The sequence below is a fragment of the Equus asinus genome, chromosome 10 (assembly GCF_041296235.1).
Source record: "Equus asinus isolate D_3611 breed Donkey chromosome 10, EquAss-T2T_v2, whole genome shotgun sequence".
Lineage (NCBI taxonomy): Eukaryota > Metazoa > Chordata > Mammalia > Perissodactyla > Equidae > Equus > Equus asinus.
Window position 1 is genome coordinate 48,929,845 of NC_091799.1, and position 125,156 is coordinate 49,055,000.

The 125,156-nt window shown below is 43.9% G+C and overlaps 2 protein-coding genes and 2 long non-coding RNA genes across 15 annotated transcripts in view; 3 read left to right on the top strand and 1 right to left on the bottom strand.

The window, feature by feature from the left end:
• Positions 1–505: 505 nt before the first annotated feature.
• Positions 506–25,142, bottom strand: PHF24 (PHD finger protein 24). Of its 8 annotated transcripts, none has more exons than XM_044779293.2 (9): positions 24,948–25,084; positions 16,676–16,849; positions 11,825–11,940; positions 10,470–10,655; positions 6,955–7,033; positions 6,451–6,656; positions 5,945–6,105; positions 5,565–5,660; positions 506–5,237 (listed from the first exon to the last, which is right to left on the bottom strand). In XM_044779293.2, the coding sequence occupies exons 3-9, from the start codon at positions 11,858–11,860 to the stop codon at positions 5,141–5,143; spliced, it is 861 nt and encodes a 286-aa protein (XP_044635228.1). In that variant the 5' UTR covers positions 11,861–11,940; positions 16,676–16,849; positions 24,948–25,084; the 3' UTR covers positions 506–5,140. The 8 variants fall into 8 exon arrangements, with proteins under 8 accessions (XP_044635228.1, XP_044635224.1, XP_044635223.1 ...); XM_044779289.2 differs by having other exon boundaries at positions 11,559–11,940; XM_044779288.2 differs by lacking the exon at positions 16,676–16,849 and having other exon boundaries at positions 11,559–11,940; positions 24,948–25,120.
• Positions 25,143–25,162: 20 nt separating this feature from the next.
• On the top strand, positions 25,163–59,265 carry LOC139046383 (uncharacterized). The gene is made up of 3 exons (XR_011506368.1): positions 25,163–25,728; positions 41,912–42,020; positions 54,395–59,265. It is a non-coding gene; the product is annotated as an uncharacterized lncRNA (long non-coding RNA).
• Positions 59,266–101,860: 42,595 nt separating this feature from the next.
• Positions 101,861–104,549, top strand: SPATA31F3 (SPATA31 subfamily F member 3). Its single transcript, XM_070519672.1, is given in 5 exon segments — positions 101,861–102,004; positions 102,494–102,539; positions 103,074–103,134; positions 104,163–104,308; positions 104,311–104,549. Coding segments are annotated over 5 exon segments (636 nt in total).
• Positions 104,550–116,294: 11,745 nt separating this feature from the next.
• Positions 116,295–125,156, top strand: part of LOC139046384 (uncharacterized) — a 118,549-nt gene continuing 109,687 nt past the window's right edge. Inside the window, exons 1-4 of one of the 5 annotated variants that reach the window (XR_011506372.1) lie at positions 116,295–116,406; positions 117,389–120,443; positions 121,765–122,020; positions 122,298–124,369. This is a non-coding gene — a long non-coding RNA (uncharacterized lncRNA). Of the gene's footprint in view, positions 116,407–117,388; positions 120,642–121,764; positions 122,171–122,297; positions 124,370–125,096 lie in introns of those variants that run through there. The other 4 variants (XR_011506370.1, XR_011506369.1, XR_011506371.1 and 1 more) reach the window with 4 other exon arrangements.

A 125,156-nucleotide genomic window follows, 5' to 3' on the forward strand; every position in this document is an offset into this window, starting at 1 on the left:
AAAGCTTCCCCAGACCTTAGGTTTTGATAGGGTTTACCCAACCCTATCGTATCACATTAAAACAATTTGCAAAAATGAGGAGGAAACTCTCAGACCAAGGAGGGCCCAAAAGACCAGGAGAAACACAGCCCATTAGCTTCCCTACTTTGTAGCTCAGCAGGAACTGGGAAAAGTGTCTGAAACAGGCCCTTGGTGGAGAGAGGGGGCAATCCATAGCAGACAGGCTTGGAAGCCTTACTTCTTCCTCAGTTTCTTCAAAAATTCTGGCTCCTCTCTTCAGTGCCCCCATTTCCCCTCTATGCTGTGGTGGAGCCCCTGCCTCCTCCAACCCCCACCCATTGCTTGATTCTTGGGAAGGTTAGCACTAGGAAAGCTCTAGAAAGAGAGTCAAAGTATTCTTCTTGGAGGTCAAATACTCTTGTCTTAGACTCAGACTCAGGAATTGGCCAATGATAGGAAACCACACAGAAACTCAGCAGGTGCCCCAAACAACAGGAAACAGGCAGTTGAAGTAACATCACAATCTGTTTATTATGATTTCCACTGTACCCAGCGCCTTCTGGAGTGAAGGCTGAGCCACGGGGAGGAACATGCAGCTGTAGTGATGGGAAGACAGGGCTTGGGGATGTTCCCCTCAGCTTACTGTCAAGTTACCTTCTGCAGAAAAGCACATAGGAAGGGCAGGAGGGACTAGACGGCACTGGACCCTCTACTGTTACTTGAGTGCTCTCAGGCTTCCCCCAAACCTGTTTTGGGCTAGGAGACAGATCTTAGGCCGTCTGTTAAAGGAGGCTAAGCTTGGAGGTCTTTGTTTACCATGGATATGGAAAGGCCTTGCTACTTATACCCTGATGCTCTTATCTGTGGTCATGCCAACCCATGCTATTCAAACTGGAATGTAATTGGGTTTCTAGGCGCTGGCCCAGACCAGATCTGACACCTTCTCTGTAACTTGGATCACTGGGGCATGTGGCCAAGAGGGAAGGTTTTCCTTGATGCTAGTTGGGTCTAGTGGAAATTCTATAACCTGTTTCTTTCAAGTTTGTCAAAAGCAGTGGTAGCAGGAAAGCAACAGCAGGGAAACTGTCCAGTTCTATGCGACTCCAGGACTGAGCTGTTGGGAAAGGGCATCAAGCATTAACATTCTCCGCTCAAGAAGATCTCTGTTGTCTGGGCTGCAACCAGGGCCCCAGAGAGACATCCTGGGCAAATTCTAACTAAGTGGCATGGAGAAAGTAGCAATTTTATTCCACTGTAAATAGAGGAATAAAAGGGGTTATGGTTACAGTTGCTGCCAGGATGTCCTGAAATTCTGGCATTAAGGTCATTCTGCCTTTTAGTGCCAAGTATACATCTGCCTTTACTCTGCTGGTTTGGAGGATCACTACAGCCTGCTACCAATCCTGCCTGGAGGTTACTTTGGACTCTCTGGTGGTCCTGGCTGCCCTGGGGCCCTGTCAGACAGCTTCTGCCCAGCTTCCCTCTTGGCTTTAGGGCTTTCTGGCACTACTCTTACTGAAGCCATGAGACCTGCAACAGTCAACGGTTGAGGTTGTGCTTTGGGCTAAGAGGCCTATGCACAATCCTGGGCTCACCCCCCAGTGAGGGGCCCTCTTCCCAGGCAGTTTGATTTTGCACTTCCCATATTGGATAGGAATGAGGGGAGCCCCAGATGTAGCCACTCGAAAAGGCCAGGGTGACATTCCCTAGAGAGCACCAGGGCAAGAAAGGCCAGTGTCTGTCCTGTAGCCCCAGTTACTCGGGCTGAGGGCAGGAAGCAGCATTGTGCTCATGGCTTCGGCCATGGCTGTCCTCAAAGGAAGAGGAGCACTCGAGAATGGGTCAATACCTAGGCACAAGGGAACCACTCCATCACTGGGATCCAAAGGGGCGAGTGCTCAAAAGTGCAGAGCCTGCATCTGTTGGGGAAGGCTGGTTGTGGGAGAGGAAGTCATGCAGCAGACCTGCAGAAGTTACACGGCCATAGCCGCTGCCTCAGCTGACCCTCCGTCTCTGCAGCTCCACTGTGTCATCCAGATGCCCTGTCTTTAAATCTGAGCATAGGGAAGGGGACTGCTGGGTGAAAAACAGGCTTAGGGCATGTGGTCTTCAGAGAAGCACATATGTAACTCCAGCCTCCCTTGGCTGGCAGGTGGGGTGGGTAGTACTGGGGAAAAGCATTGATCTCAATTTTGGGCAGCCAAGAAAAAAAGACTGAAACATTTTCTCATATCCTTATCAGAGCCAGACACTAATTTTTGCACTTGGCATAATTTCAGACAGTCACAGTGATGGAAGAGCTTGAGAAAGAAAGGGAACAGGCTTCACTAGGTTTATAAAAGTTTGAATGTCTCCACACATACTGCAAAGGGGCTCCAGGAACGAGGACACTGCAAAGGAAAAGCCTGGACAAGGGGCTGGGGAGGGGCTTCTGTAACTCTTGACTGGTGGAACAATGGAGACTCTCCTTTGGTAAAAAGCTAGATGCCTACAGAGAAGAGGCTGGTTGCTTCGCTGTGCTTTTCTGCTTCCTAGGACTCTGGTGGACTGGGAATGCTACCCTTTCCTGGGAGCAGTGTCCCCTGGGCCCTCTGAAGCACGCCCCAACCAAGGAAGCTTGCTGTCGTGGAATAGGGAGAGGGGTAATCCCAAGTAGGCCTGATCCTGTTGTGGAAGAACTCTGGGGCCTGCTTTGCCAGGCCCTGGGATATAGCTGGCCTGACCTGGCTCATGGTCTTTCTCTTACTCACAGAAAGCTAGAAGCTGCAGCTCCAGAGAGGTAGGCATCACCTTGATCTGTGAAGGATCAGGGAATAAGGTGAACTCCCAGTCCCTGTGACTAATGACAACGCAGGAAAAAAAAAGATGTTCAGCTGTCAAAGTACAGAGCTTGTCTCTACTGAAAATGCCCAGTTTATGAGATCAAACAGCCCAAGGCCATGGGCATAGAAGGCGATTTGCCAGGAGAGTAGGCAAGAGCCCCTGTGCTACTGTGCTTTAATCTTCTCAGCGCACAGTCCCAGGCCCTGATGCCTCAGACACAGTCCTTGGGCCTGAGCCACGTGCTTTCTCCTTTTTTTTTTTTGGTTGGACTGAATAATGGCCTGGTCTACTGATCAGTCTTGGGAGTACAGCCAAGTAGTATTTACAAAAAGCTGTGGGTTTTGAAATGTTCAGGGCCATATACATGAACCCAGATTCACCTTGTCTGCTTCATTTCAGTCCTAAATAATCCAACCCCAGAAGCTTCTCACTCTGTTTCTAGGTTGGGCAGTTTCTGCAGGATGAGACCATATAGTGCTTTTACCATGCCCCTGGTAGCAGCTGCCCTCTTTCCTCTGAGCATCTCAACACTGAGCACTATGCTGCTGCTTCTGCAAGCATCCAATTTAGTACAAGTGCCTTGGGCAATAGGGATATGTTAGCTTCTGCGTGACTGAGCCAACCCTGTCAAATAACTCTTGGCAGTCAGATCTAGCTAAACCTAAGTCATCAGGTTGGAAACAGAAACCTGACCCCCAGGGCCAGGGCTGGCCCACAACATGCACTGACTTGAGAACTTGATGAGAACTTAGGAAGGACAGCTGGGGCTTGGAGGTCTGGCTTGGTGGCCTTGTGGCAGCCTCTGCCTGCCCCCTAAGTCCTCTCATGCCAGGCCGAGGCCCTAGGCTGGTGGGGAAGGACATGTAGTGAGCAGTGGAGAGCAGCAGCAACTCAGGCCATATCTCAGTGACAGGGAGAAGGGAAAGCCTCCTCCTTCCCTGAGGTTTTGCTGAGACTTTCTCTGCTCAAGAGAGATGCAAAGCCTCTTCTTAGCTCCAGCCTCTTATCCTCATTGTCAGGGTGGCTGAAAGGAGTCCCTGCTCAGGGCTTCTGTGGAGCTGCTCTTTCTTGGGCCGTGGAAGAGGCTGGCTCTGCTCTCCATACAACAGCACACTTTTCTGGCTGTGGTTGACTTGAGCTGGAAGGATGGAAAAACATGAGCTGTCTCCTCGCCTCTTCCATCCAGACCTTGTCCTCGTTGGAGCTCAGGCTTGGGGTCTCTGTGGTAGCTGACTTAGGTGAAGCATCTAACACAGAGGGCTGTGGCTCCTGTCATACTTGTTCCATTCAGGGCCCCCTGGGCTCTGGGCCATGAACTCCCATCTGAAAAACAGGGGCCAGGATGGCTCACCTTGGTTTGTGACTGTTCTGCTAAAGACATCTGGAGTTAAATAACCTGGCTGAGAGGTTCCTAGAATGCTGGGTCCCTGGGAGAGGCTGCCTCTCCCTGTTCTGATTAGGACTCCACAGACTAGTTGCCTTCTCTGTCACCAGGAATTGCAATTTAAGTAATGGACTGTGGGGCCAGCCCCATGGCCAAATGGTTAAGTTCGCACGCTCTGCTTCGGCAGCCCAGGGCTTCGCCGGTTCAGGTCCTGGGTGTGGACATGGCACTGCTCATCAGGCCACACTGAGGTGGCGTCCCTCAGGAAAAAAAAAGATTGGCAATAGTTGTTAGCTCAGGTGCCAATCTTTAAAAAAAAAAAAAGGACTGAAGTGCGCTGGTAGTTTTCAACCATTTTCCCACCCCAACAGAGCTAAGGACACAGCATACACCCACCAGAACAGCAGCTCACCACAGGAGGGGTTTTCAGTAGATGAGAACATGTGAGTCTGACATGCCCCCTTAAGAATCACCTGGCCAGAGACTTATCTATTAGAAATCAGAACTGGCTAATAAAAGGGGTAAGTAGAGACCCCTTATTTATACCAGGGGCTTCACAAAGGAACTGTGGTCCTTTTTCAACCAAAAAGAACCAGGCCACTGAAGGTATGGACAGTTAGGCATGTGTGTACGTGTGCGTGCACGCATATATGTGTACAGTGGCAGGTTCAGTCTGTGATGCGAGGGCAGTGGGGTGGTCCAGGAAGTGGATGCTGCCACAGCACTCAGCAGGGCTTCTCCCTGTGGCAGTGCATTTACTACCTCTGTTGTGAGTGGAATGGTGATTTCAGTGCCATAAAGCTTAGTGACAAACTGAGATGCAGGCAGTGCTCCATCCCCTTAAGTTTCAGTACCAGAGGGTGGTCAGGGAAAGGGGGAAAGGAAAGGAGGGAGAGAACGCCACTGTCCCCAAACTGAGCTTCTTGCTCCATGCTATCCTGGGGGTTTCAGATGAATGGCTGCGCTGTTGGGGCGAGCAGCCAAGATGTAGACGACATTCTCCTGCAGAAAGGTAGGCCAGTCCACAAATCTGGAGGGGAAGCAAAGAACAGGTTTATGAGGCCGGTTGCAGAGCCAGGAGGCTCATGAGGCCTGGTCCCAGGGGCAGCATGGCTTGAGCTGGGCAAAACTCAGGGAAGCCCTGGCTTGTGCTTGACATGGTTCTATCTGACTGTGCTTCCAAGCTCACAGACCAGCAGGCTGACCCTATGGATCTGGAGTCAAACATGCATTCTTGGAGGCTGGTTTCTGGGGTGGGCACTTGCTGTTTTGAGGTGGCAGTGGGTAATGCTCTCCTCTTACTTGTGTGTGTTGAGGATTTGTGGGTGCAGACAGCAGGTGAGGAGGTCCCACTCACCTGGACTCATGGTCTGTGGGCAGGAGGACCTTGTCCTGACTCTTGCTGCTGCTCCTGGTTGGGCTGCTGTCTGCTATGGGACCCACATGACTGATGCTGTTGGGCACAAGGACATGTGGTTAGGAGTGGGATGGTGAAAGGCCTGGTCTCCCCAAACTCTGGTGAACCCATGGCTCTGGAGGTGCATGTCCAGGCCTTCTGACGTGGAGCGACAGTTTGGAGTAGAGGCCGCCCTATGCCTTGGCCAATAGGAGTCACAAACGAGGATCCTCTCCTGGCTGTTGGCAGGAGAAACAGGGACGTACCTTTTATACCAAGGGCTATTTGGCATGGGAGGAGGAGGGTACGTGAGTTGGGGCAGGGATTGGCAGGGAGCAGACCTGACACTGCAGGAAGGAGCCTCTGCAAGGCGTTTGCAGAACCAAGAGTGCTGGGCGCGGCGGCACTCAGCCTCACTGACAGTGCCCCCGCTGCTGCATGCTAGGAAGGTGGCTCGGGCTCGCTCCCGCTCCTTGACTGTCAGAAGCCTTAACAGAGAGTTCTGGAGAAGAAGAAACAAGCTAAGATCTTGGAGGTTAAAATATTTTGTAAACTGTCAAGCCAATAGAATCTGACCTCCATTACCACCTCTGCAACCTCCCTTTGAAGCCGCCCAGAGCCTTTCTGGTAGCACTAACATTTGCAGTGGGGTCCAGTGCAAATCAATCTTCCCTGGGCACTCTCCCAGCCTCTGCACTGGATCACCTGTCACTGGACAGAACCTGAGCCCTGTCCTGGTACTGGTCCCTGCTGAGATAGTACCCAGTGCTTCCCCAACCTACCTGGCATGCTTCCCAGGTCTGTGCCACCCATCATCCCATGGACATTCACCCCAGCTGGCCCTTACCTGGGGACGCAACTGCTGCAGAAGTAGGAGGGACTCATGGGACAAGAAGTCAGGCCACTCTATGTGTCCTCGATGTTCAGGGTCCAGGGCTGCAAACTGGCGGGCTGCCTGCTCCTCTTGCTCCTCGCTCAGAGCCCGGTCACTGTCCCCCCGCTTCGCTGCTTGGTGGTGATAGCGCAGAAAGTCCTCCAGGGTCAGGGAGCAATCTGTGGGGAGGCGCCCCATGCTAGCCATGCCCACCCTTTCCTCAGCCTCAGGGGTACCTCCAACTCACCTCTAGGATACCCTTCAGAGCCCCTACATCCTCAGCTCTTGGTGAGTCTTTGTCTCTTGTAGCCAGAATAACTCAGGCTGTGGCTGGGGGTGGATGCCCCTGCTGGCCAACAGCTTGGGAACAGGGACCCATTTATTGCCTACACCCCAAATTCCAGAATACTCCTTCCATGGTTCATCTTAGACAGTATGAAGGAGAAATCTGCCTGGCCCCTCTGAGTCCAGCCTTACCAGGGATGACTTTACACTGCTGAAAGGTCTCTGTGAGGCTATACATTTCCTCGTCAGTTAGCAGCAAGTTGAGGTTGTCCTGAAAGTAAGGAAGAGCTGAGTCAGTGGCCATATAGGCCAGTTGGAAAGAAAGGCCAAGGATCAAGAGGGATGGAAATGGTATTTCAACTGAAAGGCAATTCTAGGATCACCTAATCCCAGACTCTCATTCACAATCAAGGAGACTGAGGCCCCAGAAAGGTGAAAGGACTTGCTCAGAGTTGCCCAACTCTGGGGCAGAATTTTCCCCAGAACCCAGGTATCTTTACTCCAGCTCTGAATCCCTTTTACTAAAGTAGTGGTTTATAAATTATTCTCTGAGATACCCTGGGGATTCCTTGGAAATGCCCTAGGAAGCTGCTGCAACGGAGAAGGGGGCTGGTAAGCAGGCGGGGTTGTGAATCCCTAACTCTATCAACCAGAGCGGCTCCATCTTTATCCATTCTACATATTTGGCTCCTGTGTTAGACTGGGCTCAAAGAGTATTTTAGTTAAAAAAAAAGATTTAATTCTAACTCTGCTCCTAGTGCGTTGTATCATTTTAAATAACTCCAGAATGGTTCTGAAAGAGATGCCATCATGACAAAATTCCTAAAACCAAATGAGTTTTTTGTGGTGCCATAAAAGTTTTAATTCCAAAAGAGGACTGAGATGTTATTTTGTTAACATTAATTTACAGTCTTTAAACTGTCAAAGATTCTTTCTAGTAGATTATTTTTTCCCCTAAAATACCAGCAAAAAACAAGAGCAGACATTTCATGAATATTAATTTGTGGATTTCATAAAGAACTCAAAGTATTCTTTCAATAAATACTTATTAAGGATCTAGTATATGCTGGGCACAACAGTGCGTAACACTGTGAGATGTTCAGTGTGGCTGGAGTGTAGAGTATGTGTGGGGGAGGGTAGGAAGGAATGATAAGACAAGGCAGGGAGGTAGGCAGAATCATGAGTGTGAAGGCCTCAAATGCCCTTTATTGAACCCCTCAAATTGGGCTTTATTCTGAGGGCAAGGGGGAGTCACTGAAGGGTTTTAAGTGCAGAGTGCCATAGTCAGAGAAGGGATTAGAGAGGCAGAGCCTGGAGGCATGGAGAGCAGTTAGATGGTTATTGCATAGTACTAGTAAGAAAAGATGAGTGGCTATACTAAGACATGAGTGGCGATGAGGGGAGAGATTTGAGATATTAGGAGGTAGAATCAATAGGATCTGTTGACTTACTGGATGTGAGGGATGAGGGAGAGAAATTGGGATTGGTAACTGGGGGGGGCAGGGGTGGTATTACTATTCACAGAGATAAGGAATGGAGGGAGAACAGATTTTGGGAGAAAGATGAGTTCATTCTGGGGCATGCTGAGTGTGAAGTACCTGTGAGACATCAAGATGGATATAAGTCCAAGAGACAGAGGAAATTTAGGTCTGGACACACAGAACTGAGAGTCATTAGTATTTATTTGGTGGCTGTAGCCACTGGAGTGGATGAAATTACCCAGAGAGAGCATGTACAGTGAGAAAAGAAGAGCATTAATAAGAGAACCCTGAAAAACACCAGCATTTAGGACTGGGACAACAAAGTAAGAGCGCTTAGAAAGAAAAATCGGAGAGGGCAGTAGAAAGAGAATCAGTAGAAAGGTCTGGAAGTTAAGAAAAGAGAATTGCACAATGTAGGAAGTAATGTTAATAGTGATTATGCACGTATGAGAGGAATTTATTGATTTTTCTATTTTCTATAGTTTCCATATTTTGTGTAATAATTCTCATAAAAATACTCAAGCTCTAAAAAAAAAACAAGGGGGCAATAAGTAATTGCCAAATACATCAGAGAGGTCAAGTAAGAAGATGCCTGAGAAAAGGTCACAGAACTTGACAATTAAGTCACTGGTGACCTTAGGAAGAGCCAGTTTAGCAGAAGGATGGATGCAGATGTCAAATTACAGGGGGTTGAGAAGCCACAAGGAGATGATGAAGTCCTTTCAAGAAACCTGGCTGTGAAGGGAAGGAAAGAAAGGGGAGGAGCTTAGAAGAAGCCTTTGTAAAATATCAGGTACAGAGTGGTGTTAAAGATGGTAGGACTGTGACAGAAAGCCAAGAAGGGAGCTGTGTATTCCTGGGGGTTAAGAAGGAGACACCTTCAACCCACTCCCACATCAGCAGAACACTGTAAAGCACAACACTGCAAAGCAGAGTTGCTGTAAATGAAAAGGCTGGCATTTGGAGGGGTGGTGACCAGAGAAGAAGCTCTGGAGAGCAGGGTGTGTTGTGGCATACTCTAGCTGGGGAAATGGTGTTTAAGTGGCTAGAAATAACTGTTCTCTACTTCTTCTTATGGACAAGCCATAGATAAAGTGTTATTTGTTAGAAAGTGGCATATCTTTGCTTTCTTCTAGGCAGTAGGAAGACGAGGGGATCAGCAGATGCTCTTTAGTCTGAAATCAGTGAATAATGAAGATATTTGCAGGACAACAGATCAATAAAGCAAGACTTGAACTCTATTCAGGAACGCTGAGAAATGGACATGAATCTGGCTTTCTGTCTTCTACTAAAAGTTGGAAGGCATTTTGGAGGCTGGCCCCGTGGCCAATGGTTAAGTTTGTGCACTCCGCTTTGGTGGCCCAGGGCTTCGCTGGTTCGGATCCTGGGCGCAGACATGGCACCATTCCTCAGGCCATGCTGTGGTGTCCCACACAGCACAACCAGAGGCACTTACCACTAGAATACACAACTATGTACTGGGTGGCTTTGGGGAGAAAAAAAAAAGAAGATTGGCAACAGCTGTTAGCTCAGGCGCCAAACTTAAAAAAAAAATTGGAAGGCATTTATATATAATTTGCAAAGTTCTGAATCAACTGACCTCTATTTAATTCACAAAGTCATCACTTCAGAGATGAAAAACAAATGCTCCTAAGAGTCAGGTGGTAGGCCCAGTGAGGATGTCAGGACCAAGCGGTTTTCCTGTGACAGAATCTACCCCTGTTGGAAGCAAGCTGATTAGGATGTCAGATTGGTTTTTCAGATGAGTACAATGAATGACGACTAGATACTAATTATTAGAGAAAGCACTGCTCCAAGCAGAATTACTTTTGAATAATTGGCCTCATCTTATCCATTCAGTCCTCTAGCTCAGTGGTTCTCAACTGGGGATGACTTTGCTCCCCTAGGACACATTTGGCTGTGTCTGGAGACATTTTTGGTTGTCACAACCAGGGAAGGGTGCTACTGGCATCTAGTAGGGAAAAGGCCAGGGATACTGCTAAACATCCTACAATGCATACAGCCCCCACAACAAAGAATTATTGTGCCCCAAATGTCAATAGTACTGAGATAGAGAAAGCCTGTCCTAGCCCTAGGACTTGTATCTACTACTGGAAAACTCTTTAGGTCACTGCCCAGAAACCAGTGTTCTACAATTGGGCCTCCAGGAAAGGCACCAAGTCCCCCATGGTGCAGCAGCCCGCCATCCCTGCAGTGCAGGCTCACACAGTAGTGGCAGCTCCAGCCTGTTTCCGTGTGGGCCATCTCGGTCACCTCTGCTGCACTGTCTCCCTGGATGTAGCCCATGCGGCGCAGGCAGCCATCGTGGAAAACCCTGGTGCAGACCCTGCATGGGAAGAGGCTCTCGGCTGTCCAGACCTCACAGACATCACACATCTCATCGTTGACAACCTGGGGAAAGATGGCAGGAACGAACAGGGATGTGTAAGCACGGGCAGCAAGATCCTATGGCCACTGAGTACAGAGCTACCAGCATAGGCCTGGATCTCCCTGGAGCAGCCTAGAGGAAGAGCTCCAATTGAAGCCAGTGTTAAGGCAATAGAGCTTTCTCTCTGGAGGACAAGAACCAGTACGCTCTTCCAGCTGCTCAGGCCTCTGTGACCATGTTTTTGAACAGGGATGCTACTAGCCTTTTTGGAAAGAATAATCTGTTGTGAGAGACTGTTCCATACCCTGAAGGACATTTAGCATCCCTGGTTTTCTTGGCACCAAATACCAGTAGCAACTCCTGGTTATTGTGACCTTCACTAACTCCATGCCCCTTCAAATTTCCAAATGCCTCCTACAGGGGCAGTACTATCCCCTGTGTGGGTGGGTTGGCAGAAGACCCGCCCTGGTGTCATTCCCTATCACCCACTGCCTCAAGTCTTTCACTAAGACTAATCCAGGATGGGGCCGGCCCCATGGCCGAGTGGTTAAGTTCACGCGCTCCACTTTGGCTTCGGCAGCCCAGGGTTTTGCTGGTTCGGATCTTGGGTGCGGTTGTGGTACTGCTCGTCAGGCCACAGTGAGGTGGCATCCCACGTGCCACAAGCAGAAGGACCCACAATTAAAAATATGCAACTATGTACTGGGGGGATTTGGGGAGAAAACGCAGGAAAAAAAAAGACTGGCAACAGTTGTTAGCTCAGGTGCTAATCATTAAAAAACAGTAATTCAAATTCAAAGATTGTTCTGGACTCAGTTCCATCTTTCTGATTTTGAGTCTCACTTCAACAATACCCAGAACTCCCTGTTCTGCTCCCTGATCATAACGTCTAAGACTTGAGGATTCTGCCCTAACTGGACACTCACAGGCTCTCTGGGCTCCAAGTGGATCTCTGGAGGCTTGTCATCATCCAGCTTCCGGGTGGGGCGGATGAAGGCAGGGGGTGTGAAACGACTGGTCCTGTCAAACTCCTCAGGCTCCACTCCACGCCCATCTCGGAGCCTCTCCCAGGCAGCACGGTTGACACTGCTCTCTTCTTGGAGCACTGGGGTGCTTGCCTCTGCTTCTTTCTCCTCCTGTACCTCCTGGACGGAGCCCTCTACAGTGCCACAGCGGGACCCTGGAAGCTCACCTGTGTGTCGGATAGAAGACCTGTCTCGCAGCCCATCCTTGAAGGCAGACACAGCCAGGCTCACCTTCTGCACCTGCTCCACTGTCTGCCGCTTGGACATCAACACCCCCATGGCTCTGTGGACAAAAAGCAGGGGGGCCCAGACTCAGCCAATTGTGGAGCATACTGGGCCAATCAGTTTCAACCATTCACCTAAGTGGTAAGTGCTGTTAAATATTAAATAGTTGCTCCCTCTTCTGCAACTCAGTAGCATGGCAGAAAGAGCACTTGTTAAGGAGTCAGAAGACCTTGATTCTACTTTTGACTGGCCCTGTAACTTTGATTTTCCCATCTATGAAATGAGGGCTATCTGCCCAGCGTACTTCACAGGGCTGTCATGAAGATAACATTAGAAAATGGGCTTGATAGTGCTTAGTAAACTGGAAAGCACTCTACAATGTGAAATGGTATCTCTGTCTTCTTTCCTGTCCTAAAGTCAATTAGTCCAGGGGTCCAGGCCTCTACCACTTTGAGATAGCTGGAGACTTCAGTGCCCAAGTCTCTCCTCTGCCCCAAAAGATGACCCAAGGCTTAAAGCAAGACTGCAGCAACACATTTCAGACTTCTGATTGAAGGAAAGCTCCTCCAGTAAGTGCTGTGCACAATCCATCCAGGGATAACCCATATCAAATACCTACTTTTTTTCTTTTTGCAGGGAAGGATTCAACCTGAGCTAACATCTGTTGCCAATCTTCTTCTTTTTTTTTTCCCTCCCCAAAACCCCAGTGCATGGCTGTATATCATAGTTGTAAGTCCTTCTAGTTCTTCTATGTGAGCTCCCACCACAGCACGGCAACTGACAGACAGGTGGTGTGGTTCTGTGACCAGGAAGTGAACCTGCATTGTCAAAGTGGGGAGAATGCTGAACTTTAACTTTTAGACCATTGGGGCTGGTTCTCAAATACCTAGTTTTTGAGGGGCTGGGCTGGTGGCATAGTGGTTAAGTTCGTGTGCTTTGCTTCGGCAGCCTGGGATTCATGGGTTTAGATTCTGGGCACGGACCTAGCACTGCGTGTCAAGACATGCTGTGGCAGTGTCCCACATAAAATAGAGGAAGATTGGCACAGATGTTAGCTCAGCGACAATCTTCCTCACACTCACACACACACACACACACAAAAAAAATACAAAAAACTCCAAAACCTACTTTTTGAGTCAGAGTGAATGAACTGCTATTTTTAGAGGACTCCTGAATTAGGCAGTCAGGAAACTCTACCACCCTATCCATGTGGTCAAGATCAAAAACATTTCTTTGCCCCCTCTAAATAGTAGCTATGCCTCTTCATGGGTCTGTCTATCACAGACAACTGGCCCATTACAAGCTCTGAAGTGCTTCTCACACTTCTAAGGCTTCGCTAATGTCACTTCCACATTTTCTGCTTTTTTTTTCAACTGCTCAAGAAAAGTCCATATCCTTTACAGGTTAAAAAGTAACATTATCCCTGCACTTCCTTTGCAGTACCAAGGCACAACATTGGAAAGGGAGGGCATGACAGGGCACATTGCAACGCTGGTCTGCTATTTCCTAGCTGAAGGGTCTTGGTGGAATTCAGCTGAGAATACTTGTTCTAAAGTAAAGTGGAGCAGAGAGTTCATTTTAGCTTTGCTCTCAATCCATTATAATCAAGGCTTATTGAACAGCACTATGTGCAAGGCACTGACTACTCATCATAGGAAATAGAAGCCAGGAGGACAGAGTCTCATCACTCGAGCTATGTAATGTCAGAACTCAGAGAATAGTAGGACAAAGTGCTGGAGGTGCCTAAAGGAAGTGACACCACACTACTGGGAGTCAAAGTGGACCGTGAAGGACAAGTCGGAAGTTATCCTTTGTTTGGGGGAAAAGGTGACAGAGGGTAGGAGGAGAGGTTAGGGCCAATTAGAAGGCTACTATAATATTCCAGCCAAGAGGTAGAGGGTTTGAACTGAAATGATGGCAGCAAGAATGATACTGAGTCTATTCGATACCATGGAAATAGAATTAGAGAAATTTAGGAACAAATTGATAACTGATTGTACCAAGGGAAAGGGAGAGAGGACAGTTTTATATTTATAGTCATTTGCTGCATAAAGACATTTCGGTCAACAATGGACTGCATATATGATGGTTGTCCCACATGATTAGTGCCATATACTCTAGGTTTGTAGTAGGCTATACCACCTAGGTTTGTATAAGTATACTCTATGATGTTTGCACAATGACAAAATTGCCTAATGATGCATTTTTCAGAACGTGTACCTGTTGTTAAGTGACATACGACTGTATTTATTTCCCAGCGTTATAACTGACATCGAACATTGTATAAGTTTATGGTGTACAATGTGAAGATTTGATACACATATATATTATGAAATGCTTACACAATAAGGTTAGCACATCCCTCACCTTACATAATTACCATTTTGTTGTTGTTGTTATGGTGAGAACATTAAAGCCCTGTTGTCATAGCAACTTTCAAGTATACAGTACTGTATTGCTAACTATGGTCACCATGCTGTATCGTAGATCCCCAGAATGTATTCATCTTATAACTGACCGTTTGTATCCTCTGACCAACATCTCCCCACTTTCCCCACCCCTCAGCCCCTGGGAACCATCATACTAACTCTGTTTCTGTAAGTTCGATGTTTTTAGATTCCACACATAAGTGAAATCATACGGTATTTCATTCAGTCTTTCTCTCACTTATCGAGAGGGCAGTTTTAAGCCGACTAACTAGAAGAATGGTAATGCCGTTTACAGAAATTGGGAAATAAGAAAGAGGGACAATGAAACCGGGTTTTGCACATGTTGAATTAAAGATGTCCCTGGGACGTTCAGGCATTCTGTTTTCCCCTGCTTAAAACTTTTCAAAGGCTTTCTAAGCTTTCAGGATAAAGCCCTCCACATCAGCCTGTTTACCGCAGCCTGTCACACCCTGTTGGCCTGGGCTCCCTCCTTTTTGCTCTGTTCCAACCACTCTGGCCTTCTTTCAGTCTTTGTGTGCCCTGCTCCCACTATTTGGGGGACCTCTGAACATTCCTTCCCACCGGATTAGTGCCTATTCATCTGTCAGAGCTCAGCTCAAGGACTGGGTCCTTGAGGAAGTCACTGCTGACGTCCCAGTCCAACTTGGAGTGCTTACACCATCACACTCTTCTGCTCAGCGCATTTACCTTCGTTATTACATATTCGATAGGATGATTATCTGATCAATGTCAGTTTCCTCTATGAGATCGTTTTTACCCTGCACAGTGCCTGTCTCCACTGCCTAGCACTGTGTCTGGAAGAGAACAGGCACTTAACAAACATTTCCCAATTAATTGTGAAGTAGTCTTTTTGATTTTTTAATAAAGCCTTAATACACATAATATCTGATGACAGTCACCTCTTCTTTCCAGAAACAACTCCTGTATGCACTACTGTGGTGCAAATTCCTACACCGCCTGGGTGCATGCTCTGCCATCAATTGTTGCCAAAGAAACCCAATCCATATTTTTGAGTTTAAAAAATGACTATAAGAAAAGAAAGATCTCCTCTCCTCATTTGTAAAATTAAAGTATATGACTAAGGAATATTTACTTTGAATAAGTAACTTTAAGGAGTGGTAGCAAAGGAGATTTATTGAGGAAAGGTTTATTGATCAAATTCAGGAAACTGTTTACGGTATTTATACCCCAGTGGACAATTAATAATAAATTGTGATTAAATAGACATTTTTATCCCTGATTGCAAACAAATATTGGACAAGGGGGAATGGTTAAATTATGGTACAATAGAAGACCAAACAATATGAAAAACATGGAGGTAGAAGTCTATTTATTGATGTGGAAAGATGTTCAAAATATATGAACATGTAAATGAAGAAAGCAAGTCACAAAAATGCTCATGTTATGACCTAATTTTTGTAAGAAAGAATGCATATATATTTTTTCCATCTTTTTGTTGACCTTTATTTTCTAACTTTTTTACATTGAACATTAATTACATAAGTAAACATCCTAGGGTTGGCAACCTGGTGACTTGCTTTAGTTCTGGATCTGCTGTGACCTGGAACATGTTGCTTTGCCACTTTGGGTGTCAGTTCCCTATGTGTTAATGAGTGTGCCTGGAGCATGTAGTCTAAGCATTCAGAATGCTCATTTAGAATGCTCTTTTCATATTCTTTTAAAAGTCCATGTGACCTAATGAGGGTATGCAGCCTGGGTCGGGGTGGGGCTCGGGGTAGAGAGGACACCCCTAGAGCTTTTGCTGAGGCTGTGGACCCGGGAGTTCTTGAAGAGGCTGGGCCTGTAGTCCCCAGAGGCTGCCCACATGCCTCCAGAGCACCAGCTGTGCTCTACGGTTAGGTGGGAAAACAAGTCCACAACTTAACAGTGAGAGGAACTGGCACACCAAGAGGGAGAACGCAAACCCGACACACAACGCTTCATTGCCCACCTTCCTCACGATCAATTACTATTTCCAAGGCCACAGCGTTTTCCTCAGAAACCTTCCATAGTACGTTTTTCAAAGTTTTTGACTGTGAGCCATAGTAAGAAATAGAGTTTACAGTGTGACCCTGTACACACAGCTATAAATATGTGTTCATAGATCTATAACTGAACCCAATGTTTTGGGAAACAATTCTACTTTTACTACAAGTGATGCTCCCTGGTATTTCCTATCCTCTCTCTCCTGTTTCATTAGAACAGTCCTGACAGTGACGCTCTCAAATGATTTCAGGACTTCCTAGTGGGTCTGGACCTGCAATTTGAAAAACACAGGCTTAGGATCATTTTACATTTTTGGTTAGAGAACTGCATTTTGTCTTTTGACTTAAAGATGGTTACCTCTAAAAGACAAGGACAGCATTGTGGGGTATAAGGTAAGCTTTCCCCTTGACTGGAGTGATGCAAGAACAGAATTCTCAAGCTTCTCTTAGAGTCTGTGTGGTTGGAAGGTCTAGCAGAGATGGACAGCTACTAATATACCTTTCTCTGTACGAGAGGCTGATCCTCTTTGACCTGTGGGCATATGTAAGAAAATATTTAGTGGAGCATTCTTTTACAGTGATAAAAGGTAGAAATAATCCCCCCCAAAAAAGGAGAATTATTGAATAACTAGTGATACATTCATGCTATAAAAATAAAAAGAAAAAAAAACTTTTAGTCCAATAGGACCACAAAGATCAGAGCAATAATTCTCATCAGGTGGATCCTGGGGCAAGTCGGGGTATGTGTCAGAACTCCAGGAGGAGAGAAGTAGTAGATTGAAAAAGCATATCAATTATGATACATATTTACATTTGGAAAGCACTAAAACCATCACCTTTGTTTTGGTAACACAGACTACAAAACAGCACAGCTTGATAGTATTCTCCTGGTTCCTAGAGATATACAGAATGTGCTAGCTCTCCAAATAGGTGGGGCACTCCTATCCCAGAATTTGTATTAGAAGTTTTAGGGAGCAATCATAAGACATCTGTGTTTACCAGCAAGGAGGCATGGGTTGGAAAAAAAAGTTGAGGAACACTTATTTGGAGACCTGGAATAACCATACGAAATTCACTTTTTCAAGAAAGATTCATTGAGGGAAAATCAACGGTATGCATTTGGTTCTTACTGTTTTTTTCAGATGATGGAGTAAGAGTCCTGAACAAAGGCCAGTCAGTTAGGAGGGTTACTCTGTAAGGGAACTGACTCATTAGTAGTGTATCAGCAGAGTAACCACAGGCATCCCAAAACACACTGTAGTCCTGCCACAACCATTAGTCTCTGCAAGGATAACAAGAATCACTGTTAAGCTATCTCAGTTGTTAGTCGTGTCACTGCAACGGTTTTGGGAGTTTATCTTTAAAGGAAGTTCAGTGAAGACTGAAGATGACATCCACCAGCAAAACAAAGAAACACAAACAAATAAAACCACTTTCCACTCCTGACTGCAGGATCTTGGAGTATTGCTATTCCTTTTACTTGAGATGGTTCAATTTTCTGGAGCACTTTATGCCCATAAGGGCAGAAAATGTAGAGAAGAACCATTAAAAAGAAACTATCAAAATCCGAAGAAGACCCCAAGTCATTTTAAATCAACATGGCTTTGATTTTGAGATAAACTGTGAGGACACAACAGAATTAGGCTTCAAGAGTAAGGCTAAAACCATTAATCCTTAATGGAGAGGATCAAACCTGGATACAAAAGACAGCTTGATTAAAAGCAAGTGTGCTGAAATATCCAGAATGTGCACCTGGGGTGTTTGAGAAAGTAACAAAACCAGCTCTAATTTCTAGAGAAACAAGTGGTAGTGATTAGCCATGGGTAAAAACAAGTGCCTGGTGAGAAAAACCTGGCCTCTCCTGTGCTGGGAGAATTCCCAGGAAGAAGAGTGAGTTAAAAGGAAATCAAGACGCAAAGATCCCACAAACAATACCTAACGACTACTTCTTTGGCTGGTGGGTGGAATTGGGGTTTTCTCCCTCTCTAACAAGGATGAAGGAGGGATAAAAAGACATTGTCCCAAGAATGATGTGACTGTCAGAGAATTTGTGGCATCTAGGGAAAACTTGGAAAAAACCCTCAGAGGGCAGGAGCAGGTCATGGTGAATAACAGAGGGACAAGCAGGTAGAATAGGGCCATGTGACTGTATGATCTGGAGGAAATGAAAAGATGACAGCCTGAATCTTTCTTCGGGTAAGAGAAGCCTGTCTAGATGTGTTTGTCAGGCAGAACGACATATGTGGCCAGCCTGGAATGTGTGTGTGGAAGACACACCCATTCTCTGCAGAGAACATGCTCACAACGCAGTGCGATTATTATAAAGGCAAAGCTGTGGGAGTAAGGGGAGGGGGGTTGCTCCACAGCAGCAGTTGCTGGAGAAATAAGGAAGTGGGAAGGTGGCTAGGGAACCTCTTCCCAACCTCTCTATAAAGATTCACAGCTGCGACTAGCACGGGGGCACCCCTCCTAATAGGCAGGAGTCTCCTCATTCGGCATGCTAAAGGTAAAGTACATTTACTTGCTTTCATCTGATTCTTGATGTGCGAATGGCAGCTGTTTCAAAAAGGCTCCAAAGCAACTGAAAGTGATTGCTTGGAGGTTATGAGGGCTTCCCTAGGCAGGAACAAGGCAAAGAAAACCTCCAAGTTGGGGTACAGAGGAAAACAACCGGAGAGAGGGTTGGGCAGGTGGAAAAAGGAATTTCACTGAGATCAATAGGGAGAAAAATCTAGATGGTTCCCACTGCCTCCCACACAGCATGTGTTCTATAAACCTTTGTTGAATGAACGTTGCAGAGTGACTGGGCAACATAAAAGGTTTATTTGAGGCCGTGGTTTCAGTACTCTTTCTTCCTCAAAGTTGGCCAGGGACTGATCGGACCAAATCTTCAGAATTCATTTCTAGAAACTACATAGTCACCAGCTCATCTCATCACATCTACTCTGCTTCCCTGAGGTGGACACTGACTGGTAATTCAGGGCCAGCAGGGGCTAGAACAGGTAAGCACACAGCAGCTACAGGTGATTTCTGTGACCACAGGGGAGAGCTACAGAATTCTGGAATTTAGCCAGTTTCCACAACCACAATGATAAGAAAAGAGAGACTAATGTTACCAAAGTCAACGTCCCGTGCATTTTTGATATGTCCTGGGGCACTGCGGCCTGGCCCACAGGAGGGCGGCTGCCCCAAGGGCATGTGTAGGAAGCTTGAAAATGTCTCCTCCCTCCTGGGATTGGGCTGGAGAAACTGAGCACAAGCAGCATCTGCACATAAGGGTGAAAAATTTCAAGGTGGTTGACAATTGGCTCCACGAGGCACCTGCCTGAAAGACTGTCTGAGAGCCTCAGGGAAAGCCACACACCTAATGAAGGTGACCGGCCACAAGGGTATGGAAAACCAGCAGAACCAGGGTGTAAAAAATGCAGAATGCACAGCATAGACCCTAAGCTCACTGCGCCCATCAACATCCATCTCGAGACTTGAAACAAAAACCCTCAAAAAGAGACTCCTTACCCTCTGCTGGTCTTTGAGAAATTCAAGCCGGAAATGGTCTAGCTGTTCTCCAGGGCCTGGGTGTCCTTCAGGACTCCAGTTCCACACCGCAGTGCTCGTGGAGCCTGTTCCCCGTCAGTTCCGCTGTCTGGCCGTAGCCTACAGACTCCTTTTCGCTTTTATGTCTACAGACCCTGAAGGGGTCTACCTGGTGCCTCCCTGTCTTCCTCCATTCTCCCATTTATCCAGCACAGCGGCACCGGCTTCTGTCAGCCCAGAAAGACATAGTCACCCCAACTGCACAGAGCTCTTCTGGGGTTTCCAAGGAGCAGAAGGGCTACTAAAGACTGAGGAAAACCGTCTTCCCGGAGTCAGCTCAAGAGATTGAGGCGTGAGGAAGGTGCTGCTGTTGTTTAATATTTCCTGGAAGCTCACGAAGCTCAAATCTACATGAGGACAAAACTATGGTCTGATCTTTAGCCTCAGATGCCCTGGGATGAGTCTTCATGAAAAGCTACAGCGCCGACTTCCCACAGAAGCAGAGCGATGGTTAAGGAACATCACACCACCAGTGATCAGCTGGTGTGATCGCACTGAGCAAGCAGAGCTTTTCAGCAAGATGGAGAGGCGCCCCTGTTCTCTGCTCTGGGCCCCGGAAGCGCCGATTCAGTCCCATTTGATGCAGCTATTACACTGTAACCGTCTCGACTTGACTTGTTTGTTGATTGTACAAATATTTGCTGAATGCGGGCTACTGTGTAAAGGCACAAATCAGGCACTGAATAACTGCTGGTAGAATGAACAAACGGAACCTCACTCAGCCTGTGAGAATGCAGTGTGAGTATGTGTATGCGTAGGGGGCATAAGTGTAGGATTAAAAAAAAAAAGGTGTTGCTTGAGCTAAATTTTGAAATATGAGTGGGAGTTACCCCAGTGGATAAGGAAAAAAAAAAGGCATCCAGGCAGAGGTAAAAGCACATGCCAAGGCATGGAGCCTTCTGGGGACTCCGTCGTGGCTTAGGGAGTATGAAGCCAGCCGGGTGCTGGGTAGAAACAGGCAGGGAAACCTGTTTTCACATAAGAATCAGCCCAAGGAATCAGTGTGAGATGGATGCTAAAAATATTTGTTTAGAAGGGACTATGTATTTGGATTTCGGGGGAGGGGAGAACCCCCAGAGAACTGGATTTTCTGAGGCAGGTAGCAGGATAGCCCTGAGAAGTCCGAGGGCTGACCAGCAAGTACACTGCTTGGCCTTTGGACCAACAGGAAACGCCCCTCCACAGCCTAAGAGCTGGGAGGTGGTGACTGTAGTGGATCCCTGGGGCTTTCCCCTGGGAGACCCGTAAACCTGATTCTGTTTAGTGCCCTCCAGAGGATTCTGACTCCTAGCAACCCTGTGGACAGCAGAGCGGAACCCTGCCTGGATTTGTGCACCATCCTCTCACCTTCCGCTACATCAGACAATGCTCTGCTGCTATTCACAGGGTTTTCATGGCCAAGTTTTTTGGAGGTGGCTGGCCCAATCCTTCTTCCTAGTCTGTCTTAATCTGGAAGCTCTGCTGAAACCTGCCGACAGTGAGTGACCCTGCTGGCATCGGAAATCCCAGTGGCATAGCTTTCAGCATCACAATAACACACAGCCTCCCAAGTATGACAACCTACAGACAAGGGGTGTGGTTCCCTGACTGGAAGCTAATCCGGGCTGCAGCGGTGAGAGTGCCAAGCCAACCTACACACTGTTGTTTTAGTGAGAAGACCCCAGTAAGATGAAACATTTCTCAAAACTAAATAGAGATCACCTATGTAAAAGGACTTTCTACACTGTCACGTGACATCCAAATATAAGGTACTGTCATTACTATCATAGGAAGCCAGGAGTGTGGCCAGTTCACTCGAAGCATATGGGCAAAAACAATTTTGGCAAGGCAACGGCAGGGGGACTGAGAATGTGGCTGCCCGAAGCAGCACAGGACAGCAGTTGCGTTTCAGTGACGCCTGGAAAGAGGCACACTCTACACTGATCCCTGTAGATACTCTGTAAAGCTGTAGTTTTCCCCTTTCTTTTCTTACTCTTTATAGTAAATGATTAGAGAAATGCAGACTGATTCTATGTGAACTCCTCAAGGGCAAGGGCCCTCATATTTACCTAGCATAGCACCTGGCAAGTAGGCAGCACTTAGTAAACGTATGTGGGTCCCTGAGGCGACTGCCGAAAAGGGAGGAAGGATTGAGGGCGATGTTAAAATGGAAAACATAACCACGTCTCCAGCCGGACACTGATGTCTTGGTTTCTTGGCCCAAAGCTGGTAAGCAAGCCGTGTCAGAAGTTGGTCATTAAGATTGAGGGGTGGAGTGGATAATGATATCCCCATGAGAAAAGAGTAAGTCACTTTGGGAAATGAAGATAGCAGAAACCAAGAGCTCTGCTGGAGAAGAGCATAGGGGGTGGAAGATAACAGATTCTGCAGCTAAAGAGAAAGGAAACTATTTGCATAAATATGATCCTCTTAGGAACAGGTGTACTGGAAAAAAATACAGGGAGTGTGGCAAATGGGCCAGGGAAGGTCCTACCATTTATGTTCCAGGAAAAGGAACCACTGTCAAAAACACGGCAAAAGCAGGGGGAAGAAAAGCCTAAGAACGTGGTCAGAGAAGATGTGGAAGATTAAAGGCTGAAAAACCCACACACGTTTTTGTATACTCTAGTGAAACTGGGTGAGCCATCTCTGCCCTTTTTTCTCCCTTTTTAAAGCCACCTGGTGACATCCTTCACATCCATCCTGAGTGATTTGATTTGCACTTATATTGTGATTAGGGGAGAGTTAATATTCTTAGGATTTTTGTAATCTTAATGTTTACCCAATGCTAGACATCAAGAAGGTGATATCCAAGGTCTAATATTTAGGGAGCACCTGGAGCCATCTAGCAGTTTTCCCAGGGTCACGAGTGGGTGTGACACCAAGAGCCCTCAGTGAAAAGACCAGTTTAGGAATAAAATCCCAATGGCAAATCTCTGAATTGCAGCAAAGATCATATTTGCAGCCTTACTCCTTCTGGTTTTCTTTAAAAAAAAAAAAATATATATATATATATATATATATATCTATCCCTGTTTATGTTAGTGTGTTAGGCTGATGAGAGGGGTTTGAACTGAAAGGGGACTATAAACAGCTCTGTAATAGGGAGGTGCTTAACCTATTTACACCTTCTTGGAATTTACTCCACTGTGCTGTGCATGAGGTGCCACACGCATGCTTCAGGCCGCCATGGAGTTAAAAAGAAGAGCTAGCAAGTGGTAAAGCAGGTTCTTGTGTTTTCTCACCAGCCTGATCTCTCTTCTGTGTAAGCCCAGGAGCCCAAGGAAGCCACTTCTACTGACGGAGGATGTCACTAGGTTTGGCAGTGTGGAAGGGAGGCAGGGGAACAGGGAAGCTCTCCCAGAATGGCTCTGTGGTGAATTCCATCGCTTAGCTCCCTCACCACTCCATTTTTGGACAAGAAACCAGAGTCTATCCTTGGGCCCCAATTTGTGCCCGTGGGAATGGGGTGGAATGAAGGGTTACCACAGCCGAGGGGACGAGATGAGGGTGCATTACTGTGTCAGGCCCAGACCTTTGCGCTCCCCAGACAACGGACTCCCAATAAGCCTTCCTTGGCTCTGCACCTTTCCCGCTCTCCTCCTCCTCGTTCAGAAGCACTGCTGGGCAAAAGTGTCCTGGGTGGTGTCTGTGGACCAGTGTCTGCTGGTGCACATAGTCAGACCACCACAAAGACACTGTGCGTCATGCTTCCTCAGTGACACTGTGTCTCCTTCCTCTTTCTCACGGATTCTGTCTCAGAACACCCCATCCTCTCAAGGGTCCCTTTAGTTCTCCAGAGCACGTCCTGTCAGAGAGAACACCCAGAGGCCTCTCCCAGGCCCAGTTAAGTCCAGAGCCACCGGGAGGCATCGTCACAGGGGGGCTGCCAGTGGAGGAAGCCACACTCCGAAATCGGGGGATTCAGTGGAAACCAGTTCCTGCAGCAGTTTCGTCCCTAAACTGTCCTCATCCGCCTATTTAATCACCACATTTCCTGAGCACATACTATTGCAAAGCCCTGTGCTTGGGATCTCAGTGCGACTTAAACGTACACTCCTGCTTCTGCCTCTCCTTGACAATTTTTCCCCCCAAAATTTCCAAACACAGATTCATGGCTCCAGGCTGCTAAACCTCTCTGAGTCTCAAGCCTGATGTTCAAAAGGGGATAAAGTCCTGAGGCTGCTGTGAGGATGACATGAGATGTTCCACATCCCGGCACGGGACCCGGCCCACCGCGCGCAGTCACCCTACCTACCCTTCCCTGCTCCCGAGGACTTTCCCGACAGGACCTGCCCGTCACTACTCCGCCTGCTCTCGCCGCCGTCCTCCGGAAGGTCAGGCCCGGGCTCAGCCTCCTTCCCTCCCTCAGAGGCCTCATGGGCCATCCCTGTGCGCTGGGCTCTCACGCCAGCTCCTGCCTCCGCTGAAACCCGGCTTGGGGCCAACGGGCCACCACGGAGGATCAGCATCCTAACAGAGGGGGCGACGCACAAGGGCAGCAGCCCACAGGGCCGCCGCCTCTCGACCACGCTGGAGGGACGTGGTCAGGGCGCGCTGAGCCCCGAGAGAGGTCAAGGCCAAGCAAGTCCTCCGGGCGCTGGGAAGGTACTCCCGGCCGGACCCCAGGGCAGGGTCCTCTCCTCCGGGCAGAGCTTCCCTCCCGGCGGCCCCAGGGCACGGTCTCCCCCACGCAGGCGCCCGCCGCTGCCCTCTGCTCCCGAGCGGCTGTCCACCCAGCCCGCCCCGAGACGCGCCGCCTCCCGGAGGGGCTCCGACGGCCTCTCCGGGGACCGGGCGCTGCCCGCTCGGCCTCCGCCAGCGCGGGGAGCGGGCGCCCCGAGAGTGTCCGTTCACACGGGGTCTGCCGGGGCCGGCCGCTCCCGCCTCCGGGACTCTCCGGGGCAGAGGCGGCCACCCTCGGGGTCCCTCCGCTCGCACACCGACCCCTGGGGGCGGCGCCACCCCACGCCTCAGAGCCCCCGGAGCGCTGTCCGCTGCCCGCAGGCCGGCCCTCGGGGTGCCCGCCGGGGCCCCGCCGCCCCGCCCCCGCTTACCGGGCCCGTCAGGCTGAGGGACGCGCTCCCGGGCTGGCGGCCTCCACCCCCGCGGGCCCCGCGCCGCTCCGGTCCGCTCGGAAGCCGGCACGCCGGGCTGAGGGAGGTGGCTGCGCGGGCGGAGCCGCGGGCTGAGGCGGCGCGCGCCCCGAGCGCGCCCACCGTCCCGCCCCGCCGCGCGACTCCGCGCATGCGCCCGCGCCCGCCGCCCGCTGCCCGCCGCGCGCCCCCGCCCCCGCCCTCCGGCGCCTCGAGGCGCGGCCCTGGCGCCGCAGGCGCGAGGTCGCAGGAGTGAAGCGCTGAGGGGCCGGGCGGGCGGCGGCCGGCGGCGACGCGCGGCGCTCGGCGTGCTCAGGGAGGGGGCCTGAGCCCCGCGGGGCCGCGGCCGGCTCTGCCTCTGCCCGAGCCCGCTGCCCGCGCCGGCCCCGGCCCCCGAGCGGGCGTCCGGGCGCTGCTTTTCGCGCTGCCCCCCGCGGGCTGGGCGGAGGCGCCTCGCAGAGGCCTGGGCTGGCCCGGCGCGGCCGGCGCTGCTCCCTGCGGCTGTGGCCTCGCGGCTCCCGCGGCGAGGCGGCCCTGGACGGGAGCCCTGTGCTCGGCCGCTGCCCTCGGCCGTCGAGCAGCCGGGTCGGGCGCCGCGCTGCGGGCTCTGTGGAGGGCGGGACGGGAGAGGCGGCAGAGCGGCCGGCGATCCGTGCGGGGGAGGCGCTGCGGGGCCGCCACGCGCCCAGAGCCCTTTCTGTGCGGGAATTGCGCTCGCGGTTTGACGTGGCTTCGTTTGCTGGTGCGTCCCGTCGCCGTGCCGCGAACACGGTCCGCGCCGTCGCTTTTTAAATTTTGTTTGTTGAGTTGGTAATAGTTTACATCAATGTCAGATTTCAGTTGTACGTTATTTCTTGACTGTCACCACATAAGTGCTCCTCTTCACCCCCTGTGCCCATCCCCTACCCCCCAACGCCCTTCCCCTGGCAACCACTGAACTTTGTCCATGTGTTTGTTTATATTCCACATATGAGTGAAATCATCTGGTGTTTGTCTTTCTCAGTTTCACTTATTTTTCGATTAGCATAATTCCCTCAAGGTCCATCCATGTTATTGCAAATGGGATCAATTTGTCTTTTTTCTGGCTGAGTAGTATTCCATTGTGTATATGCACCACATCTTTATCCAGTCAGGTCGATGGGCTCCTGGGTTGCTTCCATGTCTTGGCTATTGTGAATAGCGCTGCAGTGAACATAGGGGTGCATGTGGGACTTTGGATTGTTGATTTCAAATTGTTGGGGTAGATACCCGGTAGTGGGATAGCTGGCTCATATGGTAGTTCTATTTTTTGTTTTTTGAAGAATCTCCATACTGTTTTCCATAGTGGCTGCATCAGTTTCATTCCCACCAGCAGTGTATGAGGGTTCTCTTTTCTCCACTCTCTCCAACATTTCTTATTTTCAGTCTTAGTGATTATAGCCATTTTTACAGGTGCAAGTTGGTATTTTAGTGTAGTTTTGGTTTGCATTTCCCTGATGATTAATGATGTTGAACATTTTTTTATGTGTTTATTGGCCATCTGTATATCTTCTTCGGAAAATGTCTGTTCATATCCTCTACCCATTTTTTGATTGGGCTGTTTTTTTTTTTATTCAGCTGTGTGAGTTCCTTATATATTGTGGAGATTAACCCCTTGTCAGATATATAATTTGCAAATATTTTCTCCCAATTGTTGGGTTGTTTCTTTGTTTTGATCCTAGTTTCTTTTGCCTTGCAGAAGCTCCTTAGTCTGATGAAGTCCCACTTGTTTATTTTTTCTTTTGTTTCCCTTATCTGAGAAGACATGGTATTCAAAAAGAACCTTTTCAGTGCGATGTCAAAGAGTGTACTACCAATATTATCTTCCAGGAGTTTTATGGTTTCAGGACTTATCTTCAAGTCTTTGATCCATTTCAAATTTATTTTTGTGTATGGTGTGAGATGTGGTCTACCTTCATTCTTTTGCCTGTGGCTGTCCAGTTTTCCCAACACTTTATTGAAGAGACTATCTTTTCTACACTGTGTGTTCTTGGCACCTTTGTCGAAGATTAGCTGTCCGTAGATGTGCAGTTTTATTTCTGGCCTTCTGATTCTGTTCCATTGATCTGTGCACCTGTTTTTGTACCAGTACCATGCTGTTTCGATTACTGTAGCTTTGCAGTATGTTTTGAAGTCAGGGATTGTGATGCCTCCAGCTTTGTTCTTTTTTCTCAGGATTGTCTTAGCAATTCGGGGTCTTTTGTTGCCCCATATGAATTTTAGGATTCTCTTTTCTATTTCTGTGAAGAATGTTATTGGGATTCTGATTAGGATGGCATTGAATCTGTAGATTGCTTTAGGTAGAATGAACATTTTAACTATGTTTATTCTTCCAATCCATGTGCATGGAATGTCTTTCCATCTCTTTGTTTCGTCATCCATTTCTTTCAGGAAGGTCTTGTCATTTTTGTTGCATAGGTCTTTCACTTCCTTGGTTAAATTTATTCCTAGGTACTTTATTCTTTTTTTTTTTAAAGATTTTATTTTTTTTCCTTTTTCTCCCCAAAGCCCCCAGGTACATACTTATATATTCTTAGTTGTGGGTCCTTCTAGTTGTGGCATGTGGAACGCTGCCTCAGTGTGGTTTGATGAGCAGTGCCGTGTCCGTGCCCAGGATTCGAACTGATGAAACACTGGGCTGCCTGCAGTGCAGCGTGCGAACTTAACCACTCGACCATGGGGCCAGCCCCATACTTTATTCTTTATTTGTGATTGCAAATGGAATCGTGTTCTTGAGTTCTCTTTCTGTAAGTTCGTTGATGGAGTATAGAAAAGCAACTGGTTTTTGTAAGTTGACTTGTGCCCTGAGACTTTACTGTAGTTGTTAATTACTTCCATTACTTTTCTGATGGATTCTTTGGGGTTTTCTATATATAAGATCATGTCGTCTGCGAACAGCAAGAGTTTCACTTCTTGCCTCCCTATTTGCATTCCTTTTATTCCTTTCTCTTGCCTAATTGTCTGGCAAAACCATCCAGTACTATGTTGAATAAGAGTGGTGATAGAGGGTATCCTTGTCTCGTTCCTGTTCTCAGGGGGATGGCGCTCAGTTTTTGCCCATTGAGTGTGATGTTGACTGTAGGTTTGTCATATATGGCCTTTATTATGTTGAGGTAGTTCCCTTCTATGCCAATTTTGTTCAGAGTTTTTTAAATCATAAATGGCTATTGCATCTTCTCAAATGCTTTCTCCACATCTATTGAGATGATCATGTGGTTTTTATTCCTCAGTTTGTTGATGTGGGGTATCACGTTGATTGATTTGCAGATATTGAACCATCCCTGTGTCCCTGGTATGAATCCCACTTGATCATGATGTATGATCCTTTGGATGAATTGCTGAATTTGGGTTGCCAAAATTTTGTTGAGAATTTTTGCATCTAGGTTCATCAGCGATCTTGGCCTGTAGTTCTCTTTTTTCGTGCTGTCCTTGTCAGGTTTTGGTATCAGCGTGATGTTGGCCTTGTAGAATGTGTTAGGAAGTGTTCCATCCTCCCTAATTTTTTGGAATAGCTTGAAGAGGATAGGTATTAAATCCTCTCTGAAAGTTTGGTAGAATTCCCCAGGAAAGCCATCTGGTCCTGGGGTTTTATTCTTTGGGATGCTTTTGATGGCGGTTTCAATCTCTTTCCTTGTGATTGGTCTGTTCAAATTGTCTTCTTCTTCTTGAATGAGCTTTGGGAGATTGTAGGAGTCCAAGAATTTATCCATTTTCTCTAGGTTATCCATTCTGTTGGCATATAGTTTTTGTAGTATTCTCTTATAATCCGTTGTATTTCTGCGGAGTCTGTTGTTACTACTCCTCTTTCATTTCTGATTTTGTTTATTTGAGCTTTCTCTCTTTTTCTCTTTGTAAGTCTGGCTAGGGGTTTGTCAATTTTATTTATCTTCTCAAAGAACCAGCTCTTTGTTTCATTGATCTTTTCTACCGCCTTTTTTGTTTCAATAGCATTTATTTCTGCTCTGATTTTTATTATTTCTCTCCTGCTAACTTTGGGCTTTGTTTGTTCTTCTTTCTCTAATTCAGTTAGGTGTATTTTAAGATTGCTTATTTGGGATTTTTCTTGTTTGTTAAGATGTGCCTGAATTGCGATGAATTTTCTTCTTAATACAGCTTTTGCTGCATCCCATATGAGTTGGTATGGCATGTTATCATTTTCATTTGTCTCCAGATATTTTTGGATTTCTTCTTTAATTTCTTCAATGATCCATTGCTTGTTCAATAGCATATTGTTTAGTTTCTACATCCTTGTGCCTTTCTCAGCTTTTCTCTTTAATTAATTTCTAGCTTTATAGCATTATGATTGGAGAAGATGCTTGTTATTATTTCAATTTTTTTAAATTTGTAGAGGCTTGCCTTGTTTCCCAACATGTGGTCTATCCTTGAGAATGTTCCATGCACGCTTGAGAAGAACGTGTATTCTGTTGTTTTTGGATGGAGTGATCTATATATATCTATTAAGTCCAACAGTTTTAGCTTTTCATTTAGCTCCACTGTTTCTTTGTTGATTTTCTGTCTGGATGATCCGTCCATTGATGTGAGTGGGGTGTGAGGTCCCCTACTATTATTTTGTTATTTTTGATATCTTCCTTTAGGTTTGTTAATAGTTGCTTTATGAACTTTGGTGCTCCTGTGTTGGGTGCATAGATATTTATAAGCGTTATTTCTTCTTGATGAAGTGTCTCTTTGATCATTATATATTGGCCCTCTATGTCTCTCTTTACCTGCCTTATCTTGAAGTGTGTTTTGTCTGATCTAAGTATTGTGACACCTGCTTTCTTTTGTTTGCTATTAGCTTGGAGTATTGTCTTCCACCCCTTCACTCTGAGCCTGTGTTTGTCCTTGGAGCTGAGGTGTGTTTCCTGGAGGCAACAAATTGTTGGATCTTGTTCTTTAATCTGTGTTGTCACTCCGTGTCTTTTTATTGGAGAGTTCAATCCGTTTACATTGAGGGTGAGTATTGATGCATGAGGGCTTAATGCTGTCATTCTGTTGCTCGTTTTCCGGTTTTCCTGTGTTTCTTTTGTTTCTCGTCCTGTGTGTTTTAGCCTACCCATTGACTTCTGCAATTTCTTATGCTGGGTTTCTTAAATTTTTCCTTATTTATGTTTTGTGTCTCTGTTCTGTTTTTTAGTTTAGTTGCTACCCTGAAGTTTGTATTCAGAATCTCGTGTATAACATAGTCCATTTTCTGGTGGCCTCTTACTTCCTTAGCCTAGACTGTTTCAATCCATTTCCTCCTCCCCTCCTAAATTATTATTTTCATCTCTTATTCCAACTTGTGTTGTGAGTTTGTGGTTAGAGTGATAAGATTGTCTTTGCTTTGGTGATTTCCTTCCCTTTATCCTAATGCTATAGTTGAATATTTGCTATCCTATTCAGATTATATTTGTCTCCCTACTCTGTGTTTCATGACCCCTTACTCCCTTTTTTTCTTTTTTCAGGTATGAGAGCCTTCTTGAGGATTTCTTGGGGGGGTCTCATGGCTATGAAGTGCCTTTGTGTTTATTTGTCTGGGAAAGTTTTAATTTCTCCCTCATATCTGAAGGATTTTTTTGTTGGATAGAGTATTCTTGGATGAAGATTTTTTTTTAAAGATTTTATTTCTTTCCTTTTTCTCCCCAAAGCCTCCTGGTACATAGTTGTATATTCTTAGTTGTGGGTCCTTCTAGTTGTGGCATGTTGGGTGCCACCTCAGTGTGGCTTGATGAGCAGTGCCATGTCCGTGCCCAGGAGTCGAACTGATGAAACACTGGGCCGCCTTCAGCGGAGTGTGTGAACTTAACCAGTTGGCCATGGGGCTGGCCCTGAAGATTTTTGTGTTTTAAAGATTTGAATATGTCATTCCATTCTCTTCTAGCTTGTAAGGTTTCTGCAGAGAAATCCACTGAAAGCCTGATAGGAGTTCCTTTGTAGGTTTTCTTCTGCCTTGCTGCCCTTAATATTCTTTGTTTGTCATTCATTCTCACCAGTTTTACTACTATATGCCTTGCAGTAAGTCTTTTTACATTGAAAAATCTAGGAGATCTGGAAGCCTCTTCCACACAGATTTCCTTCTCTTTCCCTAGGTTTGGGAAGTTCTCTGCTATTATTTCTTTGAACACGCTTTCTGCTTCATTCTCCTTCTCTTCATCTTCTTCAATACCTATAATTCTTATGTTGCATTTCCTCATTGAGTCAGATATTTCTTGGAGACTTTCTTCATTTCTTCTTAGTCTTAGTTCTCTCTCCTCCTCTGTCTGGAGCATTTCAACATGTCTGTCTCTGATTATGCTGATTCGCTCCTCTGTGATGTCTGCATTCAGGGAATCCGTATTTTGTTTTATCTCTTTCATTGTCTTTCATCTGTAATATTTCTGATTGATTCTTCTTTATAGTTTCAATCTCTTTTGTGAAGTAGCTCCTGAACTCATTGAATTATTTCTCTACATTCTCTTTTACTTCATTGAGTTTTTTGATGATAGCTATTTTCAATTCATTGTCATTTAGCTTATGTATTTCTGCATCCTCAGGACTGAGTTCTGGATGCTTGTTGTTTTCTCTGTGGTCTGGAGATTTGATGTAGTGTCTGATGTTGAAAGGTTGGGCCTTTTTCATTCTGATATTATTTGGTTGCAGTTACTGCCTATCGCCACTGGGTGGGGGTCAAGAGCCAAATAATCTGAGCCCTCCGCCTTCAGCCAAGATCCCAGGGGCTGGAGTGGCACTGAGTGGGTGGGGGTAGGGTTACTTTCTCCTGTGTGCACTCCAGGCTTTCTTGATCAGCTCTTGCCATCTGGTCTCCTGGGGTGTTGGCTTGCTGAGATCACCCCTTACGAAAGCTTTTGCCCTGTTACAGGGCTTCCCTCTAGGCTGCAAGGACTCTAGGGAGTCCTTGGTGATCCCACGATTGAGTGACCCCTCCCCCATTCCTTCCCTCATAGATCCTCCCACAGTTGCAATTGCAGTCTTTAGGGGAGGAAGCGAAGTTCTCTCTTACTCTGTTCCAGCTCCTCCGAGTGGGGTTCCAGCCTCTGTGCCCTCCGTGGTATGGCTGCATGTTTCTCTGACTTTTCTGTTTTATATTAGGGTGTCCTCTGTTTGAGTATGGAAGCCCCTTTTTGTTGTTGGAGGGGAGAGAGTCCTGGGCAAGTTCACTCCACCATGATGCTGACGTCACTCCTCACGCCATCACTTTTTGAGTGTTAGTGTTTGGTACACTCCCTGCTAGGTGCTGTGGAGGATGAAAGAAAGAACTCCTTAACATCCTTAACGTTGTGAAACTTGCCAGTAGGGAATATAAGGTAAATGGAGTACCACACATTGCTATCACTTGTAAATGCAGTGCCAGCTACCATTCCAAACACCTTCAATATATTGTCATTAATTTGCACACCATCCCTTTGAGGGACTGTTCTGTGAGTTTCTCTATTTTACTCATGGTGAAAATGAGGCACAGAGAGGTTCAACAACTTGCCTAAGGTCACATAGCTAATATTTGGGGGAGGCGAGATTGAAATCCAGTATTCTGACTTCAGACCCCAAGTTCCTAACCATTTTACTGTACCACCACTGACAAAGAGAGGCTGCTAACCAGTAATGCATGGAATCCTAAAATTAGTACTTATTTCTCAGGAACCACTATCCTTTTTTCGCTTGTGGAAGTAACACAAAAGAGCAGACAGCTCTCCATATAGCCTGGGGGCCCCTAACTTTAAGAATTACATGTACCTACGATTTCACAGATCGAGTTCTTGGAACTGTTTTTGGTGTTTTACTTCTAGGCCTTTTGATAGGTTTACAAGGAAGGGGCGGCTGCAACAATATCACCATAGACATCTCTGTTGGTTAATTCCGTCCTTCCTTCAAAAACGTATATTGTGCATCTATAGTATGCCAGGCATTGTGCTGAGAGCTAGAAGGGTGCAAATAAGGGTAAGACACAGCACTTTCCCTCAAGGAGCTTTGATCTCAGCACTGACAGGGAACCATAGTACAAAACAGAAAACAAGTCACACTCAAGAGAGGAGAGAAGTGCAAGGGGAGTTCCAAGGAGGAGAGAGACATTACTCCATGCAGGGAGGGGCTGGGGTCAAGGAAAACACCTGATGATCTTTTAACTCCTGCTGATATTAAAGAATTACAAACAATATAAAAATTTATCAGATTCCTTCATTCTTTTAAAATTACCTGCGAATTTCTTCTCAGAAGACAGCTTTTTACCATGTTAGAAGGATTGTTCAGGGTGTGGAGAGGCTAGTAAGTGCAAACTTTTTGAAGGTGGTTCCTTTTATCTCAAGTTGTGGGCACAGAGTAGAACGATGATGCACAAAGTAAGATTTTCAAGGTCAAAGGAATAGCAAAAGCAAAAGCAGGGTGGGAGTGAACAAGGTAGGTCTGGGGGCGGCCAGGACTCTGACTGGACAGGGTCAAAGGTTGTGGGACAGTAGCGTGTATGACACAGAACTGCTCTTGCAAGGTAGAGACCATGTTTAAAATTTTTTTTGGCATATACTTTATGGCAAACATATGCCACAAATAGTCTGGGATGGTCTGAGTTCAGATATTCGATTCCATTATGCCCATACGTCCTTGTCAAAAAGATTGACAAGTATGATAGCCATGTCCATGTTAGTGTCCAGAAATCAGAGATCGTTGTATATTCGACAAATTCTTAATAAGTAGGGAGCTGGGAAAGGCGGAGAGGGGCTATTTGATAAAGAACTCTAAAGAGTTAGATGTTAACATGGTAGGTAAGAGGGAGCCCATACAAGTTTTTGAGCAGGCTGGGAGCATGTTAAAGGCCACCTTAAGCATTTAGTAGTATTATCTTTTAGATAAAGGACTGAATGAGAGTGCATATGGTCTTTTGTCAGTAGTTTAAACAAAAATTTAAAATATAAACATGAGTATGAGGGTTATTTCTCTTTGGCCTTAGACAAAAACCTATTGGAATCTTAAAGAGACCTGGGGGCTGGGGATCAGAATATATGCTGATGGTGACCTCCAGTGGAAGAGAACCAGTGCCCCCTTTTTGCTTACAATGTGCATCCTTCGGGGCAACTACCTAGCACACAATTCCCCTTTGCTGTGAGTGGCTCCAGCGCACAGGGACAAGGTCTCAGATGTAGGCGACTCATCCCCTCGCTGCCACCAGTTGATCTAGAGGTAGACATCCAACTTAAATTGGTGCAATCGTAGTCTTTCCAAGGAATTTGAAACTCAGAACCAAGCAGCATGAGCTTGGGAGTTGCTGGACCCGGGTTAGTGAGAGTGTCCTGAAGAGAAGATCCACCCGCTGCTGCAGCTCTCACCCGGAGCTGTGTGGGTCCCTGCCCTTCCTGCATCTTGGTGGTTCTTATCTTTCTTCCATCCCTGTTCCTTACGCTTCAGCCAGCCATTTGAGAGGCATTGGGGCTGTTTCCAGTTTCTGGTGATTATAAATAAAGTCACTAGAAGCATTTATGTACAGGTTTTTGTGTGATAAGTTTTCATTTCACTTGAGTAAATACCCAGAAGTATGATTACTGGGTGGTATGGTAAGTGTATGTTTGACTTTATAAGGAACTTGTGAAGTGTTTTCCGAAATGGGTGGATCATTTTGCATTCCCCTCAGCAATGTATGAGTGTTCCAGTTGCTCCACATCCTCTCCAGGACGTGGTATTATCATTTTTTGTTTTGTTTTTAGCCATTATAATAAGTATGTATTGGTGTCTCATTGATTTTCATTGGATTTTTATGGCGACTAATGATGTTGGACTTCTTTTCCTGTGCTTATTTGCCATCCGTTTAATATTTTTGGTGAAGTTTCTATTCAAATCTTTTGCCTTTTTAAAAAATTAGGTTGTCTTCTTACTGAGTTTTGAGAGTTCTTTACATATTCTGGATACAAGTCCTTTTTTCAGTTGTGTGATTTATAAAAATTTTATCCCAATTGGTAGTTTGTTTGTTCATTCTCTTGACAGTGTCTTTTGCAGAGCAGAATTTTTGATTTGATGAAATCCAGTTTATCAACTTTATCTTTTATGGGTTATGCTCTTGGTATCATATCTCGGAACTCTGCCTAACTCAAGATCACAAAACATTTTGGCTTATGTTTTATAGGAAAAAAAGTTTTGTAGTTTATACTTAGGTCTATAATCCATTTGAAATTAATTTTTGCAAAAGGCATGAGGTGTGGATTGAGATTCATTATTTTGTATATGGATGTCTAATTATTTTGGCACTTTTTGTTGGAAAGACTTTCTTCGTTGAAATGCCTTTGTACCTTTGTCAAAAATCAATTGGCTATTTTTGTGTGGGTCAGTTTCCGGACTCTTTATTCTGCTCCATTGATCCATGTCTCCATCCTTTCACCCATACCGCATTGTTAATCTCATTAGTATAGCTTTGTAGTAAGTCTTAAAATCAAGTAGTGTGAGTCCTCTAACTTTATTCTTCTTTTTCAAAGTGTTTTTTGATATTCTACTGCCTTTGCCTTTCCAATTAAATTTTTGAATCAGCTTGTCGATTTGTACAAAAAAATCCTCTTGGCATTTTAATTGGAATTGCATTAAATCTTTACATCAGTTTGGGAAAAATTATCTTAACAACATTGAATCTTACAATCCATGAACATGGTATATCTCTCCATTTATTTAGGTTTCCTCTGATTTCTTTTATTGGTGTTTTGTAGCTTTCAGTATATAGATCCTGCATATATTGTTATATTTATACCCACGTATTTCATTTTTTGGGTACAGGTTCCATAATTTCAATTGCTGATTATTGCTATTATAGAGACATACAATTGGTTTTTATATTGCTCTTATATCCTGTGACCTTGCTAAACTCACGTATTAGTTCTAGGAGCTTTTTTTTGTAGATTCCTTGGAATTTTTTTTTTGAGGAAGATTAGCCCTGAGCTAACTGCTGCCAATCCTCTCTTCGATGAGGAAGACTGGCCCTGAGCCAACATCCATGCCCATCTTCCTCTACTTTCTAGTTTTTTTTTCTTTTTATTAAGATTATGATAGTTTACAACCTTGTGAAATTTCAGTTGTACATTATTGTTAGTCGTGTTGTAGGTGCACCACTTCACCCTTTGTGCCCTCCCCCCACCCCCCCGTCCCCTGGTAACCACCAATCAGTTCTCCTTGTCTATATGTTAGCTTCAACCTATGAGTGGAGTCATACAGAGTTCGTCTTTCTCTGTCTGGCTTATTTCACTTAACATAATACCCTCAAGGTCCATCCATGTTGTTGCGAATGGGAAGATTTTGTCCTTTTTTATGGCTGAGTAGTATTCCATTGTGTATATGTATGTGTGTGTGTGTGTGTGTGTATATATATATATATACACTATATCTTCTTTATCCAATCATCAGTTGACGGGCACTTAGGTTGGTTCCACGTCTTGGCTATTGTAAATAATGCTGCGATGAACATAGGGGTGCTTTGTTCATGGGACTTTCGGAATTGCTGATATCTTAGTGTAGTTTTGATTTGCATTTCCCTGATGATTAGTGATGATGAACATCTTTTCATGTGTCTATTGGCCAGCCGTATATCTTCTTTGGAGAAATGTCTGTTGATGTCCCCTACCCATTTTTTGATCAGGTTGTTTGATTTTTTGTTGTTGAGCTGTGTGAGTTCTTTATATATTATGGAAGTTAACCCTTTGTCGGATAAATAACTTGTAAATATTTTTTCCCAATTAGTGGGTTGTTTTTTGTTTCAATCCTGTTTTCCTTTGCCTTGAAGAAGCTCTTTAGTCTGATGAAGTCCCATTTGTTTATTCTTTCTATTGTTTCCCTTGTCTGAGGAGTTATGGTGTCTGAAAAGATTCTTTTGAAACTGACGTCAAAGAGTGTACTGCCTATATTCTCTTCTAGAAGACTTATTGTTTCAGGCCTAATCTTTAGGTCTTTGATCCATTTTGAGTTTATTTTGGTGAATGGTGAAAAAGAGTGGTCAATTTTCATTCTTTTACGTGTGGCTTTCCAGTTTTCCCAGCACCATTTTTTGAAGAGACTTTCTTTTCTCCATTGTATGCCCTCAGCTCCTTTGTTGAAGATTAGCTGTCCATGGATGTGTGGTTTTATTTCTGGGCTCTCAATTCCATTCCATTGATCTGTGCACCTGTTTTTGTACCAGTACCATGCTGTTTCATCTTCCTCTACTTTCTATGTGGGATGCCTACTACAGCATGGCATACCAACCGGTGCCATGTCCACACCAAGGATCTGAACCGGTGAACCCTGGGCTATGAAAGTGGAAACTGTACACTTAACCACTGCACCACCAGGCTGGCACCCCTTGGAATTTTTCATGTAGATAATCGTGTTGCCTCTGAATAGAACCAATTGTATTTATTACTTTCCAGTCTGTGTGGTTTTTATTTATTTTTTTTCACTTCTTGCACTGGTGAGGATTTCCAGGATGATGCTGAATAGGATCGATGAGAGCAGACATCCAATCTTGAGGGAAAAGCATTCAGTTTTCTAACATTAAGTATGTTAGCTGTAGGGTTTTTTTTTGTATAAATTCTTTATCAGTTTAAGGGAGCCTCTAGGAGCTGAGGATGCCCTCCAACCAATAGTCAGCAAGAATCCAGGGTCTTCACTCTTACAGCCACAGGAAATGAATCCTGTGAGCTTGGAAGTGTATTCTTCCTCAGTGATATTAGTTTCCTATTGCTGCTGTAACATATTTCCACAAACTTAGTGGCTTAAAACAACACAAATTTATTATCTCATAATTTTCAAGATCAGAGTCCAAAATGAGTCTTATAGGGTAAACATCAAGGTGTCAGCAGGGTTGTCTTCCTTCTGGAGGTTTTGGGGAAGAATCCATTCCTTGCCTTTTCCAGCTTCTAGATGTCACCTGTATTCTTTGGCTGGTGGCCCCTTCCTCTGTCTTCAAAACCAGCAATGGCTGGTCAAATTTTTCTCACATCACATCACTGAGACTTATTTTTCCATTGTCACATCTCCTTCTCTGACTCGCCTGCCTGCCTCTTTCTCTCATAAGGACCCTTGGTCCTTACGTTGGGCACACTCAGATAATCCAGAATAATCTCCCCATTTTAATCTTTAACTTAATCGCATCTGCAAAGTCTCTTTGCCACGTAAGGTAATATATTCACAGGTTCTGGGGATTAAGACATTAGCATTTCAGAGGACCATTATTCCGCATACCACACCAGTCAAACCCCATGTAAGAACATGGCCCAGCCAACACCTTGGTTGCAGCCTTATGAGACCCTAAACATAACATCCAGCTAAGTCATGCATGAACTCTTAACCCACAGAAAGTGAGAGAGAATAAATGTGTCATTTTAAGCCATTATGTTTGTGGTAGTTTGTTAAGCAGCAATAGAAAACTAATACAATGGATGTATAGTTTCCTCATTATCTTTTTAACATCTGTAGGGTCTGTAGTAGTGCCCCTTATTTCATTCCAGATTTCAGTAATTTGTGGGTTTTTTTTTTCCCTCCCCTTGGTTGCTCTAACTAGAGGTTTATCAATGTTATCGATAATTTCAAAGAATCGGCTTTTGTTTTCATTGATTTTTCTCTATTGCTTTTGTTTATAATTTTATTAAGCTCTGCTCTTTATTATTTTCTTCCTTTTGCTTTCTTTGGGCTTAGTTTGCTCTTTTCTTTTTAGTTTAAGGTGGAAGCTTACATTTTTGGTCTGAGACCTTTCTTCTTTTATGTTTTTAAATTGAGATACACACCATAAAATCTACCTTTCTTTAAAAAAAAGTTTTTAATACATTCAAGGTGTTGTGCAATGGTCACCACTATCTAATTTTAGAACATTCTTCTTTATTAGTATAAGTATCCCCAAATTTTGATATGTTGTATTTTCATTTTTATTCACTTCAAAAATATGTTCTCATTTCCCTAGAGACTTATACTCTGATGCATGGGTTATTTGTAGTGTCTTGTTTAGAGTCCAAATATTTTAGGATTTCCCCAGATATCTTTCTGTCATTGATTTCTATTTTATTTCATTATGGTCCTAGAACATATTCTGTAGAATTTCAGTTCTTTTAAATCCCTTGAGGTTTATTTTATGGCCTAGAAATATGATCTATCTTGGTGAATCTTTCATGTGCACTTTAAAAAATTTTGTGAGCTGGAGTGCTCTATAAATATCACTTAGGTCAAATTGGTTGATAATGTTGTTCGGTCTTCTATATCCTTACTGATTTTCTATTTACTTGTTCTATTGATTATTGTTTAAGCCTTCAAGTCTACTGGTGAGTTTGACTTTTAGTAATACTAATTTTTGCCTTATGTATTTTGAACATCTGTTGTTAGGTGCATACACTTTTAGGATTGTGATGCTACCTTTGTGAATTAACCCTTTATCATTACGTAGTGTGGTTCTTATTCCTGGTAATGGTCCTTGTTCTGAAGGCTACTTTGTCTGATATTAATACAACCTCTCCAGGCTTCTTTTGATTAGAGTTTCCACGGTATTTATTTTTCCATCTTTTAACTTTTATTTGTGTACATCTTATTATTTAAAGTGGATTTCTTGTAGATAGCATATAGTTGGTTATTATTTTTATCTGATATGACAGTTTCTATTGTTTGATGTGTTTGTACTATTTACGTTTAACATAATTATTGATATGTGGATTTAGGTCTTTTCCTCTCTTTCATGTTCCTTATTCAGTCATTCAGCAATTGTTTTTTAACACTTTTATTGAGAATTAATTTACATGCTGTAGAATTCACTTAAGTGTACAATTCAGTGATTTTTAGTACATTTACAGTTGTGCAACCATCACCATATTTCAATTTTAGAATAGTTTTACCACCACAGAAATATCCATCCTTCTCATTTGCAGTTACTCCCTATCCCTAACCCCAGATAACCATGAATCTACTTTCTGTCCATATAGATTTACCTTTTCTGGACTTTTATGTAAGTGGAATTATACAATATATGGTCTTTTGCACCTGGCTTTTTAAATTTAGCATGTTTTTGAAGTCCATCCATGTTGTAGCATGTATGACTTTTTTCCCTTTTTATTGCCTAATAGTAGTCTATTGTGTGGATTTACCATGTTTTTTGTTTATCCATTCACTAGCAGATGGACATTTGGATTATTTCAAGTTTTTGACTGTTAGGAATAATGCTGCTATGAGCATTTACATGCAGTCTTGTGTGGACATGTTTTCATTTCTCCTGATAGATACCTAGGAGTGGAACTGCTGGGCCCTATGATACATTTATGTTTAACTTTCTAAGAAACTGCAAACTCTTTTCTAAAGTGACTGAACCATTCTCACCAGCAATGTGTGAGGATTCCAGTTTCTCTACATCTTCTCCAACATGTTTTGTTGTCTTTTTGATTATAGACATTGTAGTGGGTATGAAGTGGTGTCTCATTGTGGTTTTAATTTTTGTTTTCCTAATGGCTAAAGATGGTGAGAACCTTTTCATGTACTTATTGGCTATATGTATACCTTCTTTGATAAAATGTCTAACGAAATCTTTTGCCTATTTAAAAATTGTGCTATTTGTCTTCTTGTTATTGAATGGTAAGAGTTCTTTGCATATTCTGGATGCAAGTCCTTTATCAGATATCTGATTTACACATATTTTCTCCCAAACTGTGGCTTGTCTCTGCATTTTTTATGGTGTCTTTTGAATTACATTGTTTTAAACTTTGATGAAGTCCACTTGAGCAATATTTTTCTCTTATGAATTATATTTTGGTGATGTTATATTATTGTGATTATATTTTAAGCACTTTTTCCCTGAAACTTTGTTATGAAGATTTTGTCCTATACATTTTATAGCTTTAGGGGCTGGCCCCATGGCCGAGTGGTTGAGTTTGCACGTTCTGCTTCTGTGGCTGGGGGTTTCGCTGGTTCGGATCCTGGGCGTGGACATGGCACTGCTCATCAAGCCATGCTGAGGTGGTGTCTCACATAGCAGAACCGGAAGGACCTACAACTAGACTATACAACTATGTACTGGGGGGCCTTGGGAAGAAGAAGAAGGAGGAGGGGGAGGGGGAGGAGGAGAAGAGGAAAAGAAGATTGGCAACAGATGTTAGCTCAGGTGCCAATCTTTAAAAACAACATCAAAAACCCCACTAATTTTATAGCTTTAACTTGTACCTTTAGTTCTATGATCCAAATTGTGTTAATTTTTTTGTGTTACCTAAGCTAAAGGTGTTAATTCATCTTTTTTCATGTGGATATCCAATTGTTCCAGCACCATTTGTTGAAAAAACTATCCATTCTTCACTGAATTGCCTTGGCACTTTTGTCAAAAATCGGTTGGCCATATGTGTAAAGATTTATTTCTGGACTCTCAATTCTGTTTTATTGATCTATATGACTGTCCTCATACCAATATCATGCTATCTTGTTTATTGTAGCTTTGTATTAAGTTCTGAAATTAGAAAATGTAAGTTTGCTCTTTTTCAATGTTGTTTTGTCTATCCTGGGTCCTTTGAATTTCCATATAAAATTTAGTCAAACTTGTCAATTTTTGCAACAAATACAGCTTATAATTTAATAGGGATTGTATTGAATCTATAGATAGATTTGGAGAGGATTGCTGTTTAATAATATTTAGTCTTCTAATCTATAAACATGAACTGTCTTTCCATTTATTTGGATCTTAGCAGTGTTTTTTAGTTTCCTGTGTACACTTCTTGTATCTCTTTTGTTAAGTTCCCAAGAATTGTTTTCTTAATTTGATTTTTGGATTAGTCATTGATGGTATTTAGAAATTCAGTTGATTTTTGTATATTGACTTTGAAACTGGTGACCTGACTGAACTCATTTATTAGTTATACTGATTATTTTTTGGATTCCTTAGTTTTGTTACATGCAGGATCATGTTATCTGAAAATACAGTTTTACTTCCTCCTTTCCAATATGAACACCTTTTATTTCTTTTTCTTTCCTAGTTGCACTGGCTAGAACCTCCAGTACAATGTTGAATAGAAGTGACGAGAGCAGACATCATTGCCTTGCTCTTGATTTTAGGTGGAAATGATTCAATATTTCATAGTATGTGTAAGTATGTTGTTTGCTATGGATTTTTTATAGATGACATTTATCAGGTTGAGGAAATTCTATTCTCTTGCTAGTTTGTTGAAATTTTTTTTATGAATTGATATTGGAGTTTGTTAAACATTTTTTCTGCATCTATTAAGGTGAACGTGTAGTTTTTGTCCCTTATTCTATTAACATGATATATTACATTAATTGATTTTTGTATGTCGAGTCAATCTTGTATTCCTGGGATAAATCTCACTTGATCATGTTGTCTAATCCTTTTTATATTTTGATGGATTCAGTTTCCTATTATTTTGTTAAGGATTTTTATGTCTATATTCATGAGGGAAATTGGTTTATGATTTTTTTCATTTAATTTGTTTGTCCAGCATTCATATCATGGAAATACTCACTTAAGAGAATGAGTTGGAAAGTGATCCTTCCTGTACTATTTTCTGAAGAGTTTGTGAAAGATTGGTATTATTTATTTGTTAAGTTTTGGTAGAATTCACCATTAACATCATCTGGGCCTGGGCTTTTATTTGTGGAGAGATGTTAAGTTACTGCTTCAATTACTTTACTTGTTATGGGTCTATTTGGATTTCCCATTTCTTCCTGAGTTAGTTTTGGTAATTTGTGTCTTTATAGGAATTTTTCTGTTCTATATAAGTTGTCCAAATTATTGGCATAAAGTTGTTTATATCATTTCTTTATAGCCCTTTTAATTTCTCTAAGGTTGCTAGTGAAGTTTCCTCTTTCATTTGTATTTTGTGTCTTATCTTTTTTTTTCTTGGTGAGTCTAGCTAAAGGTTTGTCAATTTTGTTCTTTTCAAAGAACCAACTTTTGTTTTTATTGATTTGCTTCATGATTTTCTGTTTTCTATTTCAGTGATTTCTATTCTGTTCTTTATTTTATTTATTTTGCTAGCTTTGGTTTTAGTTTGCTTATCTTTTGCTATTTTCTTAAGTTTAAAGCTTAGGTTATTGATTTGGGATCATTCTTTTCCAATATAGGCATTTACCTGTGCATTTTCTCTTGCCTTCTCATCTTTTTAGAATGCTGCCATAGTGCCCCGTTTTTAACTATCAGCGTTGCAACTTCCTTCCTATGGCTTAGGAATCACGGATTTTATGAGTCTTGAAGGTTGCCAATGGTGCAACCAGTGTCTTGGACTGGACATCTAGTACCCAGTACCAGCATCTGCTGTCCATTACCAGCATCCAGTGTCCAATACAGCAGTATAGACAGTGTCAGCTGAAGGATCCAGGGCTCAGTGATGGCAGCAGCAGCATCTTCACTGGACTGATTCTCTGGTGTGATTTTGACTGTGTTTACTCTGAGCAGCATACTTTTCTTCCTGTCTGTTTTTTGTCTTGGCTTTTCAGTCTTTCTAGGGATTCTCTGAGCTACACAGTACTTTTTTATTAAGCTCCTTTTTAAATTAAATCAGCCAAAATTGTTTTCTGTTGGTTGATTTGTAACCTGACTGCTATATGCTCCCTGCTTTACATGCCTCACAGTTTTTCTAAAACTTATCTTCTTTCAAAAGTCAGGTCAGATATTATTTCCTCCACACCAGCTGGGTTAGTACCCCTCATCTGGATTCACTTTGCTTATCCTATCATCATTTCTGCCATTTTGTAGTATCATTATCTGCTGGATTTCTTCTCTCTTACTAGACTGAGTTTCTTGAGAACAGGGACCGTGTTTTATTCTCAATGTCTGAGATTTACTCAAAGGCACAAATATAAATGTTTGGTGGATGTTACTCTTTGTGTCCTTAAATTCTTTATTTGCCTCAGAACTGAGTTATTTGCAATGTGGGACTCATCAATTATGCAAATCTGCTGAGGCCATGGAAGTCCATGGAAGCCCTGATCGTTCCTTAGAGCTCAGTTGGTTAGTTTCCAGCAAATGAAAGTTAGCTAATTTCTAGGATATGTTGCCTGGTTCGAAGATATTAAAAAGGCCATTTTCTCTATTAAAGTGTGTCTACCACATTTAGGAGAGTAGTTGGTAAGTATGCTAGTTTTCCTGTAATTCTAATTTGTGCCAAAAGCATATGTCTTATTAATGGAACTTGTTTAAAATCCAGTAAAACTCTAGAAAAATAAAATGTTTAGAGCTGGAGAAAGCAGGTAAAAATAATATAGGTAAGAAAAATCTGACCATGGAAAGACTTTTTTATATGCTATTTGAGAACTAGGGTCGTATGTTACTCTTCTTTGTATTCCTCGCGATAGCTTACACATACATACACAATACATATTTTTTACTCTAAGTTCCTTCTTACTCTAAAATAAAAAACTCTGATTTTGGGCAGCTCAGGAAATATTTGGACCAATAGAATACATACTTTCAGAGGAAGCAGACAAAGTGATTTTGGACAAGATTACAGATTTAGGTAGTCTTAAAGTCTTATGTAGACTAAGTAAGGAAGCCAAAAGAATTTTTCTAAATCTGGACTGAGTCTGCTCTTTGTACATGTGACAACATCTGTTGTTAACAGTTTTGAATCCTTTGGTGATTGCTGGGAACACTCTTGTACTTGTTCTTAATCTGCTTTAAGAGGTCCTGTGCCTTATGGGACTAGACTGAAACTAATTGAAGTGTCTGGAAGTCCCTGGGGAGCCAGTGAATGGTCCTCTGAGAGGATTCCTGCTTCCAGTAAAGCATGGAAGAACTGGAATGAGGTGTAAGTATTAGTGGTCCACCTGCTTAAGAGCAAGCTCCAGGGCATTGTCATCCCTAAGAGAAGAGAGGTAAATATGGCTCCTAGGCAAGATTATTGTTCTGTAGTGGCCTCTGAGGGCAAAGGTAAACAAAGATAATAGACTTGGGAGAAAAGACTGTCCGAGCTGGTGTAGAGTGTGACTGTAGAGTGGGGGCATAGAAATGCAAAGTTCACAGTATGATGGGAAAGACAGGTAAATAGGAGTGGATTTACCAGGAAGTGACTTGCACAGGCCCCTTCCAAGGCCCTGGAAAGGGCTTAGCAATGTTATATTAGTAATGTTTTTCTTAAAGTGCCCCCTCACACACACGCAACCAAAGTGCATAAGCCTCAGGACTAGATTTACTTGCGTTCAAGTTTGTCAACAATTACAGTGTGTTGTGAAAAAGTATCATAAAGATATTCTTATAGTTCTGTAGAAGCACTAAAGAAAGGTATCCTGCTCAAGGTGGCATTGGAATAGAGAGAATTCATGCCCCAGGAGGGCAGAGATTTTTCTCCTTTTATGCATCACATAGTCTCCAGTGCCTAGAACATTGCCTGACACCTATCCAGTGGTCCATAAACATTTTATTGAAGGAGTAGGAGTGAGTCAGGGTAGACAGCTGGGGATGGTGCATGTGTAAAGGGACCAGCAGGCTGATCAGGTCGGTGCCAGGGGGGAGTGGGGAGTGATGTGGCTGGAGAACACTTGGCAGGAGCCAAAGCATGAAGGTTTCTCTTAAACCCTGCTCAGGTTTTGGACTATCCTACAGACTCTAGTGAACCTAAGATTTGGAGGGGTGTGATATAATCTGATTTTAGAGAGATCATTCTGGAAGCTGTGTGGAGAATAGAGTAGAGGGGATTGAGGTTTGAGTTAGGAAACTGTTGCAGTAGTCCAGTCAAGAAATGATTGGAATCTGAGCTAAGACAATGGCATTGTAGATAAGATGAGGGAACATATTCAGTAAACAATTTAGGGAATAAAATGGCACATGATAGGCACAGTATATATTGAACTGTGAACATTCTTGAACTGTTGAATCCAGCTGAAGACTTAGTGATTTATTTGTTTAATTCTTCAACAAATATTTAATGAGTGCCTACTATGTGTCAGGGATTGTGTTAGACATTGAGGATATAGCAATTAGCAATTTAGATGAGGTCCCTGCTTGGAGCCTGTGAAAAATACAGACAAGTAAACTGGTAATTACAATATATTGTGATAAGTGCTATGCAGGAGAAGTTTAAGGTGTTAAAGGAGCACACAGAAGGAGTAACTTATACAGACTTGTGGGGTTGGCAAAAAGTTCCTGGGGAAAATGATGTCCAAGCTGAAGCAAGAAGGATGAGTAGAAGTTTAGACAAGTGAAGAAATATGGGTGAGGTGGGGGAGGGAGAGGAAAGACTGTAGAATGACTTCTTCAGGCCAGAGTGAGTTGACTGTGGACCATGGAGATGTTAATGGAGATACAGAGAGAAGGGGAAGGTCCAGGTACTGGTGAGAAGATGAGTTCAGTTATGCTGTTAGGTTTGAGATGCCTGTGGGACATCTAGATGGAGATGAAGGATATATGGGTTGGCAGTTCACAAAAGAGGTCAGGGCTGGAGATAGAGATTTGGGATTAGGGTAGTTCTTGAAGCCATGGACATACAGTGGTTTCCCCTTATCCACAGTATCACTTTCTGTGGTTTCAGTTACCCACCATCAACTGCAGTCTGAAAATATTACATGGAAAATTCCGGAAATAAACAACTAATAAGTTTTAAATTCTGTGCCATTCTGAGTAGCATGATGGACTCTTATAGCCGCCCTGCTCCATCCCACCTAGGAAGCGAATCGTTGCTTTTTCCAGTGGATCCACTCTGTATACACTATCCACCGATTAGTCACTTAGTAGCCGTCTCAGTTATCAGATCAACTGTTGCAATATCGCAGTGCTTGTGTTCAAGTAACCCTTAGTTTACTTAATAATCGCTCCAAAACACAAGAGTAGTGATGCTGGCAATTCGGATATGCCAAAGAGAAGCTGTAAAGTGCTTTCTTTAAGTGAAAGGTAAAAGTTCTTGACTTAATAAGGAAAGAAAAAAATCATATGCTGAGGTTGCTAAGATCTATGGTAACTTTTATTAAAGTATATTGTTATAATTGTTTTATTTTATTATTAGTTGTTGTTGTTAATCTCTTACCATGCCTAATTTATGTTAAACTTTATTAAAGGTATGTATGTATATGTCGATGAAAATAATCCATAACCAATCTATAAATGAAAATTTGGGATGAGTTTATTCTGAGCTAAAATGTGAGGACCATGGTCCGGGGCCTTTTTTCCCGAAGGAAGAAAGGGAAAGGGCACCAAAGAAGTGAGGTGTACAGAGTGGTTTATGTCCCCAAACAGGATGTTTCGCATATGATTGAAATGTCCCTTTTACAATAGTCGCGAGACTGCTCTGTCGGCACAGCGATTGATGGAAACAGCAGGTAGGTCTGCTGTCTCGGTGAACACAGCAGGGTGGCAGGTCTGTTGTCTTGAGTTGGGTGGTCAAAGGTGAGCACAGCAATCAGTTCCTAGCCTAAGGAAAGATGCTTACCCCTAAGGAAATGTCAATGTGGGGGGAAGTTGCACCTTTATCTTAAGGCCATTTGTTCTTGCCATAGGAAATATGTTAAAGCAGATATACAATGCGTGCTCGATGGCCACGTCAGGCCCTTTTGGAAAAAACAAAGTCAGGCTGAATTAGGTTTACACCAATGGCTTCCTCATATACTCCAATATATCCTATTGCTTGCCATTTCAATTTGTCATATAGGAAAAAAACATAGTATATACAGGGTTCTGCACTATCTGTGGTTTCAGGCATACCCTGGGGGACTTGGAACATATCTCTAGTGGATAAGGGGGGATTATTGTAGTTGAGGTCATCCAGGGAGAATAAATGGAACATAGAAGGACACCAAGGACAAATTCCTTTAAGGGGCCAGAAAAAGAAGAAAAGCCTTGGAAAGCAATTGAAGGAGTGACTGGACAGAAAGAACAAAGAACTGAGAGAGAATGAAACCAGAAGGAAGACAAAGCATGGAGCCAGAGGCAGGCAGAAGGAGAACAGAGCAATTGGTGACCAACTCAAGAACTGTTGCTGAGTTCCAGAATGAGAAGCATTAAAAAGTACTCATTGGATTAGGCAACATAGGTGTTTCTGGGGACTTGGCAAGAGCAATTTCAGTGGAGGGGGTGGTGGCAGGAAGCAGAGTGGACCGGTTCTGAGATGTGACCTGCCAATATCTAGCAGCATGATGAATGTCCACATTAGAGGAAACTGGTGAGCACATCACACTCAGCCAAGGTTTTGCACATGCCTGATGGATTCTCACATGGAAAATGTCTCTCACTAAGATTGTAAATGACAGTGAGGACTCATGCTCTCATGCTTAGTATCTTGAAGACAGAAGAAGATGAAGAGCCTTTTCTTTATCATACTTCACCTTTTGAGGACTTTCTTCTGTTTCTGATTTTCCTTTTATTTTGTATAAATTTCTTTTAGATACCTTGGGCCAAATGATTGCAAAGGGCGGCGAAAGGGGGACTGTCTATTTTCGAGGCTTCTGGGTGGGGATTTTGATGAAAAAGAGGGGATAAGTCAACCAGAAGATAAATATAGACCTTTGTGTTCCTGGTGCCTCTACACAAGATCTACCAGTTTTATCAAACCAGTTGACACTGCCTGTGTAAAATCATCAGTATTAGACTTAAGGGGGGAATGGAAGCTCCATATTCTAGTCCTCAAAGGTATTAAATATAGCTGGAAATTTTATCTGAAAAACAGATATTCATATTTATTTAATAGCTTTCAAGAATTCCAGTGAGTAGAGGAATTAGGAATGTTAGTAAAATGACATCTGTGGATTTTAAAGCATTTTAGCTTCATGTAATAGACACAAGTGAGAGGCCATATAAAGTGTTGGTAAAGGGCATGGGTTCTGGAGTCAGATCTGTATTCAGATCCCAAAACTGCATTTAGTAGATATGTGCCTTTAGGGGTGGTTTCTCAGTATCTCTGAGTCTCAGTCTTCTCCTCGTGTGTGAGATGGTGGTTAAATAAAATAATGCAGATAAGGCTCTTAGCATAATGCTTGGCATAAAGGCTGCAATTAATAAATGTCAGTTACTATATTGCCCGAGATTGCAAAATTGTTCAGTGCTGGAATCCAAATTTCACAAATATTATCATGTCCTTTATATAATATTCTTTTAAACCTATAGCCATGTGGACATAGTAGGGGTGGTACGTACTCTTATGCACTGAATGTGATTATCTGTTAGTTGGGAAATATAGGCTTGCTTCTTCTGCCATTAGCTCACTCCTTTTAATCTTCCTCCTAATACCTCAAACTTATGCATCAAATCAGTTCTGTCATCAGATATCTGAGCTCTCTTTCACTTACAAATGACAGAAACCAGTTCAAACCAATTTGAGCAAAGGAAAACAAATTGCAGCAAATATTTATGTAATTGGGATGGCAGAGCTGGAGCTGAGTGTAGATTCTTAAAAAATGTCATCTCTGAAGTCTGGTTTTTCTTTCTATGTGGCCCCTTCCCCTTCCACTTTCATTCCTACTGCAGCTTGGCTTCTTGCATACAGCAGGAGGACGGTGGGAACATGGCTGGTGGGACACATAGGGAAGGGTTTCAGGATTATGTCATCCCAGTTTAGCACCAGCAGAGGAAATAGAAAATGTCTCTCTCCCAACATCTGTACATAAATCTAAGATCTAAGATAATCTAAGTAAGGTCGCTGATCGAAATGACTTGTGTTATGTGCCATGTACTGGGACAACCACTGTGTCCAGAAGGATGGGACTCCATGATTAGCTAGGTCTGGGTCTCACACCCACCCTATGGCCAGGAAGTGGAATACTATAATTGGGAGCCCCATGGGAACCACGTGGAGTGGAGTAAGGAAAGTCTCCAGAGCAGAGTGTTGCCATTAGTAGAAAAAGAAGGGAAAGGAATGACAGGCAGATTAAAAACAAAACAAAAAAAATGTCCACTCCACCCTTTCAATGAACCACCTCCTTTCTTAGGACCTAGAACCTTTGATTTCTCCTTGTTTAATTTCTCTCCTTTATTCATTAAAGCAAATTAATTACTAATTTTGGATGGTTTTTCCTTCTAAATGTTTCTCATGTTTTTCTTCCTGTCTTTTATAAATGCTATAACTCTAGATCTTTGTGACTTCGCACCTGCTTATGTTCATAAATTTCAAATTGACCTCTCTGCCTTGTCTCTGTAAGATCAACCCCCCTGAATTCTGTAGCTAAATGAAACTTCTTCTTCTTCTTCTTTTTTTTTGGTGAGGAAGATTGGCCCTGAGCTAACATCTGTTGCCAATCGTCTTCTTTTTATTTTTTCTCCCCAAAGCCCCAGTACATAGTTGTATATCCTATTTGTAAGTCATTCTAGTTCTTCTATGTGGGATGCTGCCACAGCATGGCTTGATGGGTGGTGTGTAGGTCCATGCCCAAGATCTGAACCTGGGCTGCCAAAGCAGAGCATGTGAACTTAACCACTTGGCCACGAGCCAGCCCCAAATGCAACTTCGTAAACCACCAAATCCACCACCATTATAATAAAAATGATAACGTCAGCACTAACTTAATTTTTATATACTTTTAAAGGTATTTTCACATGTCAAAGAATGACCCCCATGTAGAAGTATGGTTTGTGATATATAATATATTGGCTTTTATTAGATTAATCTGTAATCATGCCTATAAACCTGTAAAACAACAAATTCACATCTCTGAATGGGTATGGATGTGGGTGTGGAATCTTACTAGAGGAACAGTGTTAATTACCTGGAAAAAGATCTGTCTTATAGGTTAGAAGTTCCATTGGTCTTGACCATGAAGGTGACAGGATATTAAGGAAGTAGCTTTGAAGTGGTATGAGATAATGTCTTCTCAATGAGGCAGGCCAAGAACCAGCTCCCAATAATAATAACAATCATAACAACAACTAACAAAATGCATGTGTTAAACGCTTGCCATGTGCTAGAGATAGTTAAGCATCTACATATAATATTTTATTTAATCCTCAAAATACTCCTGCAAGGTGTTGTGGTGGCCATGAAAATGTGCCTCTCATATCTCCTACTGCAGACTGTAGCTGATTGGCAACCCCAGCTGCTGCACTCTGAACCCACCACTGCATTTGCACTTAGGCCACGCTTCCCATAGACTGATCTAAGCCAATGACTGAGCACGGCAGGGATACTAAGGCAGGCCATTCCTGCGAGATGTAGGACTCCTTTAATGGACTACTTTTGGCTTAAAGATTTCCCATTGGCCTCCTGAAATTTTCTTAGACTGCATGACAGTCTAAGACTCTTCCTACTCAAACTTCCATCTTTCCTTCTCTCCTACACAGGAGTCAGACCTGCACCGTGTTCTGATAGCCTCCCAGTCTTCTCTGATTCCCTCCCCATTTTCCCTCACAGGAACTCACCCTATCCCCACAGATCTCTTGTGTATCTAATTTCATCTTGACATCTGCTTCTTAGATGATTCAACCAACATACGTGGTCCAAGAAGACAGATGGGAAGATGGAGTTCTGGGTATGGTTCACCCATTTCCAAGTGGGCAAAGATTATTCCCTCCTGGGTGGTATGTGAAGCGTGAATAGTCCCTGGCACACAGTGGTGGTCCAGCTGCTAAACATTTCATTGGAGGTGGCCCAGGAAAACTTCCTGTTGAGGGGATTGACTTTGCTGGTGCAGTGATTCAGTCATTTGCAAGATAAGGGGGGAACAATGCATACAAAGGTAGCAGAGTTGGCTGGCTACTGCTAAGCTGAGTTGACGCTCATTCAGCAGAGGGATAATGAGAATCAGAGGGCTATAAAAATAAAGTCTAAGTATGAGAGCCCTTATATACTGCAGTGGAAGACAGGACATAGCTGAGCAGCAAGCAGATGATTTGATTAAAATGGCAGAGCTCCAAAGATATTTAAATAACCAGTGAGGCAGGTTTGTCATGCTAAGTTCAGAGTCCTAGCTGGGAATGCCTGGGACCTTGACTTAGAGGATAGGGACATCTGGGTGGATGCTTCTAAGGACTTTGGCTTTGAAGACCGCCCTGAACCTTAAGAATTTGCAGAAGTGGCCTACTCTTCCACAGTAAGAGCTAGCACTTCTGCACTGATAGACATTGTAAGGTAAGTTGTGGAATCCTTTCTCCCATAAGGTAACAGGTGTCCCCCTTAGGAGCCCTCCCTCCTCTCCTGGCTGCTAGGCCAATAACTTAGGGTTAAATTCTAGCACAACCTGGCTGGGGAAGTGCTGGATCTGATAAAGGGGAAACGATGTTATACACAGAAGGAACTGCAAGAATTAGCTAGCATGAACTGGTAGAAACAAGGTGGTATATCTGGGATTGTACCTGGTATATCAGGAAGGCTGGAATATACGACTGGATAAGCAAGAACTCATTCACTTGTGGACAATTTTTTGGGATACAGGATTTAACACCCTGGTGAGAACCCTAGGGGATGGGGTGGTTCTTGGAGTCTTAAAGAAAGTGATGGCCAGTGTGAGTCAAGTAGAAATGCTTGGGTTATTCTGGCAGATAGTAGAAGGAATAAAGAGGCTGAGGAAAGTGGGTAGGCAGGAATGGCTATGTGAGGCCACAAAACATACCAGTTGATTGTGTGCCATGGAAGAAGTCAGAAGACACAACATTCACCAAGGCCACCAGGAAAGCACTGGTGAGAGTAGCACCAACATCATAGTGGTGGCTTCTCTGCAGGTCAGGTAGGAGAGGTGGTCAGGGAGCTGGGCTCATTAATATCTGTGGGGTTTGACAAATAAAAATGGCAAGCAATAGTATATATTGGAGTATAGGAGGAAGCCATTTGGTATAAACCTAATTTGGCCTGACTTTGTTTTTTTCCAAAAGGGCCTGACTGGCTGTTGAGCATGCATTGTATATCTGCTTTAAAACATTTCCTATGGCAAGAACAAATGGCCTTAAGATAAAGGTGCAACTTCCCCCCACATTGGCATTTCCTTAAGGATAAGCATCTTTCCTTAGGCTAGGAACTGATTGCTGTGCTCACCTTTGACCACCCAGCTCAAGACAACAGACCTGCCACCCTGCTGTGTTCACCGAGACAGCAGACCTACCTGCTGTTTCCATCAATCGCTGTGCCGACAGAGCAGTCTCGCTACTATTGTAAAAGGGACATTTCAATCATATGTGAAACATCCTGTTTTGGGGTATATAACCACTCTGTGCACCCCACTTCTTCGATGCCCTTTCTTCCTTTGGGAAGAAAGGCCCCAGGCCATCGTCCTCAGATTTCAGCTCAGAATAAACTCATCCCAAATTTTCATTTATAGATTGGTTATGGATTATTTTCGTCGACAGTTCGATGAGCTTCAGTGTAATAGAGGCCACAATAATTGTAATGACCTTCAAGGTATGAGGGGACAGCCAAGGGATTTCAGCTGCATGGAGTTGTGGAAATGGTAATAAATAGAGTATGGTGTCTCTAGAAGAAAAATAGATAGCAACACCATGGCAAGTGTATACTGTGATGATTCCCCCAGTTCTTTTCCCAGAGGGATCTGTGGCAGTTTACTTGGGTGATTGTACACTGGGGAAGGGAAAATACCCAGACATTTTGAGGACTATTAGACACATAGCCTGAGTTGACATTGATACCTGGAGACAGACCCAAAGCATCATCATAGTTATAATAGAGTGGGAGCCTACAGGGACCAGGAAATAAATGAAATCCTCACTAAAGTCTGGCTCAGAGTGGGCCTGCAGGGTTCGTGGATACACCAGTAGTCATTTCCCCTGTTCCTGATTGCATTGATATAATTGGATGTTAGAGTAACCCTCACATTAGATTCTTAGTTTGTAGGGGAAAAGATAGAAGAAGGCCAAGGAGAAACCTCTGAAACTGTTCCTTAAACTTCTTTCCTCTCCCAGCCAAGACAGTAAATCAGAAACAATATCTGTCCCTGGAGAATGACTGAGAACTACTGCTGGCTTAAACAAGCGGTAGCCTTCATCATAGCTACTGTGCCAGAGGTGGTCTAATTGCTAGAACAGATTGATAAACCTTCAGGTACATGGTGACAAATAAAAATGGCAAGCAATAGGATATATTGGAGTATATGAGGAAGCCATTTGGTATAAACCTAATTCGGCCTGATTTTTTTTTTCAAAAGGGCCTGACTGTGGCTATTGAGCACGCATTGCATATCTACTTAGACATTTCCTTTGGCCAGAACAAAGGCCCTTGAGATAAAGATGCAACTTCCCCCCGACATTAGCATTTTTCTTTAGGCTAGGAACTGATTGCTGCACTCACCTCCCAGCTCACCTGTGACCACCCAGCTGGAGACAACAGTCTGCCACCCTGCTGTGTTCACAGAGACAGAAGACCTACCTGCTATTTCCATCAATCGCTGTGCCGACAGAGCAGTCTTGCGACTATTGTGGGAGGGACATTTCAATCCTATGTGAAACATCCTCTTTGAGGGTATATAACCACCCTTATACCCCCACATCTTTGGAGTGCTCTGTTCCTTTGTGGAAAGACTCTCCCGGGTTATAATCCTCAGATTTAAGCTCAGAATAAACTCACCCAAATTTTCATTTATAGATTGGATATGGATTATTTTCGTCGACAGTTCTTGGCATAGTCGGCAGGATTTCAGAGACACGCACCGGAGGCCACCTGGAATCTACACTGAACCTGCATTCAGTACCAATAAGGGCCCATTGAGCCCCCCGGATCACTGCATTCTTCAGGTGACCTTGGTGAGTTCTCCTGAAACCCGGACCTCCTTATTTTAAGTCGATGGTCCAAGAGTTTATATGAGCTGGGTAAGGTCTTAAGACTAGAGGTTTTGAGGGGTACCGGTACAGTTCCTAGGTGGAGAAAAAACCTAGAGAGAATTCCTAAGCCTCAGGGGCTTAGAGGAGCTTGGAGTGAGCTGGGTTGGTTGTCCTTTTAATTTGGCTTTGAATTGGAAAGAATTATGTTTATAGAGTCTGAACAAACTGCTTGATAGAGAAATGAGAGACTGAATGTCTTCAGCTCCGAAGAAAAGGGACACTTGCTCCTCCCGGCCTTTACCAAAAGGCGCCCTTAGGTGACTAAGGACCTCAGCGGGAGTGTCAGAGGATCAATCCTCGTGACGTGCAGCGGTCCCATAGGGAACTCCACTCTCATTCACGGTAATTAATTACAGGCTCGTCCGGGGACGCGCACATAAGGGCTGGTCACCCGCGCTCCGAGCTCCCACAGCAGTATTAGGCGGCCGGAGGGAAAAACCGAGGCACGTAAGAGAGTGTTTACGACCTTTCTATGGGGAGTAACACTCACAAGCAGCACACTTCTGACCCACTACACTGTCCTTAGAAGTTGTTCAGACTTTATTAAAAAAAAAACAAAAAAACAGACAAGCAAAAAGAAAATGGGAAAACCGTGCTTTTTAAAGCTGGCCAGCTCCCGGATGGACGACCTCCCAATGGAACTCCAGCTGGTTTGCTGTATGGAAACAATGCTTGCAAGTATCTAACAAAATGGGAAGGATTAACTAAGAATGACTTAAGTGGCCAAAGCAGGGAACATTTGATATCTCAAAGCGCGCACAACTAGAAAGAGCCGGCTCTAAAACTAAAGCAAAAGAATGGGAAGCTTATTATGATTGGCATTTAGAGGCTTCAAAACGTAATAATGATAAAGTGAATTCTTTACAAGAGACTAACCGTAAATTGGCAGAGACTGTAACTGAATTAAAAAATGTCATGTTTGAGAGAAAGATACAGACTCAGATATGACAATACTGCCTTTGAGGAATAAGGTTGACTTTCTGGAAATAAAGCCACTTGGAAATATGGGCCTGGGACCTTGCTTTACAGAGAGAGATTCCAGCAATCTTACCTGGTAAGTAAGGAAGCTTGCTTATCTGGCAGGTGCAATGAATCTCGAAATATTCTGGGGAATCTCAAGAAAGGAGAGAAAGTCACCCAAATCTAAGGTATTGCAGGCAAGGCCTCATGGCACAAATCCTTGGCTTGGCTTTTCTGGCCTCAAGAAGTCTTTAAAGTTCAATCTGAGATTCCTCATAAAAATTCCAGCAAAGCAGATTTAAGAGCCTATATGATCAATTGCTATTCTTGCTGCACTTATGTAAATAATCAGGCCAAGTTTCTTGAAACTAAACTTATTTTGGCAAACCAATTAGTCTTAACTTGACTATCTTTGGTAAAAATGAGGGTGATTTTAGAGAGAAGAATTGTTTCAGTGAAAAATTATAATACGCATTTGTGGATATTAGATCCTAGTTCTGTTAATTGTCTTTGAGGCTTTTTCTACCTGTGAAGTGAACTGCATCCTGAATTCTTCTACTGAAATATCTGGTTACAAACCTCCAAACTAATGTTTTCAATTTTTCCCTCATTTTCATTTGGAATCATTGAGAATTGATCATGCTCTTTTTCCTGAAACCTTGCAAACTGAAGCTGAACAACTTGATAGAAACTTAAGAGAGATTCCTGTCTGTTGCTGTGTAAGCTGTAAGCCACTCAGAAAGATACCTGAATGCCCGATGACATCATCAGAGACCTTTCAAGCTGCAAAAAGATGCTTTGACTCTGACATCTACAAGTTTTCTTGACTGCCTGCCCCCTGGACGCAGGAACTAATTTATAATTTGCTCCAACCATTAACCTTGTTACCTTGCTTCCAACGTCACAAGGGAGAGAAGACCACGACTGCATCCTATTGTTTAATTTGGTTTACAAATGAGTCTTACTTAAGTGTAGGTGAGGATGTTACACTGTCTAGCCTCAAGAATGCCTGCTACTTTCCGTTAACTCTGCTAACCCAGTAAAAGATTTCCTTCTACAGGCTCAAGAAATTGCCACAGAACAAGAGAAACAGATGTGGCAGTCAAAAGGGGGAATTTTTGACACCCCCTCGCAGATGTGGTTCGGGCCCAATAAGAAACCCACTCCATGGGTCACAAGGGCACTTTCCCTTCCTAAGGGACCCTTTGAGGTATGACAATTGGACTTTGTCCAAATGCCACCATCTCAAGGATAAACATATCTTGTAATGATCTGTAAGTTCTCACATTGTTTTGAGGCCTTTCCTTGCAGAAGAGCAACAGCTTTAACAGTAGGTAAATTACTATTAGAATAATTCCTGTTTGAGGAATTCCTCGTGAGTTACGCAGTGACTGGGGAACTCAAATCTGTAAAGTTTGGCCAATATTGCAGCATTTCCACTGTGCTAACCATCCTCGATCCTCAGGACTGGTAAAACGAATGGCACAACTAGAACTAGAACTTAATTGGCAAGCTTTCAGAAGCATTTACTCTCTCACGGCCCAAAGCTCTTGTGCTAGTGCTCCTTAATCTTAGAGCTGTACTTTTTGTAAACATCGGCTGTCTCCTTTTTAAATAATACAACAGCCTATGCAATTAAATGAAGAAATATATAAACCAGGTTTGCTTAAGGGATGTGTTACATTGTTATCATGGTCTTATTGTGGTGCTTAAAAGAAATGAAAATTTGTAGCTGATTCTTTCACAGAGAAGTCCCAGAACTTAAGGATCATGGACTGTAACCTGAAGAATTTATTTATTGAAAGAGACATCAAATAAGACTCTTTGCAGCCCTGTTGAAAAGGGCAATACCAGGAGGAGAAGAAGACGACATCTGTTGTAGACAGCTGTCCCAAGACTCCGGACCAGGCCTGTATTCCCAACCTTCTATCTCCTCATTTAAACCTTTGTTATGCTTAAACTTTATACCTATTTTATAATTGTTTGGAATGCTATCATACTTAAAGTGATTAATTTGGAATAGACTGGTCTTGAAGGCCAGGAATTTATCGAGTGACTCCTAATGGAACTCACTGGTTATGTGGAACAAATCTTTGGCCTTGGCAACTGCCTGGATGGCTAAAACACTTCACCCTGAGTTTCCTTTAAAAGCAGGGAAGGAGTCAGGCTGAGTTAAAACCTGTCGCCAATCTCCCTCTCTTTAAGGCTGGATGGGCTTGTTCAGTGCTCCACTGGTATGGCTATATTTGCAGCCATATTTGCTCCTTCTTGGGGCTAGAAGATGTCATATTACATATAGAAGCTCTGACTAAATTTACTCAACAAGCCCTTAATAATAGTCAAGCAGGAATAGCCTTATTAAATACTGAAATGACTTTAATGCGAAAGGCTGTCCTTCAAAATAGAATGGCCTTAGATATTCTTACAGCATCCCAAGGTGGCATGTGTGCAATCATTCAGACTGAATGCTGTGTTTTTATACCTGATGAATCTTCCAATGTGTCATCTCTGCTAAAACATGAAGAAGCAAGTGGATGCCTTATGCGATCCGACACCCAGTCTTGAGTTGTTTGGTTAGCTTCCTTCCGGTATCAGTTTCCTTTTCCAATCCAGATTGGAATTCCTATTTCTACTACTTCTTGGAATTCTTGTACTAGTCATAATATTCAAACTAATTGTTGTTTTCTTTACTCAGTGTTGGAAGAGTAGCATACAAACTAGAGTAATGATTGCTCGACGGGTTGAGATGGTTGATCTGTCTTATAACCCTGGACAAATTTCCTTTTCTGCTAGAGACTATGACTAAGAATGCATTTCAGACTAATCCTTTCAAAAATGCTGTTATTATCGTTACTGTACTTGTTCTATAATCATATACAATGTAAATGCAAGGTGTCATAGAAAAGCACATATACAATGTTTGTGCAACAATCTAAATTTATTACATAACATATGAAATGTTTCCTCTGTTAATAAATATACTTCCATGCTTGTCCACTATTTCCCCCCAACGTGGATGACTAGGCAAATAAATAAGATAAAAGCCTAGCACCGAGGGACATGATGGACCCAGGGCAGGCAGCAACCACCCTGGCACCGAGGGACAATATTTGATCATAAATGCTTTCTATCGAAAGATTAGAGATCAAAAGGGGGAAATGACAAATAAAAATGGCAAGCAATAGGATATATTGGAGTATATGAGGAAGCCATTTGGTATAAACCTAATTCGGCCTGATTTTTTTTTTCAAAAGGGCCTGACTGTGGCTATTGAGCACGCATTGCATATCTACTTAGACATTTCCTTTGGCCAGAACAAAGGCCCTTGAGATAAAGATGCAACTTCCCCCCGACATTAGCATTTTTCTTTAGGCTAGGAACTGATTGCTGCACTCACCTCCCAGCTCACCTGTGACCACCCAGCTGGAGACAACAGACTGCCACCCTGCTGTGTTCACAGAGACAGAAGACCTACCTGCTATTTCCATCAATCGCTGTGCCGACAGAGCAGTCTTGCGACTATTGTGGGAGGGACATTTCAATCCTATGTGAAACATCCTCTTTGAGGGTATATAACCACCCTTATACCCCCACATCGTTGGAGTGCTCTGTTCCTTTGTGGAAAGACTCTCCCGGGTTATAATCCTCAGATTTAAGCTCAGAATAAACTCACCCAAATTTTCATTTATAGATTGGATATGGATTATTTTCGTCGACAATGGTATATGGCCATTGATCTGGCAAAGCATTCTTTTCAATTCCAGTCAGTAAAGAGGATCAGGAACAGTTTGTATTCACATAGGATGCCAACAATATTCATTTAGTTTGGCCTCAGGGCTGTGCCAACTTTCCTGCCTACTGTCAGAATATACTTGGATGAGATCTGGACTGCCTGGGCATCCCACAGAACCATCACACTGATCCCTTTCATTGATGGCATGCTAGTGTGCTCCAGAGGGTGGGAAATAAACCCTATAAAGATTCATGAACCTGCCATTTTAGTGAAGTTTTCAGGAGTACAGTGGTCAGACGTATATTGGGATAGTTATCCAAAGTAAAAAACAAATTGCAGCATCTGTATCCCCCATCACAAATATGGAAGCACAGTGCCAGTAGTCCTCTTTGTTCTGGAAGCCATATATTCCACACCTAGGATCATTGCTGTGGCTCGTATACCAGGTGACATGGGAGGCTGCCAGCTTTGAGTGACAGCTGGAAAAGAAAGAAGCTCTGCCAATAGGATCTGGAGGAACCTATGGTGTTGGAAGTGTCAAAGGTAGGAAAAGATGCAGTGTGGAGCTTAAGTTAAGTTCCACTGGGGGAATCACAATGCAGGCCTTTGTAATTCTGGCTGCTGCTGCCTATCAATGTTCAGCCTGTCAGCAATAGAGACCAATTATGAGCCTTTGATGGGTCTCCTTGAGGAGACCAACCAGCTACTTGGTGGCAGGTCCACTACACTGGGCCTCTCCCATAATGGAATGGCCATTGGTTCATCACCACAGAGGTAAATGACATTTTTTTTTAATATTAAGATTATGATAATTTACAACCTTGTAAAATTTCAGTTGTACATTATTGTTAGTCATGTTGTGGGTACACCATTTCACCCTTTGTAACCTCCCCCCACACCCCTTTCCCCCATTAACCACCGATCAGTTCTCCTTGTCTATATGTTAACTTCCACCTATGAGTGGAGTCATACAGAGTTCGTCTTTCTCTGTCTGGCTTATTTCACTTAAGATAATACCCTCAAGGTCCATCCGTGTTGTTGTGAATGATTTTGTCCTTTTTTATGGCTGAGTAGTATTCCATTGTGTATATATACCATATCTTCTTTATCCAATCATCAGTTGCTGGGCATTTAGGTTAGTTCCTGTCTTGGCTATTGTAAATAATGCTGCGATGAACATAGGGGTGCGTGGAACTCTTGGAATTGGTGATTTCAGGTTCTTAGGATAGATACCCAGTAGTGGGATAACTGGATCATAAGGTATTTCTATTTTTAACTTTTTGAGAAATCTCCATACTGTTTTCCATAGTGGCTGCCCCAGTTTGCATTCCCACCAACAGTGTATTTTTTGCCCATTTTTTTACCCATTTTTTGATCGGGTTGTTTGATCTTTTGTTGTTGAGCTGTATGAGCTCTTTATATATTATGGAGATTAACCCTTTGTCGGATAAGTAACTTGTAAATATTTTTTCCCAATTAGTGGGTTGTTTTTTGTTTCAATCCTGTTTTCCCTTGCCTTGAAGAAGCTCTTTAGTCTGATAAAGTCCCATTTGTTTATTCTTTCTATTGTTTCTCTCATCTGAGGAGTTATGGTGTCTGAAAAGATTCTTTTGAAACTGATGTCAAAGAGTGTACTGCCTATATTCTCTTCTAGAAGACTTATTGTTTCAGGTCTAATCTTTAGGTCTTTGATCCATTTTGAGTTTATTTTGGTGAATGGTGAAAAAGAGTGGTCAATTTTCATTCTTTTACATGTGGCTTTCCAGTTTTCCCAGCACCATTTTTTGAAGAGACTTTCTTTTCTCCATTGTATGCCCTCAGCTCCTTTGTCGAAGATTAGCTGTCCATAGATGTGTGGTTTTATTTCTGGGCTTTCAATTCTGTTCCATTGATCTGTGCACTTGTTTTTTTACCAGTATCACGCTGTTTTTATTACTGTAGTTTTGTAGTATGTTTTGAAATCAGGGACTGTGATGTCTCCAGCTTTGTTCTTCTTTCTCAGGATTGCTTTAGCAATTCAGCGTCTTTTATTGCCCCATATGAATTTTAGAATTCTTTGTTCAATTTCTGTAGAGAATGTCATTGGGATTCTGATTGGGATAGTGTTGAATCTGTAGATTGCTTTAGGTAGGATGGACATTTTAACTATGTTTATTCTTCCAATCCAAGTACATGGAATGTCTTTCCATCTCTTTATGTCGTCATCCATTTCTTTCAAGAAAGTCTTGTAGTTTTCGTTGTATAGATCTTTCACTTCCTTGGTTAAATTTATCCCAAGGTATTTTATTCTTTTTGTTGTGACTGTGAATGGGATTGAGTTCTTGAGTTCTTTTTCTGTTAGTTCATTGTTAGCGTATAGAAATGCTACTGATTTATGTATGTTGGTTTTATACCCTGCAACTTTGCTGTAGCTGTTGATTATTTCTAATAGTTTTCCTATGGACTCTTTGGGGTTTTCTATATATAAGATCATGTCGTCTGCAAACAGCAAGAGTTCTACTTCTTCATTGCCTATTTGGATTCCTTTTATTTCTTTTTCCTGCCAAATTGCTCTAGCCAACACCTCCAGTACTATGTTGAATGAGAGTGGTGAAAGTGGGCACCCTTGTCTTGTTCCTGTTCTCAGAGGGATGGCTTTCAGTTTTTGTCCATTGAGTATGACGTTGGCTGTGGGTTTGTCATATATGGCCTTTATTATGTTGAGGTACGTTCCTTCTATACCCATTTTGTTGAGGGTTTTTATCATAAATGGATGTTGGAACTTGTTGAATGCTTTCTCTCCATCTATTGAGATGATCATGTGGTTTTTGTTTCTCATTTTGTTAATGTAGTGTATCACATTGATTGACTTGCAGATGTTGAACCATCCCTGTGTCCTTGGTATAAATCCCACTTGATCATGGTGTATAATCTTTTTGATGTATTGCTGTATTCGGTTTGCCAGAATTTTGTTGAGGATTTTTGCATCTACGTTCATCAGTGGTAAATGACATTTTTGATATGGGTTTGCATTTCCTACCTGTAGTGCCTCAACCAGCATCAATATTTAGGGGCTTATGGAATGCCTGATCCACAGGCGGGGATTCTCACACAGCTTAGCATCCAAACATGGGACCCACTTCATGGTTGTGTGAAGTGGGCCTGTGATTATAGGTCCACTGGTCATATCATACACTGTACCAACCAGAGGCAGCTGGCCTCAGAAAATGTGAGAACAGCATTTTAAGAGCACAACTAAAGTGCCAGCTTGGTGGCAATACTCTGAAAGGATGGGGCATCATCCTGCAAGATGCAGCATATGTGGAGAGAACTTTATATGGTGCTCGGTGCCCAATGGGAAGAATACATGGGCCTGAGAACCAAGGGGTGCAAGCAGGAGTAACCTCACTTACCATTACTTACAGTGACCAGATGGGGGATTTTGTACTTCCTGTCCCTGCAACTCTGAGCTTTGCACAATTGGAGGTGCTGATCCTAAAAGGTGTTCTCCTTCTTGGGGACACAGCAAAGATCCCACTAAAGTGTAAACTATGGCTACCACCAGGGCATTTTGGACTCCTTGTGTTCCAGGGACCAACCTGAGAGAAGAGGAGTCACCATAATGGCAGAGGTAGTTGTCTGTGATCAGCAAGAGAAGGGAAGGCTGCTTTTACACAATGGGGACAGGGAGAGAATGTGTGGAATCTATGTGATACAGTTGGTATCCCTAGTATTCCCTTGCTCCCTTGAATGGACAAATGCAGCAACTCTAAGCTGGAGAAGGGTATGATCACCAACAGTATGATTACCAGAACCTTAGCAATGAAGGCTCGGGTCCCACTACAAGATAAGCCACCAAGTCCAGCCAAGGTGATAGATGCCAGTGAAGGGAGTCTGGAATGGAGAAGGCAGAGTAGGAGTATCAGTTGCAGGCCTCAGATCAACAGCAGTGATGAGGGCTGTAGTTCATTCCCCTAACCTGGCCCTTCCTAAGGAAGAGAGGCCCCTGGGAACCATGGAGGAGCTGCTCCCCAATCCCCTGTTGAGATGTATGCAAGCATGAGAATGTGCATCTCAGATCTCCTACTGGGGGAACCTAATTGACTGCTGCCACCAGCTGCTGTGTTCTAGATACACTACCACCTTTGCCCTGAGGCCATGTTTCCCAGGGTCTGTTTCAGGCCAGTGACTGTACTTAGCAGGGGTATTATGGCAGGCCCATTCATGTGAGACAGAGGCCTCCTGTGACAGAGGGCTTTGGCTTGAGGATTCTATGTTGTAGGCTTTGCAGAGGCTTTTATTTTTAAGATTGGCCCTGAGCTAGCATGTGTTGCCAATCTTTTTTCCTTCTTAAGATTGGCCCTGAGCTAGCATGTGTTGCCAATCTTTTTTCCTTCTTCTCCCCAAAGCCCCCCAGGACATAGTTGTATATTCTAGTTGCAGGTCCTTCTAGTTCTGCTATGTGGGATGCCACCTCAGCATGGCTTGATGAGCAGTGCTTGGTCTGTGCCCAGGATCTGAACCGGTGAAACCCTGGGCCAGCGAAGTTGAGTGTGCAAACTTAACCACTTGGCCACGGGGCCTGCCCCACACAGACTTTCTCAAAGCTTCATGGCAGTCTAATGCTTTCGTATCCTACCTTCCTTCTCTCCCTCTCTCCTTCTCCAGGGTCAGATGTGAGTCACTGTCTAGCAGATCTCAGCTTTCTCCAGCTCACACCTCGTTTTATTTCACAGGTATTACTCCAATTTCTTGGCAGTCTAATCCCGTCTGGGTGTCTACTTTTGGGAGGACCTGAACTAGCACAGGTAGCTATCAATTTACCCATTTTATAAATAAGAAACCATGTTTCAGAAAGGTTAAATAACCTGCCCAAGGTTATTCAGCCAATAAGTGGCAGAGCCGTGATTTAAATCCAGGAGTGTCTGGCTTCAGAGCCTGTGTGCCTAGATTGCATGTTGCTGTTTTCCTGCTTCTGCAGTTTCTGTTTGCTTCATTCTCCCTTAGTCTCCTGGAAAGGCTTCTGAATGTTTTATTCTGTCTCTACCCTGCAAAGGCAGGAGGAGCTTTTGACTATACTTGTAACAGAATGTGAAAGGAAGAACGTTGTGCTCCTGGGGTTGGTGACAGTTCTTGAGGTTAAAGAGTCCCCCTGGGGATGGAGAAACTCAGGGGACAGAGTTGGGGTGGCTTCGCAGAGCTTCTCCTCCCTGCCTGGAGAGTCTCCCTGGAAAGTTAAACTGTGACAGTGATGTGGGGACAGCGAGATGAAGAGTTGAAAGAAAGATATCTTGGACTCTGAAGGTCTGGCTGTAGTGCTCTTTTATTTAGAGAATAGTATGGAATAGCATGGGGGCAAGACCCATGGGCAGTGAAGAGCTGCAGGCATGGGGACAGGACCCATGGGCAGTGAAGAGCTGCTGCCCTGAGTTGAGGGTTAGGGCTAAATTTATAAGGCATGGGTACGTGACTTATTTTTACTGGAAAAAGAAAAGATGATGTAAAAAGTCATTAAATGATTTCAGTGCAGATGGGGTCTGGTTACTGTGCGGTCGTATAACTTTAGATACGAATCTGGTCATATAGATCAGCATGTAGGTGAGGATGCCCTGGGCTTCTCTCCCTGGGACAGCCCTAATTCACACCATAAAAATCATATAGATTAGCATGTAGGCCAGGTCAACTTGGGCTTCTCTACCTGGGGCAGCCTTAATCCACATCATAAGCCCCCCCTGAACCCATTTGGCTCCGAAATCTTTTTGGGATATGGACGATGGTCAGTCTTCTGTAACTACTTCTGGCTGTACAAGGTCGTAGAGCTGTCCCTAAATGGGGCCATAGGTATAGGTAGGAGGTTCAGCGGACTGGAAGGCTGCACCCGTGGAGTCCAAGGCTGACAAGGTGTACAGATCCTCTGGAGATGAGAGAATCATTTGACGAGAGGTGGTCCAGGAGGTGAAACAGTGGAAGAGAGAGTGGGTCCAGCACTGTTGCAGGTTGGGTAGGTTAGCAGTAGGAGATATAGTAAATGTAGTTCTACCTTTCATCCAGACAAAGCCTAGAGTGCATCGTCCAATCCATCCAGGTAGTAGCCAAGGCCATAAGTTGGAGCCACATAGCCACTGAGTGCCATTAGGGGCTAACCAATGCGTGCTGGGCCATCTATCCCAGTCAGTCCCAAACCAATCAGTATTTTTTTTAAGGCTATGATATGAGAACACATGTAGCGGGGAATTTTCCCCATAGGTTGGGTACTATTAGGCCATGTGTCACAGGTGTGATTGGTTTGTTCCCAACATAGAGTGGCCTTTTGACAGAGTTGACCACTAGTAGGAGTGAGCCAAATATATTCATCCCCAATTTGATAGAGTCCATCCTTTGTGTATCGATAAGTTGGGGACTTTACCTTTGGAACTTGTTGTTTATGATCCACCTGTGACAAGGTAAATCTAGTTAGTATTTGGGCAGTAGTGTTGAAGGAAAAGTTTTGACTGTGGCCAGGAAACTCCCAGGTATCAGAGACGGATGGCCACAAGAAGACAATATGATTAGTAACAGATGAACCTTGTAGAAGAAAAGAGTTAGAATCTAATATCCATGAATGCGTATTATAGCTTCTACTGAAACATGATTTTTTCTCTCTAAAATCACCCTCATTTTTACAAAAGATAACCAAATTAAGATTAACTGGTTTTCAAATAAAGTGTAGTTTCAATACAACTTGGTCCAATTATTTGCATAAGCACAGCAGAATAACAATTGATTATACAGGCTCTTTTAAATCTGCTTTGCTGGAATTTTTTATGAGGAATCTCAGATTGAACTGTAAAGGCCTCTCGAGGGCAGAAAAGCCAAGCCAAGGACTTGTCATCAGATTTTGCCTGCAATACCTACAGGTTTGTATGGACTCCTGTCTTCTCGAGGTCCCCCAAAATATTCTGAGGTTCCTTGCACCTGTCAGATAAGCAAACTTCCTTACTTACCAGGCAAGATTGCCAGAATCTCTGTAAACAAGGTACCAGGCCCATATTTCCAAGTGGCTTTATTTCCACAAAGTCCAATCTTTGTTCCTGAAAAGCTGTCTTGTCATATCTGAGCCTGTATGTTTCTCTCAAATGTGACATTCCAGTCAAAGCTTTGGTAAGATAACTAATGTTTCCTGTTATAAGGAGAACAGATTCTTATTGAACTTATGCAAATAACTATATTGCCACGAAATAACCATACTCACAAAGAGTTTCCAAATTCTGGAGGGGTCAGGTAGAGAGAAAAAGATAAATGTTTCAGTTTTGCTCATAAAGGTATAATTTCACTAATTGCTGTAAGTCATAGTTAGCATAAGAAACAGATTTCCTTAAATCTGAGAAAACAAAACAACACATCAAAACTCAACGATATTTCAAACAGAAGTCATAAAAAATTATAATCATCCTCATCAGTTCACACAGTCCTGTATAATCAATTCTTAAGCTTAATCTCCTGTTAGCAGATCTATGAGCTCAGTTTCTCCATTAGAATCCTATAATTTCTTACCCAGTTCAGTTTTACAATCTGAAAGTTTATCAGAAACCTGTAGCTTAGAATCATGTGTCAGAATCCTTTCCAGGAATTGCTCTGAAGATGAAACATATTTGCAAAAGCAAAAAGCATCAGAGTAAAACAGCAACTATCTGTAAATAGACAAAAAAACTAAAAATGGCAATTGAGAAAGAAACTTGGCTACTTCTGTAACATACAACACTTCTAGATAATAACTAGAATTATGACTGATAACCAGGACAGATCAGAATTTTAGGAATGTTATATAATTTTAAGACACCTATATTAATAACATTTACCCATATAATACCACCTAAGGAAGTTTATCATCACTTATTTGACAATGCTTCCCATGTAATTTAGTAGACCAAATAAGCCTAATTAGTTTAGTATTTTCCTCCTTATAGGAAGAGAGAGCAAATTTCTTTGAGAAGTCTCAGGGGCCCTCTGAAAATCCTCTGAGAAATTTTTCTTCCGTCTACCAGGTCAAAAGAAAGCCTTCATTTAGGATTTGAATATTTTTGAGGGAGAAGGTTGTCAAAAATATCAAAAGTTGTTAAAATACTTGTTCAAATAGGAAACAACGCTCACTGTGAAACAATGCTCAGGTATCCATTCAAAGAGACAACAGAAACAGTCAAGAACAAACAACACAGTCAAAAAATTTTAGAAGAGACCTCTTGCTTTCTGAATATAGGAAATTATTTTAACAAAACATAGATTTTCTGTCTTTTAGGTAGAGGTAGAGCAGGCCAAAAGTTCAAGAAAATTATCCTTTGAGAGAAAACCAAATTTTAATTCTGTACCAGCTTATTTTTAACATTAAAACTCATTTACTTAATTGGATTTACTTTAATCTTAGTCAACTTGACCAGGCATAAAACTCCTTTCTGGATTTCTCCTTCACAAACCTTTTACTTTCAGAATTTGTCCCATACTTGCTTTCTTCTCTTCTAGTACGTTAGGACAAATTTATCTTTCTTAACTGAACAAACGAAAAAACTTCCATTCTTTATACTCTCTTTACTGAAAACATACATTTTAACTTTCCTTGAGTACAGAGCTGTTTTCCTTATTAATTTCCCGTAGCTTTAATTATATATGTTAATTAGAACTTTTAACCCTTAACAGACCCTAGTAAACACTAAAAAGGTAAGCAATTATGAATTGTCTTTTATATCAGCATTCTAAACACTTCATAATTTCTAGAAAAACACTGCTTTACAGTAAAACACCCAAAGACTTTTAGCCCCTCTGCAATAAGAAGCCAAAAGTAGATAACTTAGATATGTTTAGCAGTAATGCTTGTGTGCTATCCAATCCAAAAATGACCCAGATGCTCAAATTTTTATCATTTAACTTAACTTGGCAAAACTCAAGATTGTTATCAAAAAGAATTTGGAAGCTGTTTTTTTTCCCAAGTATACAGACCATAAAACAGTTATTGTACCAACTTTTATCTATTTAAATAATTTGTTTCCAACAATTATGTTCAGATTACCTATAAAAATCTCATGAAACATTAGACAAAACTGGTCATCATTTAAAGCTATTATTTTGCTGATGAATTTCTAACAGACAACATGAACTTATTTGACTAGTAAACCCAGGCTGCATGCCTGCATCATATGCAAATACTTACAACTCTGACAACAAGACTATTTTAAATCAAACCAACAAACTTAAACAAGCTTTCATTTACCAAAGATTAATTCACAGCACATTAATTTTGAAAGACGCTGAGTTAATTTCTACTACATTTAGAATTTATGTAAGCATTTACTTTAAGCCAATTAAACAGAGCTCTTAATTTTGGCCATACCATCTGGAGGTAAAAATATCACACATATAACATACATATAGACACACATACACAGAGACTGCACAGCTATTATTTTAAAAATTACTGCTGTGAATCAGGTACAGTAATACAAAGCTCACCAGTTATGAATCCAAGCTTTGTGTTGAGCCTTTTTACTAATACTTATGGAGAAGACCCTCGAGATGCTAGACTTTTTGCAAGGGCACACTTATGGCCATTTTTTCCTTTCCCCTCCTCTTTTTTACCTCTTCAGTCTTAGGAATTAGTGATGGGCTAGATAGTAGTTCCCGGAGAGGGGAGATGATAATCCTTTTTGTGATAAAGGAACTGGGTGGAATCTGAACTGCCTCTAGAGCTGCATTTCCAATCTTGCAAGGATTTTCTAAGGACAGTTGCTCTTGATTTCCCAGAAACTGGATTGTAACTTGAATGACATTCTAGGTTGATCTACCTGTCCAACTACATCATAAAGGCACAGAGAAATCCCTCAAGTTTTCTCCCAGCTGGAGTTTCCGGGGCATAACCCATCCAATTGAAAGTGTTTCTAATTAGTTAGAAGGCACCCAAGTGGTGAGTCTCCTGGGATGCTTGGGGTGTTCCCCATGGCAGTAAAGCCAGTGTCCGACTGACAGTGGGCTGGAAAAGGGTGCAGAGCCCGATTGCAGGTGTCAACATAGTAATAAGATTTAGTCAAGACACATTTAGCCGGGGCACTTTGTCCCTGAGCCAGCACAAGGTGAGGCAGGGAAGTAAGAGGAAAAGGCCTGGAACTGGCTGGAGGCTGGGGCTCCCAGTGCCAGGATTGAGAGTTAAATCCCTGGCAAAATGTTCTCAAGTTTTTGATTTTGCAGAAGGTCCAGGTTCTGGTCAGGTCCAGCCTGAACTTAACCTCGACTTGGTGACAACAGAGAGGATGATGAACGAAACAGACAAAGAAAGGAAAAGAAGAGATCAGACCTCACCCTCATGGCCTCTTCCAGAGGGTTATCAAGATAAGAGTCACACAACAGTTCCTGTGCTGGGGCACACAACCCTAGCAGGACAGTTCACAGAATACATCACAGGTCTCCTACACTCATAGCCAACTCAGTAGGTGACTAAAATACTCAGTGAGTCAACCGTCAAGAGAGGGCATCCCACTTGGGGTCGCTGGGGTGATTAGGCCTGGAAACCCAAAGTTGGGGGTCCCAGGGGTGGAGCCTTTGACTTTTAAAGATTTATTTGTTTCCCAGTTGCAAAGCCCAAAAGGAGATGAAAATGGCCATTGTAACTCTAAGAGAGATGAAAGAAACGGGTCCATTACCTTGAAAATCCCCCCTGAACCTAGGGCAGATTCCTACCTGTTGTTCCTACTGTGGGGTTCCTATAGCAAGGTGTGATGGGGGCATCTCCCGGCATTGCATCCCTTGTATACCTTCCCTGTTATGCCTGGCAGTAACAGGTGCCTGGTGAATGGTCCCCAAGAGAAAAGGAGAACTTTAAGAGCGATGAAAGAAAAGGAGCCATTACCTTGAAAATTCCCCCAGTGGGGTTCCTGTAGCAAGGGATGATGGGGGCATCCCTTGAACATCTTCCCTATTCTGCCTGGCAGTAATAGGTGCCTGGTCCCCAGGATAAAAGAATAGAGAAAAACAGTGAGGAATTTTCCGCCAGTCTGGCGGACATTCCACCCAATTGCATCCTGGAGCCATTCTCCCAAGAAGGGGTTTCCATACTCAACCAAAGGTTAGAGTTTGGTACTTTCCTTGAACCAGAGTCCCAACTGGGACTTTCCTGTGGTTTGGAGTTTGGCCAGGAGCCATAGGGAGGGATGCCAATCCAGCCTTAGGAAAAGAAACCTTCCACAGGAGTCTTAGAGATTGGCAACCGTCCTAATGACTTAAGTGGTCGACCCGTGCCCACGTAAAACTTATATATTAGAGACAGAGTCAGGAAGGAATGGATTAATTCATTCTACATCACCCTGAGGCTTAAGGTACTGATTCTCTTCAAGCTGAATGCCATGATTTGCCCCATAGAGTAGCCATGGGCAGCAAACGTGGATTCATACAGCTGTCCAAGAAAGTTCCTGATGGAGAAGTGAATTTAGATCCATCCTTGAAAAAGAGAAAGGCACAAGGAAAAAAAGGGGACTTACCAGAACTTCAGCTCATGAGCCTATGAAGCAAGTCCCCGTACAGGCCACCAGAAATGATGGGGGGACAGCGAGCCGAGGAGTCGAAAGAAAGATTTCTTGGACTCTCAAGGTCTGGCAGTAGTGCTCTTTTATTTAGAGAATAGTATGGAATAGCATGGGGGCAGGACCTAGGGGCAGTGAAGAGCTGCTGCCCTGAGTTGAGGGTTAGGGCTAAATTTATAAGGCATGGGTACGTGACTTATTTTTACTGGAAAAAGAAAAGATGATGTAAAAAGTCATTAAATGATTTCAGTGAAGATGGGGTCTGGTTATTGTGTGGTTGTATAACTTTAGATACGAATCTGGTCATATAGATCAGCATGTAGGTGAGGATGCCCTGGGCTTCTCTCCCTGGGGCAGCCCTAATTCATACCATAAAAATCCACTGGGTCATATAGATTGGCATGTAGGCCAGATCACCTTGGGCTTCTCTACCTGGGGCAGCCTTAATCCACATCAACAGTTCAGAGTTTTGTTTTATAAGAGAAACCATATGCCTTTATACTCATTATCTTATTAGAATATGTCCCTCCTTTACACAAAATCTTCTGTGATTTTGTAAAGGTTTCCTCTTACTAATTAAATAAAACACAGGTTTTCTAAGGTTAACACTGCAATTAGTATCAAGGGCTGTCTGGACTTTGTGGCCCAGGTGCTACTTGTGGAATTCATTCACCCTCTCCTGATCTTGGTTTCCCTCACCACACTGGCCTCAAGGAGGCAATAGTTTTTTAACATTCTGATTCTCATGTGGACACATGGCTTTTGTGAGACTCTCTACAAAAAGCTGGAATACCTGAATTAGACATTAGGAAAGGATAACAAAAGGGAAACCAATGTAGAGTGCGCCACGAATCTATTGTAGGCAGTATGGTTTGCAAGTCAGCTTTATTTTCAAAGTCTGAATGCTTTCCATCCCTGGCAGCTCATCCAAGTCCTTTTATTCCTGGCTCTTGGTGAGCCTCCATTAGGTGAAAACCACTACCTTTTACATCTGGGAGTGAGGCCAAACAGCTTTCTGCCTCAGGGGCTGCCTTAATTGTTCTGATTTCCCCCCCTTTTTTTTGAGGACCCTTTTTCACTCTAGATGTTTGATACCAGGAATCACTTTACCCTATGGCTGAAACGCTATCCCTTTAGGGATGCAGCTTCCATAGTGTAACTGTATCATACATTTACCTCTTCTCATCCATCGACATCTTCATCATCATTCTCATCTCTTCTGGATATTTCCTATATTCTCATCAGCACACAAGCATGCTGTGATAGGCCATCTGAAGAAAATAAGCTATAAAACAAATACTTTATTCTACAATACTTTTTCTGTTATGGCTCTTTGTTCTCCTTTCTAGCAAAACTCATATCTGTTTCCATTGCCTCTCTTCCCAATCTTTCTTGAACCCATCACATCGATTAGACTTTCATTCCTACCGTACCACTGAGAATGCTCTTGTGAAGGTCCCCAATGGCCTTCAGGTTATAAAACCCAACATTCTGTTCTCATCTTCCATCTTACTTGTTCTCTAGGCAATATTAACATAGTTGATCACTCTCACCTTAAAAACGATCTTCACTTCACTTTAGAGACACTAAATACCCCGGTTTTCTACCTATATCATGAACTGCTCCTTCTCATGGTTCTTGTTATACTGGAGTGCCATAGAACTCAGGCCCCAACCTATCAGGGGTTGGCAAACTACTATAAAGGGCCAGATAGTAAATATTTCTGATTTGGGGGCCGTAAGATCTCTGTTACAACTACTCAAGAAGCCATAGGCAATACATAAATGAATGTTGAATTGATCACTGTCATGATTGCTCTATTTATTTGGTGCTTATTATGAGCTTGACATTGTTAAATGAACAATGATTTGTCAGCCTGGTATTTCTGCTTAGTTATCTGAGCATTACTGGAGCTCAGAGGGAGGAAAAGTTCCCTTCCTGTGTTGGGGAAGGCAGGGAATTCTATTTTGAAATGTCTGTATGTTTCCCTAGGCCCTTGTGCCCAATTTTATTTGAAATTCAGGGATTTTGAAAGGCTCAAGGCTCAGTCTGGTGTCTTTTTTCTTACTAATATCAGCATTCAGCCTTTGCTGATCGCCTGGGAGTAGGAAGTGTGTTGGGGGTGGAGGCTGGGGTTGTGGGGAGCTTCAGCAGCCGTGGGGAATGAGTGACAGCTTCTCAGTGGGATCTGAGAAGGAGGGAGGTTACTCTGTTGAGATGGGATGATTAATCTCCCCAAGTGAATTTTGGGAGACAGCTGCACACAGAAAAGAGATGGTGATTGGAATTAATTACTGTTGTTGTAGATGTTTTGCATTTCTGTAGCACTTTGTATTTACAAAGAATTTTGTAATCACTTATTAACTCTCCCCTACCAGAACCTTGTGACGTGGGCAACATGACTGCACATGTTTGTATTTGTTTTCTCAGAAGAAATCTGAGCTGCTGTGGCCACATACTGGGATTAAAGAATCAAAATCATTGCAGCTCTTTTACTCACTCTGTGATTTTGAGATCTAAATAACGAGAACTTGAACATTATTTTACTCGGTAATTGTATTATGAAAAATAACTCATGAAGATGGTTCAGGGCTAACTAAGAAAGGTATCATATGAAGGTATGCAATGCCAGTACTAACCTCTCTAAAATTCAATTTATTCAAGGTTTTTGAAAAATAAAATTAATAATAGTGTCTATATCATATTTTTACATATCAAGTGCTTAGCATAGTGCCTGGCATATTGACTTAATAAATCCTTGGTAAATGTTATCCATTATTAATACTGTAATGGACCCATGTAACGTATGCATTCTTATTGCCTCCACTTGATTGCTTTAGTGTTCCTGTCTTTGGATTAAGATGCATGCAGATGTATATTCACTTACTCAGCAGTATTGACTGAGTGACTACCATTTATCAGGCATTGTTCTAGGAGCTGGGGATACAGTGGTGAATGCAAGAGGAGTTGCTGCTCTCGTGAAGCTTGTGTTCTGACAGGAGCGGGAGGACTCACCTTATCATGGTGGAGCGGCCTGGCCTACGTTCTGGTGGGAAGGAGAGAGGATAGAAGCATGACTAGGCTATATTTAGAAAATACCTGGAGAAATTTTTTCTGGGCTTTTATATAAAAATAGTATTTGGTTATAACAATAGGTTAAGTATATATTTAGAAGCTATTCATTTTTTAGGAAAGTATTTAAATACATACTTGTATATTTTACTTTAAAAACAAATATGCTTATGAATTTATAAACTATTTAAAAGAAAATATTATTTATTATTATGTAAATAATAAAGCACTACACTGAAATTTTTTAAAATAGAAAAATTATCTATAATTTCACTACAGTATTATTCCCTTTAAATTGCTTTAGCTTGTATGTGTACATAGTTTTTTCAGCACACATTTACCAAGCATTTTCCCGACTTGCTTGAGCATGGGAAAAATGGGCCCAGTTTCTTGATATTTGAGTGTGGTTTGGGGTTACAGACAGCTCAGCGGGATGGCAGCAGTGGGAGAGAATATCACATGAAGGCATTCTGAACACCTTCAGCCCAGGGCCTGCTTTGAAGAGATGAGATAAAAATAGAGGGATATTGGCCATGCTGAGAACGAGCAGGTGAAGATGAGGCCTCTCCATGAAGCAGGGTTAGATCCCTGGGACCTGCCAGGTGCCTGAGGACAAGAGAGAAGGTTCTGGAGGTAGAGAGGAGCCCTGGTTTCTCACTGTTGCCTTCTCAGCCTCAGGTGATTTCTGGGGAAATGGCTGCCCCTACCTCCACAACATACAGACATACACTTTTCTTTCTGCTAGGATATTGGGGCTTATGGGCTGAGATGCAAGCCAGAGTCCCATCCAAGATAACCTTGAAACAAGTTAATTTTGAGTTCTACAGGCTGTGTGCTTGGTCTCTTGCTCTCTTTACCAGCTGCCACCGGTGTCTTCTCAGGCTGGGTTCTTGCCTAGCTGGGTACATCTCAAATTGGGATGCAGTTTTCCAATTTATTCCTCACTCTTCAGACACTGAAATGAGTTTATTAAAAATTTTTAGACTTTTGAGGTTACAATTAGGTTGTAAAATTGAAGAGGTGTCAAAAAGGTTCATCTGGGAACTTCCTTTCCATGTCCCTGACCCTGTCTGAAAAGTTTCTTGGTTTTTTGTCTTGCTTAAAATGTCAGTTCCCTGATGGCAAGATTCCATATAATAACAACAATCACACAGTTCCTAGAAGTCTGCTTAAATACCAGGAGTAAATGTCCCTGATCTTTGCGGAAATGTGTTTGGGGCTCTTCTGCTTCCTTCTAGCCCCTTTCCAGAGACACTCCCTTGGTCCTGCTCTGAAGGTGAGCGCTAGCCACAAAACCCTCAAGCTTTCTTCTTCTGGACACTAGGCTCACAGGATTCCTGGCACCTACTTGGAAGGCCTCTACACTCTGCCCTTCAGTTAGAAAATCTTATAAGAGTAAGGAACAAGAGAAGTTAAATCATTTCAGGAGAAAACTCCCAGATGGTGTCTCTGATCTCAGGTTCTTTCTGTTTTACCAAAGGAAAAGTCAACCAGGTCACCCTCTGGCAAGAAGAGACCTCGGCATAAGTCCACAGCAGCACTTAAATATGCTGAGAAACCCGTACAAACAAATGGCTCATCTCAGGCACAGAACTTAAACTCCAGGCTTGGATTAAGCCCCTAGATACATTAGGGAGATGACCAACAATTTTTCTATTTTGCACGGAAATGTCAAATTCACTTGCAAAAGAGAAGTACCAAAATAGTACTATGATTATAACAGTAGAAATGTAGGAGTATGAAATTTGTAATGTTACAGACAAATTAGACATGAAATGCAAATACCATATCAGAGTGGGCTGGGTATCCAGATCTCAGCTGAAATTCTCTGAAAGGGTTACAATGGCTAGCTAGTTCAGCTGACTAAAGGGCCCCAGTGTTAGGAGAAGAGGGTAAAAAGAGAGGACAGAGAGAGGGGGAGGCAGTCTTTGGTTTGTGATGTCTCCTCAGGTCTTCTCATGGGTTTGCATATTTACAGGAGTGAATTCTCCCACTGGTCTGTATGCTTGAGAGTTAGTTTAATAACTGATGCTGGGGGAATGATACAGACTGCTGCTCATGATGACTGTGGCAGCTTGAAGGCCGTCTTCATGCGTTTGGGCTTCTAGAACAATACCATAGACTGGGTGGCTTGTTTCTCACAGTTCTGGGGGCTGGGACATCTGAGATCAGGGTGTCGGTAGATTCAGTGTCTGCTGAGGGCCCACTTCCTGTTTCATAGATGGCCGTATTTTTGCTGTAACCTCAGATGGTGGAAAGCAGAGATGGGAAGCAAGCTCTCGTGACTCTAAGGGCACTAATCCCATTCATGTGGGCACCACTCTCATGACCTCATCTAGTCCTAATTTCCTCCCAAAGGCCCCACTTCCTCACACCATCACATTGGGGTTAGGGTTTCAACACATGAATTTTGGGGGAACACAAACATTTGGTCCATAACAAAGACTTTTGATAACCAGCAAATCTGATTGCTTCAGTCATCTGCTCAAAATCCCCACATGGATCCCAGTGCCAACAGCACAAATCACTTACTATTTATTGGTTTGCTCATGTTATTTCTTCATTCTTTCCACAAACTTTTATTGAGTAACAGATTCTGAGCTAGGAGCTGGAAATACAGAAATAAAGCAGACAGACAAAGGAGTTCCACCCCTCTTGGAGTTTGTATCTTGTGGTGGAGGCAGGCAATAAACAGATAGTCTAAATGGAGATGACATTTTGACAATAAAGTAATGCAGATTTTTTTCACAGACATCCTAACCCTGGTCATATTTCCCAAATCCAGTCGTATTCTCCTGCAGGCATTCCACCAATATAGCCCCCACCTAAAGAAGGAACAGATGATAGAGGGGAAACTCCCTCCAGAGAAGAAGGTGAAGTGAAAGGAAGCATTTTCATAGAGAGTAGGGGTGCTGAGGTAGGAGGATGCAATAGAAATCTTCAGACAGGGAGAAGAGTGACCTGAGACCCTCTGTGTGTGGTGGCAGGTACAAGCCTGGGAGAAGCTCTGTGTTTGACATGGAGGTGGGGGAGGGGAGAGTGGGCAATAGGGGGGCATCTGGGAAGCAAGCGTCTAGACAGAACTGAAATAGTGCTTGTGGTTCCCAATGGTCTGTGTCTAGAATGCAGAGATTCAAAAGTTCCTGTGTGGCCCCAGGGTTCTGTGAGGACAGCAATACAAAGGGACTCCTGGGTCACTGAGATGATGGCAATCATGGGGTGGCGCCCCCAGAATTCTGGTGGGAGTGTTTACTCATCCCAGGTGGATTCCAGGAGGACAGAAGCTGACGGGGATGGATTAGAGATGAGTGGTTGTAAACAGCTCAGTTGAAGGGCAGCAGAAGGGGAGCACAGAGAGCAGCTGCACCCTGTGTCTCCAGGGAAGAGCAGTAAGCTCGCCTCCACCAGTGTCTTGTGCTCGAGGGTGGGGTGGGGCGGGAGACGGGGGTCACAGAGAGCACTCCTAGGAGGGCCAGAGGTTTGGGGGGTTTTTTTGAGGGCTGGACTTCGAGTTGACTTAATACTTACCAGAAAGAGACTATCACACATGAAAAGATCAAGGGGACAATGAGAGGATGAACAGAAGCCTGGACTGATAGAAAAGGGTTACCTTTTTTGCCATGAAGCAGAAGCATGCTATTTGTTGACTGAGTAAGGTTTTAAAACACATTTCATGATGTCACACTTCTGCTTAAAATCCTTCAACAGTTTCCCCCTGCATTTAGGATGAATCCTAAATCCTTAATAGGGCCTAACAGCCTCTGTGATATCGTGGCCCTGCCCACCTCGCCAGCACCTTCTAGCACCACTTCAGTCTAGTCTCACTGGTCATAACAATAATAAGCTAATGTTTGTTGAACAATTACTGTCCTCACAAACACACTATGAAGTAGGTATAAATGAGGAAACCAAGGTCCAGAGAGGTTCTGTAATTTGTCTAAGTTCACACAGTGTGTGGGGGGTCATAGCTGGGATTCAAACCCTTTGACTTTGGAACCTGGGCTCTTCACCACCACTCTGTCTGCCTGTTCACTTCCTCATGGTGCAAGCTCTTTCCCACTTCAACACTTGGTATACATTATTCCCTCTGTCTAGAACACTCTTCAAATTACCTCACTCTTTCTGTCTCAGCCTAAATGTCACTTCCTCCACGAAGCTTTCCCTGACAGCCATATCCCCAGGGCTAGGCTACATTCCAGTGCTATACAGAGTACCCTAGTTTTTCCTAAGAAGCACTTATTAGTAATTTTATTTTTATTTGTGTGTAATATAGTGCTGGTGGAAGGTTGGGTCAAAGTTTTAAAACTCAACCACATATACCAAAAAAAGTAAAGTTTTTTTTTTAAAGTGATCTAATTTTATTTTCCAGCCCTTCTCCCCTTGTTTGTATTTCTGACTTTTGTTTTGAACAGCATTAGTAAAGTCCTTATACAAATAGACAAGTAGTTGTAAGTGGTAAAAATTTATTTTTATCTACTGTCTTGCAAGCTGAGGGTTTTCTTCAAACAGATATCAGAAGAGCTGCTTTGTTCCAGTTTTTGTAAAACTTCGTAATTTGGTGGTTCCCAATGTGTTACAAGTTAGTAGAGGGTGTGTGCTATTGTGTATTCACTTAAAAAAAAGTTACTATGCAATGAAAATGGCACTTTACCTGTCATCTTCCTCCCCAAATCCCATAACCCTAGTCTAATCACGAGAGAAACAGCAGACAATTCCAGTGGAGGAGGGTCTTCCAATATCCCTGACCAGTGCTCCTCAAAACCGTCAGGTCCATCAAAACAGGGGAGCCTGAGAAACTGTCGCAGCCGAGAGGAGCCCAGGGAGACAGGACAGCTGAGTGTAATGTGTGTCCCGATGGGTCCAGAGACAAAAGGAGCCACCAGGTGAAGGCTATGGAAATCTGAGTGAAGTGTGGACTTTATTGATGATAATGTGTTAATATTGATTCATTGATTGTAACAATGTGCCATACTAACCCAATAATAATTAATAATATGGGAAACGGTGCTCGGGGAAGCAGGAGAGGGAAGGCGGTAAATGGGAAGTTTCAGCACTGTCTGCTCAGTTTTTCTGTAAATCTAAAACTTCTAAGAAATAGTTTATTAATTTAGAAAAAGATAACCTAAATTTTAAAAATGAAATTAAATCTGGAAGCTCTGGAACACTTTGCTGGAACCCAGGGTTTGGCAGAGCACACATGAAACTCCTGGTCTGATCAATGTGAATGAGTCTTGAGGTAATTCAGTGTACTCTGCACAGCAGAGTGGGACCATAGGAAGGACCGTGCAAGCTGAAGCCGTGCAAAGTGACCTTAATAATCAATGGGAAAAATTACCACTGTTTGGTGGCCTTTAAAATTTTTTTGTCAAAACGTTAAAAAGTCTCTTATTGTCAGTAATAATGAACAAAGAAATGCAAAAGTAGTAAAACTAATATTTAGTACACTGTAATTGGGAATATTGAGACTTAAAGTGCTTTATTTATTTTTTTTTAAGAAAATTTACCAAGACACCACTGCTAAGGATTTTCCTTTCCTCTGTCTCTAAATTCTTAACTGATATCTTAAGGCATACAGATTGGTCTTTCCTACTTACAGGAGACATTTTTGGGGGTGTATTTGATGTCTTTTTTTAACACTGAGGAATTTTATAGGAGTGAATACTTCATTAACTTCATTAAACAAAAAAATCCCCCATGATTTTTGTTCGTGAATACTCTAGTATTCAAAAGCTTCTGAGTTTTTAAATCCAATTGTTTAGCGGTATTTTAAAATTTTCAAAGTTACGGAGTAATTTATATAAGAAAAAAGGATGTTTCTTTCTGCAATGTTATCGTCCATGTACATGGAAAGTATGTATTTCTCTTTGGAAGAACTACCTTTTAAGAAGGTTGCATAGTGTAAGAGTGAAGATAATGTTCTCACACGCTCTCTGAACTGTCTTGCTGAGATTTAATAAAACACTTTCTACCGAAATAAAACAAAACAAACTTCCCTAGAATGGTTTGAATAGTGCTGGCCTTCTTCTTATGATGTAACTTGCAGTACAGAGTGAGCATCTCTTCTATCCATTTGCAAATTACCATACTCCTTTCTAAGTTTCGATCAGCTTCCAACATTTTATCACTTATGCCTCAATGTCATGACATATCTCTGAGAGTCACTTCAGTGTGAAATTTTGCTGGCATCACTTCCTCTGGGACATAGTCATCCTTTCCTGATTTATATTGATAAATTCATCATCACTGCACTCCTCTCACTGCATATCTAGGGTCTCTTGAATAGTGAGTGTCATCTCTGGTCAGCTGTTTCTTCTATAACTCCACTTATGATTGGTTCAGATTTCACCTCCAGCATTATCACTTTTTGTTTCTTTGCTGTACTTTCATTTTTGTTGGCTAATTCTCTCTTGAGTATCTATTTTGGTAAAGCTCCACGTGGTTTATTACCCAGAGATAAGGAGGCAACACAACTGTACTCTCTTTGTTGTCTGTGTGAGCTGAATAACTGATGTATAGTGACAATCACTGACAGCCTTTGAAAGAAGTGATGCATTGGCTGCTGACCTTGATGCTCATCTGTTATTTATGTGGTGATTTGTGGACTAAAAAACAGCAGTGAAGTTTGTACTTCATGCCATTACTTGCAGGTGATACTGTGACCAAAATTTCAACCATGTTGTTTGGGAACTGATATTATTTAACTAAACCATCGTAACTGACATTTGTGCACATTGTGACTGTGCCAAGTGAGGACTGCCTATATCCTATATGCCTACAAAATTAGTCCTAATCCTTTTGCTATCTTAAAATTCAATTAGCTATTATGAGAATACTATGACATATTGAGAGGATATCTACTCATTTTAAAGGAATACTGAAAAATGTGAGGGTTCATTTGGTCTCATACCTGTATTCATTGCTAGCACTGAAAACTTCAGAACACAAGTGCAGGACAGTGGAAGTCATCATCAAATAAATTTATTTTAAGGGCCAGCACTACATGATACTGTGATGGACACAGAAGATTAAAGGTCAGAAAACAGAAACCTTCAGATCGTAAGAGCTTGAACTCTGTGTGAACCAAGATATTTCCCTGCACCTCCTACCCATCTTCTGGTTCTCACAGAGGCTGAACCTGGCTCAGAAGAGGGACTTGGGCTAAGTAGCCTTTTGGAATTCTCTCAAATCCCTATAAATCCTAAATACAAAAAAAATCTATTATTTCAACAAGTAGGTCTAGCATGTTCAAAAATGTTTCTTCCCAGTATCCTGTGTGAGTTCTAAGCTGGAAGTAACCATTTTCTTCTCTCTGAAGCATGAACTCCTAGCTGAGATTGCCACTGAGAGGTTGGGCCCACACCCACCCACCCACCCATGTTATAAGCACTTATCCTCATGGATGTACAAAATCATACAACGTATTGTACTTGGCCAAGAAAACCTAACTACAAGGCAAGATACCCCCAGTGGCTGCAAAACCAAGTCCATGTATGAATACTCTTCCTTAGAAAATATTTTAGGTTGAAAAGTTTTTGTCACCCATTCAGGAAGGTTACCCTCTGAGGCTGCTCTGGTGCTGAAGCACAGAATAAACAGTTGTCAAATCCACTAATTGCTGGCTTCTTGGAGACAGTGTTCAGAAGCCATCTCAAAGCACAGTGTGCTCAAAGTACAGACTGAAAAACTGAGTGAGTGGATGAAGTTTGACTAATCTCAGAAGTTTTAATGGTGCCTGAGGATGGCAAAACAGAGTAGAACAAGAAAAGCAATAATGTACAATTAAGAAGCTAAACTGGAGTTCAGATTTTATTTCAGACTCTACTGTTTCCTGTATTTGATATTTTTAACAAGGAACCTAGTTAGACATTAAGGTTCCATGCAGGACTCCATTTTCTGGAATCTTACATAACATTAGGGATCTGATGAATATTAAGAGACTGGAAGATGATAAGGGAAGCTGGAGTTCAGTAAACTATTAGGCTCTCTCATAAAATGCCCATGGATAAAACAGAGCAATGCACTTGCATGATGTCATGCTTACAATTGAAACTGGTCATCCTGATGGAGCATTTGCCAGTGGTAGGGGTTGGGTTCCAGGGGCTTGTGCTAAGAGGGTGTAACCTACTGAAGGCAGCAAATGCAGGATGATTAGAGGGAGAGTTATAAAGAAAGTTTGTGAGCAAAGCTGAGAGTCAAGCTGAGAAGCCAAAAGCAACTAAAACATCTGGAGGCAGGCTCAAGGCTGAAAATGAGAGAAAAATGAGAAAAGTTCACACTCAAGTTTCTGTGTGAACAGAGGCTTTCATTTCACTTAGGTCAATACCTAGGCCTGGGATTACTGGGTTGTGTGGTAGGTTCCTGAAATTTATAAGAAACTGCTAACATGTTTTCCAAAGTGGCTGTACTATTTTGCATGTCCACCAGCAATATAAGAGCTCCAGTTGTTCCACAGCCTCATCAGCACTTGCTATTGTCAGGTTTTTGCTGTTCTTTTGGTTTGGTATTCAGGCATTCTATTAGGTGTATATTAGTATCACATTGTGGTTTTAATTTGCATTTTCCTAATGACTAATGACATTGAGCATCTTTTTATGTGCTTATTTGTCATCTGTATATCTTCTTTGATTTAGTGTCTTTTCAAGTCTTTTGCCCATTTATTTATTTTTAACTTACAGATTATTTCAAAGTACTAAATTTCAGATCAAGAGTTCCCATTGATTTTTTTAAATTTATTTTTTATTGAGGTAACATTGGTTTATAACATTATACAAATTTCAGGTGTACATCATTATATTTTGACTTCTGTATAGACTATATCGTGTTCACTACCAAAAGTCTAGTTGCTACCTGTCACCGTACAAATGTGCCCTTTTACACTTTTTTGCCCTACACACTTCCCCTCTGGTAGCTACCAATTTATTCTCTGTATCTATGTCTTTGTTTGTTGTTGTTTTTTTTATCTTCCACATATGGGCGAAATCATATGGTATTTGGCTTCCTTCTTCTGACTTATTTCACTTAGCATAATGCTTTCAAGCTCCATCCACGTTGTCACAAATGGCAAGATTTCATCTTTTTATGGCTGAGTAGTATTCTATATATATATACACACACACACCACATCTTCTTTATCCATTCATTCATAGACACGCACTTAGGTTGTTTCCAAGTCTTGGCTATTGTGAGTAATGCTGCAATGAACATAGGGATACATGTATCTTTTCAAATTTGTGTTTCCATGTTCTTTGGATAAATACCCAGAAGTGGAATAGCTGGATCATATGGTATTTCTATTCTTAATTTTTTGAGGAATCTCCATACTGCTTTCTATAGTGGCTGTACCAGTTTACATTCCCACCAGCAGTGTTTGATGGTTCTCTTTTCTCCATATCCTCTCCAACACTTGTTATTTCTTGTCTTTTTATTAATAGCCATACTGACAGGTATGAGGAGCTATCTCATTGCAATTTTGATTTGCATTTCCCTAATAATTAGTGATGCTGAACATCTTTTCATGTGCCTGTTGGCCATCTGCATATCTTCTTTGGAAAAATGTCTGTTCGTGTCGTCTGCCCATTTTTTGATTGGGTTGTTTGCTTTTTTGTTGTTGCATTGTATGAGTTCTTTATATATTTTGGATATTAACCCCTTATCAGATATATGGTTTGCAAATATCTTCTCCCAATTGTTAGATTGTCTTTTCATTTTGTTGATGGTTTCTTTTCCTTATTTCAAAGTACTAAATTTGGGATCAAGCATTCCCATTAACTTTTTTTTAAATTTAAAGGCCGTATTTTTGGAGAGGCCGGCCCCGTGGCCGAGTGGTTAAGTTTGAGAGCTCCACTGCAGGCGTCCCAGTGTTTAGTTGGTTCAAATCCTGGGCGCGGACATGGCACTGCTCATCAAACCACGCTGAGGCAGCATCCCACATGCCACAACTAGAAGGACCCACAACTAAGAATATACAACCATGTTCTGGGGGGCTTTGGGGAGAAAAAGGAAAAAATAAAATCTTTAAAGACTGTATTTTTGGAGCAGTTTTAAGTTCACAGCAAAATTGAGAGGAAGGTACAGAGATTTCCCATTTCCCCCCTGTGCCCGCATATGCATAGCTTCTTCCATTATTAACATCCCCCACCAAAATGGTATCTTTGTTTTAAAGGATGAACCTACTTTGACAAATCATAACCACCCGATGTGCATAGTTTACATTAGGGTTCACTCTTGGTGTCACATATTCTATGGGTTTGCATAAATGTATAATGACATGTACCCATTATTATAGTATCATATAGAGTGTTTTCATTGCCCTAAAAATCCTCTGCTGTCTGCCTGTTCTTTCCTCCCTTCACTCCCAACCTCTGATCTTTTTACTGTCACCGTAGTTTTGCCTTTTACAAAATGTCGTATAGTTGGAATCATACAGTATGTAGCCCTTTCAGATTGACTTCTTTCACTTAGTAATATGCATTTAAGTTTTCTCCATGTCTTTTCATGGCCTGATAGCTCATTTCTTCTTAGTGCTGAATAATACTCCATTGTCTGGATCTACCGCAGTTTATGTATCCATTCACCTGTTGAAGGACATCTGTGTTCTATGTTTCTTCCAAGTTTTGGCAATTATGAATAAAGCTGCTATAAACATCTGTGTGCGGGTTTTTGTGAGGATATAAGTTTTCAACTCCTTTGGGTAAATACCAAAGGGCACAATTGCTGGATCACATAGTCAGAGTATGTTTAGTTTGTAAGAAACTGCCACATTGTCTTCCAGTGGCTGCATTTTGCGTTCCCACCAGCAATGTATGAGAGTTCCTGTTGCTCCACGTCCTTGCTAGCATTTGGTGTTGTTAGTGTTCCAGAGTTAGGCCATTCTAATAGGTATATAGTGGTATCTCATTGTTTTAATTTGTATTTCCCTGATTACATTTGATATGGAGCATCTTTTCATATGCTTACTTGCTATCTGTATATCTTCTTTGATGAGGTGTCTGTTAAAGTTTTTGCCCATATCTTAATTGGGTTGTTTGTTTTATTATTGTTGAGTTTGAGAGTTCTTTATATATTCTGCATACAAGTTCTTTGTCAAATAGCTGATTTGCAAATATTTTCTGTCAGTCTGTGGCTTGTCTTTTCATTCTTTTAACAATGTCTTTCAAAGAGTGGAAGTTAAGAATTTTGATGAAGTCCAGTTTTTCAATGTATTCTTTTTATAGATCAAACTCTTTGACCCTAGCTCAAAGTCACAAAAGTTTTCTCTTGTTTTCTTCTAAGAGTTTGATAGTTTTATATTTTGCATTTAAGTCTATGATCAATTTTGAGTTAATTTGAAGTGTGTGAAGTATAGGTCAAGAGTCAATTGTTTTTTTGGCTGGGAGAAGAGGCAGCAGATGGATGCCCAATTATTCCAGCACCATTTTGTTGTAAAGACAATCATTTCTCCATTGATTTGGCTTTTCACTTTGGTCAAAAATCGTTTGGCCATTTATGTATATAGTCTACTTCTGGACTGGAATTGGCTTTTTTTTTTTCTTAAAGGGCCAGACACTAAATACTTTAGGCTTTGCAGGCTATATGGTCTCTGTAGCAAATACTTAACTTGGCTATTATAGCATGAAGACAGTCATAGACAATATGTAAACAAGTGGGCATGACTATATTCCATAAAACTTTATTTACAAAAATAGTCAGTGGGCCAGATTTGGCTCATAGACTGCAGTTTCCCAGTCCCTGCTCTATTCTGTTCCATTGATTTTTGTCTCTCTCTTCAGTATACACTGTGTTGGTTACTATAGCTGTATAGTAAGTCTTGAAATCAGGTAATGTGAGTCCTCTATTCTTTTTCCTCATTTGTTTTGGATGTTCTACTTTCTTTGCCTTTCCATAGAAATCTGCAAAATAAATTCTGCTAGGAAGATCAATTTGGGGAAAATTGAAGAGTTAACAATATTAATTTTTCCAATCTTTGAACTTAATAAACCTCTTTGTTTGTTTAGGTCTTCTCTGATTTCTTTTATCAGTCTTTTATAATTTCCAAATATTTGAGGATTTTCAAGATATCTTCATATTATTGACTTCTAGCTTAATTCTGTTGTGGTCAGACAATATACTCTGTACAATTTCAATTTTTAAAAATTTGTTAAGGTTTGTTTCATGGCCCAGAATATGATCTATTTTGATGAATATTCCATCATACAAATGAATATGTGTTCTGCTCTTGTTGGGTGGATTGCTCTATAAATGTCAATATGGTCAAGTTGGTTGATAGTATTATTCAGGTCTTCTGTATCCTTGCTTTTTGTCTACCTATTACAGAGGGAGGAGTGTTGAAGTCTTCAGGTATATTTGTGGATTTGTCTCTTTCTCTTTTCAGTTATGTCAGTTTTGCTTCGTGTATTCTGGAGCTCTGTTCTTGGGTGCATACAAATTTAAAATTGTTGTGTCTTCCTGGGCAGTTGGCCCTTTCATCACTATATAATTTTCCTCTTTACTGCTGGTAATTTTCCTTGTCTGAAGTCAATTTTGTCTGATATTGAAAGAGTCAGTCCAGCTTTTTTCTGATTAGTATTTGCATGGGCTATCTTTATATATATGTATATAAAATCTCTATATAGGTATAATCTATAATTTATAAAATCTTATTTAAAGTAGGTTTCTTGACAGCAACATATAGTTATATAGTTTGGTCTTTTAAAAATTGAATCTGAGAATTTCTGTTTTAATTGGTATGTATAAACCATTTACATTTACTGTGATAATTCAAATGGTTGGATTTAGAAGTACTATTACATTATTTTCCTGTTCGTCTTCTCTGTTTCTTGCTTCTCTTTCCCCTTTGCTTGGCTTTTTTTGGGATTTTCTTGTATATTTATTAGAATCTACTTTAATTTATCTATTGGCTTTTTTTTGCTTGTTGTAAACTTTATTTCCATTTCTGTAAAAAAGACAATTGCAAACAATGAATTATCTCCCTTTAAAATGTCTATTAATGACCCAAGATCCAAGAAACAAGTCCTGTTAACATGTGCTAAATACTATATTACAGATTTTTTTTGAATATACACAGGTAAAAGAGTGTATACCATATGGAGATACGAATGCATAGATAGGTACTTGATAGGCAGAAAAAGTACTGTAAACATGGTATAATATACGTAATATTTTTTGAGCCAGATATTGGCATACATAAATTTTTTTATTAAGATTATGATAGTTTACAACCTTGTGAAATTTCAGTTGTACATTATTGTTAGTCATGTTGTAGGTACACCACTTCACCCTTTGTGCCCTCCCCCAACCTCCCCCTTTCCCCTGGTAACCATCGATCAGAACTCTTTGTCTATATGTGAGCTTCCACCTATGAGTGGAGTCATACAGAGTTCGTCTTTCTCTGTCTGGCTTATTTCACTTAACATAATTCCCTCAAGGTCCATCCATGTTGTTGTGAATGGGATGATTTTGTCCTTTTTTATGGCTGAGTAGTATTCCACTGTATATATATACCACATCTTCTTTATCCAATCATCTGTTGATGGGTACTTAGGTTGGTTCCACGTCTTGGCTATTGTAAATAATGCTGTGATGAACATAGGGGTGCATGGGACTTTCAGAATTGCTGATTTCAGGTTCTTAGGATAGATACCCAGTAGTGGGATGGCTGGGTCATAAGGTATTTCTATTTTTAATTTTTTTTTAAAGATTTTATTTTTTCCCTTTTTCTCCCCAAAGCCCCCTGGTACATAGTTGTATATTCTTTGTTGTGGGTCCTTCTAGTTGTGGCATGTGGGACGCTGCCTCAGTGTGGTCTGATGAGCAGTGCCATGTCCGCGCCCAGGATTCGAACCAATGAAACACTGGGCTGCCTGCAGCGGAGCGCGCGAACTTAACCACTCGGCCACGGGGCCAGCCCCTCTATTTTTAATTTTTTGAGGAATCTCCCTACTGTTTTCCATAGTGTCTGCCCCAGTTTGCATTCCCACCAACAGTGTATGAGGGTTCCTTTTTCTCCACAACCTCTCCAACATTTGTCACTTTTTGTTTTGGATATTTTTGCCATTCTAACAGGCGTAAGGTGATATCTTAGTGTAGTTTTGATTTGCATTTCCCTGATGATTAGTGATGATGAACATCTTTTCATGTGTCTATTGGCCAGCCGTATATCTTCTTTGGAGAAATGTCTGTTCATGTCCCCTGCCCATTTTTTGATCAGGTTGTTTGATCTTTTGTTGTTGAGCTGTGTGAGTTCTTTATATATTATGGAGATTAACCCTTTGTCGGATAAATAACTTGTAAATATTTTTCCCAATTAGTGGGCTGTTTTTTTGTTTCAATGCTGTTTTCCTTTGCCTTGAAGAAGCTCTTTAGTCTGATGAAGTCCCATTTGTTTATTCCTTCTATTGTTTCCCTCATCTGAGGAGTTACGGTGTCCAAAAAGATTCTTTTGAAACTGATGTCAAAGAGTGTACTGCCTATATTCTCTTCTAGAAGACTTATTGTTTCAGGTCTAATCTTTAGGTCTTTGATCCATTTTGAGTTTATTTTGGTGAATGGTGAAAAAGAGTGGTCAATTTTCATTCTTTTACATGTGGCTTTCCAGTTTTCCCAGCACCATTTGTTGAAAAGACTTTCTTTTCTCCATTGTAGGCCCTCAGCTCCTTTGTTGAAGATTAGCTGTCCATAGATGTGTGGTTTTGTTTCTCGGCTTTCAATTCTGTTCCATTGATCTGTGCACTTGTTTTTGTACCAATACTGTGCTGTTTTGATTACTGTAGCTTTGTAGTATGCTTTGAAGTCAGGGATTGTGATGCCTCTGGCTTTGTTCTTCTTTCTTAGGATTGCTTTAGCAATTCGGGGTCTTTTATTGCCCCATATGAATTTTAGAATTCTTTGTTCAGTTTCTGTAAAGAACGTCATTGGGATTCTGATTGGGATAGCATTAAATCTGTAGATTGCTTTAGGTATAATGGACATTTTAACTATGTTTATTCTTCCAATCCAAGTACATGGAATGTCTTTCCATCTCTTTATGTCGTCATCCATTTCTTTCAGAAAAGCCTTGTAGTTTTCATCATATAAGTCTTTCATTTCCTTAGTTAAACTCACCCTGAGATATTTTATTCTTTTTGTTGTGATTGTGAATGGTATTGTGTTCTTGAGTTCTTTTTCTGTTAGTTCCTTATTAGAGTATAGAAATGATACTGATTTATGTAAATTGATCTTATACCGTGCAACTTTGCTGTAGTTGTTGATCACTTCTAAAAGTTTTCCAATGGATTCTTTGAGTTTTCTATAAATAAAATCATGTTGCCTGCAAACAGCGAGAGTTTCACTTCTTCCATCCCTATTTGGATTACTTTTATTCCTTCTTCTTGCCTAATTGCTCTGGCCAAAACCTCCAGTACTATGTTAAATAAGAGTGGTGATAGAGGGCATCCTTGTCTTCTTCCTGTTTTCAAGAGGATGGGTGCTCAGTTTTTGCCCATTGAGTATGATGTTGGCTGTGGGTTTGTCATATATGGCCTTTATTATGTTGAGGTAGTTCCCTTCTATGCCAATTTTGTTCAGAGTTTTTATCATAAATGGCTGTTGGGTCTTGTCAAATGCTTTCTCTGCATCTATTGAGATGATCATGTGGTTTTTATTCCTCAGTTTGTTGATGTGGTGGATCACGTTGATTGATTTGCGAATGCTGAACCATCCCTGTGTCCCTGGTATGAATCCCACTTGATCATGATGTATGATCCTTTGGATGAATTGCTGAATTCGGGTTGCCAAAATTTTTTTGAGAGTTTTTGCATCTATGTTCATCAGCGATATTGGCCTGTAGTTCTCCTTTTTCGTGCTGTCCGTGTCAGGCCTTTGATATCAGCGTGATGTTGACCTCATAGAATGTGTTAGGAAGTGTTCCATCTTCCATAATTTTTTGGAATAGCTTGAAGAGGATAGGTATTAAATCCTCTCTGAAAGTTTGGTAGAATTCCCCAGGAATGCCATCTGGTCCTGGGGTTTTATTCTTTGGGATGCTTTTGATGGTGGTTTCAATCTCTTTCCTTGTGATTGGTCTGTTCAAATTGTCTTCTTCTTCTTGAGTGAGCTTTGGGAGATTGTAGGAGTCCAAGAATTTATCCATTTCCTCTAGGTTATCCATTTTGCTGGCATATAGTTTTTCATAGTATTCTCTTACAATCCGTTGTATTTCTGTGGAGTCTGTTGTTATTACTCCTCTTTCATTTCTGATTTTGTTTATTTGAGCTTTCTCTCTTTTTCTCTTTGTAAGTCTGGCTAGGGGTTTGTCAATTTTATTTATCTTCTCAAAGAACCAGCTCTTTGTTTCATTGATCCTTTCTACTGCCTTTTTTGTTTCAATAGCATTTATTTCTGCTCTGATTTTTATTATTTCTCTCCTTCTGCTGACTTTGGGCTTTGTTCTTCTTTCTCTAATTCAGTTAGGTGTATTCTAAGATTGCTTATTTGGGATTTTTCTTGTTTGTTAAGATGTGCCTGTATTGTGATGAACTTTCCTCTTAATACAGCTTTTGCTGTATCCCATATGAGTTGGTATGGCATGTTATCCTTTTCATTTGTCTCCAGGTATTTTTTTATTTCTTCTTTAATTTCTTCAATGATCCATTTCTTGTTCAATAGCATATTGTTTAGTCTCCACATCTTTGTGCCTTTCTCAGCTTTTTTCTTTAATTAATTTCTAGCTTTATAGCATTATGATTGGAGAAGATGCTTGTTATTATTTCAATTTTTTAAAATTTGTAGAGGCTTGCCTTGTTTCCCAACATGTGGTCTATCCTTGAGAATGTTCCATGAGTGCTTGAGAAGAATGTGCATTCTGCTGTTTTGGATGGAGTGTTCTATATATGTCTATTAAGTCTGTTTTAGCTTTTCATTTAGCTCCACTGTTTCTTTGTTGATTTTCTGTCTGGATGATCCGTCCATTGATGTGAGTGGGGTGTGAGGTCCCCTACTATTATTGTGTTATTTTTTGATATCTTCTTTTAGGTTTGTTAATAGTTGCTTTATGAACTTTGGTGCTCCTGTGTCGGGTGCATGGATATTTATAAGCGTTATTTCTTCTTGATGAAGTGTCCCTTTGATCATTATGTATTGGCCTCTATGTCTCTCTTTACCTGCCTTATCTTGAAGTGTGTTTTGTCTGATATAAGTATTGTGACACCTGCTTTCTTTTGTTTGCTATTAGCTTGGAGTATTGTCTTCCACCCCTTCATTCTGAGCCTGTGTTTGTCCTTGGAGCTGAGGTGTGTTTCCTGGAGGCAACAAATTGTTGGATCTTGTTCTTTAATCTGTGTTGTCACTCCGTGTCTTTTTATTGGAGAGTTCAATCCGTTTACATTGAGGGTGAGTATTGATGCATGAGGGCTTAATGCTGTCATTCTGTTGCTCGTTTTCCGGTTTTCCTGTGTTTCTTTTGTTTCTCGTCCTGTGTGTTTTAGCCTACCCATTGACTTCTGCAATTTCTTATGCTGGGTTTCTTAAATTTTTCCTTATTTATGTTTTGTGTCTCTGTTCTGTTTTTTAGTTTAGTTGCTACCCTGAAGTTTGTATTCAGAATCTCGTGTATAACATAGTCCGTTTTCTGGTGGCCTCTTACTTCCTTAGCCTAGACTGTTTCAATCCATTTCCTCCTCCCCTCCTAAATTATTATTTTCGTCTCTTATTCCTACTTGTGTTGTGAGTTTGTGGTTAGAGTGATAAGATTGTCTTTGCTTTGGTGATTTCCTTCCCTTTATCCTAATGCTATAGTTGAATATTTGCTATCCTATTCTGATTCTATTTGTCTCCCTAATCTGTGTTTTGTGACCCCTTTCTTCCCCCCTTTTTTTTCAGATATGAGAGCCTTCTTGAGGATTTCTTGTAGTGGAGGTCTTGTGGCTATGAAGTCCCTTAACTTTTGCTTGTGTGGAAAAGATTTAATTTCTCCTTCATATCTGAAGGATATTTTTGCTGGGTAAAGTATTCTTGGCTGAAGAGTTTTTTCCTTTAAAGTTTTGAATATGTCATTCCATTCTCTCTTAGCTTGTAAGTGTTCCTTAGAGAAATCCACTGAAAGTCGGATAGGGTTTCCTTTGTAGGTTATTTTCCTCTGCTTTGCTGCCCTAAGTATTCTTTCTTTGTCATTCATTTTTTCCATTTTTACTACTATATACCTTGCAGTAGGTCTTGTTACATTGACAAATCTAGGAGATCTGAAAGATTCCTCCACACACATTTCTCTCTCAATCCCTGGATTTGGGAAGTTCTCTTCTACTATGTCGTTGAGCACACTTTCTGCTACATTTTCCTTTTCCACACCTCAGGAATTCCGATGATTCTTATGTTGCATCTTCTCATTGAGTGAGCTATTTCTCGGATATTTTCTTCAGTTTGTAAATTCTTAGTTCTCTTTCTTTCTCTGTCTGGAGCCATTCAGCCTGTCTGTCTTCGATTATGCTAATTTTCTCCTCTATGGTGTCTACATGGGCATTCAGGGAGTCCGTATTCTGTTTTACCTGACCATTGTATTTTTCATCTCTAGTATTTCTGATTGATTCTTCTTTATAGTTTCAATCTCTTTTGTGAGGTAACTCTAGAACTCGTTGACTTGTTTCTCTATATTTCCCTTCACCTCATTGAGTATTTTGATGATAGCTATTCTGAATTCATTTTCACTTAGTTTACCTATTTCTTAGTGCTCAGGACATAATCCTCTGTTTTTATTATTTTCCTTCTGGTCTGGAGCTTTTATAAATTGCTGGATGGTAGAGGAGCAGTTTTGCTCATAATGCTATTATTTGGTTGCAGTTGGAGCCTGTCGCCACTAGATGGGCATCAAGAGCTGGGTGTTCTGAGCCCTCTGCCTTCAGCTGCAATGGCAGCGTGCAGCACGTGTTGGGAGAGGAGCGGCACTGTTTCTCGCATGCAGACCTGGATTCTGATCAGCTCTTGCTGTCTGGTTTCCTGGGGCCCTGGCTTCATTGGGTCCCCCCACGTGAAAGCTTTCCCCCATTAGAGGGTTTCCACTGCACGGGTGGTCAGAGTCCTGGAGAACCCTGTGGATTCACAGCCCCTCCCCTGCTCCTTCCCTTCCTCACAGCAGTGATCCCAGTTTCTAGGGGAGGGAGCAAAATTCTCTCTTACCCTGTTCCAGCTCCTCCGAGGGCAGCTCCATCCTCTCCGCCGTCTGTCATTTGGCTGCTGTGGGTCTCTGACGATTTCTCTTATTAGGATTTCTTCTTTTGATTGGAAAGCAGTTGCTCTTTTTGGTTGTAATTTGGAGGGGAGAGAGTCCTGGGTGAGCTCACTCCACCATGTCACTGACATCACTCAAGACTTTCTGGAGTCTTATTGCTTTCTAATGGCAGTCTAGAACACCATTTCCCAGCTTCCACATCCCCGGCATCGTCCCTACAGCTCCCGTGGCTGGCGCCGGTGGCAGCACGAGCGAGGCAGCGGAAGAGCCACTGGGCCATCACTGGTGGACAGTTGGGAGCCTCAAGAGCACTTTTTTAATTTTACCTTTTTTCCCCCTGCTTTTTCTCCCCAAATCCCCCCAGTGCATAGTTGCATATTCTAGTAGTAGGTCCTTCTAGTTGTGGCATGTGGAGCGCCACCTCAGCATGGCCTGATGATCAGTACTAGGTCTGTGACCAGGATCTGAACTGGCTAAACCCTGGGCTGCTGAAGCGGAGTGCACAGACTTAACTACTCGGCCATGGGACTGGCCCCAAAGCATTTTTACATATGTTTATGTTTATTCACTTACACATCTCCTGTCTTGTGGCAGTTTTTAGTAGTTAGTTGTTAGTTTTAGTTTAGTTAGTAAGATATTTTAAAGCATTTTGTTTTGGAAGGTTCTGTTTTTAATTATCTTTTTATTAAGGAAAATTTCAAATATATTACAATTAAGAGAATAATGTACTTTCATGTAACTGTCACCCAACTTCAACAATTAACATAAATTGTTTCTTCTGTACTCCCACACTATTCTGACCCCATTATTTTGAAGTAAATCTCAGACATCAGGCAGTTATATCAGTAAATGTTTCAGTATGTATCTAAAAAATACAAACTTAGAAAATGATCACACTACTATTATCAAACCTAGAAAGTTCACAATAATTTCTTAATATCATTGATTATCCAATCAGTGTTTAAATTCCCTTGATTGGCTCATAAGTGTTATTTTTATTTTTACAGTTTATTTGTTGGAATTAGACTACAAGTACAGTCCATGAATGGCAATTAGTTGAAATGTCCCTTAAGTCTCTTAATCCGTAGGTTCTGCTCCATTGCTTTTACTCTTTTTCCTTAAAATTTTTTGGTTGAAGAAACTAGATCAATTATCTATAGTCTTGATTCTGGTGATTGCATCCCTATGGTTTAGGATGTTTCTTTGTCCTCTGTGTTTCCTATTAATTGGTAGTTAGATTCAGAGGTTTGATCAGATTTAAGTTTAATTCTTTTTGGCAAGAATACTTCATAGGTGGTGGTGTGTTCTTCCTTTGGAAAGCACATAGTATCTGGTTATCTGTTTATGATGTCAGTGATGTTTGATGATTAATGACTAGATCCATTAATTCACTAGAGTTTTCAAAATGTTGATTTTGAAGTTTTTAGTTTTGATGAAGCTCAATTGATCAATTTTTCCTTTTATGGATCATACTTTTGGTGTAATATCTGAGAAATCTTTGCCTAACCCAAGGTCACAAATATTTTCTCCTATGTTTTCTTCTAGAAGTTTTATAGTTTTAGGTTTTATGTTAGTTCTTTGATCCCTTTTTTTTATTTTTGAAGAAACTGTTCATGAGAAGGGCTGCATCCAATAGAATTTTTTACACCAACAAAATGCCAGTTTATCTTCTCTATTAACAATACAAGATCTCAGCAAATGCAAATGGCATTACATGAATAATTCCATAAATGGTTTAAACTAAACATTTCAATTTTAAATGATATTTTCAGAGACCTTTTCGTTCATATATTAATATTGATTTTTTTCAAAAAGGAAAGATCCTGCATTTCCTAAGGAAAAAGTATGTAGACACTAAAAAAAACCTGACAAAGATAATATAAAAAAATGAATGTAAATACTGTCTTTTATTCTGCTATACTGCACAGGTCTTAGCACACGAATACAGTCGTCCCTTGGTGTCCTTGGGGGATTGGTTTCAGGACCCCCTCCCCCTGCCACAGGTACCAAAATCTGTGGATGCTCAAGTCCCTTGGATAAAATGGCGTAGTATTTGCATATAACCTACTCACATCCTCCCGTGTACTTTAAATCCTCTCTAGATTACTTGTAATACCTCATACAATGTAAATGCTATGTAAGTAGTTGTTATACTGTATTGTTTAGGGAATAATGACAAGAAAACAAGTGTTCAGTACAGAGGCAACCATTGTAGGCTTTTCGAGCCCCAGTTGCTTGAATCCACAGATGCAGAATGCACAAATATGGGCGGCCTACTGCAGCCACAAATAATATATATTTGTAAAGACTTTTGTTCCACAGTCAAATATGTTATTATTTTGTATTGTGGTAAAAGGTACATAGTTCAATGGCATTGAGTACATTCACATTGTTTTGTCTCTGATCCATTTTAAATTAATATTTGTATGTGGTGAGAAGAATGGATTTACATGAATTGCTTTTGCGTATTGATATCAATAGTTCCAGATCCACTTGTTGAAAAGACTATTCTTTTCCCACTGAATTGCTTTTTCACTATTGTCAAAAATCGTTTGTCCTATAAGTGTAGGTCTACGGAGTCTCTGTTCTGTTCCATTGGTCTATTTATCAGTCCTTATGCCAATAGCACACTGTACTGATTACTGTAGCTTTATAAGAAGTCTTCAAATCAGGTAGTGTTAGCCCTCTGTATTAGGGTTCTCCAGAGAAAAAGAACCAATAGAATATGCATATATATATATATATATATATATAAGAGATTTATCATAAGGAATTGACTTATGTGATAATGGTACCTGAGAAGTCCCACAATCTGCCACCTACAAGCTGGAGACCCAGGAGAGCTGGTGGTGTAGTTCCAGTCTGAGTGCAGAAGAAGACTTATATCTCAGCTCAAAACAGTCAGGCAGAGAGCAAATTCTCCCTTTCCCAGCCTTGTATTCTATTCAGGCCTCCAACAGATTGGATGAGGCCCACCCACTTTGGGGAGGGCAATCTGCTTTACTCAGTCTACCTATTCACATGCTAATCTCATCTGGAAACACTATCATAGACACACCCAGAATAACATTTAACCAAATATCTGGGCACCCCATATTCCAGTCAAGTTGACATTTAAATTACTGGTCACACCTTCTAACTTTATTCTTCTTTTTCAAAGTTGATTTGTCTTTTTAAGGGCCTTTGTACTACCATATACATTTTAGAATCAGATTGTCAATTTCTATAAAAGAAACTGCCAGGATTGCATTGAATCCGTAGATCAATTTGGGGAGAAATTATATCTTAACGATATTAAGTCTTCTGACCCATGAACAAAGTATATCTCTCCTTTTATGGAGTCTTTAAAATTCCTCAGAAATATTTTGTATTTTTTTAATGTATAAGTCTCTTACATCTTCTGGTAGATTTACTCCTAAGTTTATCATATTTTTGGTGCTATGTAAATGATATTTTTAAAAATTTCAATTTCTGATTGTTGCAGGTGCATAAAAATCCAATTGATTTTTATACATTGCTCTTGTATCCTTCAACTTTGCTTAACTCCTTTATTAGGTCTATTAGCTTTTTAATAGATTCCATAATATTTTCGATATAAACAAGCATGCTATTTGCACATTAAGGCAGTTTTACTTCCTCTTTTTCAATACGGATGCCTTTTATATCTTTTCCTGCCTGATTGAACTGGCCAGCACCTCCATTGCAATGTTGAAAAGAACTGTTGAGCATAGACCCTCTTGCCTTGTCCCTGATCTTGAAGCAGAAAGCATTCAGTCTTTCACCGTAGTATGTAAGTTTTTTCTAGATGTTCTTTATGAGTTTGTGGGAGTTCCTTTTTATTTCAAGCTTGCTAACAGTTTTTATGAGGAATGGATGTTGGATTTTGTCAAATATGTTTTCTGCACCTATTGAGCTGATCATATGGTCTTCCTTTTTAGTTTGTTAACATGGTGAATTTCAGTGATCAGTTTTTGAGTGTTAAACCAACCCCGCACTCTTGGGATAAATTATCTTGATCGTGATGTATTACACACTTTATATATTGTTGGATTTGATTTGCTAAAATATTGTTAAAATATTTGCATAAGTGTTCATGAAGAACATTGGTCTGTGGTTTTCTATTCTTGTAATGTCTTTGTTTGAGTTTGGTGTCAAGGCTATGCTGTCCTCAAACATTGAGAAGTATTCCCTTCTCTTCAAACTTTTGGAAGAATTTGTGTATAACTGGTATTATTTCTTCCTTAAATGTTTGGTAGAATTCACCAGTGAAGAAATATAGGCCTGGAATTTTCTTTGTGATGAATTTTTTTGTGATAAGATTTTAACTACAAATGCTCTTTAAATAGATATATGGCTATTCTGGTTATCTATTTCTTCTTGAGTAGGTTTTAATAGTTTGTGTCTTTTGAAGAATTTATCCATTTAAAAATAGAACTACCATATGATCCATCTATCCCACTTCTGGGTATATATTTGAAGGAAAAAAAATCACTCTCTCAGAGCAATATCTCTGAATAACCCCCATGTTCATTGCAGCATTATTTACAATAGCCAAGATGTGGAAACAGCCTAAGTGCCCATTGATGGATGAGTAAAGAAGAGTTGATACATATATATAAGATTGAATATTATTCAGCCATAAAAAGAAGGAAATCCTGCCTTTTGCAACAATATGGATGGGCCTTGAGAGCATTATGCTAAGTGAAATAAGTCAGACAGACAAAGACAAATACTGTATCATCTCACTTGTATGTGGAATATAAAAAAACCCTGAACTTATAAAAACAGAGATTGGTGGTTGCTAGAAGCAGGGGGTGGTGATAGGGAGGAAATAGGTGAAGGTGGTCAAAAGGTACAAACTTCCGGTTATAAGCTTATTATAAGCATAATAAGTTCTGGGGATCTAATGCACATCATGGTGACTGTAGTTAACAATACTGTATATTTGAAAGTTGCTAAGCAAGTAGATCTTAAAAGTTCTCATCACAAGGAAAAAAATTGTAACTATGTGAGGTGATGGGTGTTAACTAAATTTATTGTGATAATCATCTCACAATATATACATATCAAATTATTATTTACACTAATACAATGTTATATGTCAATTATGTCTGAACGAAACTAGGGGAAAAAAAGAAGTGTTGCTCTTTGGAGTCCAATTACCTTGAAATACAAACCCAGAGCCCATGCTTTATTGCTTGAGGACTATTTTAATTTTTTTAATTGATGTTCTAATAATTTATAACATTGGGTATTTCCGTTGCACTTTATTATTTGTCAGTCACCATACATATGTGACCCTTTACCCCTTTTGTCCACTCCCAGCCTCTGTCCCCTCTGGTAAGCACTGATCTGTTCTCTTTGTCCATGTATTTGTTTATCTTCCACACTTGAGTGAAATCATATGGTGTTTGTCTGTCTCTATCTGGCTTATCTCACTTAACACGATACCCTCAAGGTCCATTCATGCTGTTGCAAATGGGACAATTTTGTCTTTTTTATGGCTGAATAGTATTCCACTGTGTATATACACCATATCTTCTTTATCCATTCGTCAGTTGATGGGCACTTGGGTTGCCTCCATATCTTGGCTATTGCGAATGATGCAGCAGTGAAAATAGGGGTGCATAAGTCTCTTTGAATTGTTGATTTCAAATTCTTTGGATAGATACCCAGTAGTGGGATAGCTGGGTCATATGATATTTCCATTTTTAGTTTTTTGAGAAATCTCCATACTGTTTTCCATAGTGGCTGCACCAGTTTGCATTCCCACCAGCAGTGTAGTGGGGTTCCTTTTTCTCCACACTCTCTCCAACATTTGTTGTTTTTTTATCTTGGTGATTATATCCATTCTAACAGATGTAAGATGATATCTCATTGTTGTTTTGATTTGCATTTCCCTGACGATTAGTGATGATGAACATCTTTTCATGTGCCTGTTGTTCATCTGTATATCTTTGGAAAAATGTATGTTCATATTGAGGATTATTTTTGATATTTAATATATAGACTGCTGGACCCTGCGCCTAGAGATTATGATTCTTTAAGTCTGGGATGAGGCCAGGAAATCCACATTTTTATGTCTCCCAGTGATTCTGATGTGAGGCCAGGACTGAGAGCCACTGGAGCAGATGGCCTTTGAAAGTTCGTGTCACTCAGTCCTTGGACTAGGAGCACTGGGTGGGCAGTGCTGCCCTCTAGTGCCTCTGGCTGTGAGCGAGTGACTGGCTGTGTGAGCGCTGATGGTCTTGTCCCTGACACTACTCTGGAGCTTCCTGTCCAGCTGCCTGGAGATCTCAGCGGCATAGAGGGCAGCAGCAGCTGCAGGAAGCAGGAGCTGGTGGGGTAGGAGATGCCATGTTCTGCTCACCTTCTCTTCATCCCACTGGTGAGGGAGACAGTCCCACCCTAAGGTTCTGGGGATGGCCGAATGCTCAACACCTGATGCTGGACCTATGAGAAAGACATCATAGATATCACAGCCCAGGGGAGGACGACACCAAGCACCATGCAGGCCCACTGGGTCAGGCTCACGGGGGCCAGAACTGTTGCAGCAGCAGCTGCAGGAGGCTGGGGCAGGGAGGGTAGGAACAACAGAATTAACGAAAGATTCAAGCTGCTCTGTGGGTATATTGACCTGCCTCTAAGAAGCTGCTGCGAGCTGCTTTTTAACTGATTTTTGTTAACCTGTCATTCAGTGCTCTTTGGCTGAAAGAGTCGTCCCCTTCCCGTATTACAGAATTTGCAAGTTCAGGAAACATGTTGAACTGGCTCCAATTCATCCCGTCTTCAGACTGAGACTCTCCTTAAATGATCTTAAATGTAAGGATCCATTTTGGTTTCATTTTGCTCTCTATTAAAGGGCATTTAAGAAAAATATTCATCAGTCCATTTCCTTGTCAAATCATTTTCAGAATATTCTTCTTTATAGCTAGCAAGAAATCCCTCATGCTAATGATTGGCTTTTTTTTGCCTTTTGTTTTTTAAATTGTAGTTAAACATACTTAACATATAATTTACTATTTTAACCGTTTTTAAGTGTAAATTTCATTGTCATTAGCTACATTCACAATGTTGTGCAACCATCACCACTATCCGTTTTCAGAACTTTTTCATCATCCCAAAGAGAAACTCTGTACCTATTAAGTAATAACTCCCTACCCCTTTCTTCCCCAGCCCCTGGGAAGGTTTGTTCTTGATTCACGTGAATTAGTCTTGTCTTTGAAACTAGATTTTTAAGTGTCTTGAGAGCAGGCAGATAACACAAATGTCTTTGTATCTTTGACCCTGCCCAGCTCAAGGGTGAGCACAGACTGAGTGTTCACCACACGTGTTCAGTGGTGGACTGGATGCTGGGGGAAGGACCAAATAGCCTCTTCAGAGATTTTGAGCCTAAGAATTTTGGGGGTGGGGGCTGCCCCATGGCTGAGCGGTTAAGTTTGTATACTCCGCTTTGGTGGCCCAGGGTTTCACCGGATCCTGGGTGCAGACATGGCATGGCTCATCAGGCCATGTTGAGGCGGCATCCCACATAGCACAACCAGAAGGGCCTACAGCTAGAATATACTGCTATATACTGGGGGGCTTTGGGGAGAAAAAGAAGAAGAAGAAAAATAAGATTGGCAACAGTTGTTAGCTCAGGTGCCAAATTAAAAAAAAAAAAGAATTTTGGGGCTGTGGGACCGCTCTGATCAGGGCAAAAACTTCTTAAGGAAAATCCAAAGTCCTGGAGTGTTGGAGGCAAATCACAGTGTCAACAGGGCCATGAAGTTAACATTAACATGTGGATCGGTGGACACAGGGGCGGTGGGTACTGAGGTTGAACAGAAAAAAGCTTGCCCTGCCTAAAGGTGCTCAAATTCAGATTTTCATAAAACTTTCAGCCGAACATTGCAACTATGGTGGGTTCAACTGAAGAGCCACAAGTTTGTGGTCCTTAATCAAAAGCCTCACCAATAACCCATCTCCATGGGTGGGCAGGATGCTCTAAGATCTGTAGAGGCTGTTCTGGAAAATCCAGCTTCAGAAGTGAGCCTCACCATGGGCCTCGATGGAAGGCACTGTTTATGTTTCTTCTCACCTGTCTCAAGCTTGACCACAGGCTGAAAGGAGTCCTTATTTAACTCTTAGGAAGCTATTTAAGAGGCCAGCAGCTGTGTCCTTTCCTTCCCACATTGGACGTGGTCCTCTTCCTGAACCTCTCAATACTGCCCACCTTACTACCTGTGACGTCAGAACCTTCACTTCCTAAGACTTCACAAGACAATGTGTGCCCCATCCTCTTGTGTGTGTCTTAGTTACCTTCGCAGCACGGGTGATGTAGGTCATGGAGTTCCTCTGGCCTAGCCACTCTCTCTCTTATGGGGCATGCAGTGTTCATAATGACTCAGTTATCTGGGGGTAGATGCCAGACTATGGTCTTAAGGAGACAGCTGAGCCATCAGGGTAAAGGGACTAGAGAGACATGAAAGAGTGTATGCTGCCTGTGACCTTGGCACCTTTAGGCCCAGGCTCTGAGACCCATGCAGACAACCAGTCACCCTCATCTTAACACCGAGTCACATGAGCTTCCCTGGACAGATAAAGGTCGGTGATGCTGTGCGTGTCCTGGGAAACAGGAGGGCTTTGTTCTCAGTCTGGTACTCTGGTTGCATCCTCTGTGAGGCGGGGATGACAAGTTCTCAAATGTGGAGGCATTAGGTTCCAAGACCCTGAAAGCCTAGGGAGAGGATGGCTAGTGAGGCTTAGATTATGCTGAGCCCCACCTTTGTTCTGTGGGATGCTGGGCGTCCCTTATACACTTACGGCTCCATCATCATTATTGCATTAATTATGTGGCAGGTGAAAAAGAGACACCGAGAATTAAGATTGGGACCTACCAGGAGCTGTTCCCAGGTAGGGAAACACTATGACTATGACTTAACCAATTAAGCCCCAAACAAGATTTATCCCCTCACTTTCTCCTGTTACCCTTACCCCCTGCTTTTTTATGGGGGTTTCCTTACTGGATCGCAGAACAGCTCCAAATATGGCTCCTCCTTCTGGCTGGTAGACATTGAGGGCTGTGAGTGGCTAACGTTCTTCGTCTACTAGACCACCCATCTGTTCATCTGTTCCCCTTTTGCTCCTATCTGATTCTGATCTCCCCGCAGAACTTGTTCAGGGAGTGGGGGTAGAGGTCTCAGGAGCCTCGAAATGAATCAGAAATAAGCAGAGAAAGGAAGTGAAGGGGTGGAAAAGGTAGAGTAGGGAAAAGAAAGGTGGGAGAATGTATAAAATTGGAACACAGAAGAAGTTTGGGAAACATTTGAGGGTTGTGTCTCATTTTAGATGTGAAAAGAAAAGGGTGCCCCAGCCTCATGCACTCACATTTTTGTCTTCAAGTGTCACCAGAGACTCAAACAAAGGGGCCAAGAAAGAACGTCACGAGGTAAAGTCCTGGTCTCTGCCCTGACTCCCCTGCTCGTGGCCGAGGGTCCCTTGGATCTGGTCCCTCTATGACCCCTGGTGCTGGGAGCCGGGCGCTGTCACCACTGAAGGCTCTGACCCCCCAAGTTGACAAATTCTCCCGGAAGACTTTCTTGGGTGGGAAATCAGAGGCTGAAAATGTTCCCAAATTCTCCACCTTACTCCCCGGGAGTGAGAAATTAGGAAGTAGGGCAGAAATCCTTAACTGTGGTCATTTACTTGTTTTATGACCCTGTGGAAGTCACTTCATCCCTCAGCCTTGTCATCCGTGAAATGGGCGTCTGAGGCTCCTGCCTCACTCACAGTGTGGTTGTGAAGATCGGATGAGATTAGGGCCGGGACAGCGCATCATAACTGGTGAAGTCGTCTGCAGTCGTGCCTTAGAGCACTGACTGTTGGTGTTTCCAGTCTCTTCTCATTCAAAGGCTGTCAGCTTCCTCTAGGACGTCCCTGAATTCTCTCCGATTCCGTGTAACACTGTCTCCTCATTTTTCAGCTGGGAGACTTTCCAGGGAAGAAGCTGAGAGGCACATGGAGCTGCTCTCTGTCATGAAAAGGTCATCTCTTGCTCTCTGCCATCTCCCAGCTCCCCGCCTGGCCTGCGCTGATTTCTCTGCTTGGTCAGGGGCAGGGATGAGGAGAAGGATCATGGCTGGGAGGGAGCCAGACACAGCGGAGGCTGCAGCAAGAGGGTCCCAGAGCAGAGGGGGTCAGACGTCTCAGGAGGGAGGAGTGTCCAGTTCTGTCCTGGGTTGGGCTCACAGTGGTCCTGGAATTCAGGATTTCACTAGTGTGTAATTCGTGTAAGACCCTACATGGATTTGCACTCAGCCACAAGACAAGTTATCCAGTCAAGAGAATGATAAATAAGTCCATGAATACATCATCATTGTCATGTTCTCTTTCAGCTACACCCTTTCAAGAGCAGACCCCTTGGAGTCTGGCTGGACTCTGCTGACCTTACCTACTCTGGTTCTGGCTTCAAGAGCTCCAGTTCCTGGGACAGCCCTCAGACAGGAGCCTGTCATCTCACCCTCTTCTTAAGATCTCTAGAGAATGGGATTGGCTCCCAGGAGATGCTGAGGACAGCAGCAGGGACACCCCATAGTCCCCAGAAGGCAGAGTTCCCAAAAGGACCTCATTTCCCACAGTTTGAAAATACTAAACACCAGGCTGTGGCCTCCTTAGCCCCAAATGAGACTGACTCCAGGTTCCACCTGGTGATGGACCTGGTGATGCCCCATCAGCTGGCCACCACCCACCATCTGCCTTGTTCCCTTCTCCTGGTTCAGCTTCTCAACACAGGTCAGCAGTGAACTCACCCCACCCCCAGTCTCTCATGGCTCTGTGCACCCATGGATTATCTGAGATCCTACCCCACGAGCCCCAGAACCTCTGCCCAGCCCACCATGACTTGCCAAATGGCACTGTCCTAGGAAGAAAAGTAGATGGGTAAACCCCAGGGGGTGCAGACCCAGGGCTTACAGGACCGGGGGAGGGCAGGGCCAGTCTCCAGGGCATACTCTTCCAAAGACGCCGATGTCACTCCATCAGGAAAAAATGGTTGCCGTGTTTCCCTTCCCAGCCAGGGCTGGCTTCCTGAGGAGGGAAGTGTGCGGTGCCTGCTGTGTGCAGACCCCTCGTGCCCCATCTGCAATGCTGTGGCTCTGGAGATCCAGCAGTTGCTGGTGGGTGAGAACCCTGATCTCCTCCCCACGTCACCGGGGCCATCGCAGGCTCCTCTTGCCCAGAGATTTTGTCCACGTCTCATCTCTCTTTTGAGCAGAGTCAGGGTTTGCCACCCTGGGACCTGGGGCAGGGATCTCAAGTGCCAGATATATCATGGGACACTGGAGCTCTGTCTTCTTCAAGCCTTGAGAAGCCTGGGACCCCTGTGAAGCAGCAGGGCAAGAGGAAGAGTAACTCCGAATGTGTGCTGGAGAAACCAGGTCAGCAGCCCTTGAATACCTGAGTCCCTTTCTTTCCCTGAACCCAGAGCTCAAGACCCTCAAAGCCCCCATGGCCTTGCACTCCCTCCACCTGCTGTTCCTATGTCCCCAACGCCCTGAGGTATCTTTAAGGGCAGGTATATAAATGCATGCATTTATACACTGGAGTGCTCCCAAGATCTATGGAAGAGCTCCTATGGCAGCTTATGTCACATGCCCAAATTATTTTCCATGCCTGAGGGGAAAACCATCATTTCTTTAATCATGAATGGCACCTCTTAGGCCTCTGTTGAAAGATGGGCTTTTGTCTCCCTGACCTGGGGCTCATGGGAAGTCAGCCAGTCACTCAAACTCTCTGGGTTTCTGAAGGATCCACTCTGGACCCAGAGCAAGTCCCCTACAAGCAAGGCCCAAATTGCATGGCTCTGGCTCTACCGTCGACCACATTTCAGTCTCTAAGTGACCTCTGTCCATTGCCTGGAGGACCCGCTGGGCCTCGGTGTGCCATCTGCAGGAGAAACACAGCTACCTTTCTATGGTTCTTCTTTCCTGCACAGTGAATCCCTGGCCTGCCCCTGGAGATCTCTGCACCAAGGGGAGCCCCAGTCCCTTTACTTCAATGATTTCTTCTTCATTCCATGCTGTCTGAAATTTCCTCCACCTCAGTTAGCCCACCTTCTTCCCACATTCCTGAATTTGAGCTTCTCCAGCTGACTCTCAACAAGCCCTATCAATGTCCCATTTCCTGCTCTGACCAAGGGTGAAGCGTTGGAGTGGCACCTGCTGCAAAGGCAGTTCCAACTTTGGTGGGGCTTGCCAGCTGGTGCCCCAAGATCTCTGTAGATGCAGAGAACCATACAACGCCTCTGTAGATGCAGGGATCCAGGAGACATGTTGTGACCTGTCCCTTGGGACCCAGGGGCCCACCTGTTTGGGGAAGCCCATTTCAGTCCTTGAGAAGGAGGTCATGTCTCCCTGGAGCATGCCCAAAGCTGCTGGGTTCCACCCTCAGAAGGGGTTGATTACCAGGCTGATTCACCATGCTGGGGCGGCCCCAGAAGATCCAGCAGGCCATCCAGTTCCTCCTGCCCCATACTGAGCTGCAGCGTTCTGTGCCAGGGCAGCACACTGACCAGTGTGAGTGTCCCTTGGCCTGCAGGCCTAGAGACCAGTGAGATAGTGACAAGTTCTGATCCACCATGGCAGCAGGGCCAGTCCACAGTTGCTCTCCTAGGCCATGCAGAGCCACATTGACTACAAATGTGGGAAGATCTGCTAGGGCATTGCCCCTGCCCACATCTGCATCTGTTGGGGTGCAAATCACTGGGTCTGCAGCATTCCAGGGGCCCTGGAAGCAACTTGGGTCCCTTGCACCCTGGAAAGTAAGCCCCTAGATGTGGAGAAAGCAATTACCCCTGCATGGATCAGGACATGACACCCCCTTGCACCCAGGAAAGTAAGGCCCTAGATGTGGAGGAAGCAATTAGCGCCTGCATAGATCACGAAGTGATACTCCCTTGCACCCTGGAAAGTAAACCCCTAAATGTGGAGGAAGCAGCCCCTGCATGGATCAGGACATGACACCCCCTTGAACCCTGAAAATAAGCACCTAGATGTGGAAGGAGCAATTAGCTTTGCATGGATCAGGAAGTGACACCCCCTTGCACCCTGAAAGTAAGCCCCTAGATGTGGAGAAAGCAATTACCCCTGCATGGATCAGGAAGTAACACCCCCTTGCACCCTGAAAGTAAGCTCCTAGATGTAGAGGAAGCAATTACTCCTGTGTGGATCAGGAAGTGACACCCTGAACACTGACAGGCCTTGAGCAGCAGCAGCAAGCCTCACCAGATGCTGTCACTGCTCGCCCTGATCAACACCTGCCTGGGTGCCCTCCCAGGGAACAGCTGAGAAACTGGAGACAAGTGTTGGCCTTCCTGTCAGGGCTGCTCCCTGGGATTCTCTGACTTCATGTGTCATAGTCTCCCTGGAGTCTCTCATTCTTTGTGACACACCATGTGCCCTCTCTGACTTCTTCTGTAACACTCCTCCTGGCATCTCTGATTGCATGTGTACCACTCCCCCTAGTGTCTCTGACTTCCTGCTTCACAATCCCACTAGTGTTAGGCAGGAAGTCAGAGATGGGGTTTGTGACACATGTACAGTCACCAGGGGGCATGGTACAAAGTCACAGAGGGTATGTGGACTGTTACACATGAGGTGAGAGATGACAGGGGCACTATAATACATGAAGTCAAAGACGCGATTTGGAGTGTTAAACATGAAGTCAGTGATGCAAGGGGACTGTTACACATGAACTCAGGGACACAAGTTGGATTTTTTACACAGGAATTCTGAGATGCCAGGGGGAATGTGACACAAGATGTCAGAAACACCAGGGGTAGTGGTACACAGGAAGTCAGAGTCACAAGTGTGTGTGATATTTGAAGTCAGAGATGCCAGAGCAAGTGTGACACATGAAGTTTGAGGCACTAGAGGAAGTGTGACACATGAAGTCAGAGGTTCCAGAATGAATGTTACACAAGAAGCCTGAGACACCATCAGGAGTGTGACACATGAATTTATAGATGGCAGAGGGAGTGTGTTGCATGTACTCAGGGAAACAAGGGGGAATATGACACACGAAGTCAGAGATGCCACAGGCTGTGTTACACATGAAGTCAAACACACCAGGGGGAGTGTGAGACACGAAGTCATGGATGCCAGGTGAAGTGTGATACATGAAGTCAGAGATGCCATGGGGAGTGTGGCTCACGAAATCAGAGATGCCATTGGAAGTGTGATGCATGAAGTCAGAGGTGCCACAGCAAGTGTTACACACAAAGTCAGAGACACTAGGAATGTGAAACAAGAAGTTCAAGATGACAGGTTGATTGTGACATGAAGTCAGAGTCACCATGAGGGAGTGTTACACTTGAAGTGAGAAACGCCACATGGAGTGTTACACACGATGTCAGAGATGCCAAGGGGATTGTGACACATGAAGTCAGAGATGACAGTGGAAGTGAGTCAAAAGAAGTGACTGATGCCAGGTGGTGTGTTACACATGAAGTCAGAGACAACAAACTGCAGTGTTACCCATGAAGTCAGATATGCCAGGGGAGAGTTACATAAGAAGTCAGTACTGTCAGGGTGCGTTTTGTGCATGAAGTCACAGACATCAGGCTCAGTTTTATGCACAAAGTCAGAGATGATAGAAGGAGAGTAAAGCACGGTGTCAGAGATGTCAGGGGGAGATTTACACATGATTTCATATCTGAAACTGGAAGTGTTACATACAACATCTGATACACCACAGGGATTGTGACACAGAAATTCAGACACACCATGGGGGTGAGTTACACATGAAATCAAAGATGCCACGTTGAGTATTACACATGAAGTCAAAGACAGCAGGGACAGTGTTACACATGAAGTCAGAGATGCCATGTGGATTGTCACACAGGGAGTCAGAGACACCAGGGGGAGTGTTACACATGGAACCAGAGAGGCCAGGGGCAGTGTTACACACAAAGTCAGAGATGCCTGGTGGAGTGTGACACACAATGTAGGATATGACAGAGCAAGTGTTATACGTGAATACAGAGACAACATGGGGAGTGTGAAACAGAAAGTTACAGATGCCAGGGGGAGTGTGACATATGATGTCAGACACACAAAGTGGTGTGTGACACATGAAGTAAGAGAGACCACATGGAGTGTTATGCATGACGTCAGAGATGCCAGGGGGTGTGTTACACATGAAGTCAGTTATGATTGTGGGAGTGTTATGAACTAAGTCACAGACGCCATGGGGTATGTTAAGCACGATGTCAGAGACCAGAGGGGGACTGTTACACAGGAAATCAGAGATGCCAAAGAGACTGTGATACACAAAGTCTCAGATAACAAGGGTAGCGTTACACACATAGTCGGAAACGACAGGGGGAGTGTTACATACGAAGTCAGAGAAACCAGGGAGAGAGTTACACATGAATTCAGATATGAAAGGTGGAGTGTTACACACAAATTAAGAGATGTCATGGGGATTCTGACACATGAAGTCAGAGATGCCACGTGGGTGAGTTACACACTATTTCATAGATGCCAAGATGAGTGTTTCACATGAAGTCAGAGGTACAAGTTGGAATATTACACACAGAGCCCAAGATGCCAGGGGCAGTGTTGCACATGAAGTCCGACGTGCTATGTGGAGTGTTACATAGGATGACAGATACCCCATGGGGACTGGGACATAGGATGTCAGAGACACCAGGGAGAGAGTTAGGCACAAACTCAGAGACGACCAGTCGAGTTTGACCCTCAAAGTCACAGACACCACAGGGAGCATTATACATGAAGTCAGAGACTACAGAGGGATTGTTACGCACAAAGTCAGAGATGACGGGGAAGTTATGCACAAAGTCAGAGATGACATGGGGACTGTTACACATGAATTCAGAGATGCCACAGGGTAGCATTAGGCAAGAAGTCAAAACACCAGGTGGAGTGTTCCAAATGAAGACAAAGACACCATGGAGAGTGTTACATAGGATGTCAGAGAGACAAGTGGGAGTGTTACACACAAGGTCAGAGGCGCCAGGGGGAGTGTGAAACATGAAGTCAGTGATGCCTGGGGGAGTGTTATGAATGATGTCAGAGATACCACAGGGCTGTGCTACACAGAAGTCAGAGACACCAGTGGGAGTGTTACATGGGAAATCAGAGATGCCACAGGGAGTGTGGCACACGAAGTCAGAGACTACAGGTAGACTGTGATGCTCGAACTAACAGATGCATTGGGGAATGTTACACCCAAAGTCAGAGTCGCCAGTGGGAGTGTTACACATGAAATGATAGATGGTAGGGTGAGTATGAGACACGAAGTCAGAGACACAAGGGAGAGTGTGACACGAAGTCAGAGATGACATGGGAAGGGTTATGCACAAAGTCAGACATGATGGGGAGTGTGAAACATGAAGTCACAAATGCCATGGGGAATGTGATACAGGAAGTCAGAGACCACAGCTGAAGTGTGAAACACGATGTCAGAGAGGCCAGGAAGAGTGTGACAAAGTCAGAAACACCATGTGGAGTGTTACACATGAAGGCAGAGATGTCAGGTTGTGTGTTATACATGGGGTCAGAGACAACTGGGGGATTGATATGCATGAAGTCAAAGACGCATGGGGGAGTGTGACATTCAAGGTCGGAGATGCCATGTGTGGTGTGACACATAAATTCAGAGACACCAATTTGAGTGTTACACACAAAGTCAGAGATGCCAGGGGAGTTGTTACAAATTAAGTCATAGACGTGAAGGAGAGTGTTACGCAGGTTGTCAGCGCCAGTGAAAGTGTTCCACAAGAAGTTATAGATGGCATGGTGAATGTGATGCATAAAGTCAGAGACACGAAGAGCAGTGTGACACACGAAGTCAGGGACTACGGTGGAGTGTTAAACAGGACGTCAGAGACAGCAGGGAGAGTGTTACACACAATGTTAAAGAGACCAGGGAGAATGTTAGATAGGAATTAAAAGACACCAGGTAGAGAGTGACACTCGAATTCAGAGCTGACATGAGGTGTGTGACACACAAAGAGATGACACTGGGGAGTGATGAGCACGAAGTCAAAAACACACGGGGGAGAGTGACACACAAATTCTGAGACTACAGGGGGCTTATGGTAAATTAATTCAGAGATTAAATGGGGGATTCTTATGCACGATATCTGTCATGCCATGGGCTTTGTGACACACAAAGGTGGAAACGTCATGTAGTTTGTTACACAGGAATTCAGAGACTCCATGGGGATTGTTACACACCCAGTCAGAGATGCCACATGTGGTGTTACACAGGAAGCCATAGACACCAGCAGTAGAGTTACAAATGAAACCAGAGTTGCCACGGTGGGGGTTACACATGCAGTCTGAGATGCCAGGCAGCATGGGAAATGTGAATCAGAGACACAACATGGAGTGTTACACATGAAGTGCAAGATGCAAGGGGGAGCGTGACACATGAAGTCAGAGACGCCAGGGCGAGTATTACACAGGAAGTTAGATACTCCACAGAGCGTGCTATGCATGGATTCAGAGACCACATGGGGACTGTTACACAAAAAGTCAGAGCTGCCATGGGGTAGTATCAGGCAGGAAATCAAACACACCAGTAGAATTGTTTTGAACAAAGTCAAAGACACCTGCGGGAGTCTTACTCAGTATGACAGAGACCAGTGGCAGTTTTAGGCACAAAGTCAGAGATGCCAGGGGGAGTGTTACACACAAAATCAGAGACACCAGGTCGATTATTACACATGAAGTCTGAGACACTAGCAGGAGAGTGACACATGAAGTCAGAAAAGTCAGGCGTGCTGTTACAAAGGTAGTCAGGAACACCAGGGTGTCTGTGACAGATGAAGTCACAGACTCCACGGGGAGTATCAGACACGATGTCAGAGACGCCAGGGGGAGAGTGACAGATGAAGTTAGAGGCACAAAGGCAAGTGTTACACACAATGTCAAATACCAGAAAGAGTGTGACACATGAAGTTAGAGGCACAGTGTGGATTGTGACACACAAAGAGATGCAACAGTGAGTGTTACACTCAAAGTCAGAGATGTCAGGGAGTTTGACAAAATCACTGATGCCAGTGTGAGTGTTACACAAGATGTCTGAAAGTCCATGGGGGATAGTTACACTCGAAGACAGAAAGGCCACTTTGAGTGTTACACATGAAGATAGAGACACCAGAGGGTGTTTACCATACAAAGTCTGAGACACCTCATGGAGTGCTACACACAAAGTCTGGGACACCAGGGGGAGCGTTGCACCCCAATTCAGAAAGGACATGTGGAGTGTTACCCACAACATCAGAGACTCCAAGGGGACTGTGACATGCAGGCTCAGTGACAATGGGGTGAGTGTTACACATTATGTCAGAGATTCCAATGGGGCATGATACACATGAAGTCAGAGGTGACAGGGGGAGTCTGTGCACAAAGTCAGACTTTGGGTTTGTTACACAAGAAGTCAGAGACGCCGTGGGACCTGTGACACATGATGACTGAGAAGACAGTTCCTGGGTGACACTCGAAGTCAGAGAGGCCACAGGAAATGTTACACATGAAGTCAGAGATGCCAGGGGAAGTGTTATACATGAAGTACGAGAAGCCCGCGGGAGTGTTAGACATGAAATTATAGATGGCAGGAGGAGGGTGATGCATGAAGTCAAAGACACCAAAGGGAGTGTGACACAGGAAGTCAGAGATGCCACATGGAGTGTTACACAAGAATTCAGAGATGGCATTGGTAGTGTTACACATGAAGTAATAGATGGCAGGCGGAGTGTGATGCAAGTACTCAGAGATACAAGAGGGAGTATGATACGAAGTCAGAGCCACAAAAGAGAGTGTGACACATGAGCTCAAAGATGCCAGGTGGAGTTTTAAATATGATGACAGAGATGAGAAGGGGTGTGTTACACATGAACTCAGACAAAAGGGGTATTGTTACACACAAAGTCTGTGATGCCAGGGTGATTGTGATGGATGAAGTCAGAGACACCATAGGGAGTGTCCCACATGAAGTCAGAGGTGCCAGCAGGTGTATTACAAATATAGTCAGAGACAACAGTTGGATTGTTACCCACTAAGTCAGAAATGAATGTGTAATGTGACACACAAATTCAGAGACACCAAGAGGATGTGTTACACAAAGAGTGAGAGACACTAGGTAGATTGTTACACACAAATTCAGAGACGAAAGGGGGATTGTGAATCAAGAAGTCAGAGACTTCAGAGGGAGTGTTAAACACGAAGTCACAGATGCCACGAGGAGTGTTACACAAATAATCATTGACACCAGATAGATTGTGAACACATGAAATCAGAGACAACAGGAGAATTGTGAATCACTAAGTCAGAGATGAATGGTGGTGTGTTACACTTGAAATCAGAGATGCTGGGGGAGAGTTACACAAGAAGTCAGAGACTACAGGGGGAGTGTTACAACATCAGAGACACTACAGGGAGTGTGACACAGGAAGACACAGATGCAATGGGGAAATGAACAAGAAGTCAGAGACGACAGGGGGAGTGTTAGCCACAAAGTTAGAGATTCCACATGAAGTGTTACACAGAGTCAGATACGCCAGGTAGAACGTGACCCAGAAAGAGTACAGGGTCATTGTGATGCACAAAGTCAGAGATGTCAAGGGGAGTGTTTATACATGAAGTCAAAGACACAAGGGGATTACTAACACATGAAGTCAGAGATGACAGGTGTAGTGTGACATACCAACCCAGAGATGCACCAGGGAGTGTGACACACGAAGTCAGACACAACATTATGACAAATTCATAGATGACAGGGTGAGTGTTACACACGAAGTCAGAGACAAAGGGGGAGTGTTACACACGGAGTCAGAGACGCCACTGGTGAGTGTTATGCATGAAGTCAAAGACACCAGGAGCAGTGTTACACGTGACATCAGAGATACCATGGGGAGTGTTACGCAGGCCGTCAGAGATGCCAGGGCAATTGTGAAACATGAAGTCAGAGAAGCCAGGGGCAGTGTCATGCAGGAAGTCACAGATGCCCCAGGGAGTGCTGGGCATGAAGTCAGAGATGCCAGGGGAAGTGTGACAGTCGAAGTTAGAGACACCAGGTGGATTGTGCCACATGCAGTCATAGCCTCGATGTTGAGTGTTTAACAGAATGTCAGAGACACAAACCAGAGTGTGACACAAAAGCCAGAAGACAGGGAGTATGACACATGGAGTCAGAAATGCCACACAGAGAGATACACATGAATGCAGAGATGCCAGAGGGAGTCTTAAAATGAAGTCAGTGATTCCTGGGGGAGTTTACAAATGAAGTCAGAGATGCAAGGGTGGAGTGTTGCACACAATGTCAGAGACGCCAGGGGGGTTGTTATGCAGCATGTCAGAGATGCCATGTGGTGTGTGATAAACGAAATCAGAGATGCCACAGGTGAGTGTTGCACTCAAATCAGTGATGCAACAGAATGTGTGACACACGAAGTCAGATATGACAGGTGGTGTGTGACACCTTAAATCACAGAGGCCACAGAGAGTGTAACACAGTCAAAGATGACGGGATGTGTGGCACACATAATCAGAGATACCAGGGTCAGTGTTTCCCACCAAGTCAGAGAGGCCATGGGGAGTGTGACATATAAAGTCAGAGATGCAATGTGCCATGTTACACACGATGTCAGAGACAGAAGGTGTATTGTTACATATGAAATGAGAAAGGCCAAGGTGAGGGTTTCAAATGAAGTCAGAGTCACCAGGGTGAGTGTTATGCATGAAGACAGGGGAGAATGACACATGAAATCAGTGACAACAGGGGGAGTGTGACATGAATTCAGAGACTCCATGGTTGAGTATTACAGACGAAGTCACAGAAACCAGGGGGAGTGTTATGCACAGAGTCAGAGACACCACAGGGTGTGTATCACATGAAGCCAGAAGTGACAGGTGAGTGTGACACATGAAGTCAGAGACATCAGGGACAGAGTTGCACACTAAGTCGTGGATGACTCAGGGAGTGTTACACAGAAATCCAGAGACATCTCATGGGAGTGTTACAAAGTCAGAGACGACAGGGATAGATTTATGCACAGACACACCGGGGGTTGAGTTACACACAAATTCAGTGATGCCAGAGGGAGTGTTAAGCAAAAAGTCAGAGATGACAGTGTGAATGTTATGCACGACATCAGAGACACCATGGGGATTGTGACGAACGAAGGCAGAGATAACAGGGCAAGTATGACACATGGAGTCAGAGATGGCAGGGGGAGTTTTACACATGAAGTCAGAGACACCAGGGGTCATATTATGAACAAAGTCAGGGACAACTGGGGGAGTATTACACACCAAATCAGAAACAACAGTTTTTGTGTGACACATGAATTCAGTGACACCACAGGGAGTATGACACATGATGTCAGAGAGCCCTGGAGGGTGTTACTGATGAATTCAAAGAGGCCATGGGGGAGTGTTACACAAAAAGTCAAAGAAAAGAGTGAAGTGTTACACATGACTTCAGAGAGACCAATAGGAGTGTTGCACATGATGTCAGAGATGCCAGAGGGAGTGTTATGCATGTAGTCAGAGATGACAGGAGTTGTGTTATGCAAGAAGTCAGAGACCACAGTCAGAGTGTTATGCATGAAGTCAGAAAGGACACGGGGGAATATGATGCAGGATGTCAGAGATGACAAGGGTTGTATGACAAAAGAAGTCAGAGGGACTACGTGGAGTGTTACACATGATGTCATGTACACCAGGGGGAGTGATACACACGAAGTCAGAGATGCCAGGGTGAGTGTCACACACAAAGTCACTAACATGATGGGGAGTGTTACACACGAATTCACAGATACCAGGGGGAGTGTTAGGCAAGAAGCCAGAGAGACCAGGGAGAGTGTTACACAGGAATTCAGAGACACCACAAGGAGTGTGACACACGAAGTGAGAAACAACAGTTGGAGTCTTACACAAGAAGACAGAGATGACATTGGGAGTATGACACACAAAGTCAGAGATGTTACATGCCATGTAACATACAATAGACAACATGAGGAGTGACACTCATAAAGTCAGATATGCCAGGGGGATTGTTACACATAAAGTCAGAGACGCCATGTGGAGTGTTACACAGGATCAGACAAAAACATCATGCAGATTGTTACACATGAAGTCAGAGATGCCAGGGGGTGAGTTAAACATGAAATCAGAGATTCCAAGAGGAGTGTTAGACATGAAGTCAGAGAGACTATTTGAAGTGTTGCCATGAAGTAGGAGACGACAAGTTGGAGACCTGGGGAAAAAGCAACACTGAGAAATCCACCCTCTGAAACTGATGACGATGGGCAACAGAGGCTTGCTCAGGTGGCAATCTTTAAGCAAAAAAAAAAAAAAACCAAAAAACAAAAAACAAAAAACAAAACCCACAATGGAGTGGAGACCCCGGGGGAAATCAACACTGAAAAATACAAATACAATGGAAGACCAATAGACAGAGCAGGCACTTTCACCTGGGGAGGAGGAGGTACGCATGGATGACCGATAAGCGCATGAAAAGATGTGAGCTGTTCCCTGGAAAAGCAAGTGAGAAAATTAGAGGGAGACATTGTGGGGACACATGGGTGAGACTGCCTTCTTCCAAATACAGGAACAGGATCAAACTGCTAGTGAGGTCGCGGAGAAGCCAAGTCAGTCACTCACGCCTCACTGGTGGTGAAGGGAAACGGTATGGCCTCTGTGAAAAATGGCGTGGCGGGTTCCAAAACTCACACGCCGCGGAAACAACCACCGAAAGTGGCAACCTACATAAGCCTTTGGTGTATCTGGCCTCCTAAGAGCGTCTGTATGTAGCTGGAGCCTTGGGTCATTAAGGCTTCCACAGTGATCTGTGGTGGGTGGGGGGGGGGCCTTGGGCCTTGGGGGTCTCCGCTGGACCTCCAGGAAGTCAGCTTTTGTGGAGTCCCGTGAGTCCTTCCAGGGAGGGAGGCATCCAACCCGAGGGTGGTCTGGAGGGCACCACTCCCGCCACTCCCGGGGGCTGGAGCGGGGGGCGGGGTGGGGGCTGCGGCCACGTTCCTGTTCATTCACACAGAATCCGGGGCATGAATGTTCTTAGCAGCTCTGTTCCACACAGCCCCACACTGGAAACCACACAGACGTCCTGCGAGTCCCATCCCTTGCTCATGTCGCCGGGGCTCCGGAGGAGGGCCACTCTGTAAAAGCGGCCGCCAGATGGCGCCCAACGACCGGCGCGGAGGGGTCAGCGGGAGGGAACCGGGTCACCAGCCAGCGAGAGTGCACAGCCTGAGCCCACCGCCGGGTCAGGTCTCTCTCTGTCTCCCTCTGTCTCTGTCTCTCTGTCTCTGTCTGTGTCTCTCTCTGTCTCTCTCTCTCTCTCTCTTTCTCTCTGGGCCCGCTTGGGGCGGCCGGGAGGTCACCACGTGAGGCCCCAGGGTGTCCACCTCGGAGCTCCCAGGCAGCACAGGGCAACCCTGGGCGCAGAAGGAGGTGTTGGAAAATCGGCGGGGAGGGGGGTGGGGTGGGTGGGCTTGCCAGGAAGGGGACAGACTCCCCACGTGACTCCTGGGCCGGGCCGGGCGTGGGGCTGCCGGCTGGCTGACGCGGACAGAGGTGGAAAAGTCCCCGGAGATGCCACGGGGCAGGCCGGGGCTGCCGGCCCCCGCTTCCCGGAGCGGCCCGAGCACTTCCCGGGCTCCCGGGAGGACTTAGAAAATCAGGGCGGGGTGGGGGGTGGGGGTCGCTGTCAAACCGAAACCATGCACGTCATCAGAGAAGGACCGTGACGACGGAGGAATTGTCCGCAGTCTGTCAGGAATTGTGTGCAGCCTGTCACTTCCGGCCCAGAGGGTCTTTCTAAGGCAGACGGACAGACAGAGCCCACAAGTCGTAGAGGAAAGGACCGAGCCGCTTGGCCGCGGAAAAGTTTACAAGACAAAACGGGTCTCCCTCCGCACGGGGCCACAGCAAAGCCCAAAGACGACACAGGGGGGGAGCATGGGTGCAGATGCACGTGTGGTGATAAGAATATGGATTTCAGCAGGGCTTCCCATCCTCATCAACAAGCAGAAGCACCCAAATGGTGGGGGTTGGGGGGCAGAGACCTCACAGCCATTCCCTCCACAAATCGAGTTCCCCGGGACATCCTCACAGCGCCGTGCTGTGAGTGTGTGTGGGTGTTTAAAATGGAGTAAATGTGGACGTGGAACTGCTCCGTGAAACCAAAATAACAACAGTCGTAGATCTTCTTTGGTCATTTAGAAAATTCTTTTTTTTTTTTTTTTCCCAGCGGTGCACGTATTTCCCTTCCAAAAAAAGAAGAACGGGAAAGGAGATGTTAAAGGCAAGCAGAGAGAGGAAAACTGTTGCAAAACAAAAGCTGAGCTCCCGTCCGAGGGAGGCCTCCTCCATTGGAGGCCTAGGAAATCATTCTGACAAAATGGAGGATCTCTGTCTTTGGTGTCGATTCCCTCAGAGGTCAAGAGAAACCTTTTCCAATGTCTTTATCAGGAGGAGAGTAGAAGTTAGAGAAAAGTATCCTTTCGAGAGCGAGAGAAACAAATTCTGATTTTTCATCAGCTTCCCTCCGATCTTGAAACTCATTGACTTGATTCCATTCTGTCGACGGAAATAATCCGGAACCAATCTATCCGTGAAAATCTGGGTGAGTTTATTCTGACCTAAAATGTGAGGACTGTGGCCCGGGGCCTTTCTTCCCGAAGGAAGAAAGGGCGCCCGGGAAGTGGGGTGTACAGAGTGCTTCTAGACCCCCAGAGAGGACGTTTCACATAGGATCGAAAGGTCCCTTGGACGATAGTCGCCAGACTGCTCTGTCGGCACAGCGATCGACAGACACTGCTGGGTGGCAGGTCTGTTGTCTGGGCCTGGGTGGTCACAGGTGAGCCGGATGGTCAAAGGTGAGCGCAACCATCCGTTCCTAGCCTAAGGAAAGATGCCTCTCCTTCAGGAAAGGCCCGAGCACGGGGAAGCTGCTCCTTTCCCTTAAGGGCATTGGTTCTTGCCGTAGGAAATGTTTAAAGCGGATCTACGATGCGATGCGTGCTCGACGGCCACGTCAGGCCCTTTTGGAAAAACACTGTCAGGCCGAATTAGGCCGACACCCAATGGCTTCCTCATAGACTCCAATAGATCCTATCGCTCGCCATTTCTATCTGTCCACTCGTTCCAATTTTAGGCCACTTGACCACGAGCAGACCTTTTTCTCAGATTTTTTTCCTGTGAGACTTTGATCACCTTTTCACAGACAAAGCGATCTTTACTTTTTAGGCCCTCTTGCCTGAAGGCAGCCATCTCACTTTCCTTGAACACAAAGATGTTTCCCATATTCACTTCTGGTGGCTTTTTGTTTTGTTTTGTTTTGAGGACGATGAGCCCTGAGCTAACTGCTGCCAATCCTCCTCTTTTTGCCGAGGAAGGCTGGCCCTGAGCTAACCTCCGTGCCCATCTTCCTCTATTTCATATGTGGGACGCCTACCACCACGTGGCTCGCCCAGTGGTGCCACGTCCACCCCCGGGATCCGAACCAGCGAACCCCGGGCCGGCGAAGCGGAGCAGGCACACTTAACCAGCGTGCCACCGGGCCGACCTAGTGGCTTTCATCACATTTGTTAAGTAGAATTTTTAACCCTCACGAACCTTAATTTTGGTGAAAACTAAGAAGTCAGCAATTAGGAACTGTCCTTCCCATGAGCATTCTGTCGCTTGGCCAATTTCTAACCACTTGGCAACTTTTAGAAACATGGGATTTCATAGGTTTATCTTTTCCTTCGCTTTATTTGATTTCATCTCACTTTAGTTTTTGGGTGAGGAAGATCGGCCCTCACAGAGCTAACGCCTGTTGCCAATCTTCCTCTTCTTTCTGCTTGAGGGAGAGCGGGCCCGAGGTAACACCTGCGCCCCACTTCCTCGATCTTGTGGACGGGATGCCGCCACAGCCCGGTGTGAGGAGCGGTGGAGGTCCACGCCCGGGATCTGAACCCGAGGACCCCGGGCTGCCAAAGCTGAGTGCAGGAGCTTAACCACTATGCCGCCGGGCCGCCGTCCCCTGTCAAAGCTTTTAATAAAGCACGAGACGTGTTCCTCGATAGACCCAAACGTCTTTTAGTTTCCGTATCCTCACAAACCCAAAGTAGATAAACTTCTATTTAGCCACTCACGTCTCAGGTTCTATCTTACTCGGAAATGATCTACATCATCAAGGAAATTGTTTTTGTCTTAAGTTTGGCACCCGAGCTAACGACTGTTCCCAATCTTCCGTTTTTGTTTTTTTCCCCCCTCCCGATTTTTCTCCCCAAATCCCCCCCATGACATAGTTGTCTACCTTAGTTGAGGGCCCTTCTAGTTGTGGCATGTGGGACGCTGCCTCCACACGGCCCAACGAGCGGTGCCGTGTCCATGCCCGGGATCTGAACGGGCAAAACCCTGGGCCACCGAAGGGGAGTGTGTGAACTTAACCACTCGGCCACGGGGCTGCCCCCGTCCGTGGACTTTTTTATCACCTGATTTCACCTCGCAAAACTTCAAAGCTTCAAGTTATCAGAGAGGTTTGGGAAGTTGTTTTTATTTATTTAATTAATTTATTTTTCGAGGAAGACGAGCCCCGAGCTGACACCTGCTGCCAATTCTCCTCTTTTTGCCCCGGGAGAGTGGTCCCGAGCTAACATCCGTGCCCATCCTCCTCCCCTTGATAGGCGGGACGCCGACCACAGCGTGGCTCGCCAAGCGGCGCCACGTCCGCACCCCGGATCCGAACCAGCGAACCCCTGGCCGACAAAACGGAACGTGCGAACTTAACTGCTGTGCTGCCGGGCTGGCCTTTCGGGAAGTTCTTTTCAGGACACAGGCCATAAACTAGAATCACCGCTACAGGTTTATCGGAGCGACATCAGCGTTCGTGGTGGATTGAGTCATCCCCTCTGTCTCTCCCCTCCAGGGGACAACCAAACGGACGTCTATCGACCCACCCACCAAGGATTCCCCCCGCATGGCACAGCAGGATGCCTGAGAGATCCATGCAGCCCTACAGCGGCAAGGCACATTCGCACAGTCAAAATTCAATGGCAGAGACAAAACGTTAAGGTCAGCGAGAGGGAAGAGAATAACCGGCCCAGGAGCAACGGTGTGAAGAACATGGAGAAGACGGGTCTAGACGCCGGGGTCCCCGGAGCAGCGATTTCATCAGAGGCCCGCGAACGTCCATGATCTCCACATCACGTTTATGGCCGACTGCGTGTGTGGGTCCTTTGGAATCGACCAGGCTACCATCTGGGCCACTTTGGGACATCGTGTCCAGCTGCCCCGAGCGGTGGAGCTGTCGTTCGAGTGTAAGATGGGGCCCGTCCGGGGAGAGAATGGGGACGGGGAAAGGGAGGCCGCGGGAAGTCACAGAGTCTGAGGTGTTTGGGGGAGACCGACTCTTCTAAAGTGGAGGCGATAGAAGGAGAGCAGCAGGATTTTTGGATTTTTGTTCCCTCAGTTAGGTATCTGGGTCCGGAGGAGAGTGGGGCAGGGGGGGGGTCGTGGTGGTGGTGGTGGTGGTGGTGGTGGTGGTGGGTGCGAGGCTGAGGCAGGGCTGGTGTTTCCTTTCCGGGTCAGGTGAAAGAGCTCCTCCAGTGGAGGTTTTTGGACAAGGGGTCTGGTCTGGCAGGATGGGAGGTTGCGGGTCGAGCCACAGGGGAATCTGTCGTAGCTCAGACTCGGGCCTTTGAAGAAATAGACAGAGAGAGGAGTTTTGCTCTGTCTGTCACCGCAGCCGGCACCTCAGCAGCAACAACAGAAGGCTTCCCGAATGAGTGAAGGGGCAGGAGCCAGCGTGCCCCGTGCCTCTCTCAGCTCTGCGCCGGCAGGGAAGGAAGCAGGCAGGCAGGCAGGCAGGCAGGCAGGCCTCAGGGCTACTCCCGTCCTACTGCCCGGTGGTCCCTGTCCCGGCCCCGCCCCCACTCTCCCCCTGACCCTCACCGCTCCCCAGCCCTCTTCTCAGCCAGAGAGGCGATGGGGGGCGGGGCAGTCCCAGAACAAGTTTCCTCTCATCCGCCATCATCTTGCCACCCTGACGACTTGGCCCGAGATCCGGCCTAGGCTGTACCCGTGTGTGGTTTTCCTGTGGACAAGGGGGCCGGTTCACCATTTCGGAGGAAACCCCTAGCCTTCCACTGCCGAGTCGAGTCGGTGGGACTCGCCAGCCTGGGAGGGGGGAGGGGGGAGGGGAGGTCAGGCCCATTCATTCCGACGGGCCTGGTGTCAGGGCTTCATTCAAGTGCAGGAAGCTCTCTCCCATGGCCTCGGGCTCTTTTCCATTGAATGGCTTTCTTCAATTCCCCCACCCTTAGGCCACAGTCCGCCAAGGGCCGGGAGGCAGGGAGGGAAGATGTTGGGGCAGGGTGGCTGTCTGAGAAACTCGCCTCGTCTGGGGCAGAAAGAGTGCTCCCCTCCTTTCTCTAACCCTACTAGACTGCTTGAGGATCACGGACGGTTTGGCTCATCGATGAGCCCTGCGTTATGGGCCCGGCAAGCAAACTCCTAACTGGCAACCCGCTGCTCTAGGCGTGTGTGGGTTTTTTGATCATTCACCTTCAAGTTCGCACGACATTGGTCCGTGTCCCCCGCCCCAGCTTCCCATGGGAAATCCTCCGTCTCTTTTGACAGACTCACTGGCGACTTCACACAGGGCCTGCCTCCTCCTCCTCCTCCTCCTCCTCCTCCTCCGAAGGAAGGAAGGAAGGAAGGAAGGAAGGGGCTGACCCCGTGGCCGAGCGGTTGAGTTTGCACGCTCCGCTTCAGCGGCCCGGGGCTTCGAAGGTTCGGATCCTGGGCTCGGACACGGTACCGCTCATCAAGCCACGCTGAGGTGGCGTCCCACACGGCAGAACCAGAGGGACCATCAAAGAGAATATACAACTAGGTACTGGGGTGCTCTGGGGAGAAGAAGAAGAAGGAGGAGGAATAAAAAGAAAAGAAAAGATTGGCAATGAGCTCGGGTGCCGGTCTTTAAAAAAAAAAAGAGGAAGAAAGATGGACAAACAGGAACGAATCCCACTGACGGCACCTCCAAATGGTGGGGGGTAGGGGGGTGGGGGGGTGGGGAGTGGCATCATCGGGCCAATGGTGACTCTGAGTCGTGATCCTGTGGTTGTGTTATTTGATATTTTATCGAATCGATTTATTATTTTATTTTTGAGGAAGATGAGCCCTGAGCGAACATCTGCCGCCAATCCTCCTCTGTTGGCCGAGGAAGACTGGCTCTGAGCTGACATCCGTGCCCATCCCCCTCTACTTTCCAGGTGGGAAGCCTGCCACACCGTGGCTCGCCAAGCGGTGCCGGGTCCTGCGCCCGGGATCCGGACCAGCGAACCCAAGGCCGGCGGAGCAGAACGTGCGAACTTCACCGCCGCGCCACCGGGCCAGCCCCCGGAGTTGTTTTAAAAATCCAGTAAGGGGCTGGCCCCGTGGCCGAGTGGTTAAGTTCGCGCGCTCCGCTGCAGGCGGCCCAGTGTTTCGTCGGTTCGGATCCCGGGCGCGGACACGGCACTGCTCATCAAACCACTCTGAGGCGGCGTCCCACATACCACCGCTAGAAGGACCCACAACGAAGAACACACAACTATGTACCGGGGGGCTTTGGGGAGAAAAAGGAAAGACAAAAAATAAAATCTTCAAAACTCCAATAAAACTTTGAGTGAAGACGACGAGGAGGATGTGAAACGTATCTCACGCCTCCGAGCCGAGCCGTCCGCTTAGGAAGGGGGACGAGGACCCTTTGTAAGCGATGTCCCTTTTTAAGCACCATTCTAAACCACAGAACAGAACTCCCTCTCCTCGACCCGGAGTGAGGAGGTTCCTGGGTGTGTCAGAGAGGGCCACGTCCTCTGCAGCACGAACAAACCGCCAGGGTTCGGCCACGGGAAAGAATTTCTTCCTCTCCAGGGGGACTAAAAGTCGCCGATGGCAGCGGGCGTAGGTGCTATCCTTCCCGTCCAGGAAAGGCAGGGAGAACTTCAGCCGTGAAGAGAAGGAGGTCTTCCTCACTCCCCGTTTCGGGAGGGCCCCTTTGGCAGGGGAGTTTTGTCTCCTGATTTCAAGTCAGGAAGAAAAGGGAGAGAGAGACAGAATGTCCTTCTCGTGCCAGGTCGGTCTGAGGGGGACCTCCTCTGGTTTCCTCCCTTCCCAGGGAAGGCCGTTCGCTCCTTCTTCTAGAAAAAGCTCCCAAAGCACCACCGCCCAGGATGGTCGACCTACGCCCATCGTCCCTCCTTTCCCAATCATTTCTACCGCGACAGAGGGACAGAGGCCCCGGCCCCATCCCCATCCCCACCCCCACCCCCATCGCCTGCCTCCTTGATGGCCAAAGGAGCTGCCTCTGAGAATGGAACGGGGCTTGGAAACCTTCTAGAGGGGCGACTCTCACCTGCCTGCCTGCTGGGAAAAGCACCACGCTGTCCATCGGACTGCTCTTTTGGGCAAACATAGGCATGCCACATAGCGATCGACAGCTATGGTGGGGGGGGGTGGTGGCGCGGTGGTGCCCAGGATCCACGACACGGGACGGCTGTGGAGCACGACAGCCCTAAGACCTTGAGGGAGACGGGGTGGCGCGTGAATCCTTTCGGAACGAGAACGACAGGAAACGCTGACGGGGACGTGTTCTCGTCTCTTGAACACACCAACGCCTCGCACGGTGTCTGACCCGGGGTGCCTCTGACTTTTGTCATCAGAGACGATCCTCTCGACCGCCCCTCACGCTTTGGGGAAAAGGGGAGAGGGACTCGGTAGCACGGGAGAAGCCATCCATCCGCCCTTCCTTTCCGTCTTCACGTGGAAAACGAGGAAGCCGTCCAGAGGAATGGAACACTGACCCGGGCCAAAGCGTGGCCCAGCCTGAGCCTCCAAAACCTTCTGCTAAGTGAGAGGTGCCAGACATCCAAGGCGACCTACGTTGCGATTCCATGCAGAGGAGAGAGCTAGAACGGTCCAACCCTAGAGGGCGACAGCAGATGGCGGCGGCGGCGGCGGCGGTGGCGGCGGCGGTGGCGGTGGTGGTGGTGGTCGTGGTGGGGCAGATCCGGGAGTGGGGCCGTTTTTTCTTTTGGAGGGAGGGGGTGGAAACGGAAACCTTCTGGAAATAGATAGCCGTGACGGATGCGCCACCTTGGGGAGAGAGACTCCCGAAGGCCACTGGCTTGTGCCCCATGGAAAGGATGGATTCGGTGGGATGGGAATTCTACCTCCGTGTAGAGCGTGTGGTAAACCACGAGGTGGGTGGGTGGGTGGGTGGGTGGCCTCCCTGCCTCGCCTCCACCTAGACGTCCACACACAGAGACCGACGAGGGAGGGAGGGAGGGAGGGAGAGAGACAAGACGGACAGAGGCCAAGGCCGAGGCCGAGGCCGAGGCAGTGAGCGAGTAAGTGATCGACCCTGGCCATAGGGATTCCTCAGAGGGCGTCTCTTGGCTCCCCAAATGAAGAATGTGTGCGGAGATCGAGAAAGATCACCGACCTAGGAGAACCAGCAAGACTTCCTCACCTGCAAGAGAGCCGCTGGGCCCCTGCCGTCCCTGCCACCGCCACCCCTACCCCTCGCCTTTGGCAGCAACACCAACGAAAGGCAGGCAGACGAGTGGGAGAGTCGTGTGGTGGTGTCCCCCAAGGAAGGTGGGTCCATGCCGACGAGCGGTCGTCGGCGTGTGGAAAAGCCAGAGGCGGGCTGACTAGAAGGAGGGCGTCCTGGGGGAAGGGGCCAGGGTGTGAGGGAGAGAGGCAGGCCTGTTTCTCTTCCCCTGTTGGTCCCAAGTCAGGGGCCCAAAGGAGGAAAGCTGTCCATTCCTTTCCGACTCGGACGGTTCGGGCGGGACCGACCGATCCCCGCGGCGGCGCGGTCGGGGCTTTCTGGACCAGAACCCCTCTCTCCGTCGCCTTTCGACCACACACACGCTTTAGAGGCCAAGAGAAAATGGATCGGGTCTCTCTGTCTCTCTCCCTAGAAAACAAGGGCCGGGGGCCGAGCCCGTGGACGAGCGGTCAAGTACGCGCCCCCCACCCCG

What these genes read in the sequence shown, in the direction of transcription:
- PHF24 (XM_044779288.2), bottom strand. Translation starts at nt 11,936, where the DNA reads ATGGGGGTGTTGATGTCCAAGCGGCAGACAGTGGAGCAGGTGCAGAAG. An exon ending in GCAGTGTAAAGTCATCCCTG is followed by an intron (nt 6,657 to 6,954) that starts GTAAGGCTGGAC and finishes GCCTCCCCACAG; the next exon opens with ATTGCTCCCTGACCCTGGAG. An exon ending in GCTCCTTCCTGCAGTGTCAG is followed by an intron (nt 5,661 to 5,944) that starts GTCTGCTCCCTG and finishes TGTGCCCAACAG; the next exon opens with CATCAGTCATGTGGGTCCCA.